The sequence below is a fragment of the Thalia democratica genome, chromosome 5 (genome assembly GCF_965202585.1).
Source record: "Thalia democratica chromosome 5, ktThaDemo2.hap1.1, whole genome shotgun sequence".
NCBI lineage: Eukaryota > Metazoa > Chordata > Thaliacea > Salpida > Salpidae > Thalia > Thalia democratica.
The window spans coordinates 68,945,427-69,054,094 of record NC_139169.1 but is presented as its reverse complement, the minus strand read 5'-3'; the positions used below and the strand labels follow the sequence as shown (position 1 = coordinate 69,054,094).

Here is a 108,668-nt window from a genome sequence, read left to right as displayed (position 1 = left end):
TGACCGAGAGGTCTTTTTGTGTATCCAGGTCCTTCAACAAAAAATAATTTTTGAGCAATTTTTAAAAAAAACCTCATTAAGACCTGAATTATTACTAAGCATTAACTTTAAAACCTTAATTTTAGGTTTGATCAGATTCGTGCAAGCAACAAGACCAACACATACAGTTCCAGATCAACAAAACGGATTTAGCTAGGATAATATTTTCATGTCTTTTTTGTCGTTACTTTTTGGTGTAATTTTTGTTTCCTTAATTTTTTCGTGGCAATACATTTGTTAAACACATATAGTAATCGATTAATAAAAAATCATTAAGTTAAGTTAACTAAATTTACCATGCAATAAAAAGTACCAAGACTGCTGATTGTTAATTGGGATTGTGGCAATGTATTAAATTAATCTAGTTAGTATTTTAGACCTGGGTGATACAAGTAAAATATTGTTGTAAAAATTAGATCACCGATATAAGTTTATTAAAATGGATAGGGTAAAGTGAAGAATTATAAGTTATCTTGTAAAAATTAAATGGGTGTTCCCGAATTATTAGTAAAACATCGATTTAAAGTATTTACATATTCTTCAACACTAGTGGCGCTAAAGAATGGATATTGGGGTGCACCAAATTTTAATTTTGTAATTTAGGGTTCACGGATTCAAATTAGCGTGCCGACCACTGCACTAGACCATGTAGGACTTGTACGTATGACGCTTATTGCAATTTTGTTCTACAAATAAATGCATAGTGACGTAATAAAAACTACATACATTGCAATTAAGAAATGCGTCGATTAGAACTTTATGTACAGTAACCTCTCGCTTATTTAAGCACATTGTGTCCACAGAAAAAATGCGTAAATATATGAGAGATCGTAAAGATACGAGAGGTACCAAATATACTTACTATAATGGCTGTTCTTTAATATTGTTTCTATTTAAAGAAGACTGGGGACTTTCCCACTTTTAACAATTTGCTTACTTTATTTCTAAATATGAAAACAAAAGATAAAACTATACATATATAAAAAATTAAAATATTTATATTAATAGAAAATAATAATACTTTAAAAGAAATTTACTAATTTTGAGAAAAAGTAGATTTTTAAGAAATAGAAAATTAGTGATATGTTTACTAAAAAAATCATTGAGATTTGTGATTAGTGCAAGATATATATTTATTAAGTATCACTGCTACTTTTTCCTAGGAAGTTTCATTAGATTTCTTTTTTAGATATCTATTAATATATAGGGCAAGAGTGCTGTATTATTTATTTGTGTTTTAAACTCTCATTATTTCATTATACTTTCATTATTTAACACAGTCATATTTCTTTCAGAATTTTAATTTAATCTCTTTTGTTAACACAATTCTGATATACTAAGGTATAACTAAATGTTTATCAATTAGTGAAGGAACATAAGTCTAAAGATATAGAGAGGTGAGGTAGCATTCAAAACATTTTTTAAATTAAAAATATACAAAAAACCTAATTTTTGCAATACTGAAAAAAAAAAAGAATTATTTTTTAAAAACTCTAAAATGCGTAACTAAACAAGAGTGCGTAAGGTCACGAGTGCGTAAAGATGCGAAAGGTTACTGTATGTGAAACATTCTAATAGTTATATATTGATGAATGTATTGTGAGTTGGTTTTTAATTTCTCTGTTCGTTAAAAAAAACACTGCTAAATACTTCTTTTACAACCTTTTCGTTTTTTGTTGGTTTTTAATCAATATTTCATCATCGAAAGTTCTACTTTTAAATAATTTTAAAATAACAACTTTTTGATCCGTAACTAAACTAAAATTAAAAGTTTAGATGATTGGCTTCGTTTGGAACGTTAATATAGTAATGATTGAACTATCGAATGGAAAAACTAAATGAATAAGATCAATTTATTATAGCTCGTAAGAATTATCAAAAATATTTTTGACTGATTCAAAAATATTTTTGACTGATTGGTTAGTAAACTTTCGATTTTGACAATAATGCTTTAAATGCTCTAAAAAACTTTTGGCTAGGAAGTTTCATTAGATTTCTTTTTTAGATGTTTATAAATATATAGGGCAAGAGTGCTATATTATTTATTTGTGTTTCAAACTCTCATTATTTCATTTTACTTTCATTATTTAACACAGTCATAAAAACGTAGGAGTAGATAAGATTTTAGTGATTTCTCTTTATTCGTAATTTAGTTTTCTCCTCCCTTAAAGACCTATTAAACTCTCGACTATAAATAGCTAAATCTTAAAAAAATACTTTAAAATCAAAAATTCTGTAAAAGTCAACTTGTAGCTTACTTAATACTCACAAAATAAGATCAAGTTGTAAATAAAGTGACCTACACTTCCTATGGCATTAACTTTTTTTAAGTATTTTCATACCCCTTATGGTTATACCTACAAAAATTCAACATACTTCATTAAAGAAAAATTGGTATACAAAACTTATGTATGTTGTTATATAAAAAGAAACAGCAAACCAAACCGCAAAAAAATATTCCTTAAAGTTAATAGAACTAAAAATATCAAATTATTTTAATTTCGTAATACCTAAAAACGATAACAAATATAAACTCACTTATTACTTCAAGTATATTTTAACTCCAAGGATTTATATTTAATTTTAATTTTTTATAGTTTTATAGTCAAGTAGACAGAGTGGCTATTTGGTCTCCTCTTATGCCTACGTTCGCTATTATCTTTATTTAATATTTAGAATCTAAATTTGTTGAAGAGTTATCGTCCCGAGTTCTTTACATAAGGTACATGGACGATTGTCTAGTTTTCTCACAACAGAAAAAAGTAATGAGGCTTTGTTTTGTAACTTAAACGTGTTACATGAAAAAATTTCATTCACTAAGGAAATAGAAGTCAGTAGCCAAACTTTTTTTTTTAGTTATATTATTTACAAAGAGTAAAGCGAAACTGCGTACCGTTGTGTATAGAAAACCTTTTTTAAAGGACAATATTTGCATTTTCAAACTTTCTGCACCAAAAAAATAAAAATATACCTGATATGAACTTTATACTACAGTTAGTAAAATAATTTTTAGTTATGTTATTGATATGCTTGCAAAGATTTTAAGTTTTCAGTAGTTAAAGAAGATTAAGTTGTTTTTTATATCATTTTAGAATAGTTATACAAAATCATTTGGTGATTAATTTTTGTACAATTTAAAAAAAAATATTTTTATAGTTTGTGTGATTGACGCCTAAAAACACACGTGGTTCACATAAGATAGTACTTTTTTTTAAATCAGCATTGAGATACAAACTTTAAAATAACACTACTTTTATCATAGTTGAAACGTTTTAAATTTTTATAATATTTTTTTCTTTAAAATTTTTTTTTGCAAGTGTGATTTTATAAAAAAAGTAGTGAACTTGCTAATTTATTAACTAACTTTATTCGTGTTATCAGGGATATTAAACTTAAAAAATAGAATAAAAACATTATCGTAAATCAACTATACTAAACTATAGCTAAAGTTTTAATAATTCAACATACACATCGTTTAACAACTACTTAAGTTCTTATTGTTACGTCATAATGCTTATTGTAAACGTAGTAAATACCATTATGTTGTAGTCACACATGGTCTAGTCCTAGTGGTTAGGACTTCTAGCTTTCATCCAAGCGAACCGGGTTCGATTGCCATTTTAGGAATTTTAAAGTTAGTTCAAACAATTCTTTATCAAGATTTTTTTTTCTCATTATGTTTTTTTTACTATATACAAGTGTCAATATTATATACGAATTTTTAAAACATATACTGTTAAAAACAAAATAAATGTTATAAAACTAGTATAAATAGAAGGATTATTCATGACATTTGCTTAGTTCCCGTAAAATTAAAGTTAAATAAATATATCTATCTATATATATATATATATATATACATATATATGAATGTGTGTACCAAGAGTTCTGCAAAACCTCTGCTTATCTTTAAGTAACTGTGTTTAATATTTGCTTAGTTACCTTTCATTTAAATTTTAATTTTTTAGCTTAGTAGTCTAAATCAGGGTTTCTCAAAGTGGGCGATATCGCCCCTGGGGAGATTTTAGTAAGTCGGGGGGCAATAATTAATAAGGGGGCAAAAGGGTGGGCGACAACTAGTAAGGGGGCGAAAAGGGGGCGATTTTTAAATTTTTGGCTTTGATAAAATTTTTACTTTTTATATTGCTATTTTACTCATTTTAGCTTGCTACTAAATATTTGACCCTGAGGTAACACTTAAACAAAAAAAAGTTTATTTTGTTTATGTAAAATATAGAAAAAAATCAAGTACTTATGACTCCTATTTTCAAGTAAATTACATATTTTTATTCATATATTTTCTTATTTAACATTTATATAGATCATAGACGATCGGAATCCCTCTCACCTTTTTATAATCTGACATATATGTTATTTGGGATCATAAATTTGTAAAAATCTATGTTATATATTATTAAATTTTTAGGTAAACTGGCAACCCTGTATACTTTTATTTTTATTGGAAATATCATGAGGTGATACTTATATCACCTCATGATATTTCCAATTGTTTTTTAAAAAGTTACTAAGTTAGGCTAAGAAATAAAACTATACAGGGTTGCCAATTAACCTAGAAACCTGGAAAATCTGAAATTTGACAATTTACGCAAAAAAAAACCTAAAAAATCTGGAGTTTTTAAAAATTTCAACATATTAAGTAGTAAAATTTCGAATTGACACAAAAAAGCTATCATATAGATAAAAATATGGATCTTTTCGAGGCAGATCTTTTTAAAGTAAACGACTAACAGGAATCCTTCTCAGACTTACAAACTGACCTTGAACTTAAAGTATATTTTTCAAAAGAACGATATGAAAGCTTTAGGACTCAACAAAAACTAAGGCAAAAGTATCCAATCATTTGAGAGGGATTTAGATTGTTGTTTATAGTTTTTCCTTCTAGCTATGTTGTTGAGAAAGCTTTTAGATCAGTTGTCAACATCTTGAGCAAAAGATCTAATCTAGATATTTGTAAAGGAGGCTTTATTTTACTGATTAAGAATCATATTAGAAAAACTTGCAAGCAGTCATGAACCTCATCCTTCACATTCTATTAGACTTGAGTAGCAGACATTATTTTATGAAAGTTTTTTTTATTTTATTAAACCTTTTAAAACACTTCTTATTTAACCTGGTTTGTATTGTATTTAAGTAGTCTTTTTATAATAAAATTTTTATTAAGTTATTTATTCTACAACAGGTTTGCATAATGCCTAATAAAAATTAATTACGGTAGAATTCTTCTTGAGTTGGCAATTTTTACCCTAGAAAAATGCAAACTTATATTTTCTAAAATTTAACTTAAATAAAGTCTATAACTATTAAGTATTAATAAAACAAAAAACACATAATATTTAATAGCTTATATAGATCAATTTTTTAATAACTAGTTGATTTCATGTTATATGCATAACGTTATTGCATATAACGTATTTAAATTTATCATTTTGTAAAGACAGTGGTAATAATTTTTGAGTTTGCACTTTTTGATTTTGTTCCAAGTGCGAACTCAAACGAAAGTCTACTGTATTTATTAAATGGTTTATGTTTTAAACATTTTAATAGTTTTATTTAAACCTGGTTAATTTTGTAGTTTATATTTGTCGTTTTACATTACACTAAAAGTTTTTATAGCATAGTGATTAAAGTATTTGTTTAAAAGAAATTTATTTGACATACTTTTGTTATTATTTGTTTAACCTGTATAAATAAAAAAATCTTGATTACCATTAAATTTTTTATTTCAAATATTTATTTGGTTTTTAAAGAGTATAGATTTGTGATCTCTAATTGAAATGACTTCAATTTTTTTATTTAAAAGACTCTTAAACTCAATTTTATTTTCTAACTTGATTTATTATTGTTAAAAAATTTATACATTAACGATTTTGAAACTATTAATACAACTGTTTTTTTTTTGTTTTATCTTAATTTTTAATATATTAGCAATTAGAATATGATGTTTATTTTAATAGTTCAACACTAGCTTTTAGTTTTTCACTATTTTATTCTGGTAAATTATTATAGGCTAATAACTAGAGAAAAAATAAATTTAAACAGTATTAAATAAGCCATCAAAAAGACTGCTACAGTTACAAAACAAAATTTTAACCTAATTAAAAAAATTTTTAATCGATTACTTTCTGTTAACAGAATTAACTGTAAAACTTTAGACTTATTTTTTTGAATTCAATTTAAAAAAAAATAAAATGTAAATTTAAGGTTTAGTTTCCTAAAGGTTATTCCAAGTCAAATACTATTTAATGGCATTCTACTACAAAGCGTATAGTTTAAAAAGTTAAGTTTTTAACTTTACAACTAACTTGCTATAATATATCTTAGCATTGAAATTAATAATTTTACTGCATTAACTGAAGCTGTTTATGAGACCACTTTTCATGTGAGATAATCAAATAGTCGGTCGAACTTCCTCAAACTAGATCATAAACTATGCTTTAATATTATTTTATTATGTGTAAAATAAATTGTTCATTCTTTTGTAGTTTTTTAATCTCTGGTAAAATTAATTTTAGAACATGCCTATTTATAAAATAGTATAAAGTATTTTGTGCGGCTAAAATAAGTTACTTAGTATCAATTTCTAAATGTCCGAAGTTCGTTATATGAGATATTATTATAATGTCAGGTTTAAGTTAAGATTTCAGATGGGTAACGTACGGTTAAGATCCAGTCAAATTTAGACCCGCTAAGTAACTTAAAAACTACTTGTGCAAAATAAACAAAATTTAGTTTTTTGATACTTAATATTTTGAAATACACTTTCAATTTGGTTTTCAATTAAAAAAAGTATTTCCTAGATCACAATAATACTAAATCATTCCATTAAAATTTTGTTCGAGTTTTTTAATTTTCATATATGTTATTTTTTTTAATTTATGCAGCCCGCAAATACACTTTTTAAACGAGTTGAAACTAAAAAAGATTTATTTAGTAAATATTAATTGCTGACTACAAAAGTTGTCCACCACTACCCTAAAAGTTTTATTAGTTTTCAAAACAATTCATACCTAAAAAGGATTGATTACAGATTGCACAAAGCTTTTTAATAGTTAAGTATTTTAATACACTTTACTGGGCTTATAAGAAAACAAATATAACTTATTTTCTCAAGCCCTGTAAACTACTTTAAACACAGCCCAAAAGTGCGTGCATAAGAAGTACCAGACTAAATTACATTTCGAAAACAACTTTTTCGGCTCAAAAATTTGTACTCAAGAAAAAAAAAATACATTGTAAAATCGTGAGGGGCGATTGTTTTTCAAATTTCTGAAAAGGGGGCGATTTAGAAAATGAGTTTGGGAAACCCTGGTCTAAATCTATTTTGAACATCAAAGTAGGTGTGCTTTAAATAATGTAATCTATATTTCTATAGTAAATTTAAGCTTTATATTAAAATTATTAAGTTTTTTGTAAGTGTTAAATTAAGTTCACTAAACATTATAAAATTTTTATTCAACATTCCTAAAAATTACTTGTTATTATAAAAGTTAAAATTTTGTTATAAAATTTTACTAAATGTATAAAAAGTTTTACTATATTAAAGCTGTAGAAATTGTTGAAAAAATTGTAGTTAATTTTTTCAATTTTAAAATAATTTTATAAATGTTTCACTTTTTGTTAAAAAACTAGTAACTTATGTAAAAAAGTCATTACTTTATGTTTTAAGAATTGTAAATAATGTTCCAAAAAATACCCTAAAAGTTTTATATGCTATTCATGTTGTTATAAAAGGTTTTTAAATTTTTAAAAAGTCTTTCTAAAGTTAAAAAAGTATACTTAATGTTATAAAGTTGTACTGAGATATATAAAACGTTGCACTAAATATTATAAAAGTCATGTTTATGTTTTAAACTTTATACTTAATTGTATATAAAATTGTACTCTATGTTGTGAATATTGTATGTATTGCTATCAAATTGTTTTTTAAATAAATAGCAGATGAGTTTTTATTTTTCTTAGTTTAAATGGGTAAATGTTAAAAAATTTGTAAATTATATTATAAAAGTTGTACTTAATTTTATAAAATGTAGAATGTTATAAAAGTTCACTTGAAAGTTTAAAATTTGTAAACAATGGAGTAAAAGTTGCACTAAATGATATAAAACACCTATTTAAATGTATAAGATGTTGTCAATAATGTCTTAAAAATTCATTTGATGTTATAAAAATTGTACCAAATGTTTGAAATTGTGTTTAGTGTAATAAATGTTGTAGTTTGTGTTATTAGTAACTTTTTTTTTTTAAATTGAGTAATAAATATGTTTTTGTATTTTATAGTTTTAGAAATTAAACTTAATTTCATACTTATTAATTTTTCGTTATTATTTCAAAATTAGTTTTAAATTTTGAGTTCTGTTTTAGTTAATATTATAATATTTTTACTAAGTAGATTTTTAGGCTTAGTTTTATTTTGTTTTTATAACACAAAATCAAATATTTAATAAATACTTCATTTAAACAAGTATTTCTTAAAGCATTTTGAACTGCTTTAAATTTTAATTTTTTGACATTTAATTATACTGTATTGTGGTCTGCAATTGTTATTAACGGTATACAATGCAATTAAATAAACATTGTATAGCATTTTGCTTTAGGCTAAACACAAAACTTATTTATAATTAAGTTAAACGCCTTCTTAACGCACGGGGATATAGCTCAGTGGTAGAGCAATCGACTGCAGATCGATAGGTCCTTGGTTCAAATCCGAGTGTCCCCTCTATTTTTAAAATTTCTTGAAAACATTTAAAAATAAATTATAGTAAAACTGTTTTTTATCAATAAGAGCAGATAAATGTTGACTAGCTTGATTATATATAATACTATAACGAACACATGTAAATAAATTGAATAAAACAATAAATACAAGTAAGTTTATATCAAATTTTGAGAGTACTTGTTACTTCAATACCAAAAAATGTTCCCAGACCGGGAATCGAACCCGGGCCGCGTGGGTGAGAGCCACGAATCCTAACCACTAGACCACCTGGGAGAACGTTTGAGATGAAGAAATAGCATTTATATAGACTCTAAGTAGCGCTAAAGGTTATAAAAAGTTTATTTCTACCAAAAACTATCAAAATATTTTGATTTTTTTACGTTGTTGTTGGTCGTGTAGTGAAGTTAATTGTTTGTTAATTATTTAAAACAAGACTTTTATAAATTCTCAGAGAAATATTAATAAATAATGATTATTTGTGCACTTTTTAGTTAACGTACAGTAATAACAACAAATATTTGTATATATATATACATATACATATATATTAAAAAAATAGAACAAAAAAAAAAACATTTATTCATAAACTTTAATAATCATAATTTATAGTATATATCATTTGCGTAGCGTGGTATTTTGGTCAGGGGTTGTGCAATTTTTTTCTCAAAAAATCCCCTAAATTAAAACTTTTGGACCGCAAATTTGTCGTTGTCAATTTTCTCGGAAATTTAAAAAATTACTTAAAATCTATCTCCAACTTCATTTTTCAAGAAAAATTCTTCAAATTTTAGAAAATGTTTCTTATATTACAAGAAAAAAAACGTTACTTATGAATTTAGATAATTAAAACAGATAAAAATTTTATAAAAAAAATTAAATCATCTTTTTTTGTCAAAAAAGAAAAAATTTACCATAAAATTTTGAGTTAACAAGTAATATTTTTTTGTTATTGTATAAAGATTAAACTCTTAAAGTTTGAAGAAGATTGCTTGAAAAATGTAGGAGGAGATAGATTTTAAACAAACTAGCTTTTTTCGCTGTTTTAGTTTATCCTTCCAATAGGTAACCTATTATGCGGCCCGACTTTGACTGGTCATATCTCAAAAAATAATTCGAATTTTTTAAAACAATTAAAAGCATCTTAAAGCTTAAAAAAATCTTTCAAATAAGATCAACTTCTAAAAAACATGGCTCAATCACCCTATGGACTTAAACTACAAATAAATAGTCAACTAAGTATAACTATTAATATCTCAAAACACTTTTTTTTGTGCAACTTCTAAATAATGTTCGATATCTATTTTATATCAACAAAAAAATTGTATAAAACTCAAAATAACTCATACTTTTAGTTTGTTGCAGCTTTTAATATACTATCTTTATCTTTTATATAAAAGTTTTAAATCTTTAGTATTAAAATTGAAAGTTTTAAATTTTTTGTAGGAGAAACCTAAAGAGCTAGTTTTTTTTTAACTTCTACATTTTTACCTATATTACAATATAAAACTGTAAAAATAAGTCTTAATAAATGAAGAAAATCTGAAATATAAACAAAATAAAAATTAAAAATTTCAAATCACTTGAACTGCAGTCTTAAGTAATAGCAATATCTAGTGTTGGTCTGCTATTTTTCAATTCAAGCTATTGAACTTCAGACAATTTCCTACCTGACATATTTTTATACTTGCAACATTCCATACAATATTACTTTGAATGTTTTTTAAAATAACAATCTAAAAATTAATGAAAACAAATGTTTACTTTTTCTTTAATATTATAAAACATATTTTACACAAAAAATCAAAAAACAAATTACTTTGAAGAATTCAGAATTGCCTTGCCACTCTTTGAGTCAAAATAACTGTCCTGAGCTAGTTTAAAAATGTCATGTGTCATCATAAGCACTTTAAATTCTTTTAGAGAATTTTTTTATTGTTTTTAAACTAATAGAAACTAAACTTTATAACAAAGCTTTTAAAACCACTAAATCTACCCTGAGTTAAAAAAAAAACAATCTATCCTTAGTCAGCCTGAGCTTAAAAATACTTATAACATTCTGAGTGATCATGATTTTACTGAGTCATACTAAAGTTTTCAAAATCTTCATAAAATCCTGAGTTATCCTGAGTGTGTGGAAAGATTTTACTAAATGTTTCTGAAACAAAACAAATTGTTTGAAAGATAAATTTATTAAGGTCAACTTTTCCATGCTTTTAAAAATGCACAATAAATATAACTTTTCACTTATCTTAAAGTAAGATTTCTAAGATCTTTAGGAAATAGCATTTTTTAAATACTACAAACAATTAGTAGAAAGAATTTTTTTTTAAATATCGTTTAAAATTTGATTTAAAACAAAATAAATTTATAATTAATCAATTATGTCTTTTAGACTAAAAATTTATTGGGAAAATTTTGTTTTTTAAGTTGCTATAAATCTATTCATGATGTGACTAAAGAAATTTTAAAATAACTTGCTATAAAAATTGATTAATTTTTAAACTTTATGGCTGATAAAAAAACAAAGTTCGATTTGTTTGTTATCTTAATAAATAAAAAAAATAAAAACAAAAATAATTTTAGTTAATTAAAACAACTGTTTTTGTATAGTGAGATTAAAACTGTAATCACAGTATGAACTGTTTGTTTATTATTTCTTTTAAATTATTTTTTTATTTTTTCTGTTTTTTGCTATTTTTCTTTAAAATTATGTTGTTAATATTTTTATTCTTATTATCAATTTATTTTTATTTTGTTAGCAGTTGTTTATTGCTATTTTTATACAGTTTGTTTATTCTTGAATCATTATCACCATAAAACAGGTTTAGCTTTATGGTTTGTTATCAAAATGTTAGAATTTTTCTTTGTAAAAAAATCTGTCATAAGGTTATACTACTACGGTGCACTTACTAGTTGCGTACTGTTTGAGTCTAAGTTCTTATAAAGTTAATGAAGTTATAACATTTTTCCTTATGGAGTTTTTCATCAACATCGGTGCGCATTTGCAATTACGCACCGAATCAGTATATTGGGTAATTTTCCTAACTTGTCACTAATTGGTATTCGAAATTTCGTTTTATTTTTCGAATAGTAGAAAAACATAGTTGAAAAAAGTCAAATTAAGCAAAAAAAAAACAATTAAGGATAAAGATATTACATTTTTTTTTACTTCTTTATTTTTTGGTGGCACGCATGGGTCAGCGTCCCTCCCCAGGCTACGCCCCTGGTATATATGATTTAAAATTTAGAATAACATCAAGTCTATTAAACAAATAAAACAACATTTATTATACTTTTACACTATTATATTAAAAAAAATTCAGTCATTATAAACCTAGATTTAATAAACTTACATCCAATAGAAAATAACTGATATTTGTTTAATATAATAGTGTAAAAGTAAAATAAAATGTTGTTTTATTTGTTCAATAGACTTGTTGTTATTTAAAATTTTAAATCATATATACTTTATATTATGATTATTAAAATTGATGAATAAATGTTTTCTTTTTAAATGTTTATATATATATATATATATATAAACTATATATATATATTTGTTTAATATATATATATATATATATATATATATATATATATATGTATATATATATATATATTAAAAAGGTTTATTTAAAGATGCAAAACTCAAAGTACTCGAGTTTCGTGACTATTCACTCATCAGCTTCAAAACAAGTTTAAAATAAAGCACAAAACAAAATTACCAATGAAAGTTAAAAACTTTTTGCATAAGTAGATTATGACGTAATTTTGAAACTATCAAAAATCATGCAAAACGGCTTGTACAAAAATTAATTTACCAATAGACAATAAACTAGCAAAAATTCATATAACTTTAGTGAGTAACTATATATTAGGACAGATAATTAAAAGAGGTAAAAATAAAATTAAGATGCAAATTAAAATTTAGGTTATTTTAAGATGAAATTAAAACTTGTTAAACTTTTTTAAAGGCAAAGTTTTTCGAAGAAGAAGATGTGTCAACAGAAGATCATGACAACTACGGCTTCAAAACCACACGTACACCAAAGCCGATAGAACATCTGCAGGCTTTTGAAGAAGATCTAATCAGAATGGTGAAAACGTGGAGTTCAGAAAAACAAGAAGCCAATTCCAGACGGAACTATTAATAATTGTGCGGGATATAGGTGCAACAATTTGATTGTACCTTCAGACAAAACTGCAAACTTTTATGAAGTTTCAGTGAGTGAAAATAGAAAATTATTAATTAATAATATTACTAAAAACTATGTAAAATGTATTATAACATTTTTAAATGAAATAAACTTAGAAGCTAAAAATTTAAAAAAAACACTAAAATACACGACAGAATAAAAAAAACTACCATTATAAAGTGCATATATAACGGTTAAAGACCACAAAGAGAATTTTTTAACACACCCTAAATGTAGATTGATTAACCTCACTAAGTCTGATGTAGGACGTATATGTAAGGTCAAAATCGACCGCATCAACAAAGCTGTGCGTCTGAAATCCAAACTTATGCAGTGGACCAACACGGACCAAGTCTTAAGTTGGTTTATTGGATTGGAGAACAGAAGTACAGCTTTTTCAAGTTCGATGTGGTCGATTATTATCCTTCTATTAGTGAAGAGTTGGTGATTAAATCACTGAAATTTGCTAATAATTACATTAGCGTACCTGCCGAGGACTTAAGTCTGATAAGAAATGCCTGCAAATCGGTACTCTGCGAACAAGGAGCCCTGTGGCGTAAAAAGGGAGTAAATACCACCAAACTTTTTGACGTAGGACAGGGATCTTACATGGGCGCAGAACTATGCGAACTTGTTGGACTTTTTTTTGTTAGACGGGTTAAAAGATATCTTTGGTTTAAATAGAGTTGGGTTATACAGAGACGATGGTCTAGCTGTATTGCCCAACTCTTCCGGCTTTAAAATTGAAGGCTACAAAAACAAACTCATGCCTTCTTCAAGTCTATGGGGTTGAGAGTCACTGTGGAATCTCCACTAGTGATAACTGACTTCCTAGATGTGAAGCTCAACTTGAATTATATCTCTTTTATGCCTTACAGGAAACAAAACGCTAAAATTATGTATGTAAACCAACAATCAAGCCACCCTAAAAACATTATAAAACAAATTCCTAAAATAATAAATCAACGCCTAAATAAACGATCAAGAAAAGAAGAAAATTTTCTAAAGACTAAAGATGAATATGAAAAAAAAAATGCGGGTACGACAACAAACTTAAATTTGAAAAATCTGAGCAACAACCTAATAATAAAAAACACAAAAGAAAAAGAAATGTAATCTGGTACAACCCTCCTTTTAGTAATTCTGTAAAAACTAGTATTGGAAGAAAATTTATAAATCTAGTCAAAAAACACTTCAATAAACAAAACCCGCTAACAAAAATTTTCAACAAACATAATATGCGAATAAGTTATTCGTGTATGGCAAATTTTGAGAATATCATTAAGGCACACAACCAAAAAATTTTAAATCAAAACTCAGGACTTCAAAGTCAATGTGGCTGCGCTGGTAGCTGTTAATATAATTTGAAAGGGGGTAATTGCCGTTCAGATAACATCGTCTACAAGGCCACAGTTAACTCTGGAGTTGAGACGAGGTTCTATGTCGGCTTGTGCTCGACTCAGTTTAGATTCAGGTATGCCAATCATAAAAAATCTTTTAAAGTCGGCATATATGAAAATGACACTGAACTTTCGAAGTATGTTTGTGGCTTAAAGCGCAGCGGTATTGACTTCGAAATATCCTGGGAAGTTATAAAAAGAGCACAGCCTATAGCCGACGGCTATAGCCCAATATGTAGGCTGTGTCTCACAGAAGCATCAGCCGTTGTTTATGCGCAGAAAGACAAGAGATGCCTAAACAAAAGAAGCGAGTTTGTATCGTCTTGTAGACATATAAAAAAGTCGCTTTTAAAGTTTAACAAGTTTTAATTTCATCTTAAAATAACTTAAATTTTAATTTGCATCTTAATTTTATCTGTACCTCTTTCAATTATCTGTCCTAATATATAGTTACTCACTAAAGTTATATGAATTTTCGCTAGTTTATTGTCTATTGGTAAATTAATTTTTGAAAAAGCCGTTTTGCATGATTTTTGATAGTTTCAAAATTACGTCATAATCTATTTATGCAAAAAATTTTTACCTTTCATTGGTGATTTTGTTTTGTGCTTTATTTTAAACTTGTTTTGAAGCTGATGAGTGAATAGTCACGAAACTCGAGTACTTTGAGTTTTGCATCTTTAAATAAACCTTTTTAATAATAAAGCCCTCAAGGTGGGCTCAGTGTGAACAATTTAATTTATTAAGTTAAATAACTTAATTCCATATATATATATATATATATATATATGTTGTTATTACAATACGTTAACTAGAAAATACATTAAAAGTCTATATTTATTAACTTTTCTATGAGCATTTATAAAAGTCGTGTTTTGAATAATTAACAAACAATTAACTTCACTACACGACCAACAAAAACATTAAAAAATCAAAATATTTTGATAGTTTTTGGTAGAAATAAACTTTTTATAACCTTTAGCGCTACTTAGAGTCTATATAGATGCTATTTCTTCATCTCAAACGTTCTCCCAGGTGGTCTAGTGGTTAGGATTCGTAGCTCTCACCCACGCGGCCCGGGTTCGATTCCCGGTCTGGGAACATTTTTTGGTATTGAAGTAACAAGTACTCTCAAAATTTGATATAAACTTACTTGTATTTATTGTTTTATTTAATTTATTTACATGTCTTCGTTATAGTATTATATATGATCAAGCTAGTCAACATTTATCTGCTCTTATTGATAAAAAACAGTTTTACTATAATTTATTTTTAAATGTTTTCAAGAGATTTTAAAAATAGAGGGGACACTCGGATTTGAACCAAGGACCTATCGATCTGCAGTCGATTGCTCTACCACTGAGCTATATCCCCGTGCGTTAAGTAGGCGTATAAGTAAAATATAAACAAGTTTTGTGTTTAGCCTAAAGCAAAATGCTATACAATGTTTATTTAATTGCATTGTATACCGTTAATAACAATTGCAGACCACAATACAGAATAATTAAATGTCAAAAAATTAAAATTCAAAGCAGTTCAAAATGCTTTAAGAAATACTTGTTTAAATGAAGTATTTATTAAATATTTGATTTTGTGTTATAAAAACAATATAAAACTAAGCCTAAAAATCTACTTAGTAAAAATCTTATAATATTAACTAAAACAGAACTCAAAATTTAAAATTAATTTTGAAATAATAACGAAAAATTAATAAGTATGAAATTAAGTTTAATTTCTAAAACTATAAAATACAAAAACATATTTATTACTCAAATTAAAAAAAAAGTTACTAATAACACAAACTACAACATTTATTACACTAAACACAATTTCAAACATTTGGTACAATTTTTATAACATCAAATGAATTTTTAAAACATTATTGACAACATCTTATACATTTAAATAGGTGTTTTATATCATTTAGTGCAACTTTTACTCCATTGTTTACAAATTTTAAACTTTCAAGTGAACTTTTATAACATTCTACATTTTATAAAATTAAGTACAACTTTTATAATATAATTTACAAATTTTTTAACATTTACCCATTTAAACTAAGAAAAATAAAAACTCATCTGCTATTTATTTAATAAACAATTTGATAGCAATACATACAATATTCACAACATAGAGTACAATTTTATATACAATTAAGTATAAAGTTTAAAACATAAACATGACTTTTATAATATTTAGTGCAACGTTTTATATATCTCAGTACAACTTTATAACATTAAGTATACTTTTTTAACTTTAGAAAGATTTTTTAAAAATTTAAAAACCTTTTATAACAACATGAATAGCATATAAAACTTTTAGGGTATTTTTTGGAACATTATTTACAATTCTTAAAACATAAAGTAATGACTTTTTTACATAAGTTACTAGTTTTTTAACAAAAAGTGAAACATTTATAAAATTATTTTAAAATTGAAAAAATTAACTACAATTTTTTCAACAATTTCTACAGCTTTAATAAAGTAAAACTTTTTATACATTTAGTAAAATTTTATAACAAAATTTTAACTTTTATAATAACAAGTAATTTTTAGGAATGTTGAATAAAAATTTCATAATGTTTAGTGAACTTAATTTAACACTTACAAAAAACTTAATAATTTCAATATAAAGCTTAAATTTACTATAGAAATATAGATTACATTATTTAAAGCACACCTACTTTGATGTTCAAAATAGATTTAGACCAGGGTTTCCCAAACTCATTTTCTAAATCGCCCCCTTTTCAGAAATTTGAAAAATAATCGCCCCTCACGATTTTACAATGTATTTTTATTTCTTGAGTACAAATTTTTGAGCCGAAAAAGTTGTGTTCGAAATGCAATTTAGTCTGGTACTTCTTATGCACGCACTTTGGGCTGTGTTTAAAGTAGTTTACAGGGCTTGAGAAAATAAGTTATATTTGTTTTCTTATAAGCCCAGTAAAGTGTATTAAAATACTTAACTATTAAAAAGCTTTGTGCAATCTGTAATCAATCCTTTTTAGGTATGAATTGTTTTGAAACTAATGAAACTTTTAGGGTAGTGGTGGACAACTTTTGTAGTCAGCAATTAATATTTACTAAATAAATCTTTTTTAGTTTCAACTCGTTTAAAAAGTGTATTTGCGGGCTGCATAAATTAAAAAAAATAACATATATGAAAATTAAAAAACTCGAACAAAATTGTAATAGAATGATTTAGTATTATTGTGATCTAGGAAATACTTTTTTTAATTTTTATTTCAAAATATTAAGTATCAAAAAACTAAATTTTGTTTATTTTGCACAAGTAGTTTTTAAGTTACTTAGCGGGTCTAAATTTGACTGGATCTTAACCGTACGTTACCCATCTGAAATCTTAACTTAAACCTGACATTATAATAATATCTCATATAACGAAGTTCGGACATTTAGAAATTAATACTAAGTAACTTATTTTAGCCGCACAAAATACTTTATACTATTTTATAAATAGGCATGTTCTAAAATTAATTTTACCAGAGATTAAAAAACTACAAAAGAATGAACAATTTATTTTACACATAATAAAATAATATTAAAGCATAGTTTCTGATCTAGTTTGAGGAAGTTCGACCGACTATTTGATTATCTCACATGAAAAGTGGTCTCATAAACAGCTTCAGTTAATGTAGTAAAATTATTAATTTCAATGCTAAGATATATTATAGCAAGTTAGTTGTAAAGTTAAAAACTTAACTTTTTAAACTATACGCTTTGTAGTAGAATGCCATTAAATAGTATTTGACTTGGAATAACCTTTAGGAAACTAAACCTTAAATTTACATTTTGTTTTTTTTTTTAATTAAATTCAAAAAAATAAGTCTAAAGTTTTACAGTTAATTTTGTTAACAGAAAGTAATCGATTAAAAATTTTTTTTAATTAGGTTAAAATTTTGTTTTGTAACTGTAGCAGTCTTTTTGATGGCTTATTTAATACTGTTTAAATTTATTTTTTCTCTAGTTATTAGCCTATAATAATTTACCAGAATAAAATAGTGAAAAACTAAAAGCTAGTGTTGAACTATTAAAATAAACAACATATTCTAATTGCTAATATATTAAAAATTAAGATAAAACAAAAAAAAACAGTTGTATTAATAGTTTCAAAATCTAAATGTATAAATTTTTTAACAATAATAAATCAAGTTAGAAAATAAAATTGAGTTTAAGAGTCTTTTAAATAAAAAAATTGAAGTCATTTCAATTAGAGATCACAAATCTATACTCTTTAAAAACCAAATAAATATTTGAAATAAAAAATTTAATGGTAATCAAGATTTTTTTATTTATACAGGTTAAACAAATAATAACAAAAGTATGTCAAATAAATTTCTTTTAAACAAATACTTTAATCACTATGCTATAAAAACTTTTAGTGTAATGTAAAACGACAAATATAAACTACAAAATTAACCAGGTTTAAATAAAACTATTAAAATGTTTAAAACATAAACCATTTAATAAATACAGTAGACTTTCGTTTGAGTTCGCACTTGGAACAAAATCAAAAAGTGCAAACTCAAAAATTATTACCATTGTCTTTACAAAATGATAAATTTAAATATGTTATATGCAATAACGTTATGCATATAACATGAAATCAACTAGTTATTAAAAAATTGATCTATATAAGCTATTAAATATTATGTATTTTTTGTTTTATTAATACTTAATAGTAATAGACTTTATTTAAGTTAAATTTTAGAAAATATAAGTTTGCATTTTTCTAGGGTAAAAATTGCCAACTCAAGAAGAAGTCTACCGTAATTAATTTTTATTAGGCATTATGCAAACCTGTTGTAGAATAAATAACTTAATAAAAATTTTATTATAAAAAGACTACTTAAATACAATACAAACCAGGTTAAATAAGAAGTGTTTTAAAAGGTTTAATAAAATAAAAAAAACTTTCATAAAATAATGTCTGCTACTCAAGTCTAATAGAATGTGAAGGATGAGGTTCATGACTGCTTGCAAGTTTTTCTAATATGATTCTTAATCAGTAAAATAAAGCCTCCTTTACAAATATCTAGATTAGATCTTTTGCTCAAGATGTTGACAACTGATCTAAAAGCTTTCTCAACAACATAGCTAGAAGGAAAAACTATAAACAACAATCTAAATCCCTCTCAAATGATTGGATACTTTTGCCTTAGTTTTTGTTGAGTCCTAAAGCTTTCATATCGTTCTTTTGAAAAATATACTTTAAGTTCAAGGTCAGTTTGTAAGTCTGAGAAGGATTCCTGTTAGTCGTTTACTTTAAAAAGATCTGCCTCGAAAAGATCCATATTTTTATCTATATGATAGCTTTTTTGTGTCAAATCGAAATTTTACTACTTAATATGTTGAAATTTTTAAAAACTCCAGATTTTTTAGGTTTTTTTTTGCGTAAATTGTCAAATTTCAGATTTTCCAGGTTTCTAGGTTAATTGGCAACCCTGTATAGTTTTATTTCTTAGCCTAACTAGTAACTTTTTAAAAAACAATTGGAAATATCATGAGGTGATATAAGTATCACCTTATGATATTTCCAATAAAAATAAAAGTATACAGGGTTGCCAGTTTACCTAAAAATTTAATAATATATAACATAGATTTTTACAAATTTATGATCCCAAATAACATATATGTCAGATTATAAAAAAGTGAGAGGGATTCCGATCGTCTATGATCTATATAAATGTTAAATAAGAAAATATATGAATAAAAATATGTAATTTACTTGAAAATAGGAGTCATAAGTACTTGATTTTTTTCTATATTTTACATAAACAAAATAAACTTTTTTTGTTTAAGTGTTACCTCAGTGTCAAATATTTAGTAGCAAGCTAAAATGAGTAAAATAGCAATATAAAAAGTAAAAATTTTATCAAAGCCAAAAATTTTAAAATCGCCCCCTTTTCGCCCCCTTACTAGTTGTCGCCCACCCTTTTGCCCCCTTATTAATTATTGCCCCCCGACTTACTAAAATCTCCCCAGGGGCGATATCGCCCACTTTGAGAAACCCTGATTTAGACTATTAAGCTAAAAAATTAAAATTTAAATGAAAGGTAACTAAGCAAATATTAAACACAGTTACTTAAAGATAAGCAGAGGTTTTGCAGAACTCTTGGTACACACATTCATATATATGTATATATATATATATAGATAGATATATTTATTTATTTAACTTTAATTTTACGGGAACTAAGCAAATGTCATGAATAATCCTTCTATTTATACTAGTTTTATAACATTTATTTAGTTTTTAACAGTATATGTTTTAAAAATTCGTATATAATATTGACACTTGTATATAGTAAAAAAAACATAATGAGAAAAAAAACTTGATAAAGAATTGTTTGAACTAACTTTAAAATTCCTAAAATGGCAATCGAACCCGGTTCGCTCGGATGAAAGCTAGAAGTCCTAACCACTAGGACTAGACCATGTGTGACTACAACATAATGGTATTTACTACGTTTACAATAAGCATTATGACGTAACAATAAGAACTTAAGTAGTTGTTAAACGATGTGTATGTTGAATTATTAAAACTTTAGCTATAGTTTAGTATAGTTGATTTACGATAATGTTTTTATTTTATTTTTTAAGTTTAATATCCCTGATAACACGAATAAAGTTAGTAAATAAATTAGCAAGTTCACTACTTTTTTTATAAAATCACACTTGCAAAAAAAAATTTTAAAGAAAAAAATATTATAAAAATTTAAAACGTTTCAACTATGATAAAAGTAGTGTTATTTTAAAGTTTGTATCTCAATGCTGATTTAAAAAAAAGTACTATCTTATGTGAACCACGTGTGTTTTTAGGCGTCAATCACACAAACTATAAAAATATATTTTTTTAAATTGTACAAAAATTAACCACCAAATGATTTTGTATAACTATTCTAAAATGATATAAAAAACAACTTAATCTTCTTTAACTACTGAAAACTTAAAATTTTTGCAAGCATATCAATAACATAACTAAAAATTATTTTACTAACTGTAGTATAAAGTTCATATCAGGTATATTTTTATTTTTTTGGTGCAGAAAGATTGAAAATGCAAATATTGTCCTTTAAAAAAGGTTTTCTATACACAACGGTACGCAGTTTCGCTTTACTCTTTGTAAATAATATAACTAAAAAAAAAAGTTTGGCTACTGACTTCTATTTCCTTAGTGAATGAAATTTTTTCATGTAACACGTTTAAGTTACAAAACAAAGCCTCATTACTTTTTTCTGTTGTGAGAAAACTAGACAATCGTCCATGTACCTTATGTAAAGAACTCGGGACGATAACTCTTCAACAAATTTAGATTCTAAATATTAAATAAAGATAATAGCGAACGTAGGCATAAGAGGAGACCAAATAGCCACTCTGTCTACTTGACTATAAAACTATAAAAAATTAAAATTAAATATAAATCCTTGGAGTTGAAATATACTTGAAGTAATAAGTGAGTTTATATTTGTTATCGTTTTTAGGTATTACGAAATTAAAATAATTTGATATTTTTAGTTCTATTAACTTTAAGGAATATTTTTTTGCGGTTTGGTTTGCTGTTTCTTTTTATATAACAATATACATAAGTTTTGTATACCAATTTTTCTTTAATGAAGTATGTTGAATTTTTGTAGGTAAGACCATAAGGGGTATGAAAATACTTAAAAAAAGTTAATGCCATAGGAAGTGTAGGTCACTTTATTTACAACTTGATCTTATTTTGTGAGTATTAAGTAAGCTACAAGTTGACTGTTACAGAATTTTTGATTTTAAAGTATTTTTTTAAGATTTAGCTATTTATAGTCGAGAGTTTAATAGGTCTTTAAGGGAGGAGAAAACTAAATTACGAATAAAGAGAAATCACTAAAATCTTATCTACTCCTACGTTTTTATGACTGTGTTAAATAATGAAAGTAAAATGAAATAATGAGAGTTTGAAACACAAATAAATAATATAGCACTCTTGCCCTATATATTAATAAACATTTAAAAAAGAAATCTAATGAAACTTCCTAGCAAAAAGTTTTTTAGAGCATTTAAAGCATTATTGTCAAAATCGAAAGTTTACTAACCAATCAGTCAAAAATATTTTTGAATCAGTCAAAAATATTTTTGATAATTCTTACGAGCTATAATAAATTGATCTTATTCATTTAGTTTTTCAATTCGATAGTTCAATCATTACTATATTAACGTTCCAAACGAAGCCAATCATCTAAACTTTTAATTTTAGTTTAGTTACGGATCAAAAAGTTGTTATTTTAAAATTATTCAAAAGTAGAACTTTCGATGATGAAATATTGATTAAAAACCAACAAAAAACGAAAAGGTTGTAAAAGAAGTATTTAGCAGTGTTTTTTTTAACGAACAGAGAAATTAAAAACCAACTCACAATACATTCATCAATATATAACTATTAGAATGTTTCACATACAGTAACCTCTCGCATCTTTACGCACTCGTGACCTTACGAACTCTTGTTTAGTTACGCATTTTAGAGTTTTTAAAAAATAATTCTTTTTTTTTTCAGTATTGCAAAAATTAGGTTTTTTGTATATTTTTAATTTAAAAAATGTTTTGAATGCTACCTCACCTCTCTATATCTTTAGACTTATGTTCCTTCACTAATTGATAAACATTTAGTTATACCTTAGTATATCAGAATTGTGTTAACAAAAGAGATTAAATTAAAATTCTGAAAGAAATATGACTGTGTTAAATAATGAAAGTATAATGAAATAATGAGAGTTTAAAACACAAATAAATAATACAGCACTCTTGCCCTATATATAAATAGACATCTAAAAAAGAAATCTAATGAAACTTCCTAGGAAAAAGTAGCAGTGATACTTAATAAATATATATCTTGCACTAATCACAAATCTCAATGATTTTTTTAGTAAACATATCACTAATTTTCTATTTCTTAAAAATCTACTTTTTCTCAAAATTAGTAAATTTCTTTTACAGTATTATTATTTTCTATTAATATAAATATTTTAATTTTTTATATATGTATAGTTTTATCTTTTGTTTTCATATTTAGAAATAAAGTAAGCAAATTGTTAAAAGTGGGAAAGTCCCCAGTCTTCTTTAAATAGAAACAATATTAAAGAACAGCCATTATAGTAAGTATATTTGGTACCTCTCGTATCTTTACGATCTCTCATATATTTACGCATTTTTTCTGTGGACACAATGTGCTTAAATAAGCGAGAGGTTACTGTACATAAAGTTCTAATCGACGAATTTCTTAATTGCAATGTGTGTAGTTATTATTACGTCACTATGCATTTATTTGTAGAATAAAGTTGCAATAAGCGTCATACGTACAAGTCCTACATGGTCTAGTGGTTAGGATTCCTGGCTTTCACCCAGGCGGCCCGGGTTCGATTCCCGGTGTAGGAACATTTGGCTGTAATCGTATAGTGGTTAGTACTTCACGTTGTGGCCGTGACAACCCAGGTTCGAATCCTGGTTACAGCACTTTTTATGCAGAATGTTAAATATTAATGAAATAAGAGTAATAAAAAATGAAATAGGTACTTAAATTCACTAGTTAAAAAAAAAAATACATATTATATAAAAGTTAATTGTATAAAATTATTTAAGCAATAGTACAAGTGAGAACTAAATTTTCTATTTTTTTCCAGGTTTCAGTGAGAAAAATTCCGACCTTCGGAAATATCAATAAAATAAAAAAACTGCTTTATAAACACTATAAAATTTTTTTATAGTGTTTACGTAAATAAAAGTTTTATATATTTTTTAAATATTATATAAATACAAAAAGACGGCATTTCTCAAACTAAACAAAAAAGTAAATGAAAAGTATTGTTTGTTTATAAAAACATGGCTTATGACTTTTAAAAAGTTATACTAATTTTATTTTAATAACTAATCTTAATAAAACTTTTTGGACTTAGTTTTTAATAAAACTTAACAAACTTGTATTCGGAATTTTCAGTTGATTACATATTTTTCTGGTCCAATTTCCTTACCTCTTTTTAAAACAAAGTTTTGGACAAAGTTTTATTTAATTTGTATTAGTACAAACAAATTAATCACCATAAGTAACTTTAAAAACAGAATAAATATCTAGGTTTGATTAAAAAGTTGTTAACTGTTTTAATACTGTCAGTACAAATTTCAAGGTATAAAGCTCAAAAGTTTTTGATTGTCAACAAGTATGCTTAAACCAAAGTGATGTTTGTAAGCATTGTAGGTTTATAAACGCATAAGATCGTATCTTGGCAGGTCCTCGTTAGTATAGTGGTGAGTATTCCCGCCTGTCACGCGGGCGACCGGAGTTCGATTCCCCGACGGGGAGGTTTTTATAATTTTGTTTAAAGATTTCTCTACTGTTGTTGAAAAACATGTATATCAAAATAAATAAATTGAAAATTGTTATCCATTACAAGGCACCTAAATCATAACAACGACATTTTAGTTTGTTGAAAAAGTTATTAAAAATTAACAATAAATTTGTAATTTTATATATGCTGGCCTCAGTTTATTTCTAAATCTATGAGCTAATCTTGAAGACATAAGTGTGTTATCTTATCTTTAACAGTGATAAGAAAAGTAGCCAAATTAAGTTGTTTAGCTTCTTTATTTTTTAGCTTAATTTCTTTGGTTTAGTCTATAAAAAACATCGTTTGTTCAGGTCTTGCCTTAGGCTGTTGTTATAAATTCTACATCAGGCAGACAGGCAACAAAAAAATATTACCTTTATAAATCATATAATTTGCTTACGAATAACCGACTGCGTGGCCTAATGGATAAGGCGTCTGACTCCTAATCAGAAGATTCCGGGTTCGAGTCCCGGCGTGGTCTTTTAGTAATGTAATTTGAAATTACACATAATTTATTAACTATTAATAACAAATGAGCATACTAATGATTTGTTTATACTTTAACAAATACATCACCTGAAAAAACTGCTTTAAAACAATTGTTTATATCGTTCTTATATAGAGGACTATTTTGTTATTGTAAATATAAGTTATTGAAAAATGTATGCTGAAAAATTAAACTAACATCATTTTTCGCAAATTCTAACTGAAAACAAACTACCTTAACAATTTTAATAGAAGTCTTAAGTATATGGTACATAAGTATTGAAATAATTTATCCAATCAAAATTCAAACGATTTACATAATACTAATATTTCAGTGCAATAACCACCTTTAAAAAATGACCACGATGGGACTCGAACCCACAATCTTCCGGTTCGTAGCCGGACGCCTTATCCATTGGGCCACGCGGCCGGTCTATTGTGGGCTCGTATTAGCAACTATAAATGTTAAGATTTGATGCGCGCGTGAAATATTCACTTCAAACATTTCTCAACTATGCAGCGCAATGCAAATAAATTCGGCTAAATCGTTACGTCACAATGGTAATTGGCTGTTGACTGAGATTATATCGCTGCTAGCTTTCAAGTTCAGCTGTAAGTCTTATTGGCTCGGAAAATTTTTAATGAACTCTTTTCGGTTGCTTTAATTTCACTTTACTAGAAAAAAAGTTATTCTAAAATTTTAATATTTTGATATTTAAAACTTATACTTTATCATAAATTTTATTACCAACAGTCAAATTTTAATTGCTACGTCAAACTTGACTATTAGTTTGTACAGCAATCTTGATAACAATTTACGCCGAAAAAATTGCTTTCTGTTAGTATTTTAAATTATTTTCGTCTTGTGTATATAGAATATACAGAGCAAAAAATAAAATTTTAAGGGTTACAACTAAGTATGTATTTTTAAAATTTATGTATTTCACTTATACTGTGAAGTATAAGTCGTTATACGTTTTAACGAATTTCAATTACAATTAAAAACAAAATATCGTTTATAAAAATTAGAGAACTAGATTTATAGATATAATTAGATTTTACAGGTAAGTTACATATAAATACTTACTTTTTAAAAGGTACTTAGAAAAATGAAGAAAGTTATAAAAGTTTGATAAAGATTTAAGTTTGAACTTTAAAACACTTTGTTATTAAAAGGTTGTGGTTTTTCAAGATAGAATTTCGTATATAAACCTACACGTGTTTTTTGTAGTATATATACAAAATGCATTTGTAAAAACAGAATGCAAAGTATCAAATAAAAGCTACGTTAATTTGATGCTAAGATAAAGTTATATTCTGGTTTAAGTGTGCTGTAAAATACTATATAGAAGCTCTTGTCGGTTTAATATCAGTATATAAACGCAATTAGCTGCCATTGAGCACAAGTTTCCGTAGTGTAGCGGTTATCACGTTCGCCTAACACGCGAAAGGTCCCCGGTTCGAGCCCGGGCGGAAACATTTTTCATTGAAAAAATAAATAATGATTAAACTGCCAAAACACACATATTATACAACTAAGATAACCTAACTACCACCTATTTTTTTCTTTTTTATTGATTACTGAAAAGCATAGTTTATCAAACTTTAACTATTTACATATATTCACGTATGAGAAGTCAATAATTTTATTTTGCCATTAAATGTAATCAAATGTTTTTAAGGTATAAATCTTAAAATGGTGAGTTTTATATATTTTTTCTATTATTTGTGTAGAAGTATTATAAAAGTAAGTAAAATATCTTGGTGAATAAAAAAATGTTACAACAGTTTTTATTTCTGATTAATGAATCTTAAGCATTAAACCAATTTTCAGACAAAAATGCATTGTCCGGGAATCGAACCCGGGCCTCCCGCGTGGCAGGCGAGAATTCTACCACTGAACCAACAATGCATCTATTTTAAATCGGTTTGTGAAGGTTATAAATTATTTTTCACTTATGTGCTTAGTATAGCTGCAAATATTACTTGTTCAATGCTTATATTTTCTTAAAAAGTCCACCATCGCATTATAAGTTTAAAAAAAAAGGTTTTCATTTTTTGCCCATTATGCAGGAAAATATAGTTTTATTCCAAAGAAAAACATTTATGTATTTTTTATTTTCAAAACCCAAGACTTATACCAAAAGTTAATATTATTTGATGTACTTTCTAGTTATATAAAAATATAAACAAAAAATTTTAAAATACTTACACAAAAAAAGTAAATGTCGATTGAAGTTGAAACCAGTATACTAAAATAAAGTTAAAGATTTTAAAAAAACATAGGAATGTGTTGATTTTTTTTAAACAATATTTTTAAATAAGATGTAAAAGCTGTTTTTAAATCTTAAAAAAAAGCTTTCAGAAAAAATAATTTTCTAAATAAAGATTTAAGCTTTACAAAATTGCAAAACTTTAATGCCTACAATAATACATAAAGCTAGTATTTTTCTTGTGGTTGTATAAAGTTTAGTAAAACATGTGAGAAAAACAAAACTAAACTGAGTCAGCTGAGATTATTAAATGTTGGAAATCAATTAAATCAATCGAATATTTTTTTTTGTGCATTACGTCACAAATAGTTTTTACGCGTAATCAAATCAGCATTTAATAACTAGGGGTAGAACTTTTTATGGGTACTATTTTATGGGCACTATTTTGTGGGTAGAATTGCTGCAATTAAATTTGCCCATGATTTAATGTTTTGTCATTGTTTTGTTATTAAAAAATTACACAAAAAAGTTATAAAATACGTCACGCTGAAAAGTAAATTGAACAATTTTACAAATTTTCTTTTTTTTTTCTAATTCTACAAAATGTAAAGACTACTGCTAGAGCTAGTACATGGAGCTCTATTTTTGTAAACATACAAGATAAAGCGTCTAACTGATATTATTTTATTGAAAATTTACATTGAATTATTTTGTTAACTGCAGTTTTTGTTAAGTTGTAAAAAAAAGTTTTAGCTGACTTGGTCAACTTTTATTATTAACCATATAGTTAACAGTAAAGTCATAGTTATAGACTTAACTGCTTATTTTATAAAACCAGAATTGTGTTTTTTATGAACTATAACCAATATATTATTTTGTGGTGATTTTATGCACAGTACTGTTGAACAGCCTATAGTTGAAGTCTGCAATTTATTAAATTTTGTTCGAACATAACAATAGTTAGTCATCACAGTTAGCCATAGGGTGGGCAACTTACGGCCCGCGGGTTGGATCCGGTCCGCAGAGTGGTAATTATGAGACCGTCAAAAGTAAAACGATACCCGCAAAGGCGTTAATTTGGCCCGCAAAACCAAGCTTTTGTAATTACATTGCATATATTTTGATTTAATGTTAAAGCTCAGAAGCTGGCTAAACTACATATGGTGTAACATACTAACTCAACCTTGAAAACGTTAATCTTTGTAAAAAATAAAGGTTGAAGCGGAAATTGTTTTAGTTAAAACAATAAAATTTAAATTTCTTTATAAGTAAAGAAAAGTTTAGGGTATGTTAAGAAGTTTTTTTTTTACTTTTTTTACCTTGTAGAATAAAGTAAATTAGCTTTACTTAAGATAACTATAAGCTTTGAAAAAATAAGCAACACTTGCTGCTTCCAATTTTTAATTAATCTAAAAAAGAAACTAAGGCTTAACTTGAGTTTTTGAATAAAATAGAGTTTTAATTTAGATAATGTTTGAAAAACTTAAACAAAAATGCGTCGACCGGGAGTCGAACCCGGAACTAGTGCTTGGAAGGCACCAATGCTAACCGTTACACCATCGACGCTTGTTATACACTCCAACAAATTTAGTTTTTAAACTTATTTCTAAAAACAACCCATGTGTAAAGCATTAAACACTATGTAAAACCAGCAGTAAAGCTTAGCATTTAGCAGTATATCTGGAAATAACTTTGTGCTCTTTAATCTATATTTACAATTTAAGTAGCTTTCTTTAAATATTTTAAACAAGTTTTATCTTTGTTAAAGTAATATTAAAACTTCAAAACTTAAATTACTCAAAATACAGGTTTTGTGCATGCTTTTTAATTTTTGTAACTATAATTTTCGGGAACGGGTCACTTTTGCACGAGCGTCACTTTTGCACGAGCGTCACTTTTGCACGAGGGGACACTTTTGCACGAGGGTCACTTTTGCACGAAGGGTCACTTTTGCACGAGGGGACACTTTTGCACGGCGACTCTTTTGCACGAGCGTCACTTTAGCACGAGGGGACACTTTTGCACGGCGTCACTTTTGCACGCAGGGTCACTTTTGCACGAGGGGACACTTTTGCACGGCGACTCTTTTGCACGAGTGTGCAAAAGTGACGCTCGGGCAAAAGAGTCGCCGTGCAAAAGTGTCCCCTCGTGCAAAAGTGACCCTGCGTGCAAAAGTGACGCCGTGCAAAAGTGTCCCCTCGTGCTAAAGTGACGCTCGTGCAAAAGAGTCGCCGTGCAAAAGTGTCCCCTCGTGCAAAAGTGACCCTTCGTGCAAAAGTGACCCTCGTGCAAAAGTGTCCCCTCGTGCAAAAGTGACGCTCGTGCAAAAGTGACGCTCGTGCAAAAGTGACACCCACCCATAATTTTCTTAAAGTTAAAAGTTTTTTTTTAATCATCCAAGCAAAATTTTCAAATTTTCGTAGCTATTACAAGCAGAAAATTACTTAAATTTACAATATTCAAGTCACAATAAAATTTAGCTTGATTAAAATGCATCTTAACTTAAGCCCACTTATTACTATTAACCTCATTCTTACTTAAGCAATGTTTACTTTGAAAATCAACTAGAAGAAAGTAGAAAGCTACAAACGATTTTTTTTTTTAATTTTATTATTTGTGTTGTTCTTTGATTTTTAAATTTAACTAGAATTTAAACTTTGCCAAAAATTCAAACTTAGTACCATAATTTAACTTGTTTTGTTTTTAGGTAAAAAAAATATTTCATCCATAAGCTTTCATATAAAGCATTTGAGCGGGATTTTAAATTTTAATACCGATTAAAAGCACAAGATTGTTCAAATTTTCAATAATTACGTCACAATTAAAATAAGCTACACCAAATTCAATTAAATTTTAAGCTCACTTCATTAATTACACTTTTGCTTAAGCAATGTTTACTCTGTAAATTATCTAGAAGAAAAAAGAAAGCTACATACAGCTTTGATTATTATTATTATTGTTGTTATATTGATTTTAAAACTTAGCTAAAAATTTAAACTTCTACTAAAACTCAGTCTTAATATTAAAATTTGATTTGTTTAGTTTCGTAAGTAAAAACTTTCAGTAATAATTTGGTTTTATTTAATTTAGTTGTTTAAATGCTATTTTCCATGACTGTCACATATATTTTTTTGATTTATTTAAGCACTGACGAGGTCTTTGACCAAAACTTAGTTTGTAAAAAAAATTTTTGAAGGAATAAATATATTACTTCTCCTCCAGCAGTTGAGATCTCTCTATTTGTTGAAGTAATATTAAACTTATATTGTTTTAAAGTTGTTAGTACTCGATATAATGCTAGAATTTAGAATGTATTGCAGATATTACAAACTTTATTACTTTTCTTTATATTGATAAAAGTATGTTAAGGATAAGTTAAAGCTAAACATTAGCTTTTTTTGTGATTACATCCTGTCTTGTACAGTATTATTTAGTTTGAACGACGATGTTTAGACTTTTCATCAGTTTTTCTAATGAATAACTGAACAAAATAACTATAAATTAGTGTCAAAAATATTAAATATACAAAATAAATTAAATAATAAGCTATATATAATGAGTTATGTATTTAAATTATAAACTACAGTAAAGGTACAGGTTTCATAAATATTCACACATTGTTAAAAGAAAAATACATATTACTAGTCAAAAATTTTGGTGAGCCGGTATTACCCGGTTTAGTTAACTGCTTGTTTAAAATTGAATTATGACGTTTAATTAAAATATTTTCGCTGATCAGGGTCTCAAGTTGTTTCTTAATTCTTTACAAACTTGCAATTTTTATTAATAATTACAAAATTATATGGTATTTTTGATATGTTTACTAATTTCTATACCAGGGTTTCCAAAACTTTTTTTCATATGGCCCCTGTTTAAATTTTAAAAGCTATTGCCCCTTCCGACTAAATTTCTCAAAAACTTACCTATAAATACACCTAAAACCTTTTGTTTTGCTCTTAACCTTTAACTTCAGAATATCTTGTGTAAGTTTCAAGTTATACCCTCATGGCTCCCCCTTTGACCCCTAAGGGGGCCATATTGCTCACTTTTGAAAACACTGAAAACTTGGAGAACCAATGATCTTCAAAGACTTTTTAAATATATTATTAAATTTCGCTTTTCTTTAGATACTAAGGAAAACATAGATGCACAAAGTGAGACAAGTAGAAAAGACGAAACAAGAACTTTAGTAAGTTGATTATTATTGTTATTACTATTAGAAATTGTTTCAAATATGTTTTCATTATTATATAGAAACGACTTTACTTTTACAACAAAAAAAAAGTTATTTTAAAAAAAAAATTTTAACAGTTTGGATTTATTTTCCATTATTAAACCTAAATAAATTCAGTGTAAATTTTTCGAAAACAGTTGCTTGATAAAAGAAAAGGTTCAAAAGTTCAAATCATTCAAAGCATCGGCGACCTTGGAGAAGTAAAGAATGAAAACTGCGTTGCAAAATACATAGTTACCCAAGTCAACGCCTTAGCTGAAAACGACCAAGGTAATAGCAATGTGAAGTTTTAGTTTTAGTTGTGATTATTTTGTAAATTTGCTTGCAGCTGGGATGTGTTTGAACGAAGTTGTGTTCGGTAAAGAGTTAGTTGAAAGAAACAGAGAGCAAACTGAATCTGTTCAGAGAAAAGGCTTGAGTAAAAATAAAAAGGTTTAATAGTATATTTTTAAAATTAGTTGACACTTACAAGTATTACTAGTAAAAACAAACTTTAGCTAATATATTTGACGTACATCGTTTAAATTAAAATACTTTAAGTAATAAGTACATAAACAGTTTAATTTGATTAACCTAAAAAAGTAAAAAGTATAATGTCAAGTCGTTGCTTATTTGAAACTATTTATCTTAAAAATATTTTACACTGAATTGTTTAAAGACAGTTTATTATTTTTTCATATTAGTTTGTATCATATATAAGTTTAAGTAAACTTAAAAAAAAAAAATTAATTTTCAGAAAAAGTCTGTCAAAATGAAACTTGACGAAAATGTACCTTGCTTAGAAGAAGAAGTAAAAAGTAAAAATGCACGCACAAAATGGTCGCGATTAAAATCGTTTTTCGGTTATCGACCTAATTAAAAAAATACAAATGTTGTGTGTTTTTTATTCTTTGTTTTAGAAAAAGTAAATTAGACAATTGTTTTTCAGTTCGAAATTAAACTTGGTTTTTTAAATTGATGTTCGACTATATTGCAAGGGAAATTTAAGACTTATAATAATATGTTTGAATAAGATTTTTATTATAACTGAGAATCTCATTAATGTTGTTTACTATAATAGTGAGATTTTAAAACGATTTTGTGCATCAATAAATTAGTTATTTTTCTACTTAGATGCAAGTTTAGATTTTTGATTGTTACTCTTGAGCTAAATTAAAAGTAAACAGCTTGTCAAGTTAATTCTAAAACTCTGAAAGGTTTAAAAAAGTGTGAAAAACTACGTTTTATTCAAGAATTATTGTTTGAACAAATTAAGTTTGTATAAGTAAAAAACTAAGAAAATAGTAATATAAGCATAAAACAACTTTAAACTTTAATAAATTTATTAAAATACAATCTATTACTAGAAAAAAAAACTTCACACTACAGTATTATTTTTTAATTTTCAAATAGTGTTTCAACAAAATTTTCTGTAAACTACGGCTGTTACAGTTAAAAATTATTCATAACCATCGTAAGTTTAAGTGTTAAGAAAGTTTAAGATCAAAACCACTACAACTAACTTTTTGACTGGTATGTTTTATCGAAGCTGATGTTTATTTGGTACACATATCGTTTCTCTGAAAATACTCTATAAACTTTAAAAAAAAATCTTTTTGTTTTTATTGTAAAGTATCTGTTAAGAATATTCTCACTAAAGCTCAAAATATTTTAACCCTAAGTTGTTATTTTATTTGTCGCCATAATAACTTAGGTACTAAATGACTTTGCAATAGTTTTCCATATAATGATATATTCATAACGATTGAAGAAATTAATTAAAAATACTATATTTAGCTTAAAGATAAATGATGTAGTTTAGTAAAAAAGCTTAAAATTTATATACCATAGTATATTTCACTATTAAATATCAGTAGTAAACTCTTTTGTTGATAAGACTGATACTTAAATACTAAAACTAGACGATAACATTCAAAAGTTTTATCATTTGAATGAAAAACTATATAATCAAAAAATAAAGCATGCTTAAATATTGAATACTTTATTTTAGTAAAATAGAAAGTATGATACATAATTCTAAAATATATAAACAATTTACCAAAATAATACATACATTACCTAAAGTAAATATTATTTATCGAAAATTATAGTAATAACTAGCATCAGAAATTTTTTTTATAGATTTAAAGTAGAGTTACAAAACCTAAGTAAATAAAGTTTAAAAAAAATATTTTGTAAACAAAGCAAACAGTTTTTGTTAAGTTTGTATAGTTTATGCACCAACAACAACTTAAAATCTTTTTTTTTATACTTTCTTCCACAAACTTTTTTTTTACATTAAGAACAACTCTTTAAACATATGACACAGTTCACCATACAATACATAGATTAAATTTAAGTAATTAAGCTTAATCGTTTAAAGTTGTTAACAACATAACAAAACTGCAATTTTTTTATCAAAAAATAATAAAACTTGTAAATTTTACTTTATTTATAATTTCAATATTTGTTTTTTGAAACGTTAAAAACAATCTTGTATTGACATTTTAGATTAAATCACAAAAAGACATTTCCGAAGTCCAGCTACCATACTATAATAATTTTAAATAAAATTGAGAAAAGATATAATAATGCAGATAAATAAATACATTTAAATACGTAAAGTTTTACTGTAAAATAACTAGATATTTTAAGTATTTAGAAAATCAAGTACTAAAACTGTTTTTGCTAACAAGCTATTTCTAAATGTCAGTTTCAAACAAAAATAATTTAACTAATACAAACGAGTAAATTTAATTATAACAACATTTAAATAAAAAAAAAAGCCTTTGTATTTAGTAACTTTGTATTATTTAGTAAATTTATTAAAACATAAAGCATTAAACACATAAGCAAGTTAGAAAGTATTTGGTAGTATATATATTTAGTATTTACATTTACATCAGAGTGTTAATTTTGTTAATCCCCTTTACTGAAATTGATTAGGAAGTTGACTGTAAACTGGTGCTGCAAATTAAAACAAAGATTAAAAAAATTTTTGGAATTGTTTGTTATTTTTAAGTTTATGCTAGTAGAAAAAACATTATTCGATGAACATAACAACTCCAATTAAAAGAAAACTAATTTGAATTTCTTAAGTAGTACGGTATGTTTTGTTTATTTCAAAAATGATAGTTTTTAGCATTTGAAAAATAAAGAAGTATAACTACGTTTATATATAAACTTAACAACAGAACATACCAACTGTAGGAGCTTTTTGAGTTGGATAAGGTACATAAACTACTTGTTGAGTTTGAACATTATCCTGTAAAAAAACAAAGGTCTTTCATGACCCTTTTTGCATCAAATTTCTAACCCGTTGATAGTTTTTAAGTTTTTGTTGGTTTTTGAAAGTATTTAATACGAAGTAATAAAGCTTAAGTTAACTAAGAAGACTTTGTTTAATTTAACCTAATGTTTTATAAAAATTTAAAGGTGATAAACACTGTTAAAATTTGAAATAATTTTTATTCTAAACACAAAAATATTTTATTCATTTTTTAACGCAAGCCGTAACTAATATAAAAACAGTGCAAACAGAATGTATTAATTCCTTAAACACCGTAAGTAAAACTCGTAGTATTCAACATTTAACTAACTTAAATGCAAAAAACTCACCATATTTCTGCAGCAATACTTGTTAAGGCAGCAACTGTAACTTGCGTTGATAATCAACAATACAAGGTTTGCAAAAGCCACAAGTGATATTATCACTTGTACTGGGAGAAGCCAAACGGAATCAGAATGCTGTACAAATTGAAGTTTTGTTTTAAATCTCTTTTGAAAGAGCAATTGAACATTTATTTTTGTTTTTTAATTATAAGTTTAGTACTTTACGACATTATAAAGAATATATAAAATAAATATAAATTTAAGTAATTTTTTTCAAACAAAGTTTGCCTCAAAGCCAATTTAAATCTGTATGCACAAAGTTTACTTTAAAACATAACATAATGCACCACAACTTAATTACTTTAAAACCAATTAAAAATGTTTTAGTTATATTGCATTCTAGTATATTCTAATAGAACTGGTTTTTATGACTTTTTAACTTCCAACAATAAAACTTCTTTTAAAACCCTCTAATAAAAAAGTCCGTTTTTTTTTATCTAATCATACTAAAAGTAAAATATCTGTAGCAACATATTTGTGTTCAAGATTTTAACTTACTTGTATCTCTTAAAGCAAGAGTAAGTGTGCTCTTTTTGTTTAAAAGACCTAATGTACAACTCATAAAGTTAAAAAACAAGCAAAAGTTACTTACCCACGAATTTATTGTGAGAAAAAAAGGTTCCATCAATATAAGTAGACATGAAAATACTGCTCCAACGATGCTGAAACCCAAAACTAGGTTTATCTATAGTATGAAAGTAGTTTTTCAGCTTATAAACTTTTGTATATATTTTTGTTTTAAATGAAAACTTTAGTATGAATAGTTAAAACTATAAATAACTTTAAATTGTTTTTAAACCTTTTTTAAATTAGCATCATTTATTTCAATTGTTTTATAAAGAAAATTTATTATTTTTAAACCTTTCTGCTATTTTTTACTTACTATTTTGTATAAAGTTCAAAACTGTTTTAAACTGATTTAAATTTAAATACATTCTTATTTCAACTTTTCATGTTTATAATTTTATGTTGAAACAAAGAAACTTTAATGCAATAAAAAAAGTTTTGAAGTTCTTAAACAAAATCGTTTATAAATGTATGTTTACAAGTACTAAAAGTAAAATAGTCAGTTTTATTAAAAACATTAGTGAACATTTAGTAATTCAAAGTGTTTTTTTAAAGTAAGCTTGAAAAAAGCATAACAAAAAATAAATTACACTCAAAGTTAATTAGTCTTGTATAAATATAAAAATTTACTTTTGTTTGATTTTTCGCACTTTTACCTGCAACAATTCCTAAAATTCCAGCAGTCAGAGGCTAAAAAGTTTTTTTTTTTAGTTTTTAAATGAGTAAAAAAAATCATTAAATATAGATATAAACAGATGAATTTGTATTTTTAAATAAATTTATAATATGTAAAATAACTTTTTGTATCTTTTAATTCAAGATTCTAGCTTATTAAATTTTGCTTACTTATAAGAGATGTTTTTAGAACATGACTTAGAATAAAACGTTTAGTTATTCAACAACTATTATAAAATACAAGTATAAAAGACTCACAAGTACAGAACACCAAATAGTCTGTCCGATAGTAATGGTACGATGACACCGTTTGTAAGGCTTTCCGGAATCATAATAGGTATCAGTATAACAGTGTTTTGAAGAAACCTCAATTATACCAGCTATAAACAAAAGAGCTGACAAAACAACAATTGATTTCTGTGAACAAGTAGTAAAATTATACCTATGTGATGAAATAACTTATGTTCAAGTGTTATCAAGAAAATACATTTTTAAGCCATTAACTACTTGGTTATATAACTAAACTCATTAAGTTACAAATAGTTACAAGTCTATATATTAACTCCCTTTTTTACATATAATGCTAAACTACGATGTTTTTTTTCTATTTAATATAAATACTAGTTACAACATTGGTACCCCAAGTTTTTTGATAACGTTTCTTATTTTTCTCGATTTTGCTAAATTCTGATTATTGTTTGGAATTGATACTTGAACTTGAGGTTGCATTGTGACGTTGTTTTGCTGCTGGTAATCAGGTGACATCATAATATAAATACTTATTAGAAAACTGATATGAGATTTAGTCACATATACTACATTTTATAAGAATATATAGTTAAAACAGCATTTAATAATAAACTTTAATTTTATTTAAATTAAACAAAAATATATTTTTAACTGAAATGTACTACCAATAGTTAATGCTTTTTAACCGACCGATTAAAAACCTAAACAACTTTCATTTATTATTATAAAATTAAATTTTATTAACAAAATAACTTTCATACATTTTGACGGTAATCCTGATAAACACGACTTTTTAAATGAAAAAGTTTTTTTTTTGATACTTAAAAGGTCATAAAGTTTAATTAATTCAAAAATACTTATTTAAATCGGATAAAGCTGAATTATCAAATAAAAGTCAAATAGGTTTCAGAAATGAACAAAACATATTTTGCTTCTAAAAACAAAATTTAAGCTTAGTTTGTATAGTTTACCAACAAACGACTAAAAAAAGATTAAATACTTTTAAATTATATTTTGTCTAAAATTGTTTTTGCTTTACTAAAAAATACTTACAATAACCTTCAATAGTCAAAATTAAAACGAAATGTTTCTATATATTTCAAACCGAATTTAACAATGTAGTAACCTTTCATAGTTAAGTGTTTAACAAAACTGTGTTTACTTGGAAAAGTCTTCTAACCTTAAGCTGTATCAAAAAAGGAGAAAAACTTTTGAAAAACAATCTTCCTATTAATAGAATAAATCTATTGTAACATACACGTATATTAAGGAAACTCGCTTGAATACAAGATAAAAAAAAACTTAAACGAGAAATTACACAACAGTGAAACTATATGTTAATGATTTTGAATAATTTAAATTTAGCAAAAGAGTTTTCAAAATTTTTTATACTAGGCTTTAAGAAAAAAAGAAAAAAAAATATTTTATAGTAATACTTCAAAAATTAATGTTTTTTTTTTAATCTCAACAAAGCTGAAAGCAAAACTTAAAAAAGCTTATTATGAAACCATAAAAAGTTCCAACTTGCTTTTGTTAGTAGCTTTGCTACGAGTAAAACTGTATCTTCTTAAATACTTAAGGTTATTAAAAACTTAAGTTAAGTGATAATATACTTCTTAATATAAGTTATAAAAAACATATAATTTTACAAAAACCTGTTAAAAAGAACTGTTTCGACTTTTTATCAGTCATTTTTTATGAAAAAACTGTGCGAAATAAATAAAAATTAGTGTTAAACAACTAAGTATACAAAAAAAATAAGTAATAAGATATATATAAACAGTTATGTATTGAAATTATAAACTACAGCAAAATTACAGGTTTCATAAATACTTATACATTATTAAATAGAATAACTAGTCAAAATTTTTTGTGTGTGGGTAATACCCGGTTTAGTTATTTTCTTGTTTAAAACTGATCTATAACGTTTAATTTAATACCATTTTATTGCAAGACACAAGACTTTTTACATCATAATTCTATTAAGAGTTTAAGAACTTTCGAAAATCACAAACCCCCTGGTCAAAAATACTAAGCCAGGGGTCGGCAAACTGCGGCCCGCGGTCCAACTGCGGCCCTGCGAGCATGTAAATGTGGCCCGCTGAGCAAAAATAAGTTTTAAGTTAAATTTTTTCAGTAAAATGGTTTAAACTGGTTAATTTTGTTTTAAGTCCCTGTATATTATTTCAAAACAATTAAAATATTTTGCTGCTTTAACTGAAAAATGTTTAAAAGACAGATTAGGATTTAATCAGAGTATTTATTATCAGTTTCATAATAACTTTCTTCTTACAACAGCAAGTAATTATCTTTAAAAACGAGCGTTAACTTAGCTCGATCAGAATTTTTTGCAATTTTTTAAAATTTTCAAACTTCATATCGAATTATTTTCCTTATCTTTACAGCTAACTAGGATTAGAGAAATCTCCTTTGCCTGAAATTAAAAAAAAAAATCCATTGGATTTGGTTTTATTTTTTGAGTTGGCCCCTTAGAAAAAAGTGTTTGTTTTTAGAAATTTTTCTTAAACCGATGTGTTAGCCAGAATTTTTATTTATTCTTACCTTGCTGTGTTATTAAGGGTCGTTATTTTTTTTCCGAAGTTATAATGTTTTAACAAATATAAACAAATATGCCCGATCGTAAATTTCAAAGACATTCAATTTTCTAACTGTCTTTGTAGCAAAAAAAAAGCTTAATTTAATACACTTAATTATGACTATTTCAAATGGTCAACGCTTTTTTATCTAAGCTGTTTTTATGTAAGACATGACCCATGCACGTTTTACTATAATTATCATTATTTGAACATGAGATTCCTCTTAAAAGAAACATGACTATCTGATGAGTCTTAATAAGGACGAAACCGTTCTCAGTCTACCGAAAGATTGTGATCTGATGATCGAATTGGCATTGTCAACCCTTTGTACATTTTATTTAATACTTAAATTTGATTAAGTTTATATTGTGCATAATTTTTTAACATTATTCTTTCTATATGTAACATCCAAATGTGTATCGACACATTTAAAATAGTAAATATGACATAAATTAAGTATTTTTTGTTAGGTATACATTTTTATTTTTCAAATAATGTTTTTTGGCTAATTTGCTTAATTTTAATCTGTTGCATACTAATATACACAGTTGCTGTATTCGGAACTACCTATTTAACACAAACTAGATTTAGGGATGGTAAATTTATTAAACTTGTACATTGTTAATCGAAATAGCTTAAATTGAAGTAAATAAACAAATAAACATGGTACACACTCAAACATTGACTGTTTGAAGACTTCAAATCGCAGGCCAGTTTATTATTTTTTAGTTTTTGGCTTGAACTGTTTTTGTATACTAAAAATCAGGCTAGTCGTTTTAGTCACTCAGGCTAGCTTTTTTGCTTTAAAGAGTGGAAAATTAAACTTATGATGTATGTTTTTTTCAATTCACAGTGTGTGTTTAAATTATTTTATATGTTATTTTTTAAGTCTTGCAGCTTGTTCAGTTTGCAATATTATTTATATTGATTGTTCATATACAAGTGTGAACAATCAGTGTTGCCAAAAACATGCTGGAAAAGCTTGGAATTTTACAATTTGTGCTTAAATAATCTGGAAAATTCTTGAATTTGATAATTTTTGAAAAAACCTGAAATTTTAAACAATTTTTACATGTCAAGTAAATAAATTCTGATTTGACACAAAAAATATACCAAATAAATTCTTTAAAGATAAAACATACTTGAATTAGCATAAGAGAACCATTTTAATGTTGCTTTATTGTCTAAGACAGTTTTTTTTACCTTTTCCTTAATTTTATACTAAAAATAAAAGCAAACAAATTGTACTTTAAAAAACTATATTTTGGTCCATTGCACCTTTGCTTTTAAAATCTCTTTACCTATAGTTGTACTTTGCATTGGAACTTAGAAATTAGTAAAAACACCTGTAATAAAAATTCTCAGATGAGCAATGTTTATTGTATCAGTACTCTCATCTTAAGATATTGATTAAAGGCCTGAGTTGATTTATGCAGCTTTATAATCTTCCAACATTTCCTGAACACGACTTCTTGTTGTCATTGAAGAAATAAACAAAAGTGTTTTACTATGGTTATCTCAAATTCTTTAAAATAGTTTTCAGTTCTATACGGAATAGCTATTTTAGTAACTACTTAATTACTTTTGCTACTTTATAACTTGCCTTAACAATTGTTTTCTGTTCAGTCTGTAGTTACTGAAGATAACTATGTGTTGTTGAAACAGACTTAAGCAATTTATTTTTTTTTTTCGTTTCTTGCATTAAATCCTAACTATTTTTTAAGTTCTTATAGCTCTTATTTTTCACATTTACTCATGTTAAATGCAATATTTATATTCCAGATAAAAAAACTGCTTTAATGCTCAATAAAAACTAAATTTTTATATTCCATTAATGGCTTGAAAAGTTTTTATCCTTTTGTTGAAAATATTTAAGAAACATAACGTCCGTTCAAGCTGACTTATAATATTTATTTTTGTAACATATTTATAACTATTTACTGTTAATAAACGTTATTTCTTTATTCTGTGAACTTTATTTAAAACCTAGGTTGCCAAACAAACAGGCTAGTTTAAAAACTTTAAAATCTCAGACTAGGTTAAACTTATCTAATAGATTTTTTTAAACTCAGGTAACAGGAAGTTTTCAGCTTTTTCGACGTTTTATAAATTTAAGCTGGTATAATATAACTTAAACATTTTTCCTTTTAAGTGCAGCCGTGTAAAAGAATAATAAACTACCAAAATTTAAGTTTTTTTTTAATTATTCAACTACTAATTATGTTATTTTTTTTTAGCTTTTCTACAACACAAAAAGGTATTAATTGTATACTAACATAAATTATACAAAAACTAAAACTAAATTCATTTATAAAGAGTTAACGAACTTGTTGACTATCAGAAATTTTTCCAAGCTATGTAAGATTTATGTTATAAAAAAACAATTAGAAAATATATATTTTTAAAAATTCATTGTATCACTGTACAGATAACTTTTTTACTCATTTAAAAATTATAAGTAAAACAAAGCATTAAATTTTTTTTGTAAGATGTATCCATGGACAATAAAGTTTTAGTAGTAAACTTAACTCTTTATACATTTTATTCAAATCTACTAAAAACTATTTTAAAGTAAGCTGATAAATTTTCCACACAAATAAATCTTTAGAAATATTTTTTAGTAAGTTTTATTGATACAAATAGTTAGTAACATCACAGACAGAATTTGTGTTTAATAAAAAAAAGTAGAACACTTGTTTTTCCTTTTTAATAGTAAAGAATTAAAAGTAATGCTTTCTATTAAGACCAAACAATCAGTTTTTTTACTTAGAAACACATATTTTATGTTCTGAAGATAAAAACCACTTACGCAATTAAATTACAAAAAAAAATCATTAAACAAAACCGAACATCAATTCAACTTGGAATAGAAGTATTGTATTTTAATTTGCGAAGGTTTACTTTTACATCGTTAGTTTTTTTTAACAAAAACAAAGTTTTTATAATGTATACTGCACACTGTATACTAAAAAAACTACTTAAAGAAGTTTAAAAATTATTAAAGTTCAATTTTGAGTAAAATGTACGCATTCTAACTAAACAAAGTTATAAATAAATTTAAGGAAACGTTTTATGTGCTTGGCACATAAACAAACTGTCAAAATAATAATAACTACTAGTTAGTAATAAAAAGTAAATAATAATTACTTTTTTGCATTTCAAATCGGAGTGTGGTTTGTTTAACTTTTTTTTGACGATTTCTCTTTACTGAGGCTGATTATAGTTTGTTGCTGCAAATAAAAAGTTAATTTCAACTTTTTTCATTAGTATTGTTTTTATTATTTGTAAAACTTTTTTCAATTAAAAAACAATATTTAAAGTTTTTTATTTTTACTTTGTTTTAATATTCTCGAGAACTCATTTTGAACCAAGATGTCTTATGAATATGAACTTAATTTCTTATATATTATAATTAAACTATCTTATAGCTTTTTGTATTACTTGCGATATTAAAGGATAGTTTTAGTTAACAAGTTTAAACTGATAACTAACCAGCTGTAGGGACTTGTTGATTTGATGCATAAGTAACTTGTTGATTTTGTAGGGTAGCCTGTAAAATGCATAGGTAGTTTTTAAACAAAAGTTAACTAAAGTTTAATAAAAAAACAAATGAAAGTTAACATAAAGCATATAAATTTATTCTTAATTAAGTTTTAATGTGAGATTTTTTCTAACAATTAGCTACAATTATATTTTAAAACCTTATATAGAACTAATCTATCAAATTTGTTATATAAACGCCTCATTAACTGAAAAGTACCTGCAAACTTTATAAAACGTTATATATTAAGTTATAATTTCAAAAACAAAATAAAAAAGTTAACGCAAGTATAATTTGTAATAAATTAACTACAACCAATGAAAGTATCTTTTACTCTGATTAATAAGCTGACAGTGAGTATATGTGAACGTAATATATTAAATTTTTAACATTTTAAATTAAATTGATTGGACTCTATAATAAACTATTAAGTTTATCTGTTTTGATTTTTAGAAAATAATAAAGATATTTTAACTACTAGGGGAGAAATAATATATTTATTATTTCAAGACTTCATTATGCAAACTAAGTTTCGGTCAAAAACTTTGTCAGTGCTTAAATAAAAAATATAAAAAGATATGTTACAGTCATGGAAAATAGTATTTAAGCAATATAATAAAAAAAATTATTTAATTGTTTAAAACTTCCAATATTTTACTTAAATTTTTTACTTAAAAACAAAACAAATTAAATTCTAATCTTAAGGTTGAATTTATTGTAAAGTTTAAGTTTCAGTTAAGTTTCAAAATCAATATAATATAAAAATGATAATAAGAACATATATGCAGGCTTCTTTTTTCTTCTAGTAAGTTTTCAAAATTAACATTGTTTAAAAAAAGGTAATTAATAGTAGTGAATGAGCTTTAAGTTGAGATAAATTTTAGTGGAGATTTTTAATTTCAATGTACCGCAATTCAAAAAACTCCACTTCAAAACTTAAGTCTTAAGTTGTTCGTAATATAGAAGTTACACATCCTCTTAAAAAATCTTTATGTAGGTACTATTTTCTTGAAACTAAAAGTTTTTATAAAAATCATTCAAGCAAAATTTAAAATTTTCATAGCATCTACAAATAGATAGTTGTGTCACGATTAAAGTTATCCACAATAAAATGTATTTCAACTTAAAGCTCATTCACTACTATTAACTACATTTTTATTCAAGCAATGTTTATTTTTAAAACTTACTAGAAGAAAAAATATGATTCTTATTATTGTTTTTATTTTTTATATTGACTTTAAAACTAAACTAAAACTTAAACTTTACCATGAATTCAACCTTTAAAATTTAATTTCAATTTGTTTTCCTCTTAAGTAAAAGACTTATTAAAAATTTTTAATGAATTTTATTCTTATTTAATTGTTTAAATTATATCTACCATGACTGTTACATATCTTTTTATATTTTTTATTTAAGCACTGACGAGGTCATGACCAAAACTTAGTTTACATAATAAAGTCTTGAAAGAATAAATATATGTAAACTATAAGATGTAACGTTAACAGGCGTTAAATCCTGGAGATCCTAATAAGCTAAGCTTATCGGAATATATACCACAGATGTTCTTGTGTCAAAACTTTATTTCAACTAACGGCTATTTTTCCGTTAGTTGAAATAAAATTTTGACACAAAAACATCTGTGGTATATGTAAACTATTAAGTATTAAAAAACTCACATTATCCCTGCAGCAACAGTAACTGAGACAACAACTGTAACTTGCGGTGATAATCAATAAGACAAAATTTGCGAAAGCAACTAGTAGTATTATTAGTTGAAGTGCTATAAACCCACTGCTATCGTAGTACTGTTAAAAAAGATAAGTAATTTGGTTTCTACTCTTTTGATACCAAATAACGTATTTGAACATTATTTTTTAGTGTTTAAAGTATGACTTCTTTTTTTATTTACAAAGATATAACGAAAGAAGCATGAAGAAAATCTGTTATTTTTCATTTTATGTTAATAAATTTCAAATTTTTAAGCAAATTTAAATATATATGCACGAAGTATACTTTTAAACGATAAGTGTTTTCGTAATGTTACAAAATTAAATTATTGAAACTACAAGTATGTTTTTTTTTAATTTCAATATAATCTATTCAAGTAGAACTTATTTATTTTAGCTTAGTTATTAAAGAGTTATACTTAGCTTAAAACTTAGTTGAAAATAATATATCTGCTTTTATCGTACAATTGAACTTACAATGTAAAATACATAAGTTAGTTTTAACAACAAAGTATTTGAATTTGAGTTATTTGAGTTTTCTTGTATGTTAAAAAAATGTTTATGTTTCTTACCGTTAAATTAGTATACAACTTGTAATTTTTAATTAAAAAACAATTACTTACCGAAATATTTCTGAGATAAAAAATTTCCATTAACACAGGTATAAATGAAAATACTGCTCCAACAATGCTAAAACCCATGACTAAACCTAACTATAGTATTAAATATATTTAGTAATATTTTTATACTAATATTAATATTAATATAAATATTAATATTAATATATTGTTTTTTATATTAATATTACACATTTAAACAAATATTTTTATTACATAAACGAGACTGTTAATTTATAAAACTTTACTGCTAGGTCTTACTTAAAACAATATTTTATTTCAAAATAAAATCATTTTTTCATTAAAATTTGATTTTTAATTAACTCTTGCAACGGTTGTACTTATTTGCCTAACCTGGTTAAACAATAGTATTGATACTTAGTGAAAAACAAAACAATTTACTAAAAATAACTTTGGTCACGAAGTTGTAATTTGAATAAAAAAGAACGTTTTTTAAAATGAGCTTTTGATGATTTTATTGTATCTACTAGCATGCAAATCTACAAAAAGTATTACTATATAGAAAATAAAATAACAATATCTTTAAAAAGAAAAGTTCTTACTTTTGTCTGGCTCTTTGCGTTTTAACTGGCACTAATTCCTAAAATTCCAGCAACTAGAGGCTAAAAAACAACAACTTTTAGTGGTAATTTAAAAAATTGATATGAAACTTTAAAATATATTATAAACTTAATTTTTCTTAAGTTTTACTGCATAACGTTATAACACTTTATAACAAAAGAAATTTAAAACATTAAAAATAATACTTTGTATTACAAATAAACCTATACAGGAAACTACAAAAACTTGACTTAATAAAAATGACAAAAGAAAACTAACAAACAAAGAGCACCAAATGCTTTGTCCAATGTAGACGGGACACTGTTCATAAGTTGGTTTTTCCCAGTCATTAGGATACGGATAAGAACAGGGCCGTACACAAAGCTCAAGTATACCAGCAAAAAACAAAATAGCTGATAAAGACACAGTTGCGACCTGTGAACAAGTAATTAAAACAGTTATTTGTACTTAAATTATTTATGCTAAAAATTGTTTTTGAAACAAAAGACTGGGGTACAATGATCTAGAATGATTTTACAAGACATTGTTGAATAAAACAAGTAATACAAAAAACTTGAAGATTAAGTCAGATTTTTGCTTTTTAAATGATTTATTATGTTAATTGATTTTGCTAGAATCCTAGAATGCTTGTTAACAGAAAATTACATATTAGTATAAACATTTATACCCCAAGTCCTTTGATAACTTTTCCTAATTTCTTCATTTTTTCTCAATTACGATCATTATTCGGCATTACGACTTGAACTTTAAGTTGCATTGTGACGTTGTTTTGCTGCTGGTAATCAGGTGATGTAATAATTATTAATATTCCTATAAGATTTATACAAAAGTTTATTAAGTTATACTTTAAACCAAAACTTTGATAAAAACTTTGAAGAGATTTTTTTTATTCTACTTAAATTTAATGTACTGATCATTATACTGATAATTTTATTATTTAAATATTCCTATTGTTTGTTACTTGATATTTAGTAGTAAGCTGAAAAGCACTCTTTTCCGAAACAATTAAATAAAAAAGATTTAAAATGTTATTTAAAAAGTTAGCTTATAATATTTAAAAGATTAATGTTAGACAAACTTTTAAATGCTTTATGTTTATCTACAAAATTTATAGAAACCAACAATCAGTTGATGAACAAAAAAAAGTAACTGTAATACTAACTTATTTCATCTTATTTATGTAATAGGTAGGTAGTTTTGATTTTTTAAAAATCTTACTAAAGATCTAAACTACCTTAAACCTATGGAAATATTTTTATATTAGTAACAAGGCCACTTTTTAAACAAAGTTCTCTTTATTAAGATAGAGATGAAGTGTTTATCTTAAATATAAAATATTTAAAAGATAAGCCACGTAAATAAGCAAAAAGTATAAATTCAAAATTTAGTTAATAATTTTAGTATTCTGAAAAATATTAGGAATAACATTTGAAACATATTAATTTCGTTAGTATATGTCTAACATGTTTTTTTAATGGTTTTCTTTACAAAGTATTTTTTATATAATAAACAAAAATTATCGATAAACAACAAAAAAACTTTATATGATACTTTACTAGGTATAGAATTAATATCATAAAAAAACTAAGTTCTAATTTACCTGTGTCAAGTTATTAATTAAAATCAAGTAAAACTAAAAATGAGTTGAGTGAAATACATAATACAAAGTTTTTTTTGAATACTTAAACAATTACGTTTAGCAAAAATAAATTACATTACATACGAATAAGATTTACAATAAACCTTAAGTAAAGAGTATATCACATAAAAAGCTTTTCCTAGTCTTAAAATTAGTTTCAACAGCGCAATCACCTTTCAAATTTCAGTAAAACTATGTTTAGTGGAAAGATAGTTCGTTTTAATCAAAATACTGTTTCTATTCTTAAGGTGTTGCAAATCATGAGAAAAGATTTCGGGAAAAAAGCTTTCTTCAAACTGAACAAATCTATTCTTATTTGTATTGCACGTATTCAGGAAATACTATTGTATGTAGGAGCAAAACAAATCCTAAAATAGTCATTACAAAGCAGCGATAGTATATGTTAACTTTATTGTAATAAACTAAATTTTCAAAGGAGTTACAAGATAATTTCTTTAAAGCTATAGGGCTTATTGTAAATAAAAAGAAGTTTAAACGAAATATTCAAGTATGTAATTTTAAATATATACTAAAACTAATTTTCAAAAGTTTCTTAGATAAAAACTTATTCTGTTTATATATTGCAAGCAAATAATTTTTTAAGTTTAGAAAGTTACAATATCTTAACACACTTTTAATAATAATGGAAATTTAAAGTACGCCAACTAAAAACAGAATAGCTGACAAAACAACGTTTGCTAATAAGTAATAAAAGTAATTGTTTCTAGTTACTTTAAATGTGCTAAAAAAGTGTTCTTAATCGGAAAATTCTGAAGCTTTACATTAATGTCATAAAAAAGAGCTTAATTAAATAAGTAGTAAATGACTACTTCAAAAAAAAGATATATTCTTAATTACTTTTCGGTGTTAAACAGTTTTGCTAGGTTATATAGAGATTATACTTGTATCAAAAATAAAAAATAAAGATTTTTTTTTGTTTATAGAGAATTTTGGATTAAGTTAAAAACCACAAGTCCTTTAATTACGTTTTCTTATTTTGTTTTTGCTGAATTCTTATTATTTTTCGGCATGAATACTGGAAGTTAAAATTGCATTGCTACGTTGCTCGGCTACTTTTAAACAGGTTACATCATAATGTGTAACATTTCTCAAAATACTTCTAAAACATTTAATTAGTTACACTACATTTTTTAAGAAACCTATCACTTTCAAGAATTTAAGTAGTGTATAAATTTACTATTTTACTGATATTTTTATTGTTATACAACTTTACTAATTAATTTTTACAAAAAACATTTAATATAGAGAAAATGTATGCAGAATTAGTCTTAATAAAAGTAAACAACAAAAAAATTACTATAAATCGATAAAACAGCATGTAGTATAAAAAAAGTTTTATTTAGATAAGATATTAAAAATGTGTTTTACAGTTGCACGATTAGCTGGTTTTAAAATATAAACATTTAAAAAAAATTGTAATGTTTTACCTTTTTACATAGTCATTTTTGTAACTGATACAAGTAAATTGCCATTTAAAAATATAAACTACTTTAAGCTTTTAATTTTAAAACTATAAAACATTTAATTCCTTTGCACATATAACTTGTTTTATATTGATTTTTTGTTTGTATTTATTCGTAAAAACTAGAAAAAAAAACTCAGTTGTACAACACAAGTATTACTAAATATATTCTTTGATAACGTAAAAAAACGATTAGCATGTATAGTTTATTAAAAAAACAACTGCAGTTAAAAAATTATGTTTTTGTTATCTAAGTAAGTTTATCCTTTACATAGACAAGTAAATATTACAACTTACTTTAATTTAAACTGACAGTAATTAAAGAAAAAAGTATACATTTTTTGAAACTGAATATAACAACGCAGTAACTTTTTATAACTATGTGTTTAACAATACTTTGTATACTTGGAATAGTGTTCTATTCTTAAGCTGTATCAAAATAAGAGAAAAGCACTTTGAAAAACAATCTTCCTGTCAATAGAATAAATCAATTTATCAAACGCACATTTTAAGGAAACTTGATAGAAAAAAAAGCAAAACAAATTGCTTATAACGAATTAGATACTATTTACGTTATATGTAAACTTTTTTTGGAATAAATTAAACTTTGCATGAAAGTTCTAAAAATTTTTAAAGCTCGTTTTTGGTAGAAAACAGTTTTTATTTTGTTTTCGTTTAACTTTGCAGATTTATGACTTTTATCTCTTCATATTTTAACAAAATTACATACAAAACTTCCAAAAGTTAATTAAAAAACTATAAAAGCCATTAAATTGTTATTATTAGTAGCTTTGCTACGAGTAAAATCTTAAGCTTTGGTCACATTTTATATAAGATAAGTTTCTAGAGTTACAGATAAGTTTTTATGATAAAAAATAGTTTAACTTAATACTGTTTCGCATTGCATACTGTTCATAACAATTGCAAACCACAGAATTTAAGGAGTTCAAAATGCTTCGCGAAATACTTGTTTAATAAAAATATGTATTAAAAATGTTATTTTGTGATATAAAAACGAAATAAAACTAAGTTTTTTAGACGTCAATCACAAGGCACATAAACTAAAAAAATAGTCTTTAGAAAGTATACTAATGTTAACTACTAAAGTTTTGTATGACTATTCTAAAAAGATACTAAAAAAACTTTGTTTTCTTTAATTACTGTCATGTTAAAATTTATGCAAGCATATTAATATCATAACTAAAAGTTTATTTTACTACTAAAGTTGTTTATTGAAAAAAAACAAAAAATTGCTCAACAAATTTTGATTTAAGGACCTGGATACCAAAAAGGACCCCTCGGTCATCAACTTAATCAAATTATACTGAGCTAAAAATTAAAAATAAGAAAAAAAAATTTACAGTCAAAATTTAGACTCTAAAATGAAAAACTCTAGAAAAATGAGACTATTAAACTTTTTATTATTAAATATTTCTCTAAAAAAAAAAATTAAAAAAATTAAATAATTTATATACACACATATATCTAACATTGTATACACTTAAAATATATATTGAACTCTACGTCAAAAGCTTAAGTTTCTATCTGAAATGTTTTTAGATTTAAAATTTATAAATGATTTCAGCAAATAATTTAACCTTTTATATGATTTGAAAAAGAGAAAAAAGAAATAATCAATAAATAAAATTGAAGTTTTTTTTTTAAGTATGTTTTAAAATTTTAACTATGTAATAAGGTTCTTATCAGGTTTATTTTTATTATTTTGGTATAAAAACATTTAAAATATAACTATTGCATTGTAAAAAATGTTTTCTATACACACTGGTAGGCAGTTTCGCTTTACTCTTTGTAATTAAAATAACAAAAAAAAATTATTGACTTCTTTTTCCTTAGTGAAATAATTTCTTCATGTAAACGTTTAACTTATAAAACAAAGCCTCAATATTTTTCTCTGTTGTGAGATAACTAGACAATCGTTTATGTACCTTATGTAAAGAGCTCGGGACGATAATTCTTCAACAAACTTAGATTCTAAATATCCCATAAAGATAATAGCGAAAGTAGGCATAAGAAGAGAACCAATAGCAACTTTGTCTACTTGACTGTAAAACTATAAAAAATTAACATCAAATATAAATTCTTAAAGCTGACATATACTTTGAAGTATTAAGTGAGTTTATATTTGTTATAGTTTTTAGGTATTACGAAAACAAAATAAGTTTTGAGATTTTTTGTTCTATTTACCTTATGGAATAGTTTTTTGCGGTTTAGTTTGCTGTTTGTTTTTAATGACAAAATACATAAGTTTTGTAGACTGACTTTTTTAATGAAGTATTTTGAATTGTTGTAGGTTAGGCCGTAAGGGGTTTGAAAATACTTAAAAAAATGTTAATGCCATAGGGAGTGTAGGTCACTATATTTACAACTTGTTCTTATTCTGTGAGAATTAAGTAATCTACAAGTTGACTTATACCGTTTTTTAAGTTTAAAATATTTTTTTAGATTTAGCTAGCAATACTCTAGAGTTCAATAGGTTCCTTAAGTTTTCAGCAACACTATAAATAGTTTTATAAACAAAAGAAAAATCAAACTTTGCTTTAAAGTTGTTAAGTATTGTCAGTACAACTTTCAAGGTATAAAGCTCAAAAGTTTTTGACTGTAAACATGTAAAAATTAAATTTTATTTTCTGAAACGTACAAAATATATTTGGTCACCAGCAAGACGTGCCCAGTAAAGTGAGGGAAATTTTATTATGTATAACTTAACGCCATGGTGTGCAAAACAAATTTGGTTAACAGTATAAAAACTTAAATGATGATCAGTGTAAATTTAAAGAAACATTTTTTGTTTTTATTTACTGTTGTACTATAATTTACACCTCATTTATTTTTTTAAAAATTGCAAATGTTTTTTTACAGATGAGAATGCTACTCGACTCTCACCACATGTTCACAGAATCGTGACATCAAAGTTCAAGAAAACAGAAAGTTGAAGTTGAAGACTTATCAAATTAGTTAGTGTATACGTGTTTGACTTTATTTGAATTATATATTTAATTTTCTTGCTTTATGATAACTACATTACTTAAATTCAATATATGATGTACATACATCTTGCCAGTTTAAAAGCATATAGTTAGACAAACTTTACTTATAACTGAAATTCTAGCCAACATTTGCTCTTTTTTCTTTATTTAAAAACAAAGCTGGCTCATTTTCCTGTTAAATTAGCTAAATTAATGTTTTTTAAGTGCTTGGAATTCATCTTATTTTGATATTTAGTTTTTGTTTATAAATAAATATAAACTTACAGCAATTTTTTTTCTTTATAATGAAGTTTTATTGCTCAACAATCATTTTTATACTTTAGTTTTTTGTTTTATTACTAATACTTTAGAAAATTATAGATTTAATCTTGTTCTAAAAAGCTGTAAGTTTGAGGAGAAAGACTGGTTTTTGGTTAATAATTTTTCAAAGTGCGCTTTAATTGCAAATAATTACTAAATGATATATAAAAAAAAAATCATAATTTATAAACTAAATTTAATTTTAAATATAGTGCAAGCTACATATTAGTTATGATAACTCTAAACCATGGTTTCCCAAAGTGGGCGATATCGCCCCCCTGGGGGCGATTTTAGTAAGTCGGGGGGGGGGGGCGAAAGGGTGGGCGATAACTAGTAAGGGGGCGATTTTAAAATTTTGGGCTGTCATGTAATTTTTATTTTTTATCTTGCTATTTTACTAATTTTAGCTTGCTATTAAACTTTTCACCCTGAGGTAAAACTTAAGCAAGAAAAGTTTATTTCGTTCAAGTAAAATATAGAGAAAAAAATCAAATAATTATGACTCCTACTTTCAAGTAAATTACATATTTTCATTCATATATTTTCTTATTTAACAATTACAAAGACCATGGACGATCGGAATCCCTCTCACCATTTTATAACCTGACATATATATGTTATTGGGGATCATAAATGTTTTGTAAAAATTTATGTTATATATTATTAACTATCACCTCATGATATTTCTAATTGTTTTTTGAAAATTCACTAAGTTAGACTAAGAAATAAAACTATACAGGGTTGCCAATTTGTCTAGCAACCTGGAAAAACCTGGAATTTGACAATTTAGGCAAAAAAACACCTAAAAAATTTGGAATTTTTAACAATTTCAACATATTAGGTAGTAAAATTTCGATTTGACAAAAAAAAGCTATCATACAGATAAAAATATGAATCTCTTTGAGGCAGATCTTTTTGAAGTAAACGACGTACAGGAAACCTTCTTAGACTTACAAATTAGCCTTGAACTTAAAATAAATTTTTCCAAAGAACGATATGAAAGTTTTTGGACTCAAAAAATTTAAGGCTAAAGTGTTCAATCGTTTGAGAGGAATTTAGGTTGTTGTTTATAGTTATTTTTTCTAGCTATGTTGTTGAGAAAGCTTTCAGTTCAGTTATCAACATATTGAGCAAAAGATCTAATCTAGATATTTGTAAGGGAGGCGTTATTTTACTGATTAAGAATCAGATTAGAAAAGCTTGCAAGCAATCATGAACCTCATTCTTCACATTATATAAGACTTCAGTAGCAGACATTATTTTATGAAAGTTTTTTTTTTTTTTATTTAATCTTTTAAAATACTTCTTATTTAACCTGGTTTGTATTGTATTTAAGTAGTCTTTTTATAATAAAAATTTTATTAAGTTATTTATTCTACAACAGGTGTGCATAATGCCTAATAAATATTAATTACGGTAGACTTCCTCTTGAGTTCGCACGTTTTCCCCAAAAAAAAGTGCAAATTTATATTTTGTAAAAGTTAACTTAAATAAAGTCTATTACTAACTAAGTATAAATAGAACAAAAATACATAATATTTAATAGCTATATAGATCTATTTTGTTAATGAATGTCAGTTTTATGTTTTAGTTGATTTCATGTTTATTCCTAACGTTATTGCATATAACATATTTAAATTTATCATTTTGTAAAAAAAAAATGGTAATAATTTTAGAATTTGCACTTTTTGATTTTGTTCAAAGTGCGAACTCAAGCGGAAGTCTACTGTATTTATTAAATGGTTTATGTTTTAAATCTGTGAATAGTTTTATTTTGACCTGGTTAATTTTTTAGTTTATATTTGTTGTTTACATTACACTAAAAGTTTTTATAGCAAAGTGATTAAAGTATTTGTTCAAAAGAAATTTATTTGAAATATTTTTGTTATTACTTGTTTAATCTGTATAAATAAAAAAATCTTAATAACCATTAAAGTTTTTATTTCAAAATTTTTATTTAGTTTTATAAGAGTACAAATTTGAGGTCTCTATTTGAAATGACTTCAAATTTTTCATTTAAAAGATTCTTAAACTCAGTTTTATTTTTTAACTTGATTTGTTATTGTTAAAAGATTTATATATTAAGAAATTTTAAACTATTAATACAACTGTTTTTTTGTTTTATCTTAATTTTTAATACATTAGCAATTAGAATAGGCTGTTTATTTTAATAGTACAACTTTAGCTTTTAGTTTTTCACTATTTTCTTCTGGTGAATTATTATAGGCTAAAAACTAGAGAAAAATTAATTTAATTATTATAAAATGAGCCATCAAAAAGACTGCTACAGTTACAAAACAAAATTTTAACCTAATTAAAAGAAATTTTCAATCGATTACTTTCTGTTCATAGAATTAACTGTAAAATTTTTGATTTTATTTTGAATTTTAATTAAAAAAAAAAGATAATGTTGAAATCAAGGTTTAGATTCCTAAACGTTATTCCAACTCAAATACTTTTTAATGGTTTTCTACTACAAAACATATAGATTAAAAAGTTTAAAATTAAGTTTTTACTTTACAACTAACTTGCTTATAATATATCTTTGCATTGAAAATAATAATTTTACTGCACTAACTGAAGCTGTTGATGAAACCACTTTTCATGTGAGATAATCAACCAGTCGGTCAAACTTCCTCAAACTAGATCAGAAATTATGTTTTAATATTTATTTTATTATGTGTAAAATAAACTGTTCGTTCTTTTATAGTTTTTTAATCTCTGGTATAGTAATTTTAGAATATGCCTATCTATAAAAATAATTCAAGTATTTTGTGCGGCTTAAATATGCTACTTAGTATTAACTTCTAAATGTCCGAAAATCGTTATATGAGAGATTATTATAATTTCAGATTTCAGTTAAGATTGGGTAACGTACGGTTAAAATCCAGTCAAACCTCGACCCGCTAAGTAACTTGAAAACTACTTATGGAAAATAAATAAAATTTAGTTTTTTGATACTCAATATTTTGAAATACATTTTCAATATTGTTTTCAGTTCACAATAGTATTTCCTAGATCACAATAATACTAAATAATTTTGTTACAATTTTGCTGGAGTTTTTTAATTTTCATATTTTTTTATATTTTTAATTATGCAGCCTGTAATTACATTCTTTACGGCTTGAAACTAGAAAACATTTCTTAATAAATATGAATTGCTGACTACAAAAGTTGTCCACCACTACCCTAAAAGTTTCATAAATTCAAAACAATTCATATCTCAACAGGATTTATTACAGATTACAAAAAGCTTTTTAATAATTAAGTATTTTAATAAACTTTACTGGGCTATAAGAAAACAAATGTAACTTATTTTCTCAAGCCCTGTAAACTACTTTGGACACAGCCCAAAAGTGCGTGCATAAGAAGTACCAGACTAAATTACATTTCGAACACAAATTTTTCGGCTCAAAAGTTTGTACTCAAGAGAAAAACTACTTTGTAAAATCGTGGGGGGGGGGGGGGGGCAATTTTTTTTTTTAATTAAAAAAAAAAAGGGGCGATTTAGAAAATGAGTTTGGGAAACCCTGCTCTAAACAAATGGTATTATGATTTTTATTGTAAATATTAAGTTTCTAAGTATGTTAAATAGGAATTACGGTCTAAAAATATAAAAAGCTGAGAAGTAAGACCATGAAAAGTCTTTTTTTATTTCGATCACAAATTTTTATATGGTTTTATTTTAAAAGTCCGCTTCGTACAAGCTGTGTGTAGCTTTTAAAAATGTATTTCTTAAAAATTCAAATTAATTTTTCTTAGAAATGAAAGGGAAAATACATTTATAAAAACTTTTTCAAAATGCTAATAAATTCAGCCTCTAAAAATTTTTCTTCCATATGGCTGTATTAGATATTTTTACAAAACTTTTAATTTTTAAAAGTTATTTGAAGATGCTGTTTTTCTGTGTAAATCATCTTGTAGTATAAACTCTAAATTGATAAAAGTAAGTTTATATAAATGTGAATATTGTTTGAGTATTAATTCATAGGTTAATTTAAAACTTAATGTTTATAAAAAATTACATATCTGTAGTTGAATTTTTTTATGTATAATAGTTATGCTGTTGTTGAATCGTGAGGTAAAATGGGCTTAATCTATGATGCTTAAACTATTAAAAAAACATTAGCTTAAAAAGTAAACAAGTAAATAAATAGAGTAAGTTTCTTGTTAAGTCAAAATCGAAAGTTTACTAAGTAATTAGTCAAAAATATTTTTAATAATTCATATGAGCTATAAGAAATTGATGTTATTCGATAAGTTTTTCAATTCAATAGTTCAATCATTACTATGTTAACTTTCCAAACGTAGCCAATCATCTAAACTTTCAATCTTAGTTTAGTTACTGATCAAAAAGTTGTTATTTTAAAATTATTTAACAATAGATCTTTTGATGATTAAATATTGATTAAAAACTAATAAAAGACGAAACAGTTGTAAAAGTAGTATTTATTGTTTTTAATTTAGCAGTGTGTTTGTTTAAAGAATAGAGAAATTAAAAACCAATTTATAAAATACATTCATCAATATATAACTATTAGAATTTTTCACATACATAAAGTTCTAATCGACGCATTTCTTAATTGCAATGTGTGTAGTTCATATTACGTCACTATGCATTTATTAGTAGAATAAAGTTGCAATAAGCGTCTTATGTACAAGTCCTACATGGTCTAGTGGTTAGGATTCCTGGCTTTCACCCAGGCGGCCCGGGTTCGATTCCCGGTGTAGGAACATTTGGCTGTAATCGTATAGTGGTTAGTACTTCACGTTGTGGCCGTGACAACCCAGGTTCGAATCCTGGTTACAGCACCTTTTTGTTATGCAGAATTTAAGTATTAAAAAACAATAGTAATAAAAAATCAAGTAGGTACTTATTTCACTAATTTTAACAATAAAATACATATTATTTAAAAGTTATTTGTATAAAATTATTCAAGCAATAGTACAAGTGAGAACTAAAATTTATATTTTTTACCAGGTTTCAGTGGAAAAAATTCCGACCTTCGGAAATATCAATAAAGTAGTAAAGCTGCTTCATAAACACTATACAATTTTTGTATAGTGTTTACGTAAATGAAAGTTTTAAATGTTTTTTTAATATTATATAAGTACAAAAAGACAACATTTATCAAACTAAACAAAAAAGTATATGAGAAATATTGTACGTTTATAAAAATATGGTTTATGACTTTAAAAAAGTTACACTAATTTTGTTTCAATAACTAATCTTAATAAATCTTTTTGAACTTAGTTCTTAATGAAACTTAACAAACTTGTATACGGATTTTTCAAGGTGACTACACATTTTTGTGGTCCAATTTCCTTACTTCTTTTTAAAACAAAGTTTTATTAAATTTGTATTAGTACAAATAAATTAATCACCATAAGTAGTATTGAAAACAAAATAAATATTAAAGTTTGATTAAAATGTCGTTAACTGTTTCAATACTGTCAGTACAAATTTAAAGGTATAAAGCTCAAAAGTTTTTGATTGTAAACAAGTATGCTTAAACTAAAGTGATGTTTGTAAGCATTGTAGGTTTATAAACGCATAAAGTCGTATCTTGACAAGCCCTCGTTAGTATAGTGGTGAGTATTCCCGCCTGTCACGCGGGCGACCGGGGTTGGATTCCCCGACGGGGAGGTTTTTGTAAGTTTGTTTAAGGGTTTCTCTACTGTTGTTGAAAAAAAGTGTAATTCAAAATAAATAAATTGAAAATTATTATTAGTTACTAGGCACTTAAACCATAACAACGACATTTTAGTATGTTAAATAAGTTATTAAAAATTAACAATAAATTTGTAATTTTATATATACTGGCCTCAGTTTATTTCTAAATGTATGAGCTAATCTTGAAGACATAAGTGTGTTATCTTATTTTTAACAGTGATAAAAAAGGTAGCCAAGTTAAGTAGTTTAGCTTCTTTACTTTTCAGTTCAATTTTTTTGGTTTGGTCTTTAAAACAAACATCGTTTGGTCAGGTCTTGCCTTAAGCTGTTGTTATAAATTCTACATCAGGCAGACAGGCAAAAAAAAATATTACCTTTATAAACTTTATAATTAGAGATTGAGCAACCGACTGCGTGGCCTAATGGATAAGGCGTCTGACTCCTAATCAGAAGATTCCGGGTTCGAGTCCCGGCGTGGTCTTTTTGTAATGTAATTTGAATTAACTCACAACTTAAAAACTATCAATAATAAATGAGCATATTAATGATTTTTATATACTTTAATAAATATATAACCTAAATGAAATATATGGAGGACTATCTTGTTATTGTAAATTTTAAGTTATTGAAATTTGTATGCTGAAAAATTAAACTAACACCTTTTTTGCAATTTTTCTTCGCGAAATTCTAACTAATTACAAACTACCTTAACAGGGGTGTAAAGTATATGGTACATAATTATAGATGCAATTTATATATTCTAAATTCAAACGTTTTACGTAATACTATTTTTCGGTTCAATTAACACCTTTAAAAATTGACCACGGTGGGACTCGAACCCACAATCTTCCGGTTCGTAGCCGGACGCCTTATCCATTGGGCCACGCGGCCGGTCTATTGTGAGCTCGTGTGAGCATATATAAATATTAAGTTTTAGTGCGTGCGTGAAATATTCACTTCAAACTTTTCTCCAGTATGCAGCGCAATGCAAATATATTCGGCTAAATCATTACGTCACGATGATAATTGGCTGTTGACTGAGATTATATCGCTGTTAGTTCAGTTATAAGTCTTATTGGCTCAGAAGCTTATTAATGAAGTCTTTTCGGTCGCTTTAATTTTACTTTGCTAGAAAAAAATGCTATTCAAAAAATTTTAATATTTTGATATTTAAAACTTAATATCAATCATAAAATTTATTACCAAACCAGTCAAACTTGATTATTATTTTGTACAGCAATATTGATAATAATTAACGCCGAAAACTTGCTTTATGTCAGTATTGGAAACTATTTTTGGCCGTGTGTATATAGAATGTACAGGTCAAAATATAAAATTTTAAGGGTTACAATTAAGTATGTATTTTTAAAAACAAAATATAGTTGAAAAAAATTACAAAACTAGATTTATATATAAAATTAGACTTTACAGGTAAGTTACATATAAATACTTACTTTTTAAAAGGTACTTCAAAAAATGAAGAAAGTTTTAAGTGTTTTATAAGTATTTAAGTTTGAATGTTTTATCACTTTTTATTAAAAGGTTGTGGTTTTTAAGATATAATTTCGTATTATAAACCTACACGTGTCTTTGAAAGTGTAGATTCAAAATATATTTGCTCAAACAGAATGAAAAGTATCAAATAAAAGCTACGTGAAATTTTATTCTAGATCAAGTTAGCTGAATTCTTGTTTCTTAAATATTATATAGAAAAGCCCTTGTCGGTTTGTTACTAGTTTATAAACGCAATTAGCTGGAGCTCACCAACGGTTTCCGTAGTGTAGCGGTTATCACGTTCGCCTAACACGCGAAAGGTCCCCGGTTCGAGCCCGGGCGGAAACAGTTTTTTAATCAAAAAAAATTTATGATTAAACTGCCTAAAAACACAAATTATACAATTAAGATAATTTAACTACCATCTATTTCATCTGTTTTATTCATTACTAAAAAACAAATTTTATCAAACTTAAACCATTTACATATATTAACATATGTGCACTGAATAATTTCATTATACTTTGCCATTAAATGTAATAATATGTTTTTAAGCTAAAAATATTATTACAGTGTATATCTTTTTCTATTATTTGTGTAAAAGCAGTTTAAAAGTAAATAAAATTATTTTGGAGAATATAAAAATAATTCAACAGTTTTTATTTCTGACCAGTGAATTTTAAGCATCAAACCAATTTCAGACAAAAATGCATTGTCCGGGAATCGAACCCGGGCCTCCCGCGTGGCAGGCGAGAATTCTACCACTGAACCAACAATGCACGTGTTTAAAAGCGGTTTGTAACGTTTATAAATTATTTTCCACTTATGTGCTCAGTATGGTTGCAAATATTACAAAAATTCAATGCTTATATTTGTTTAAAAAGTTCACCATTGCATTCAGCTTTTAAAACAAAGGTTTTCATTTTATTGCCCTTTATGCAACAAAAAAAACATTATGCTTTTTTTTCTTTCAAAACCAAAGACTTATACCAATAGTTGTGATTATTTGATGAAATTTCTAGTTATACTAAAATGACACAAAATTTTTTAGATACTTACAATTCATGCCACAAAAAAAAAGTAAAGGTTCATTGAAGTTGAAGCCAGTATACTAAAACAAAATTGAAGATTTTTAAAAAAGATAGAAATGTATTGATTGTTTTTTAAACAAGGTTTTAAATAAGATGTCAAAATTGTTTTTAAATCTAAAAAACGACTTTCAGAAAAAAAAAATTCCAAATAAAGCTTTAAGCTTTACAAAATTGCAAAATTTAATGTTTACAACAATACTTAAAGCTAGTATTTTTCTTATAGTTGCATAAATTTTACTAAAAATAATGGAAAAAAAACTAAAGAAAACTAAACTGATTTCTAGAGTGTTAAATCTTGGAAATCAAGCAAACCAATCGGTTATTTTGTCTGTATTTTTCTTGTGTATGTTACACCACAAATATGTTTTAAACGTAATCAAACCAGTATTTAATAACTAGGAGTAGGACTTTTTATGGGTACTATTTTATGGGCACTATTTTGTGGGTATAATTGCTGCAATTAAATCTGCCCATAATTTAATCATTCGTCAAAACCAGAATTGTGTTTTTTTTTTTTTAAACTATAACTATCAGTAAGAAAACATGTTATAAACACTATTGTGTTGATACTCTATTTAATACTGTTGATCAGCCTATATTTGAAGTTGGCAAATTATTGAACTTTGTTTCAACATAGTATTATTAGCTAGTCGTCACAGTTAATCAAGAGTGGGCAACTTACTAACCGCAGTTTGGATCCAGGCCGCAAATGGTAATTACAAGACCGTCAAGGGTAAAATGATACCTGCAAAAACATTAAATTGGCCCGCTAAATCGAACTTTTGAACTTACACTACATATTCTTTGATTTAAAGTTAGTTGTTAAAGTTTAAAGGGCTGACTAAACTAAATATGGTGTAACATACTAACTTAACCGTGGAAACGTTTATACTTGTAAAATTATAGGTAGAGACGGATGTTATTTTAGCAAAAAAAGAAAATTTAAATTTCTTTATAGGTAAAGAAAAGTTTAGGGTATGTAAAAGAGTTATTTATTTTCTAACTTTCATTACCTATTAGAATAGAGTAATTTAGCGATACTAAAACTTACTATAAGTTTTGAAAATAAAATAATACTTGCAGCTTACAAATTTTTAATCGATTAAAAAAAGAAACTAAGTGTTAACTTGAGTTTTTGTATAAAATATGGTTTTATTTTAGGTAATGTTTGAAAACCTAAGCAAAAATGCGTCGACCGGGAGTCGAACCCGGAACTAGTGCTTGGAAGGCACCAATGCTAACCATTACACCATCGACGCTTGTATGGGTTACAACAAATTTAGTTTATAAACTTACTTCTAAAAACAATCCATGTGTAAAGCAGTAAACGCCAAGTAAAACTAGCAGTAAAGCTTAGCAATTAGCAGTTTATCTGGAAATAGTTTTGTGCTCTTTAATCTATATTTACAATTTAAATAACTTTCTTAAAATACTTATAACAAGTTTTATCTTTGTTGAAGTGTATTAAACTTATATTTCATTAAAGTTGTTAGTACTTGATATAATGCTAGAATTTAGAATGTATTGCAAATATTACAAACTTTATTACTTTCTTTATATTGATAAAATATGTTAAGGATAATCTAAAGCTAAACATTAGCTTTTTTGTGAATACATCTTGTCATGTATAATATTATTTAATATATATTTCTTTAGTTTGAACGACGACGTTTAGACTTTTCATCAGTTTTTCAAATGAATAACTGAACAAAATAACTAAAAATTAGTATCAAAAAAATTAAATGTACGAAATAAATTAAATATTAAGCTATATATAATGAGTTATATATTAAAATTATAAACTACAGTAAAGTTACAGGTTACATAAGTATTTATACATTGTTAAAAGAAAAATATATGTTACTAGTCAAAAATTCTTAGTGTGTCGGTAATACCCGGTTTAGTTAATTGCTTGTTTAAAACTGGATTATAACGTTTAATTAAAATATTTTTGCTGATCAGGACTCAAGTAGTTTCTACACTTTTTTAAAATACAAATAACTTATTTTTTTTTACAGCATTTTCTAGTAAAGTAAAATTGAAGAAACCGAAAAGAGTTCATTAATAAGTTTCTGAGCCAATACTTAAGCGGTAGTCTACTGTATACAGTTCGATGCTAATAAATTCGGCTAAATCGTTTCGTCACGATGATAATTGGTTGTTGACTGAGATTATATCGCTGTTAGCTTTCAAGTTCAGCTGTAAGTCTTATTGGCTCAGAAACTAAAGTTTGAAAAAATATATTTAAATCAAATTCAAAAGGATACCAATAAAAAGTTTAAAAGCTGTTTTTAGTCTTTTTATAGGTATCCTTTTAAAATAAAACATCTATAACAGTATAAACAAGTTATTTAAGTTATAAAAGTAAAATAAAAGTTTGAAACTAGATATTTTGTTCAAACTCAAAAGGATACCAATAAATAGTTTTAAGGCTGTGTTTAGTCTCTTCAATGGTATACTTTAAAGTTCTTTAAAGTTCGAGTATTTTAAACTACTTTTTTGTACAATTATTTTAAAAGTCGTTTTACTTTTACAACTTAAATAACTTGTTTATACTGTTATAGATGTTTTATTTTAAAAGGATACCTATAAAAAGACTAAAAACAGCTTTTAAACTTTTTATTGGTATCCTTTTGAATTTGATTTAAATATATTTTTTCAAACTTTAGTTTTACTTGTATAATTTTAAGAACTTCTTAAACTTTTTTAGATGTTAAATTTCAAAAGAATACCAATAAAAATACTAAGTTTTAATGCGCGCGTGAAATATTCTATCAACTGTACAGTTCGATGCTAATAAATTCGGCTAAATTGTTACGTCACTATGTAAATTGGCTGTTAAATGAGATTATATCGCTGTTAGTTTCCAAGATCAGTTATAAGTCTTATTGGCTAAGACACTTATTAATAAACTCTTTTCAGTTTCTTTCATTTTACTTTACTATTTTGTTAAACAAATTTACTAAAAGTTGTAAATCAAAAAAAAAATAAGTTATTGGTATTTAAAAAGAATGTAGAAACTACTTGAGTCCTGATCAGCAAAAATATTTTAATTAAACGTTATAATCCAGTTTTAAACAAGCAATTAACTAAACCGGGTATTACCGACACACTAAGAATTTTTGACTAGTAACATATATTTTTCTTTTAACAATTTATAAATACTTATGTAACCTGTAACTTTACTGTAGTTTATAATTTTAATATATAACTCATTATATATAGCTTAATATTTAATTTATTTCGTACATTTAATTTTTTTGATACTAATTTTTAGTTATTTTGTTCAGTTATTCATTTGAAAAACTGATGAAAAGTCTAAACGTCGTCGTTCAAACTAAAGAAATATATATTAAATAATATTATACATGACAAGATGTATTCACAAAAAAGCTAATGTTTAGCTTTAGATTATCCTTAACATATTTTATCAATATAAAGAAAGTAATAAAGTTTGTAATATTTGCAATACATTCTAAATTCTAGCATTATATCAAGTACTAACAACTTTAATGAAATATAAGTTTAATACACTTCAACAAAGATAAAACTTGTTATAAGTATTTTAAGAAAGTTATTTAAATTGTAAATATAGATTAAAGAGCACAAAACTATTTCCAGATAAACTGCTAATTGCTAAGCTTTACTGCTAGTTTTACTTGGCGTTTACTGCTTTACACATGGATTGTTTTTAGAAGTAAGTTTATAAACTAAATTTGTTGTAACCCATACAAGCGTCGATGGTGTAATGGTTAGCATTGGTGCCTTCCAAGCACTAGTTCCGGGTTCGACTCCCGGTCGACGCATTTTTGCTTAGGTTTTTCAAACATTACCTAAAATAAAACCATATTTTATACAAAAACTCAAGTTAACACTTAGTTTCTTTTTTTAATCGATTAAAAATTTGTAAGCTGCAAGTATTGTTTTATTTCAAAACTTATAGTAAGTTTTAGTATCGCTTAATTACTCTATTCTAATAGGTAATGAAAGTTAGAAAATAAATAACTCTTTTACATACCCTAAACTTTTCTTTACCTATAAAGAAACTTAAATTTTCTTTTTTTGCTAAAATAACATCCGTCTCTACCTATAATTTTACAAGTATAAACGTTTCCACGGTTAAGTTAGTATGTTACACCATATTTAGTTTAGTCAGCCCTTTAAACTTTAACAACTAACTTTAAATCAAAGAATATGTAGTGTAAGTTCAAAAGTTCGATTTAGCGGGCCAATTTAATGTTTTTGCAGGTATCATTTTACCCTTGACGGTCTTGTAATTACCATTTGCGGCCTGGATCCAAACTGCGGTTAGTAAGTTGCCCACTCTTGATTAACTGTGACGACTAGCTAATAATACTATGTTGAAACAAAGTTCAATAATTTGCCAACTTCAAATATAGGCTGATCAACAGTATTAAATAGAGTATCAACACAATAGTGTTTATAACATGTTTTCTTACTGATAGTTATAGTTTAAAAAAAAAAAACACAATTCTGGTTTTGACGAATGATTAAATTATGGGCAGATTTAATTGCAGCAATTATACCCACAAAATAGTGCCCATAAAATAGTACCCATAAAAAGTCCTACTCCTAGTTATTAAATACTGGTTTGATTACGTTTAAAACATATTTGTGGTGTAACATACACAAGAAAAATACAGACAAAATAACCGATTGGTTTGCTTGATTTCCAAGATTTAACACTCTAGAAATCAGTTTAGTTTTCTTTAGTTTTTTTTCCAATATTTTTAGTAAAATTTATGCAACTATAAGAAAAATACTAGCTTTAAGTATTGTTGTAAACATTAAATTTTGCAATTTTGTAAAGCTTAAAGCTTTATTTGGATTTTTTTTTTTCTGAAAGTCGTTTTTTAGATTTAAAAACAATTTTGACATCTTATTTAAAACCTTGTTTAAAAAACAATCAATACATTTCTATCTTTTTTAAAAATCTTCAATTTTGTTTTAGTATACTGGCTTCAACTTCAATGAACCTTTACTTTTTTTTTGTGGCATGAATTGTAAGTATCTAAAAAATTTTGTGTCATTTTAGTATAACTAGAAATTTCATCAAATAATCACAACTATTGGTATAAGTCTTTGGTTTTGAAAGAAAAAAAAGCATAATGTTTTTTTTGTTGCATAAAGGGCAATAAAATGAAAACCTTTGTTTTAAAAGCTGAATGCAATGGTGAACTTTTTAAACAAATATAAGCATTGAATTTTTGTAATATTTGCAACCATACTGAGCACATAAGTGGAAAATAATTTATAAACGTTACAAACCGCTTTTAAACACGTGCATTGTTGGTTCAGTGGTAGAATTCTCGCCTGCCACGCGGGAGGCCCGGGTTCGATTCCCGGACAATGCATTTTTGTCTGAAATTGGTTTGATGCTTAAAATTCACTGGTCAGAAATAAAAACTGTTGAATTATTTTTATATTCTCCAAAATAATTTTATTTACTTTTAAACTGCTTTTACACAAATAATAGAAAAAGATATACACTGTAATAATATTTTTAGCTTAAAAACATATTATTACATTTAATGGCAAAGTATAATGAAATTATTCAGTGCACATATGTTAATATATGTAAATGGTTTAAGTTTGATAAAATTTGTTTTTTAGTAATGAATAAAACAGATGAAATAGATGGTAGTTAAATTATCTTAATTGTATAATTTGTGTTTTTAGGCAGTTTAATCATAAATTTTTTTTGATTAAAAAACTGTTTCCGCCCGGGCTCGAACCGGGGACCTTTAGCGTGTTAGGCGAACGTGATAACCGCTACACTACGGAAACCGTTGGTGAGCTCCAGCTAATTGCGTTTATAAACTAGTAACAAACCGACAAGGGCTTTTCTATATAATATTTAAGAAACAAGAATTCAGCTAACTTGATCTAGAATAAAATTTCACGTAGCTTTTATTTGATACTTTTCATTCTGTTTGAGCAAATATATTTTGAATCTACACTTTCAAAGACACGTGTAGGTTTATAATACGAAATTATATCTTAAAAACCACAACCTTTTAATAAAAAGTGATAAAACATTCAAACTTAAATACTTATAAAACACTTAAAACTTTCTTCATTTTTTGAAGTACCTTTTAAAAAGTAAGTATTTATATGTAACTTACCTGTAAAGTCTAATTTTATATATAAATCTAGTTTTGTAATTTTTTTCAACTATATTTTGTTTTTAAAAATACATACTTAATTGTAACCCTTAAAATTTTATATTTTGACCTGTACATTCTATATACACACGGCCAAAAATAGTTTCCAATACTGACATAAAGCAAGTTTTCGGCGTTAATTATTATCAATATTGCTGTACAAAATAATAATCAAGTTTGACTGGTTTGGTAATAAATTTTATGATTGATATTAAGTTTTAAATATCAAAATATTAAAATTTTTTGAATAGCATTTTTTTCTAGCAAAGTAAAATTAAAGCGACCGAAAAGACTTCATTAATAAGCTTCTGAGCCAATAAGACTTATAACTGAACTAACAGCGATATAATCTCAGTCAACAGCCAATTATCATCGTGACGTAACGATTTAGCCGAATATATTTGCATTGCGCTGCATACTGGAGAAAAGTTTGAAGTGAATATTTCACGCACGCACTAAAACTTAATATTTATATATGCTCACACGAGCTCACAATAGACCGGCCGCGTGGCCCAATGGATAAGGCGTCCGGCTACGAACCGGAAGATTGTGGGTTCGAGTCCCATCATGGTCAATTTTTAAAGGTGTTAATTGAACCGAAAAATAGTATTACGTAAAACGTTTGAATTTAGAATATATAAATTGCATCTATAATTATGTACCATATACTTTACACCCCTGTTAAGGTAGTTTGTAATTAGTTAGAATTTCGCGAAGAAAAATTGCAAAAAAGGTGTTAGTTTAATTTTTCAGCATACAAATTTCAATAACTTAAAATTTACAATAACAAGATAGTCCTCCATATATTTCATTTAGGTTATATATTTATTAAAGTATATAAAAATCATTAATATGCTCATTTATTATTGATAGTTTTTAAGTTGTGAGTTAATTCAAATTACATTACAAAAAGACCACGCCGGGACTCGAACCCGGAATCTTCTGATTAGGAGTCAGACGCCTTATCCATTAGGCCACGCAGTCGGTTGCTCAATCTCTAATTATAAAGTTTATAAAGGTAATATTTTTTTTTGCCTGTCTGCCTGATGTAGAATTTATAACAACAGCTTAAGGCAAGACCTGACCAAACGATGTTTGTTTTAAAGACCAAACCAAAAAAATTGAACTGAAAAGTAAAGAAGCTAAACTACTTAACTTGGCTACCTTTTTTATCACTGTTAAAAATAAGATAACACACTTATGTCTTCAAGATTAGCTCATACATTTAGAAATAAACTGAGGCCAGTATATATAAAATTACAAATTTATTGTTAATTTTTAATAACTTATTTAACATACTAAAATGTCGTTGTTATGGTTTAAGTGCCTAGTAACTAATAATAATTTTCAATTTATTTATTTTGAATTACACTTTTTTTCAACAACAGTAGAGAAACCCTTAAACAAACTTACAAAAACCTCCCCGTCGGGGAATCCAACCCCGGTCGCCCGCGTGACAGGCGGGAATACTCACCACTATACTAACGAGGGCTTGTCAAGATACGACTTTATGCGTTTATAAACCTACAATGCTTACAAACATCACTTTAGTTTAAGCATACTTGTTTACAATCAAAAACTTTTGAGCTTTATACCTTTAAATTTGTACTGACAGTATTGAAACAGTTAACGACATTTTAATCAAACTTTAATATTTATTTTGTTTTCAATACTACTTATGGTGATTAATTTATTTGTACTAATACAAATTTAATAAAACTTTGTTTTAAAAAGAAGTAAGGAAATTGGACCACAAAAATGTGTAGTCACCTTGAAAAATCCGTATACAAGTTTGTTAAGTTTCATTAAGAACTAAGTTCAAAAAGATTTATTAAGATTAGTTATTGAAACAAAATTAGTGTAACTTTTTTAAAGTCATAAACCATATTTTTATAAACGTACAATATTTCTCATATACTTTTTTGTTTAGTTTGATAAATGTTGTCTTTTTGTACTTATATAATATTAAAAAAACATTTAAAACTTTCATTTACGTAAACACTATACAAAAATTGTATAGTGTTTATGAAGCAGCTTTACTACTTTATTGATATTTCCGAAGGTCGGAATTTTTTCCACTGAAACCTGGTAAAAAATATAAATTTTAGTTCTCACTTGTACTATTGCTTGAATAATTTTATACAAATAACTTTTAAATAATATGTATTTTATTGTTAAAATTAGTGAAATAAGTACCTACTTGATTTTTTATTACTATTGTTTTTTAATACTTAAATTCTGCATAACAAAAAGGTGCTGTAACCAGGATTCGAACCTGGGTTGTCACGGCCACAACGTGAAGTACTAACCACTATACGATTACAGCCAAATGTTCCTACACCGGGAATCGAACCCGGGCCGCCTGGGTGAAAGCCAGGAATCCTAACCACTAGACCATGTAGGACTTGTACATAAGACGCTTATTGCAACTTTATTCTACTAATAAATGCATAGTGACGTAATATGAACTACACACATTGCAATTAAGAAATGCGTCGATTAGAACTTTATGTATGTGAAAAATTCTAATAGTTATATATTGATGAATGTATTTTATAAATTGGTTTTTAATTTCTCTATTCTTTAAACAAACACACTGCTAAATTAAAAACAATAAATACTACTTTTACAACTGTTTCGTCTTTTATTAGTTTTTAATCAATATTTAATCATCAAAAGATCTATTGTTGAATAATTTTAAAATAACAACTTTTTGATCAGTAACTAAACTAAGATTGAAAGTTTAGATGATTGGCTACGTTTGGAAAGTTAACATAGTAATGATTGAACTATCGAATTGAAAAACTTATCGAATAACATCAATTTCTTATAGCTCATATGAATTATTAAAAATATTTTTGACTAATTACTTAGTAAACTTTCGATTTTGACTTAACAAGAAACTTACTCTATTTATTTACTTGTTTACTTTTTAAGCTAATGTTTTTTTAATAGTTTAAGCATCATAGATTAAGCCCATTTTACCTCACGATTCAACAACAGCATAACTATTATACATAAAAAAAATTCAACTACAGATATGTAATTTTTTATAAACATTAAGTTTTAAATTAACCTATGAATTAATACTCAAACAATATTCACATTTATATAAACTTACTTTTATCAATTTAGAGTTTATACTACAAGATGATTTACACAGAAAAACAGCATCTTCAAATAACTTTTAAAAATTAAAAGTTTTGTAAAAATATCTAATACAGCCATATGGAAGAAAAATTTTTAGAGGCTGAATTTATTAGCATTTTGAAAAAGTTTTTATAAATGTATTTTCCCTTTCATTTCTAAGAAAAATTAATTTGAATTTTTAAGAAATACATTTTTAAAAGCTACACACAGCTTGTACGAAGCGGACTTTTAAAATAAAACCATATAAAAATTTGTGATCGAAATAAAAAAAGACTTTTCATGGTCTTACTTCTCAGCTTTTTATATTTTTAGACCGTAATTCCTATTTAACATACTTAGAAACTTAATATTTACAATAAAAATCATAATACCATTTGTTTAGAGCAGGGTTTCCCAAACTCATTTTCTAAATCGCCCCTTTTTTTTTTAATTAAAAAAAAAATTGCCCCCCCCCCACGATTTTACAAAGTAGTTTTTCTCTTGAGTACAAACTTTTGAGCCGAAAAATTTGTGTTCGAAATGTAATTTAGTCTGGTACTTCTTATGCACGCACTTTTGGGCTGTGTCCAAAGTAGTTTACAGGGCTTGAGAAAATAAGTTACATTTGTTTTCTTATAGCCCAGTAAAGTTTATTAAAATACTTAATTATTAAAAAGCTTTTTGTAATCTGTAATAAATCCTGTTGAGATATGAATTGTTTTGAATTTATGAAACTTTTAGGGTAGTGGTGGACAACTTTTGTAGTCAGCAATTCATATTTATTAAGAAATGTTTTCTAGTTTCAAGCCGTAAAAAATGTAATTGCAGGCTGCATAATTAAAAATATAAAAAATATGAAAATTAAAAAACTCCAGCAAAATTGTAACAAAATGATTTAGTATTATTGTGATCTAGGAAATACTATTGTGAACTGAAAACAATATTGAAAATGTATTTCAAAATATTGAGTATTAAAAAACTAAATTTTATTTATTTTCCATAAGTAGTTTTCAAGTTACTTAGCGGGTCGAGGTTTGACTGGATTTTAACCGTACGTTACCCAATCTTAACTGAAATCTGAAATTATAATAATCTCTTATATAACGATTTTCGGACATTTAGAAGTTAATACTAAGTAGCATATTTAAGCCGCACAAAATACTTGAATTATTTTTATAGATAGGCATATTCTAAAATTACTATACCAGAGATTAAAAAACTATAAAAGAACGAACAGTTTATTTTACACATAATAAAATAAATATTAAAACATAATTTCTGATCTAGTTTGAGGAAGTTTGACCGACTGGTTGATTATCTCACATGAAAAGTGGTTTCATCAACAGCTTCAGTTAGTGCAGTAAAATTATTATTTTCAATGCAAAGATATATTATAAGCAAGTTAGTTGTAAAGTAAAAACTTAATTTTAAACTTTTTAATCTATATGTTTTGTAGTAGAAAACCATTAAAAAGTATTTGAGTTGGAATAACGTTTAGGAATCTAAACCTTGATTTCAACATTATCTTTTTTTTTTAATTAAAATTCAAAATAAAATCAAAAATTTTACAGTTAATTCTATGAACAGAAAGTAATCGATTGAAAATTTCTTTTAATTAGGTTAAAATTTTGTTTTGTAACTGTAGCAGTCTTTTTGATGGCTCATTTTATAATAATTAAATTAATTTTTCTCTAGTTTTTAGCCTATAATAATTCACCAGAAGAAAATAGTGAAAAACTAAAAGCTAAAGTTGTACTATTAAAATAAACAGCCTATTCTAATTGCTAATGTATTAAAAATTAAGATAAAACAAAAAAACAGTTGTATTAATAGTTTAAAATTTCTTAATATACAAATCTTTTAACAATAACAAATCAAGTTAAAAAATAAAACTGAGTTTAAGAATCTTTTAAATGAAAAATTTGAAGTCATTTCAAATAGAGACCTCAAATTTGTACTCTTATAAAACTAAATAAAAATTTTGAAATAAAAACTTTAATGGTTATTAAGATTTTTTTATTTATACAGATTAAACAAGTAATAACAAAAATATTTCAAATAAATTTCTTTTGAACAAATACTTTAATCACTTTGCTATAAAAACTTTTAGTGTAATGTAAACAACAAATATAAACTAAATAATTAACCAGGTCAAAATAAAACTATTCACAGATTTAAAACATAAACCATTTAATAAATACAGTAGACTTCCGCTTGAGTTCGCACTTTGAACAAAATCAAAAAGTGCAAATTCTAAAATTATTACCAATTTTTTTTTTTACAAAATGATAAATTTAAATATGTTATATGCAATAACGTTAGGAATAAACATGAAATCAACTAAAACATAAAACTGACATTCATTAACAAAATAGATCTATATAGCTATTAAATATTATGTATTTTTGTTCTATTTATACTTAGTTAGTAATAGACTTTATTTAAGTTAACTTTTACAAAATATAAATTTGCACTATTTTTTGGGGAAAACGTGCGAACTCAAGAGGAAGTCTACCGTAATTAATATTTATTAGGCATTATGCACACCTGTTGTAGAATAAATAACTTAATAAAATTTTTATTATAAAAAGACTACTTAAATACAATACAAACCAGGTTAAAAAAGAAGTATTTTAAAAGATTAAATAAAAAAAAAAAAACTTTCATAAAATAATGTCTGCTACTGAAGTCTTATATAATGTGAAGAATGAGGTTCATGATTGCTTGCAAGCTTTTCTAATCTGATTCTTAATCAGTAAAATAACGCCTCCCTTTCAAATATCTAGATTAGATCTTTTGCTCAATATGTTGATAACTGAACTGAAAGCTTTCTCAACAACATAGCTAGAAAAAATAACTATAAACAACAACCTAAATTCCTCTCAAACGATTGAACACTTTAGCCTTAAATTTTTTGAGTCCAAAAACTTTCATATCGTTCTTTGGAAAAATTTATTTTAAGTTCAAGGCTAATTTGTAAGTCTGAGAAGGTTTCCTGTACGTCGTTTACTTCAAAAAGATCTGCCTCAAAGAGATTCATATTTTTATCTGTATGATAGCTTTTTTGTGTCAAATCGAAATTTTACTACCTAATATGTTGAAACTGTTAAAAATTCCAAATTTTTTAGGTGTTTTTTTGCCTAAATTGTCAAATTCCAGGTTTTTCCAGGTTGCTAGACAAATTGGCAACCCTGTATAGTTTTATTTCTTAGTCTAACTTAGTGAATTTTCAAAAAACAATTAGAAATATCATGAGGTGATAGTTAATAATATATAACATAAATTTTTACAAAACATTTATGATCCCCAATAACATATATATGTCAGGTTAAAAAATGGTGAGAGGGATTCCGATCGTCCATGGTCTATGTAATTGTTAAATAAGAAAATATATGAATGAAAATATGTAATTTACTTGAAAGTAGGAGTCATAATTATTTGATTTTTTTCTCTATATTTTGCTTGAACGAAATAAACTTTTCTTGCTTAAGTTTTACCTCAGGGTCAAAAGTTTAATAGCAAGCTAAAATTAGTAAAATAGCAAGATAAAAAATAAAAATTACATGACAGCCTAAAATTTTAAAATCGCCCCCTTTTTGCCCCCTTACTAGTTATCGCCCACCCTTTCGCCCCCTTACTAATTATCGCCCCCCCCCCCCCCCCGACTTACTAAAATTGCCCCCAGGGGGGCGATATCGCCCACTTTGGGAAAATTGGTTTTGAGTTATCATAACTAATATGTAGCTTGCACTATATTTAAAATTAAATTTAGTTTATAAATTATGATTTTTTTTTTATATATCATTTAGTAATTATTTGCAATTAAAGCGCACTTTGAAAAATTATTAACCAAAAACCAGTCTTTCTCCTCAAACTTACAGCTTTTCAGAACAAGATTAAATCTATAATTTTCTAAAGTATTAGTAATAAAACAAAAAACTAAAGTATAAAAATGATTGTTGAGCAATAAAACTTCATTATAAAGAAAAAAAAATGCTGTAAGTTTATATTTATTTATAAACAAAAACTAAATATCAAAATAAGATGAATTCCAAGCACTTAAAAAACATTAATTTAGCCAATTTAACAGGAAAATGAGCCAGCTTGGTTTTTAAATATAGAAAAAAGAGCAAATGTTGGCTAGAATTTCAGTTATAAGTAAAGTTTATCTAACTATATGCTTTTAAACTGGGAAGATGTAGGTACATCATATATTGAATTTAACTCATTTAGTTATCATAAAGCAAGAAAATTTAATTAATAATTCAAATAGAGTCAAACACGTATACACTAAATATTTTGATAAGTCTTCAACTTCAACTTTCTGTTTTCTTGTGCTTTGATGTCACGATTCTGTGAACATGTGGTGAGAGTCGAGTAGCATTCTCATCTGTAAAAAAACATTTGCAATTTTTAAAAAAATAAATGAGGTGTAAATTATAGTACAACAGTAAATAAAAACAAAAAATGATTCTTTAAATTTAAACTGATCATCATTTAAGTTTTTATACTGTTAACCAAATTTGTTTTGCACACCATGGCGTTAAGTTATACATAATAAAATTTCCCTCACTTTACTGGGCACGTCTTGCTGGTGACCAAATATATTTTGTACGTTTCAGAAAATAAAATTTAATTTTTACATGTTTACAGTCAAAAACTTTTGAGCTTTATACCTTAAAAGTTGTACTGACAATACTTAACAACTTTAAAGCAAAGTTTGATTTTTCTTTTGTTTATAAAACTATTTATAGTGTTGCTGAAAACTTAAGGAACCTATTGAACTCTAGAGTATTGCTAGCTAAATCTAAAAAATATTTTAAACTTAAAAAACGGTATAAGTCAACTTGTAGATTACTTAATTCTCACAGAATAAGAACAAGTTGTAAATATAGTGACCTACACTCCCTATGGCATTAACGTTTTTTTAAGTATTTTCAAACCTCTTACGGCCTAACCTACAACAATTCAAAATACTTCATTAAAAAAATCAGTCTACAAAACTTATGTATTTTGTCATTAAAAAAAAAAACAGCAAACTAAACCGCAAAAAACTATTCCATAAGGTAAATAGAACAAAAAATCTCAAAACTTATTTTGTTTTCGTAATACCTAAAAACTATAACAAATATAAACTCACTTAATACTTCAAGTATATGTCAGCTTTAAGAATTTATATTTGATGTTAATTTTTTATAGTTTTACAGTCAAGTAGACAAAGTTGCTATTGGTTCTCTTCTTACGCCTACTTTCGCTATTATCTTTATGTGATATTTAGAATCTAAGTTTGTTGAAGAATTATCGTCCCGAGCTCTCTACATAAGGTACATAAACGATTGTCTAGTTATCTCACAACAGAGAAAAATATTGAGGCTTTGTTTTATAAGTTAAACGTTTACATGAAGAAATTATTTCACTAAGGAAAAAGAAGTCAATAATTTTTTTTTTGTTATTTTAATTACAAAGAGTAAAGCGAAACTGCCTACCAGTGTGTATAGAAAACATTTTTTACAATGCAGTAGTTATATTTTAAATGTTTTTATACCAAAATAATAAAAATAAACCTGATAAGAACCTTATTACATAGTTAAAATTTTAAAACATACTTAAAAAAAAACCTTCAATTTTATTAATTAATTATTTCTTTTTTCTCTTTTTCAAATCATATAAAAGGTTAAATTATTTGCTGAAATCATTTATAAATTTTAAATGTAAAAACATTTCAGATAGAAACTTAAGCTTTTGACGTAGAGTTCAATATATATATTATGTGTATACAATGTTAGATATTTGTGTGTATATAAATTATTTAATTTTTTTAATTTTTTTTTTTAGAGAAATATTTAATAATAAAAAGTTTAATAGTCTCATTTTTCTAGAGTTTTTCATTTTAGAGTCTAAATTTTGACTGTAAATTTTTTTTCTTATTTTTAGTTTGTAGCTCAGTATAATTTGATTAAGTTGATGACCGAGGGGTCCTTTTTGGTATCCAGGTCCTTAAACCAAAAATTGTTGAGCAATTTTTTGTTTTTTTTCAATAAACAACTTTAGTAGTAAAATAAACTTTTAGTTATGATATTAATATGCTTGCATAAATTTTAACATGACAGTAATTAAAGAAAACAAAGTTTTTTTAGTATCTTTTTAGAATAGTCATACAAAACTTTAGTAGTTAACATTAGTATACTTTCTAAAGACTATTTTTTTAGTTTATGTGCCTTGTGATTGACGTCTAAAAAACTTGGTTTTATTTCGTTTTTATATCACAAAATAACATTTTTAATACATATTTTTATTAAACAAGTATTTCGCGAAGCATTTTGAACTCCTTAAATTCTGTGGTTTGCAATTGTTATAAACAGTATGCAATGCGAAACAGTATTAAGTTAAACTATTTTTTATCATAAAAACTTATCTGTAACTCTAAAAACTTATCTTATATAAAATGCGACCAAAGCTTAAGATTTTACTCGTAGCAAAGCTACTAATAATAACAATTTAATGGCTTTTATAGTTTTTTAATTTTGGAAGTTTTGTATGTAATTTTGTTAAAATTTGAAGAGATAAAAGTCATAAATCTGCAAAGTTAAACGAAAACAAAATAAAAACTGTTTTCTACCAAAAACGAGCTTTAAAATTTTTTAGAACTTTCATGCAAAGTTTAATTTATTCAAAAAAAAGTTTACATATAACGTAAATAGTAATTAATTCGTTATAAGCAATTTGTTTTGCTTTTTTTTCTATCAAGTTTCCTTAAAATGTGCGTTTGATAAATTGATTTATTCTATTGACAGGAAGATTGTTTTTCAAAGTGCTTTTCTCTTATTTTGATACAGCTTAAGAATAGAACACTATTCCAAGTATACAAAGTATTGTTAAACACATAGTTATAAAAAGTTACTGCGTTGTTATATTCAGTTTCAAAAAATGTATACTTTTTTCTTTAATTACTGTCAGTTTAAATTAAAGTAAGTTGTAATATTTACTTGTCTATGTAAAGGATAAACTTACTTAGATAACAAAAACATAATTTTTTAATTGCGGTTGTTTGTTAATAAACTATACATGCTAATCGTTTTTTTACGTTATCAAAGAATATATTTAGTAATACTTGTGTTGTACAACTGAGTTTTTTTTTCTAGTTTTTACGAATAAATACAAACAAAAAATCAATATAAAACAAGTTATATGTGCAAAGGAATTAAATGTTTTATAGTTTTAAAATTAAAAGCTTAAAGTAGTTTATATTTTTAAATGGCAATTTACTTATATCAGTTACAAAAATGACTATGTAAAAAGGTAAAACATTACAGTTTTTTTAAATGTTTATATTTTAAAACCAGCTAATCGTGCAACTGTAAAATACATTTTTAATATCTTATCTAAATAAAACTTTTTTTATACTACATGCTGTTTTATCGATTTATAGTAATTTTTTTGTTGTTTACTTTTATTAAGACTAATTCTGCATACATTTTCTCTATATTAAATGTTTTTTGTAAAAATTAATTAGTAAAGTTGTATAACAATAAAAATATCAGTAAAATAGTAAATTTATACACTACTTAAATTCTTGAAAGTGATAGGTTTCTTAAAAAATGTAGTGTAACTAATTAAATGTTTTAGAAGTATTTTGAGAAATGTTACACATTATGATGTAACCTGTTTAAAAGTAGCCGAGCAACGTAGCAATGCAATTTTAACTTCTAGTATTCATGCCGAAAAATAATAAGAATTTAGCAAAAACGAAATTAGAAAACGTAATCAAAGGGCTTGTGGTTTTAACATAATCTGAAATTCTCTATAAACAAAAAAAAAAGTCTTTACATAATATTTTTGATACAAGTATAATCTCTATAAACAAATCCTAGTAAAACTGTTTAACACCGATAAGTAATTAAAAGTATATCTTTTTCTTGAAGTAGACATTTACTACTTATTTAATTAAGCTCTTTTTTATGACACTAATGTAAAGCTTCAGAATTCTTCGATTAAAGAACACTTTTTAAGCACATTTAAAGTAACTAGAAACAATTTCTTTTATTACTTTGTTACAGGTAGCAAACGTTGTTTTGTCAGCTATTCTGTTTTTAGTTGGAGTACTTTAAATTTCCATTATTATTAAAAGTGTGTTAAGATATTGTAACTTTCTAAACTTAAAAAATTATTTGCTTGCAATATATAAACAGAATAAGTTTTTATCTAAGAAATTTTTGAAAACTGGTTTTAGTATATATTTAAAATTACATACTTGAATATTTCGTTTAAACTTCTTTTTATTTACAATAAGCCCTATAGCTTTAAAGAAATTATCTTGTAACTCCTTTGAAAATTTAGTTTATTATAATAAAGTTAACATATACTATCGCTGCTTTGTAATGACTATTTTAGGATTTGTTTTGCTCCTACATACAATAGTGTTTCCTGAATACGTGCAATACAAATAAGAATAGATTTGTTCAGTTTGAAGAAAGCTTTTTTACCGAAAAATGAAGTTGGAGATAGATTTTTAATATTTTTTTTAATTTCCGAGAAAATTGATCCCGAAAAATTTGCGGCGAAAAAGCTTTAATTAAAAAAAATATTTGATTAAAAATTTGCGCAACCCCTGACCAAAATACCTTGCTACGCAAATGATATATACTATAAATAATGATTATTAAAGTTGATGAATAAATGTTTTCTTTTTTTTTTGTTCTATTTTTTAATGTTTATATATAATATATATGTTGTTATTACAGTACGTTAACTAAAAAATACATTAATAATCAATATTTATTAATTTTTCTCTGAGCATTTATAAAAGTCTTGTTTTAAATAATTAACAAACAATTAATTTCACTACACGACAAACAACAACATAAAAAAATCAAAATATTTTGATAGTGTTTGGTAGAAATAAACTTTTTAAAACCTTTAGCGCTACTTTGAGTCTATATAAATGCTATTTCTTCATTTCAGATGACCTCCCAGGTGGTCTGGTGGTTAGGATTCGTGGCTCTCACCCACGCGGCCTGGGTTGCATTCCCGGTCTGGGAACAACTTTTAGTATTGAAGTCACAAGTAATCTCAAAATTTGATATAAACTTACTTGTATTTGATGTTTTATTTAATTTCTTTACCTGTATTCGTTATGGCTTTAGTATTATATATAATCAAGCTAGTCAGCATTTATCTGCTTTTATTGATAAAAAACAGTTTTACTAAAATTTATTTTTAATATTTTCAAGAGAATTTAAAAATAGAGGGGACACTCGTATTTGAACCAAGGACCTATCGATCTGCAGTCGATTGCTCTACCACTGAGCTATATCCCCGTGCGTCAAGAAGGCGTATAACTAAATTATAAATAAGTTTTGTGTTTAGCTTAAAGCAAAATGCTGCACAATATTTATTTAATTGCATTGCATACTGTTAATAACAATTGCAGACCACAATACAGAATGATTAAATGTAAAGAAATTTAAAATTTAAAGGAGTTCAAAATTCTTTACGAAATACTTGTTTAAAAGAAATATTTATTAAACATTTAATTTTGTGTTATAAAAACAAAATAAAACTAAACCTAAAAATCTACTTAGTAAAACTAAAATAATATTAATTAAAACAGAACTCAAATTTGAAAACTTATTCTAAAATGATAACGAAAAACTAATAAGCATGAAATAAAGTTTAATTTCTAAAACTATAAAATACAAAAACTAATTTATTACTCAAATTAAACAAAAAAATTACTAATAACACAAACTACAACATTTATTACATTAAACACAATTTTAAACATTGGGTAAAATTTTTATAACATCAAATGAATTTTTAAAACATTATTGACAACTTCTTATACATTTGAATAAGTGTTTTATATCATTTAGTGCAACTTTAATTCCATTGTTTACAAATTTTAAACTTTCAAGTGAACTTTTATAACATTCTAGTTTTTTATAAAGTTAAGTACAACTTTTATAATCTTATTTACAAAATTTTTAACTTTTACCCATTTAAACTAAGAAAAACAAAAACTCATCTACTAATCATTAAAAAAACAACTTAATAGCAATAAATAACAAGAAATACATTAGTTCACAACATTGAGTAAAATTTTTTATACAATTAAGTATAACGTTTAAAACATAAACATGACTTTTATAATATTTAGTGCAACATTTTATAAATCTAAGTACAACTTTATAACATTAAGTATACATTTTTTTAACTTTAAGAAGATTTTTTAAAATTTATAAAACTTTTTAATACAACATGAATAGTATTAAAAACATTTGGCGTATCTTTTAGAACATTATTTACAATCTTTAAAACATAAAGTAATGCTTTTTTTACAATAGTTACTAAATTTATAACATAAAGTACAACATTTATAAAATTAGTTCTAAAGTTAAAAAACTAATTACAATTTTTATAACAATTTCTACAGCTTTAATTAAGCTAAACTTTTATCTTATTTACTAAAACTTTATATTAAAATCTTTAATTTTTATATTTAAAGTAATTTTTAGTAATATTATATAAAAATTTTATAGTACTTAGTGAACCTTATTAAACATTTACAACAAGCTTAATAATTTCAAAACAAGGCTTTAATTTACTTTAAACATATAGATAACTTATCTAAAGCACATCTATTTTAATGTTCAAAATAGATTTAGACTATTAAGCTGAATAATTAAAATTTAAATGAAAGGTAACTAAGCAAATAATAAACACATTTACTTAAAGATAAGCAGAGTTTTTGAAGAACTCTTAGTACACACATTCACATATTTATAGATAGATATAACTATTTTTATTTTAATTTTATCGGACCTAAGCAAATTTTATGAATAATCCTTCTATTTATACTAGTTATATAACATTTATTTAGTTTTAAACAGTGCATGTTTTTAAAATTCGTGTATAATACTGACACTTGTGCATAGTAATAAAAAAACATAATGAGAAATAAAAACTTTGAAAAAGAATTGATAGAACTAAAATTTATTTTAAAATTACTACAATGTCATTCGAAACTGGGCCGCTTAGATGAAAACTAGAAGTCCTAGACCATGTATAAATGCGACATAATGGTGTTTACTACGTTTACAATAAGCATTATGACGTAACAATAAGAACTTAAGTAGTTATTTTAACGAAATGTATGTAGAATTATTAAAACTTAAGCTAGAGTTTAGTATGATTGAATTTGACTAATGTTGTAAGTTAATCTAATTTTCCCTGTTAACACGAACAAAGTTAATAAATAAATTAGCAAGTTCACTATTTTTTTATAAAATTCTAGTTTGAAAATAAAATATTAAAATAAAAAAATTAATACAAAAATTTCAAACGTTTCAACTTTGATAAAAGTAGTGTTATTTTAAAGTTTGTAACTCAAAGCTGATTTAAAAAAGTACTATCTTATGTGAAACATGTGTGTTTTAAGGCTTCAATCACACAAACTATAAAATGTTTTTTTTTTTAATTGTACAAAAATTAATCACTAAATGGTTTTGTATAATTATTCTAAAAAGATATAAAAAACAACTTGATCTTCTTTAACTACTGAAAACTTAAAATTTATGCTAGCATATCAATAACATAACTAAAAATTATTTTAGTAACTATAGTATAAAGTTCATATCAGGTTTTTTTTTTTTTGGTGCAGAAAGATTGAAAGTGCAAATATTTCCCTTTTAAAAAAGTTTTCTATAAACACCGGTAGGCAGTTTTGCTTTACTCTTTGTAATTAATATAACAAAAAAAAGTTTTGCTACTGAATTCTATTTCCTTAGTAAATGGAATTTTTTCATGTAACTTATTTTACTTACAAACCAAAGCCCCATTATCTTTATCTGTTGTGAGATAACTAGACAATCGTCCATGTACCTTATGTAAAGAACTTGGGATGATAACTCTTCAACAAACTTAGACTTAAGTATTCCATAAAGATAATAGCGAACATAGGCATAAGAGGAGACCAAATAGCCACACTTTCTACTTGAATATAAAACTAAAAAAAAATAAAATTAAATATAAATTCTTGGAGCTGAAATATACTTGAAGTATTAAGTGAGTTTATATCTATTATCGTTTTTAGGTATTACGAAATTAAAATAACTTGAGTTTTTTTGTTCTATTTACTTTATGGAATATTTTCTTACGGTTTGGTGTGCTGTTTCTTTTTACATAAAGAAATACATAAGTTTTGTAAACCAATTTTTTTTAATTAAGTATTTTGAATTTTTGTAGGTAAGACCATAAGTGGTATAAAAATACTTAAAAAAATTTAATGCTATAGGGAGTGTAGGTCACTTTATTTAAAACTTGATCTTATTTTGTTAGTATTAAGTAAGCTGCAAGTTGACTATTACAGATTTTTTAAGTTAAAAATATTTTTTTTAGATTTAGCTACTTATAGTTCAAAAGGTTCCTTAAGGGAGGAGAAAAAAAAAACTACAAATAAAGAGAAATCACTAAAAACTTATCTACTCCTACCTTTTTAGAGATAAATACGTTATATTTTTAGAAAACGTTTCTTGGAAAACTAAAAAAAATCTGTAGAAATGTTTTTATTTTATTAAAAATTTATATTATATGACAAATATAAACATAATATTTATTATAATTTAACTTTTATAGAACTGTAAAAATCTTTAAAAAATTCTTGTAGCTTAGTTTAAACTCTATAAAATAAGATCAAAATATGAAAAAAAAAATCCCTATATAGCCTCAATTTTGACATTATGATAGCTCAAGTACAATACTGTAAAATACATTTCACAATAAAAAATATTGAATTTTTTATACAATGTAAGTTTGTTTGTTTTTTTTATTATTATTTACAAACTTAAAGATTAAAACATAATAAATCTATACTCAAACATTTTTAAACATTTTGTTGAATAAAATTTTATAGATTTTCAATTGCAAAAGTTTAAAAACTGATATTTAATAAATGCTTACAAACTTAAATTTTATAAAACTTTACAAACTTGTTTTTAATAATGTTTAATAAACTTGGTTTATATGGTTTACTATCATTTCTAACTCGCTATCATTTCTAACCTGATCATTTCTAACCCGATCACTTCTAACCCGATCATTTCTAACCCGATCATTTCTAACCCGATCACTTCTAACTCGCTCACTTCTAACCCGATCACTTCTAACCCGATCACTTCTAACCCGATCACTTCTAACCCGATCATTTCTAACCCGATCACTTTTAACCCGATCACTTCTAACCCTATCACTTCCAACCCGATCACTTCTAACCCGATCATTTCTAACCCGATCACTTCTAACCCGATCATTTCTAATCCGATCACTTCTAATCCGATCACTTCTAACCCGATCATTTCTAACCCGATCAATTATAACTCGATCACTTGTAACCCGATCATTTCTAACCTGATCATTTCTAACCCGATCATATCTAACCCGATCATTTCTAACCTGATCGTTTCTAACCCGATCATATTTAACCCAAAATTTGTTTAGCCGATCTGTATTAATTTAGTTATTTATTAGTTTTCAAGATAAGGATTTGTTTAAAAAAAAATTAATCTCGACAAAATTGTTTTTTGTAAGTTTTGTTTATTTTGTTGAAAATAAAATCTAATGTTTAATAGCTTTTGTTAAAATTTAGTTGTTGATATTAATTGGTTCATTTATTGTTTTGACAATAAGGTTTAAAATTGGAATTATAATTAAGTGTAGTTAATTACTTTTAAAAAGCATTAGGAAAAGTATAAGTCCTTTGTATTCTAAAAATTAAATATTAAGTTTTAATAGTCGTCAATGTAAGAAATATAATGAGTATCGTAGCGGTTAAAGTCTATTCTGTACTTTCTTTTGAAATAATTCTGTATGGTTAATATATATTCTTAAGTGTAGAAACCAGATTACAAATTTGCCTCCAAATTTAGGGAGAATTTATATGAAATACAACTTTTTAAAAATACTAATATCAGCGTTTATGTAATTTCTAATAATACAGTTAATAAAATTTAGTAATTGTAATTATAATGCTGGTTTCATTTAAAATTATCATCATTAAATTCTAAGTTCTTTAAACGAAAGTGTATACTGTTTAATACAAAGTCAAAAGTAGAGGTGAAGGTTTTTTAAGTATTCAGAACTTGTCATTTACTCGAACTTTGATTTAATTTTAATTCTTAAATCAACTGGTAAATTGTATATAAATATTAACTGTAATTAAGTTTTTATTAATTATTATAAACTTAACTATGAAAGTTTAGTGTCGAAAACTTATTATTACGCATTTTTCTTTTGAAATAAAATTTATGTAGGGTAAAATAAGTTTACATTTTTCATAAAAGTTTAAAAGTTTTCAAAATTTAATTCTCACGATTAGTAGTAGGTATTTTTAAAATAATTTTCCTGATATCTTTTGAAAGTTATTGTTTTACAGGTTTTCAAAAACACAAAAACTTTAGATTATTTAGCGATCAATAAATATGAAATGTAAGTATAAATTATTAGATTAAATTATATAACTTAAAACAAAATAATAAAACCAGTTTGTATTGTGAAATCTTTTATATAGATTTAAATTTTTAATAAAGAAAAAACTCATCATATTTATAGAAATTTAAAGGTGCAAAAACCTACCGAGAATAAAGTCAATAGACTGCAAGCTGGCTTTACTGTAACGAATAAAAAAATAAATATGTTTTGTGTAATAATCGTCTGGAAAAATATTTGATTAAAAGAAACAAAGAACAAAATAGAGTTTTTATAAAATTCTGCTCCTAATTATAGTTAATTTAACTCTAATTAATTTATTATTCTGTTTCAAAATGTTTTATTTATAATACTTATTTTGTTTTTACTAACGTTATTTCAACTGCTCATAATAAAGTAATTTTAAAGAAATGTTTGTCAATTAAAGTACTAATTAAAGTCGCAATTAAAACATAGGCAATATTTAATTACCCTTGAACTTGTTATTCGAATAAATTTGTCTGTTTAACTATTAGTAATAATTAACTTTTTTGCTCTAAAACTAAGTAGGAATTTATTAATGATGTGAAATCTAGACGGTCAATTGACATAACAACTTTTGCGGTTTAGTTATATGACATAACTGTTTTAATAGCTAGTTTCTATTAGAAACCAGGATTTTCCACTTAGTAAAACAAAAGTTTTTAACTTCTCCTAATGTTTGTTTGAATTCCATTATCTTAATAGGCCTATACAAGTTGCATAACAATTAGTATAAGTTATTAAGATGAAAGTTAAAACTACCCTACTATAAAAGGTTAATACATTAGTAAGCATTAATAAAATATTTACGTTAGACTTCCAATGTAGTTTTAAAACCGTAATATAAAAGTTTTTATATCTGAATATGACAATTGTAAGAGTTTACTTTTTAAAATTTGCTTATGTTAAAACTATTGTAGTCACGTTAATTACAATAAGATCCAACTAAAATATAATTATCACTGCTTATTTTAAAATCCTACAAAGAAGAGTTCAAAATACTTTAAAGTAAACAATTTAGTAAATATATATGATTAACGAAAAACGTCTCTTAAAGTGTATTGAAAAACAAAAAATAATAATAGAAAAAAATTAAAATTATGTGTAGCTTAAAAAATCAAAATGAGGTAATAAAAATATATTTAGATTATGTTAAGTTAATACTAAAATTAAAATTTATACTAAAAATATTTTTACGTAACACATTAAAATCATTAAGTTTTGAAGTAAATAAAACTTTTTTATTATTATTCTAATAACTTCATTAAGACTATTTGTTTTTGCATGAGATCAAGATTAAAAAATAAAAACGTAACATAAATAAATGGGTTAGAAACGATCGGGTTAGAAATGATCGGGTTAGAAATGATCGGGTTTAATTGGGTTAGAAGTGATTGGGCTAGAAATGATCTTGTTAGAAATGATCGGGTTAGAAGTGATCGGGTTAGAAATGATCGGGTTAGAAATGATCGAGTTAGAAGTGATCGGGTTAGAAATGATCGGGTTAGAAATGATCGGGTTAGAAGTGATCGGGTTAGAAATGATCAGGTTAGAAGTGATCGGGTTAGAAGTGATCGGGTTAGAAATGATCAGGTTAGAAGTGATCGGGTTAGAAATGATCGGGTTAGAAGTGATTGGGTTAGAAGTGATCGGGTTAGAAATGATCGGGTTAGAAGTGATCGGGTTAGAAGTGATCGGGTTTGAAGTGATCGGGTTAGAAATGATTTGGTTAGAAATGATCGGGTTAGAAGTGATTGGGTTGGAAGTGATCGGGTTAGAAATGATAGCGGGTTAGAAATGATCGGCTCCCGGTTTATATAAAGCAGGGGTCGGCAGGCAGTTGGTGGTCGCGGGCCAAATTTCAAGTTTACAAAGTCTTCGCGGGCCGCAGTTTTAGTTTTAGTGACATTTGAATAATCTTTTGGTTTTAGTTTTAGTCACACCAGAAAAGAGTTTTACTTTTATTCACCTTATTATTTTAAATAACTTTAGCTATACATAGAATGACTATTTAAATTAAATTAAATAAAATTAGAATAAAATTTACATTGACTAATATACTTAAGTGTTAATAAACTATGTACTTTCATAAGCACTTACTAAGTTAAATTTAATACTTTTGTAATTTTACATACGATTTAACTCTCTATAAAAACCAAACTTGAAAGACAATTTATTAGTTACTTTTATATATTTGTTAAATTATCAACCCCTTTTTTCATATTTCTAAGAATGTTAATTTCAAAAAAAAGTTTTTGCGTGTTAAATAGTTTACATTCATTAAAAAATTTAGTAATTAGTTAATTTAATAAAATTAATACCTTTTTGTATTATAGAAAGCTATATTTGTATTATAGAAAGCTATAACAAATTCTTTAACATGATTGATTCACGAATACTTAAATAAAATATCTTATTAGTAACTAGTAATTTACATGGTTGTCACTTAAAAAGCAAAAATGTCTGAGTTGTATCAAACCAGCCTAAGTTCATTAAAAGTTTAAAAAGCTAGTAAATCGTTGTAAATCAAGCTTAAGTACCTAGTAAAAATATCATCATCATTAAAAAGTACACAAAGTGTAAAAAAACAAGAAAAAACTACAATTAGTAAACTACACTACAGTCATAAAAACTTTTCTGTGAGTTCTAAGATTTATTTAAAGTGTTTGAAATAAAAGTTTCACACACATCTGAGTTTTCAAGCTTTTAAAATAGCCTGTTTGTGTAGCAACCCAGTTAAAAAATGTTCACAGCATAAAGAAATAACGAAAATTATTAACAGTAAACAAATTACATGCCAAAATAATATAAGTCAGCTGGAATGGACAATTAACTTTCTTAAACATTTTTAATAAAAGTTGAAACTTAATTGAGTCATAAGCGAAGAAAAAAACATCTTTTTTATTAAGCATTACAGCAATTCTTTATCTGCAATAAGAATTTAAAAATATTAGTTGTAAAATAAAAGACGAGCAACAAAAAAAAAACGTTAGTTAGGAGTTATTGCGAGAAACGATAAAAAACAAATCACCAAAGTCAGTTCCAACAAAGCACATGATTATCTTCAGTAACTACAGAATTATCAGAAAAAAGTTGTTAAGGCAAGTTATAAAGTAGCAAAATTTATTATTAATAATGAGATACCGTTTATAATTGAAAACTTTTTTAAAGAATTTTTGTTGGCAGTAATGAAAAACTTTTGTTTATTTCTTCAATGACAACAAAAAGTCCTATTTAGAAAATGCATTAAGGTTATAAAGTCGCATAAATCAAATTATGACTTTAATCAATATGTTAAGATGAGAGCACTGATAGAAAAACTATTGCTCATCTGAGAATTTTTATTAGAGATTTTTTTTTAACTTTTACACTTTAGTATAATTTCTTGGTTTAGTTCAAACACGAAGCACAACAATCGGTGAAATTTTACTAATAAAGGTGCAATACACCAAAAGTTTTTAGAAGTACAATTACTTCTTTTATTTTTAGTATAAAGTTTAATTAAAGTTTAAAAAGTGTCTTATAAAGTATATCAATATTAAAAAACACTGTTAAGCTACTTTAGTATATTTTTTAATAAAGAAATGTTAATTTGTTAAATTTTTTGTATCAAATCGAAATTTTACTACTTTACATGTAAAAATTGTTTGAAACTCCAGGTTTTTTCAAAAATTCTCAAATTCAAGTTTTTTTCCAAAATTTTTAAGCATAAATTTTCAAGTTCAAAGCTTGAACTTGATATATTATAACAAATATTATAACTGAAACTAACACTTTGGGTTGAGTAAAACTTACATCATAAGTTTAATTTGCCACTCTTTTAAGCAAAAAAGCCAGCCTGAATTAACAAAAACATTCCTGATATTTTTGTATACAAAAAACAATTCTAGCCAAAAACTTTAAAAATGACTTAGTTGGCCTGAGATTTGAAGTCTTCAAATAGTGATAGTCTGAGTGTGTGTCAATGTTTATAAACTATCCCTAAGTCTAGTTTATATTAAATAGGTAGCTCCAAAAAACAGCAAAGTGTGTATTGATATGCAAAGCATAGAAGTTAACTTAGTTTGACAAAATCTATGTTTGAAAAATGAAAAAGTATAACAAACAAAAACTATATTAGTTTATGTCATATATATATTGTTTTAATTATGTCTGTACAAATTTAGATATTACATGTAGAAAAAACAAACTTAGAAAATTATGCATAAACTAAACTTAAACTAACCAAAGTATTTTTTAAAAATAGGTTTAAAATGTGAGCATTTTTTTAAGTTGGTGTGCATATAAATTAGTTTAAGTGCAAAGAAAACTTCTAAAAAAATTAAAATGTGTCAAAACAAAACTTAAATAAACCTTTTTTTCTTATTACTATGTTATTTTAAATGTTTTTACACTAAAACATAACATTTACAAATAAAAAATATATAAAAAAAACTTAGGTATAAAAAATATTGGAAAGAATATCTAAGCTATAAAGAAATGACACTTTAGTTAATTACTGTGCATTACTTTTGTACAAAATGGAAAACATTTGCATTTAGTTTATTTGATAAATAGGTATAATATAACTAACTTATTCAATTCAAGCACTCTTTTTTCAGATAATTACTTGCTGTTTTAAAATAGAAGTTATTATGAAACTCAGAAAAACATCCTGTTAGAATGTTAATCTGTCTTTTTCACATTTTTAAATTAAAGTAGTAACTTCTTCTAATTATTTTTAAATGTTATACAGAGACTTAAAACTAAACTAAACAAATTAAATCGAATTACAGAAAAAAATTTAACTTGAAATATATTTTTGCTCAGCGGGCCACTTTTACATGCTCGCGGGCCACAAAATTTTCTTTCGCGGGCCGCATTCCATTCAAAAAACTAACGTGCTCGCGGGCCGCAGATTTACCCTTCGCGGGCCGCAATTGGCTCGCGGGCCGCAGTTTGCCGACCCCTGGTCTAGAACATTTAAAAAAAAAAAAAAATTACTCAAATATTTTGTTTTTTGACACATTCAAGTAGTTTTACGTGACCTTTTAAATTTAACATTATTGAAGTTTTACATTACCACAATGTAATGTAAGACATTTTTTATTTTTTTTATTTACCAGAATTAATAGTGAAGGTAACCAAACTCTGTTCAGCAGGCCAGATTTACGTGCTAGGGATAGTGTTTTCACTTTAATTTTGCAACATTGGCGAACCGATCATTATCGCTATACCAACCTAGCAAACGTAGAAATAAAATATTATTGATTATATAATGTCGTATAACAAAAATAACGCTTGGAAGTAAGAAAAAAGAACAATGAATATTGCATAAGTTTTTGTTAGTTTTAAATCTAATTATAAGCTTTGTTTAATCAACAAAGCTCAAAAATTGCTGCAGTCGTTTTATGTAATTAAAATTAGATATGTTATTTGGACACTAGAGGCGCAGCATTTTATAAACTAGGAAGCAAAAATATTTTTTTTCAGTTTATTAAGTACACATTTTCGCGAGCTTATATTTTAACGCCCTTATTAACTACTGTTTAAATGTTTAAACTGTCCTGGACAAAGGTATCCAAATTATATCCAATATATATACATATATCAAATTATATGTGCAATTTATATCCAATAGGTTGTTTGAGCAACAAGTATCCAATAGGTTGTTTGAGCAACAAGTCCCAAGACTAAATATTTTGACCGTATTTTTTTTTTCGTGCGATAACAAAAATGTGTAAGTTTATAGTAAAATACTTTTTTAACTGAATAAAATATATTTTTAATTTTTTATTAATTTTGAAAATATTATATTTTTAATGTATTGTTTTTCTATTAAACTAGTTTACGTTTTTTGTTTTACAAGCATACTTGTATAGGAATAAATTATATGCGTCAAACGTTCGTTAGTTTTTGAATAAAAGGTGTTTAAAAAACTTTTAATTAGGTATAATAACATTTTTAAAGTTTTCTACAAAGTGTTTTGTACAAACTAAAAACAAAATACAAAAATAAGCAAAAATGTTGCTAAAAAATGTTTTATTCAGGTTATTATTTATTAAAGACTTTTATTTATACATATTCTTTTTACACAGAAGTCTTATAATTATAAATAACAACTTTAAAATGGACAACGACGATGTTCTTAAGGCTATGGGTTCCAAAGTAAGTTTCTTTTACATCGTTAATAACCTCAATACATAAATATAAAGAATGTAAAAAAAATGTATATAAATAAAATTTTATTAATTTTTAATAAATATAATTTAGTAATTTAATTTTATTATTTGTATTTAGGTGTATTATTTGCAGGGTATTCATTTGAAATCATTAACTAATCGTATTTTTATTATTATTATTATTATTATTATTATTATTATTATTATTATTATTATTATTATTATTATTATTATTATTATTATTATTATTATTATTATTATTATTATTATTATTATTATTATTATTATTATTATTATTATTATTATTATTATTATTATTATTATTATTATTATTATTATTATTATTATTATTATTATTATTATTATTATTATTATTATTATTATTATTATTATTATTATTATTATTATTATTATTATTATTATTATTATTATTATTATTATTATTATTATTATTATTATTATTATTATTATTATTATTATTATTATTATTATTATTATTATTATTATTATTATTATTATTATTATTATTATTATTATTATTATTATTATTATTATTATTATTATTATTATTATTATTATTATTATTATTATTATTATTATTATTATTATTATTATTATTATTATTATTATTATTATTATTATTATTATTATTATTATTATTATTATTATTATTATTATTATTATTATTATTATTATTATTATTATTATTATTATTATTATTATTATTATTATTATTATTATTATTATTATTATTATTATTATTATTATTATTATTATTATTATTATTATTATTATTATTATTATTATTATTATTATTATTATTATTATTATTATTATTATTATTATTATTATTATTATTATTATTATTATTATTATTATTATTATTATTATTATTATTATTATTATTATTATTATTATTATTATTATTATTATTATTATTATTATTATTATTATTATTATTATTATTATTATTATTATTATTATTATTATTATTATTATTATTATTATTATTATTATTATTATTATTATTATTATTATTATTATTATTATTATTATTATTATTATTATTATTATTATTATTATTATTATTATTATTATTATTATTATTATTATTATTATTATTATTATTATTATTATTATTATTATTATTATTATTATTATTATTATTATTATTATTATTATTATTATTATTATTATTATTATTATTATTATTATTATTATTATTATTATTATTATTATTATTATTATTATTATTATTATTATTATTATTATTATTATTATTATTATTATTATTATTATTATTATTATTATTATTATTATTATTATTATTATTATTATTATTATTATTATTATTATTATTATTATTATTATTATTATTATTATTATTATTATTATTATTATTATTATTATTATTATTATTATTATTATTATTATTATTATTATTATTATTATTATTATTATTATTATTATTATTATTATTATTATTATTATTATTATTATTATTATTATTATTATTATTATTATTATTATTATTATTATTATTATTATTATTATTATTATTATTATTATTATTATTATTATTATTATTATTATTATTATTATTATTATTATTATTATTATTATTATTATTATTATTATTATTATTATTATTATTATTATTATTATTATTATTATTATTATTATTATTATTATTATTATTATTATTATTATTATTATTATTATTATTATTATTATTATTATTATTATTATTATTATTATTATTATTATTATTATTATTATTATTATTATTATTATTATTATTATTATTATTATTATTATTATTATTATTATTATTATTATTATTATTATTATTATTATTATTATTATTATTATTATTATTATTATTATTATTACGCTAAATTTTGCATTTGAACAAAATATCAATAAATTTACTCTTTTTAATATAAGTTAAAATTCGTTAGCATTTAATTTTTTTCAGTGTAACGATAATTTAAAAATATTTTACTTTCCTTACAATTCTTGGAACTTAATTAATAGAAAATGCTTCCAACTTAACTTATAATTAGACTATGTATGTTGCAAATATTTTTAAGTTAAATATAAATTAAAGTTTATTACTCATTTTTTATGATTTTAACTTAAGTTTATAGGTATTGAGCACAACATTAAACTTTTTTCTAAGCTGTTATTTTCACACCATATAAAAAAGATTACTTTAGACCAGGGGTCGGCAAACTGCGGCCCGCGGGCCAATTGCGGCCCGCAAAGGGTAAATCTGCGGCCCGCGAGCACGTTATTTTTTTGAATGGAATGCGGCCCGCGAAAGAAAATTTTGTCGCCCGCGAGCATGTAAAAGTGGCCCGCTGAGCAAAAATATATTTCAAGTAATTTTTTTTCGGTAATTCGATTTAATTTGTTTAGTTTGGTTTTAAGTCTCTGTATAAAATTTAAAAATAATTAGAAGAAGTTACTACTAATTTTATTTAAAAATGTAAAAAGGACAGATTAGCATTCTAACAGGATATTTTTCTGAGTTTCATAATAACTTCTATTTTACAACAGCAAGTAATTATCTGAAAAAACAGTGCTTGAATTTAATAAGTTAGTTATATTTTACCTATTTATCAAATAAACTAAATGCAAATGTTTTCAATTTCGTACAAAAGTAATGCACAATAATTAACTAAAGTGTCATTTCTTTATAGCTTAGATATTCTTTCCAATATTTTTTATACCTAAGTTTCTTTTATATATATATTTTTTGTAAATGTTATGTTTTAGTGTAAAAACATTTAAAATAACATAGTAATAAGAAAAAAAGGTTTATTTAAGTTTTGTTTTGACACATTTTAATTTTTTAGAAGTTTTCTTTGCACTTGAACTAATTTATATGCACACCAACTTATAAAAATGTTCATATTTTAAACCACTTTTTATAAAATACTTTAGTTAGTTTAAGTTTAGTTGATGCATAATTTTTTAAGTTTGTTTTTTCTACATGTATTATCTAAATTTGTACAGACACAATGAAAACAATATATATGACATAAACTAATATAGTTTTTGTTAGGTATACATTTTCATTTTTCAAACATTGATTTTGTCAAACTAAGTTAACTTTTATGCTTTGCATATCAATACACACATTTGCTTTTTTTTTGAGCTACCTATTTAATATAAACTAGACTTAGGGATAGTCTATAAACATTGACACACACTCAGTCCACCACTATTTAAAGACTTGAAATCTCAGGCCAACTAAGTCATTTTATAAGTTTTTAGCTAGAATTGTTTTTTGTATACAAAAATATCAGGAATGTTTTCGTTCATTCAGGCTGGCTTTTTTGCTTAAAAGAGTGGCAAATTAAACTTATGATGGAAGTTTTGCTCAACCCAAAGTATTAGTTTCAGTTACAATATATGTTATAATATATCAAGTTCAAGCTTTGAACATGAAAATTTATGCTTGAAAATTTTGGAAAAAAACTTGAATTTGAGAATTTTTGAAAAAGCCTGGAGTTTCAAACAATTTTTACATGTAAAGTAGTGAAATTTCGATTTGACACAAAAAATTTAGCAAATAAACATTTCTTTATTAAAAAATATACTAAAGTAGCTTAACAGTGTTTTTTAATATTGATATACTTTATAAGACACTTTTTAAACTTTATACTAAAAATAAAAGAAGGAATTGTACTTCTAAAAACTTTTGGTGCATTGCACCTTTACTTGTAAATTTTCACCGATTGTTGTGTTTCGTGTTTGAACTAAACCAAGAAATTATACTAAAGTGTCAAAGTTAAAAAAACATCTCTAATAAAATTCTCAGATGAGCAATAGTTTTTCTATCAGTGCTCTCATCTTAACATATTGATTAAAGTCATAATTTGATTTATGCGACTTTATAACCTTAATGCATTTCCTAAATAGGACTTTTTGTTGTCATTGAAGAAATAAACTAAAAGTTTTTCATTACTGCCAACAAAAATTCTTTAAAAAAGTTTTCAATTATAAACGGTATCTTATTATAAATAATAAATTTTGCTATCTTATAACTTGCCTTAACAACTTTTTTCTGATAATTCTGTAGTTACTGAAGATAATCATGTGCTTTGTTGGAACTGACTTTGGTGATTTGTTTTATTATCGTTTCTCGCAATAACTCCTAACTAAGTTTTTTTTTTGTTGCTCGTCTTTTATTTTACAACTAATATTTTTAAATTCTTATTGCAGATAAAGAATTGCTGTAATGCTTAATAAAAAAGAGGTTTTTCTCTTCGCTAATGACTCAATTAAGTTTTATACTTTTGTTAAAAATGTTTAAGAAAGTTAATTGTCCATTCCAGCTGACTTATATTTTTTGGCATGTAATTTGTTTACTGTTAATAAGTTTCGTTATTTATTTATGTTGTGAACTTTGTTTTAACTGGGTTGCTACACAAACAGGCTATTTTAAAAGCTTGAAAACTCAGATATGTGTTAAACTTTTATTTTAAACACTTTAAATAAATCTTAGAATTCCCAGAATAGTTTTTATGACTGTAATGTAGTTTACTAATTGTAGTTTTTTCTTGTTTTTTTACACTTTGTGTACTTTTTAATGATGATGATATTTTTACTAGGTACTTAAGCTTGATTTACAACGATTTACTAGCTTTTTAAACTTTTAATGAACTTAGGCTGGTTTGATACAACTCAGACATTTTTGCTTTTTAATTGACAACCATGTAAAAGACTAATTACTAATAAGATATTTTATTTAAGTATTCGAGAAATAATTATCTTAAAGAATTTGTTTTAGCTTTCTTTAATACAAACAGGTATTAATTTTATTAAATTAACTAATTACTAAATTTTATAATGAATGTAAACTATTTAACACGCAAAAACTTTTTTTTGAAATTAATATTCTTAGAAATATGAAAAAAGGGGTTGATAATATAACAAATTTATAAAAGTAACTAATAAGTTATCTTTCAAGTTTGGTTTTTATAGAGAGTTAAATTGTATGTAAAATTAAAAAAGTATTAAATTTAACTTAGTAAGTGCTTATGAAAGTACATAGTTTATTAACACTTAAGTATATTAGTCAATGTAAATTTTATTCTAATTTTTTTTAATTTAATTCAAATATTCATTCTATGTATAGCTAAAAGTTATTTAAAATGATAAGGTGAATAAAAGTTAAACTTTTCTCTAGTGTGACTAAAACCAAAAGATTATTCAAATGTCACTAAAACTAAAACTGCGGCCCGCGAAGACTTTGTAAACTTGAAATTTGGCCCGCGATCACCAACTGCCTGCCGACCCCTGCTTTAGACTGTTATGAATTTCAAGATGATTTTTTAAAACATTCTTTTTTCATCTTAAATGTTTATCACAGTTAAAAATAGTTAACAAACGTTTTTAAGAAAACAAACTATTAATCACGAATTTCTTATCACTTTAATTGTAAAATTTTTACTGTATGTATTTTTATATTCCATCGGGCAATCCTAAAATACACTTTTTAAAACTCTAACTGATGAAATTTTTTATAACTTTTTAAAATATATAACTTTTACACCAATAGAATAAAACTACCCTTGAAGAGTATTTCGCTGTATGTGAGCTTGAAAAATGCGGCAAAAGAGATCTTAAAACAAATTTTTATGGTACGAAAAGATTTTGTTCAAAAAGTTGCGCTCATGCTTATTCTGCTAGCTGTCGAAAGAAAAAGGGAGGAAAGAAAGAAGTTGGAGCACAAAAGGTTTTTTTATAATGTTTCTATTTTTGTGTTTAAAATTGCCTCTCTAAGATGGATATACATTATGCTGCAGATCTAGTTAATAACTTGAATTCAAACAATTTCAGCTAAATAATGTAGTTTTTTAAATAAATTTAAATAAAAGTACTCGATTTAAATTGATATCTTTTGTATTAAAATGTAAGTATGTTACTTGAATAGTTTTAGATTACTTACCCAAATTTTCTTTCAAGGCGTCAGCTAGGAAAGCAAATGATAACAGCAAACTACTATTAAAATCCGTATAACAAGATGTGCTCGAAACTGTAGTTCCAAGAAAAGTTAGAATTTTTTATCTTAAATTTGAAATATTTATTGTAAAATTGTAAAAATATTGTACTTTTTTTAAATTTTAGAATGGCAGAAATAAAAGAAAAGTAACAGGAAATGATATCAGTAGCTCAGCACAGTCAACTATCAAACAGAAAAAATTTAAAGCTTCAATTCCCGAAGAGGTAACTTTCAAAAACTATAAAATTTCAAGTAGTTTGAAACTGTATTTTAAGCCTATTAAAATACTTTAAATAACTAAGATAATTTTTAATTAAAATTTCTGTTGTATTTTTGTGTTTAATGTTGGTGAAAAAAATCACTGATGTACATTTTACATTGCCCTCCTGTGAGCTGGGTGGATTTTTGTGCCAACCGCTTTCGTTTCAGTACTTGTAGAGACTTAGTTGTACATCTTTAGAAACATTCTGTTTCACCGCGCCAGTCTCTGTTACCAATCATTTCTATTTATAAACTCCATATATATTCAATGCCGACTCAATTATGTACATTTTACGGTGATTGGTTAACAAACTATTTAAATGTGATTTCTTTTAAGTTCTAAGTAGAAACCTTTTAATGAAATCTAAGATTGACGTTTAGTCGACAGTCTTTAATATTTAAAATGTATTTTTGGAATTTTTAAATGACAAAACTGGATTATTTTATTTATTAAGGATGTTAATAAATAATATTATATAAATAAGTTCTCTAAATTTTCGTTTTAATTTCACTTTGTAAATATTTCTATGTAATTTGTAAAACTATTCGGCAAGTTGTTGTACTTATAAAACAAATTAACTATAAAGTAGTAATAGACTCGTCAAGAACTATACAACGTTTGTACTAAATTTAGAGCATAGCATATTGATAAAGATCTTTGTATCTGAATAATGCATTTGTAAACGTTTAACTGATTTATATTTTACATTTAATGTTTAAAATATTCTAGCTATATAACTGACGAGAAGATATAATCTAAGTATAGTTAAAACCACTTATATTAAGAATCCTACAAAATTTATTTTGTAAAGTTGTAATACAGTTTTGTGAACACGAAAATCATTCAAAAAAGGGAAACTTAAGACATTTATGTTAACCAAAACATTTTAAAACACTACTTGTATTTAATTCTTCACAACATTTTTATAGAATTTACTAGCTGAATGATACAGCTAAAATGATTAGTTTTTGTTTAAGTTCGGGTTTATTTAGTCGGTATAAGAGCCCATATCAAAAGTGTGATTTTTCTTTTCTGTGTAGCATTTCTCCAAAAATACATATTACATCTTATCTATTTTCTCAACATTATTTAGTACGTTAACTTAATTTTTTTTTTTGTTTGAACATATGTTTAATAACTGTCAAGTAATGAACATTGTATATTTTTTGGTTTTTTTCTTTAACTAGGGTCTTCTTACTCAGTCAAATTTTTAAAGATTATATAAATTAATTGACAAATAAAGATAACTTTGTTAAATATACAAAATTAAATAAATATATTTCTAATACTTTGCAAAATAACATATTTTAAAAAGTTTTTTAAGTAGTTAATGAATTTAATATTTAACAAAAAATTTTTATTCGTTATTGAAGGTGAAATAAAAAAAAAATGACTCGGCAAAAAAACCCTAATTAATGATTTAAACTGAAAAACACCGAAAATAAAGTATAAAAATAAGCTTAATAAAAAACATAGACACTGACTTTTAAATTTAATACATTAAGGTGTTTAAGAATAGAGAATACTGAAAATTCTAAATACTAAAATTATTAATACCACGTAAATAAAATTCTAATTACAAACTGTTTTACTTCCAGTAATTACTTTTATTAAACTTTAGTTAAGTAAACTATAATACTTTTACATTTTTATTAATATAGCAATCATTAAAACTCTTAGAATGCTGATAGGAAAAGTGAAACGTCAGCAAATAGTAGCAGTAACTCAAATGCACCACATATTATATTGAAATTACGTCAACTACGAACTACTAAGCAGGTTACCTTTAATTTTAAGATATTGGTAAAATTTAAGTCTATCTAGAGGCAGTTTTTATACAGCTATTTTTTGATTTTTTATATTTTAGTGACTAAATTTATGTAGATACTTTTGTACTGGTATTAATTTTGTGACAACTTTTAGACTAAGCATGGAAAATGGAAATTAATATCAACAATAACTAAGGCAAAATCAGATAGACCAATTATCAAATCGAAAAAGGCTAGAACTTCAAATGAAACACAGGTTATTTAAACTATTAATTTTATGTTAGTTTTGATTTTATTAAATACTGAAAAATAAAAATATGTTTTTTTTATTTACATTTTTGTTTTATTAGTATATTTGTATGTTTTTAACTTTATGTATTAAATATTTATGATTCTAGAACAAAAAAAAGAGTATATAATAGATGTTCAGTTTTATTTAAGTAATAAAGAATAAAAACAGGTACCTTTAATTTAGACTTCTGCTGTTTTAAACTTATGTTTTCGTTATAAAATAATATTATTCAAAAACTAATTAAAGATAGATTATAAAAATGCGTTACTTTGAAGACCTTATGAGAACAAACTACCCATAAAAATTTTAAAACTTACTTCATCCGTAAGTTTATGGCTATCTAGGCTACCTAACTATTCAACTTTATACTTAAAAAGTATTTTCGGCCGCTTTACAGCGACATCCACCCTTCCGTTTTGGATAATAAGATTACACGTTCACTTAATGGTGACAAGTAAGACAAAACCAAACTTTTTAACTTGACGTTATCTCCTTCAACTTGCTTTTGTCGATGAATTGGTTAGTGTTCGGAGTATGGAAAGGACAAGGTTTTAGGTAATCTTCCAAATTGATTTCCAGTAAAGGCTTACCCGTTTGATTGAGTGGTTTTTTCATAAGTTATTAATTTAATTTCTACATTAATTGTAGAAGCTTCGTCTAGTTTTGGATTTATTCACGGATTTACTAACATTTGTACTTGTAGCTTGAAAGAACGCTTACTTGATTATCTGGAAATTCGCTCCTTTATGGGTAGTTGCAGGTTACATCATGTGATTTCAGCTTAACTTTATACTTTAAATTCAAATTCGCAACAAACTTCGAGTTCTGTTGAGATCAGTTTAGCTAAATACTATTCTGGCTTGCTGTTAATCAAAGATTATTTGCCAATAAAAGGTTGCCAAGTTTTTCAAGCGTGCATTGTAAATGTTGTAGGCTTGTATTTTGATTGCTTTTATTTGACCTAGCTTTTAATGGCTCCCACCTGCGATTAAAGGATCTTAGCTGAACCAGTTGAGATGCAATTGGTGTTATAACATCGTTTGATGACCAAAACTTTTTCTAATCTTTCACCTTGTGGAAGTGACCAAGTCTGCAAGCTATATCACAAATTTTAAGTAGCTTCTCGAAGTTGCATCCATGTATTTAACACTTTATTACAACTATTTATACTTTAAAAGATTTTTCGGAAGAAAACTCTTGGGTTTAAATACTATACAATAGTGAAAAATCGGAAACGATAACAAGTTAAATTTAAACACAAATGTATAATACGAAATGAATAGTATTAAATTGATCAACTGTTGAATTATTTTACAGTTTTATTTTTTATAACTTTTCTACGAGAAATAACTACTTGTCTGATTACTACAAAAAAAAAATTGTAACTGTTAAATTTTCATAATTAAACCATAAAAAGAGTTTCAAATATAAAAAGTTTTTTCATTTTAAACGAAATTATTTTAAATTGCTGAAACACAAATATAATAAAAACCACAGCATGAAGACGTCTATGCGACATGTGAATGGTATAAATGTGGAGTGAAAAAACTTAAGATAGATTTTATTGGAAAAAAGAGGTTTTGCTCAACACAATGTGCTCACGCATTTTCAGGGAGCAGAGGAAGTACAGGTGGAAAACATGAAACGAAAGTTAAACAAGAAAAGAGTATGATGAAGAAGTCTGAACCGAGATCAAAAGTAATAAGGCAACAAAGAAATAGAGGTACAGTTTTTGATTTACAAGAAGAATCGGAGCAAATTGAAACTCCTGTAGACCAGTGAGTTGTTTATTTATCATTTATTTGAAATATACTTAGTTAAGAATTTAGTATAGTTAAGAGTATTAGTGTTACATATATACTTTATGAAATCAATATTTCTGTTTTAAAAATTAATTTCAAATTTTCAAACATAACTGCTTTTGTTTTGTAGTTTTTCTTAGGAATATTAGCTACACATTAATTTAATAAGCTTTTAGAATAAAAAAAAAAAACTATATTTTTATTAATTAATATCTAACAGACTTAATAATCATTCTTAACACATTTTTGTTTTTATTATGAATATCCATTTTTTGAAACACCAATGATTATAGAAGGGCTTTATCCCTGCTAATATTTACCTCTCAATCGATATTTTAGTACAGAGAAGAAATATAAAAGACAACATCCTGATCTAATAAGAAAAACTAAATTCTGGAAGAAAGTTTTTCACAATGGTTATAATCGTGACCACTACAATAATTACTTGGATAGACAATGTCATGAAATTCTTGATCGAGTGTATATGATCCTTACACAAAAAAGTTACCAGAACGCTTTTAAATCTGTGTTTGAGGTTAGTAGAAAACTTTTTAAAAATTTTGATAATTTTTTTTTATAAAATTGACTATTTTAAAAATTATACACATGTTACAGCCGCTCTTGGAAAATATAAAGACACATGAACCGGAACTCACTAAGAAAAAATTGACAGCCCGAAAGTACAAAATATTCGATAAAATTGTTGAGACGATATTGGGAGCCTACAACAAGTTTTTTGCAAATCCCATTTTTCAGTCAGTTTCAGCAGATGATCTTGGAAGTAAACTCAGATCATATGTTTTAAGAAAAGCTGCTACTTTACTCAGGGCTGAGCCAAATTATACTAAAATTAGTAGAAATGGACAAAAAAATTACCTGCAAGAATTTTCAAATACAGTCGACAGCAACGCAGTATACCAAACAGCAAATGTCATGAAAATCATCAAAGATTACCAGATTCCAATGGATCCGTTAAAGCTTTTAGAGAAAGCAATCAGCAGCATCATGATGGTCCATTTCAAATACCAGAAGTTCTTTTCAGTTCGCCCGAAACCCGATATTATAAATCGACCGCAAAACTTCGTTCACCCGCAGAATAAAAATAGAAATGACGGTCTTTCCGATTTCGAAGAGGGTGACTGGTAACAATAATTCAGTTAACAATTTAGTGACAACTTTACATTTTTTATTAAAAAACTTTCTTTTTAAAGATTGAATTTTTTTCTTATAGCAAATCTGTTTCAAACTATTTTTGTTGTGTATTTTTATAAGCTAATGTCTCAATTTATTATTTTTTTGAAAGGTTTTTATATAAGAAAGTTTAGTCTTAAACTTAGTTTACTTTCACATTTATTAACCTTGTAGTGGTAATTTCTTTGATGGCTTTTATTTTATTTCATCGTTTTTTAATGTTTTTTTAGGTGTAACTCGCTATAAGACCTAAATAAATTAAAAAAATTTAAAACAAATATTTCTTTTAATAACAGTAATAGATTTTTATCATTCAATGTACTGGAAAAATGAAGCTTAAAAACTATCAACAAACTTTGTTGTATCGAATGAACTTTTTAAATTAAACAAAATAGTCGTAGTTTTGACGAAAAAAGTTTTTTATAAGGCTTTCTGAGTTAAACTAAAACGTATACATAAATGAAATAAAAGTTAAGATAAACTTATGATTAAAATAAAAGTGTTTTTTATAATGTTTGCTGTTCTGTGTTAAACTAAAACATATAATTTTATATATACAGCAAACAAAAAAAAATACTGATTTAAAATTTAAAGCAATTCTGGTAAAAACGAAAAGAAAAAAAAGATTATCAACTGTTTAGTCTTTTGAAATGTTTAGCATTAAGTTTTTTATGTAAACATAATGTGTTGTATTTTATTTTTGAATAAAGTTAATACTTATATTCGGTAATAGGTTTTTAAGAATTTTTTTGCACGGATATTTATTTTCTTTGAAAAATTATTGTAGACTGTTGATATCATAGATTTTGTAAAACATAACAATTGATATGATGAGTTTAAAACATTTATCAAATTAATAATAAATTGACAAAAATTTTCTTAGTATTTTAGCTCATAAAATCGATGGTAAATTAAATGATGGTTTTTTTTTAGTCTACAATCAATAACAAACTTCAAACATTTTCAAAACACAAAAACTTAGCAAGTAATTATTGTTTTTACAAATATGTCTATCTCAAAAACAAACATAAATTGTTTAATTTTTATAGTCTTGTAGCAGTTTGAATCAGTACTTTGGTCTTAAATAAACAATTGATAAAATTATTTGGCTAAAATTCTTACATCTTCTAAATTAATTGACTTTTATTTCTAAAAAATATGTTAATCTAAAGTTTAGAAACAGTGTTTTAATTAATTACTTAAAAGTTTTACAATTAACTTTAGTTAACTATATAAATTTACTCATTAAGATAAAATAGTAGAAACAACAACATAACTTAAAAAATTCTATTCAAAATCTTAAGGGAAGGATGATTAACATAAAATAAAAATTTTTTTCTGAAGTGTATTAAAACATAACTTTTGAATACTTGAATTTATAAAAATTTTGATTTCAACTTTAGATAAAAAATGTAAAAAAAAAATTACTATACTTTTCTTATTATACAAACGTAACAACGATTTTAAATTAGACTAGTTGTTCTCACTTAACACTTTTAAACACAACATCTACTAGCTACTACTTTATTTTTATATTGCAAACTTAAATTTGATTAACGTCTTTCGGCTTTCTGTCAGCAGTAAAAAGTGTTTTAAGAATAAACTTCTGACTGAAGAAATAAACTAAGCTAATGTATTTTAGTATCGAGAATATTTTGTTAGTTTGAAGTACAGTGAACAACTTTATTAAGTTTTTGGTTTACAAACATATGAATTTCTTGCTGCTGGTTTTTAGTTTAATTCCAATCTAATTAATAATAATGTTTAATGAGCTGTTATTTTTGTAATTTACTAACAATGCAGTTGTAAGTTTACAATAAGAAGTATATTATCATTTACTCACCGTATTGATTTATAATTTTGTTATTAGCAAATGTACTTTTAAAAACTTTACTCACAGTCAGCGCAGGCTTTGCTGGCTTGGTCTTGTTCTGAAAATGGGTGCTGAGCGAATCCTAAATGTAATGTTGTATGGCGAGTCGGTCGCCCAGGTCTTCTGAGACAAAGTTTTAAGGATGTAAGTGAGCGCGACCTAAAGAGCTTGATTTATTACATCTGATTGTAATGTATCCTAAATCTGATGTATGGCGAGTTGGTCGCTCGTAAACGAAACCCATGTCGTCCATAACTAAGTTTAAAGGACGTATGTAATCGCGACCTCTAAAGCTTGAATATAGAAACTGAATATATGGAGCTGCTTGCAAATGACCTCACCAAGTTAAAATCTATTGTACAGATAGCTAAGAGAAAGGTAAGAGCGATACTTAAAAAAACCAAAAAAGATAAAAAAATGAGATACAGAAGAAGTTTTTTTAATTCCATTTATTTGAATTTTTATTTATTACTTATTTGTTTTATTTATTTCATCACTGTGCATTTTAATCTATAGTTATCATTAATTTCTACTATATGCAAAATTACGCATTGCCGATCCTTACTCTTGTGTATTTGATGTATTTTGCATGAAATGTTCGAAAAAAAAGTAAACATCGTAAATAAAACTATGTAGATCTTTATTATAAATCTCAATTAAAACCTATAAATTCAATTACGAAAAAAATTTGATGTCCTTTCTTTTAATATTGTTTGACTTCTAATTACTGTTATTCACCTCTAGGTGTTGTGTTTTATACCCTTGCTTAGTTGTCATTTGCTATAAACGACCACATCAAAAAATGTTCTACCACTTAAGTAGGGTTTTAATAATAACAATTAAAAGGCATTTATATTTTTAATTAAATCTCATAACTCATTGTTGTAGCTTTAAACAGCTGTTTCTTAGCTTTAATATATTTTTACTAATTTTCATTTTTTTTTTGTAAAACAAATTTATTGTATATCAGTATAAGAACTTAAAGTACTGACAATAATAAGAAAAATAGCAAACAAATTAATATTTTTATACTTTATTTTAGTCTGTGTGAAACTATTTTTGAATTTTTTCTACTAAATGTGTGCTACAAATAAAAACTATATTTATTTAACCAATATTAGAATTACCATGTAGTAGTAAATTATAAAGTTTAGTGGACATGCGAAGTATCTTATTTTAAATAGTTGACGCCCAATTTTATTTGTTTTATAGATAACACACATAAAGAGCAAAGTTATACCAAACAAAATATTTTAATTTGATATATACTAACAATTGAGTGTATTGTGTTTTATAATTGTCTACATGCTACTTGTTCAATAACTTTAACTTTTAAAAGTACTACAATACTTTTGTTACAGCAATCAAGACAATTTAAAGCTATTAAAACTCTTATATAGTCACTTTCGTTTTAATAAGCTTTTTCATTGTTTACCGAATACAGTCCGGTTTTGAAAAGTGGCTGTCAATGAAAGTGAATGAAAAAATAATAAGTATAAGTATCAAAATTACAGCTAATAAACAAGTAAATTTCTTTTTAATTTGAGTTACACTTGTAATATTTAAAATTAAGATAAAGTAAGATCTTTTTGTAAGTAAAGGAAACATTATTACAATCACATATACTAGAAAGCTGTCATACGATTTCAAAAATAAGTTTCACTGCAGTAATAGTCAACAAAAAAGGTTTTTTAAGCGTATATATTTAAACAAAATTTTTACCTTTTTCTTTTACTGTAAAAGTTTTAATTTCAATTATAACAGTTTTAGTCAAACAAAAACTAGAAAATTGTTATATTTAATACATGTATGCTTCTAGATTACACAAATAAATATTTACAAATTGTATTTGTACTAAATTCATCAAGCTGAACCTGTATATAATAAAAAATCTTTTCGCTAACTAAATAAAAACAAATTGGATCGTTTACATCATTTACAATTAAAGTTTTTAAACCTAAATAAGGTATTTTGATTGTACTAATCTTAGAAATTATCAATAAATGTTGTCAAGAAAACTACATAACACGTGCATTTTGAATCATAAACGAATGGTGGACATTACTTAACTTCTAAATATAACAAGTACTTTGTGTTTATTTAGATTAAAGAAACAATTTTTTCATGCCTTTATTAATATTTTTAATTAAAACAGATCAGTGTTTTATAAATTCCATTTTTTTTAATTAATACATTAATCAGAAAAAAAATATTTAAATTCAAATAGTAAGTAAAAAATGATATCTTCTGTATACTTAGTATAATACATCTCCAAATGACTTAAAATGTTATTCTCGGTATAAATTATGTACAAAATATCTAACCTGATAACTGATACAGTAAATAAATGCATATATCTGCACTAAGATGTTGCAATATTGAAAAAAATCTAAAACTGAAATAACTGTTGTAACAACTTTATTTAAATAAAGCTTCAAAAACCTATCACAAACTAAATTTTAGACTTGGTTTGAAACTTTATTAATTAAATTTAACTTATAGATTTTGTACAAATATTTGTTTGCGGTATTTATAAGCACTACGTAAACAATCGACTTTCGTTTTTTAACCGTTTTACTATAAACATGTTTTTTAATATATAAACTGTTTTTTTAAGATTTTGACAGTTTATTGATAATCCTTAATTAATAACCGTACGAAATAGTTTAAGTGTTTTTGAATAAAAAATATGAATTTTTAACAATATTATTATTTCCTTCATAGCTTTTGATTGTTTTAGAATATTTGTGTTTTGTCATATGTATAGTCTCTTGTAACGAGTTTATTTATATCATTGTTAAATAACAGTTGTAGACTTAATGACTTAATTTCTTAATTTTTTTTGTACGTAATGATTGTGTAATAACACAGCTACTAAAAAGCTGTCATAAACTACCACAGAGTCAAGGTTTTTGTTGAGAATGATTTAAAATAATAAAAGCTACTAGTTGAGTTAGTCCTTTGTTATAAACTTGAAGTATAGTATATTATAGATATATTAGATTTAATAATGTTCGTCTAACTAAAGCTAAGCTACTTTACGCATAATTTATAAGAAATAATACACAGGGTTTGATATAGCAATAGATTTTTTATTATGTACTTTGTTAGTCTTTTTCTTCAAGACTGTTCAGCTTTTCAAGAAGACACTTTTACAAGTAGGGCCACTTTTACACGAGCTCCTTTTTTCACGAATGGTAATTTTTGTTCGGGTGGACAAGGGCATGAAGGGTTAAGGGTAACAGTAACAATAAAGAAAAGTAAAAAAAAAATAAAATACATAAAAGCTAAAAATAAAACAACCGACCAAAAGTATAGATTAAGGGTAAAAAACAAATTTAAAAAAATGTAAAACTGATAAACAAATAAAAAGTTTAAGTCAGCACTAAACTAACGCCGTGCAAATATAACTCTTCATGCAGAATATTTGGCACAAAAAATAACCCTTCTTACAAATTTGTCACCTTGTAAAATTGACTCTTCTTGCTAAACTAACGCTGTTAAAAATAAATTTTCTGCAAAAATACTCTTCGTCCAAAAGTTTCATTTATGTGTTTCAGACACTTACAGTTAACAGTGACCTCTAACAAAATAGTATAAATTATTGCAACAATTTAACCTAGACTTGAACTTAAAAAAAAATTCATTATTTTTGTTTTCATATATAACATTTACGTTTCTGTTGATGTTTTATCTGTCAAATTAACTTTTAAAACATTAACAACACTTAACTTAAACAAACCCTTCCTGCCATAAAACATTTTACACAAAAGAAGAGTCATTGCCATAAAAAACTCTATATAAAAAAAATTATTATATGTATGCAGTGTAATCTAAAAAAATGTGAAATTATAAACATTTTCTTGACAGTCTAGTAGTTATAAATTCTAAGGTTATATTTTGTAAACTAATTTTAGCTTATGCTTTATAATGAAGAATTAAAATAAATTTTTAGAGTATGTAAACTTAACATTTATTTTGCTTGAACAAAACATTGTTAGCTGTGTTTTATTTTACTTTTTAATTAAATAAAATAATCTTTTATAATTTGTTTAAATTATTTAGTCTATATTAGCAAAGGGGTTTACCTAAATGTAAAAGTAAATTAGTCTTTGTTAAGTTGAAGAAAATTATATGCAAAGTATTAATATAACAAAAGTATTATGATATTTACGTTATAACGTTGTAGCTAATTTTAAAAATATATACATATTTTTTTGTTCATTTTTCTTGCAGCTTTTTTAACTTACTTTTGTCTAATATGACTCAATTTTTAAAAAGCGACGAAATGTATTTTCAAGACGTTGTTCTCTAACATTTAGCTTATGGACCATACAAATATTTTACAAATTAATTTATCAATTTACAGTATACATAACTATAGTTTTACAATTAATCACGTTTTCACAGCTACCTAATTTGTAACAGCTTTTCAGTAGCTGAAATATTCACATCTAGTTATATACATCTAATTTCAATACTTAGTAAAAAAACCTAAAAATATTTCAAAAATCAGTTTACGATCTTTTACTTTCCTGAATTAAAGGGTATTACGATGTTAAACCTAACCAATTAATCTTTTTTTTTTATTTAATAAACTTAATGTTTTTTCTTGGCTATACTAAAGTTAAACATTTATGTACAGTGTACATTACTTGTAAGCATTCTGTACTGTTTGGTTACCGCAAATATTTTGGTTACCGCAAATATTTTTTTTTATTAATGTAAACTAACTAGTTAATTATAACAATTATAATCGTTATTTAAAACTTTTAATTAACTTTTAATTTTTTTAAATAAAATTTTTATTTAAAAAAAAAACAAATTAATCTTCAACCGCTGCAATATTTCTTATACGTTTTACCTTGATAGACTAATTAAATTAAAAACAAAGTCTTTAGAGTTTAGGAG

At 25.0% G+C, this 108,668-nt stretch overlaps 26 non-coding genes across 26 annotated transcripts; 13 read left to right on the top strand and 13 right to left on the bottom strand.

Moving 5' to 3' along the window:
- Nucleotides 1-8,704: 8,704 nt before the first annotated feature.
- Nucleotides 8,705-8,776, top strand: Trnac-gca (transfer RNA cysteine (anticodon GCA)). Its single transcript has one exon. It is a non-coding gene; the product is annotated as a tRNA-Cys (tRNA).
- A 201-nt stretch (nt 8,777-8,977) lies between these two features.
- On the bottom strand, nt 8,978-9,049 carry Trnae-cuc (transfer RNA glutamic acid (anticodon CUC)). Its single transcript has one exon. It is a non-coding gene; the product is annotated as a tRNA-Glu (tRNA).
- Nucleotides 9,050-15,401: 6,352 nt separating this feature from the next.
- On the top strand, nt 15,402-15,473 carry Trnae-cuc (transfer RNA glutamic acid (anticodon CUC)). The gene has a single exon. It is a non-coding gene; the product is annotated as a tRNA-Glu (tRNA).
- A 201-nt stretch (nt 15,474-15,674) lies between these two features.
- Nucleotides 15,675-15,746, bottom strand: Trnac-gca (transfer RNA cysteine (anticodon GCA)). Its single transcript has one exon. It is a non-coding gene; the product is annotated as a tRNA-Cys (tRNA).
- Nucleotides 15,747-23,728: 7,982 nt separating this feature from the next.
- Trnae-uuc (transfer RNA glutamic acid (anticodon UUC)) lies at nt 23,729-23,800 on the top strand. The gene has a single exon. It is a non-coding gene; the product is annotated as a tRNA-Glu (tRNA).
- A 6-nt stretch (nt 23,801-23,806) lies between these two features.
- Nucleotides 23,807-23,878, top strand: Trnah-gug (transfer RNA histidin (anticodon GUG)). The gene has a single exon. It is a non-coding gene; the product is annotated as a tRNA-His (tRNA).
- Nucleotides 23,879-25,155: 1,277 nt separating this feature from the next.
- Trnar-ccu (transfer RNA arginine (anticodon CCU)) lies at nt 25,156-25,228 on the top strand. The gene has a single exon. It is a non-coding gene; the product is annotated as a tRNA-Arg (tRNA).
- Nucleotides 25,229-25,590: 362 nt separating this feature from the next.
- On the bottom strand, nt 25,591-25,663 carry Trnar-acg (transfer RNA arginine (anticodon ACG)). Its single transcript has one exon. It is a non-coding gene; the product is annotated as a tRNA-Arg (tRNA).
- A 976-nt stretch (nt 25,664-26,639) lies between these two features.
- Trnav-aac (transfer RNA valine (anticodon AAC)) lies at nt 26,640-26,712 on the top strand. The gene has a single exon. It is a non-coding gene; the product is annotated as a tRNA-Val (tRNA).
- A 362-nt stretch (nt 26,713-27,074) lies between these two features.
- Nucleotides 27,075-27,145, bottom strand: Trnag-gcc (transfer RNA glycine (anticodon GCC)). Its single transcript has one exon. It is a non-coding gene; the product is annotated as a tRNA-Gly (tRNA).
- A 1,795-nt stretch (nt 27,146-28,940) lies between these two features.
- Nucleotides 28,941-29,012, bottom strand: Trnag-ucc (transfer RNA glycine (anticodon UCC)). Its single transcript has one exon. It is a non-coding gene; the product is annotated as a tRNA-Gly (tRNA).
- A 27,966-nt stretch (nt 29,013-56,978) lies between these two features.
- Nucleotides 56,979-57,050, top strand: Trnae-uuc (transfer RNA glutamic acid (anticodon UUC)). The gene has a single exon. It is a non-coding gene; the product is annotated as a tRNA-Glu (tRNA).
- A 6-nt stretch (nt 57,051-57,056) lies between these two features.
- Nucleotides 57,057-57,128, top strand: Trnah-gug (transfer RNA histidin (anticodon GUG)). Its single transcript has one exon. It is a non-coding gene; the product is annotated as a tRNA-His (tRNA).
- Nucleotides 57,129-58,398: 1,270 nt separating this feature from the next.
- On the top strand, nt 58,399-58,471 carry Trnar-ccu (transfer RNA arginine (anticodon CCU)). Its single transcript has one exon. It is a non-coding gene; the product is annotated as a tRNA-Arg (tRNA).
- A 337-nt stretch (nt 58,472-58,808) lies between these two features.
- Trnar-acg (transfer RNA arginine (anticodon ACG)) lies at nt 58,809-58,881 on the bottom strand. The gene has a single exon. It is a non-coding gene; the product is annotated as a tRNA-Arg (tRNA).
- An 878-nt stretch (nt 58,882-59,759) lies between these two features.
- Trnav-aac (transfer RNA valine (anticodon AAC)) lies at nt 59,760-59,832 on the top strand. Its single transcript has one exon. It is a non-coding gene; the product is annotated as a tRNA-Val (tRNA).
- A 360-nt stretch (nt 59,833-60,192) lies between these two features.
- Nucleotides 60,193-60,263, bottom strand: Trnag-gcc (transfer RNA glycine (anticodon GCC)). The gene has a single exon. It is a non-coding gene; the product is annotated as a tRNA-Gly (tRNA).
- A 1,499-nt stretch (nt 60,264-61,762) lies between these two features.
- On the bottom strand, nt 61,763-61,834 carry Trnag-ucc (transfer RNA glycine (anticodon UCC)). The gene has a single exon. It is a non-coding gene; the product is annotated as a tRNA-Gly (tRNA).
- Nucleotides 61,835-64,309: 2,475 nt separating this feature from the next.
- Nucleotides 64,310-64,381, top strand: Trnag-ucc (transfer RNA glycine (anticodon UCC)). Its single transcript has one exon. It is a non-coding gene; the product is annotated as a tRNA-Gly (tRNA).
- A 1,498-nt stretch (nt 64,382-65,879) lies between these two features.
- Trnag-gcc (transfer RNA glycine (anticodon GCC)) lies at nt 65,880-65,950 on the top strand. Its single transcript has one exon. It is a non-coding gene; the product is annotated as a tRNA-Gly (tRNA).
- Nucleotides 65,951-66,310: 360 nt separating this feature from the next.
- Trnav-aac (transfer RNA valine (anticodon AAC)) lies at nt 66,311-66,383 on the bottom strand. The gene has a single exon. It is a non-coding gene; the product is annotated as a tRNA-Val (tRNA).
- Nucleotides 66,384-67,261: 878 nt separating this feature from the next.
- Trnar-acg (transfer RNA arginine (anticodon ACG)) lies at nt 67,262-67,334 on the top strand. The gene has a single exon. It is a non-coding gene; the product is annotated as a tRNA-Arg (tRNA).
- Nucleotides 67,335-67,671: 337 nt separating this feature from the next.
- On the bottom strand, nt 67,672-67,744 carry Trnar-ccu (transfer RNA arginine (anticodon CCU)). Its single transcript has one exon. It is a non-coding gene; the product is annotated as a tRNA-Arg (tRNA).
- Nucleotides 67,745-69,014: 1,270 nt separating this feature from the next.
- On the bottom strand, nt 69,015-69,086 carry Trnah-gug (transfer RNA histidin (anticodon GUG)). The gene has a single exon. It is a non-coding gene; the product is annotated as a tRNA-His (tRNA).
- A 6-nt stretch (nt 69,087-69,092) lies between these two features.
- On the bottom strand, nt 69,093-69,164 carry Trnae-uuc (transfer RNA glutamic acid (anticodon UUC)). Its single transcript has one exon. It is a non-coding gene; the product is annotated as a tRNA-Glu (tRNA).
- Nucleotides 69,165-79,134: 9,970 nt separating this feature from the next.
- On the bottom strand, nt 79,135-79,206 carry Trnac-gca (transfer RNA cysteine (anticodon GCA)). The gene has a single exon. It is a non-coding gene; the product is annotated as a tRNA-Cys (tRNA).
- Between the last annotated feature and the right edge of the window lie 29,462 nt (nt 79,207-108,668).